This window comes from Thamnophis sirtalis, unplaced genomic scaffold (assembly GCF_051295495.1).
Source record: "Thamnophis sirtalis isolate CommonGarterSnake01/CBP01778 unplaced genomic scaffold, rThaSir2_p1.2 scaffold_8, whole genome shotgun sequence".
Lineage (NCBI taxonomy): Eukaryota > Metazoa > Chordata > Lepidosauria > Squamata > Natricidae > Thamnophis > Thamnophis sirtalis.
In genome coordinates, this window is record NW_028261388.1 from 85837218 (window position 1) to 85981396 (window position 144179).

Genomic DNA, 144179 nt, shown 5'->3' on the forward strand with positions numbered 1-144179 from the left:
GTTAATTTCTGCCTCCACTTCACTGTATTGAATGGCTTTCAAAGTACTTTCTCTCCTCTGTGTCTCAAGAGCAGGGCCAAGGCTACCATTTCACGTAGGTAGTCTTCATTTAGTGACTGCCTCGCATGCTGACTATTTACAATTGCAATGATGATGAGAAAGTAAATCTGCAACCAATCCTTGCATTTACGATATTTACAGGTCTGGAAAGTAAATGAAAACTAAAGTGAGACCAGAACAGGGGTGGGTTCCTGTCAGTTCTATAGAAGAGGTTCCACAAATCTACAGTGCCATTTAGAACTGGTTCCAGCTCCCCCCCCCCCCCGCCCATCCGCACATCATCAAGATGAAGAGCGAGAATCAGAAATGATTTAAACTGTTTAAAGTCAGTTCAGTAAGAAGAAGCTAAGGTCAATGTAGAATGTCATTAATTTCTTTATTTCTTTTTTCTCAATAGATTTTAGACTGTGTTAGTTAAAAATCCATACCGTGTACGGGTTCTGGGAAGTCGGGGGGGAAGGAGGAGGGGGGTTGGGGGGTGGGGGGAGGGAGGGGCATACAAAAAAAATTGTACTTCAATGTTTTAATGAATGACGAATGATGAAATATTTGTGTTTTTTAAAAGAAATAAAACCTTTTTTTTAAAAAAAAGATGAAGAGCGAGAGGAGGAATTCTGAGAGTTGAAGTCCACAAGTCTTAAAGCTGTCAAGTTTGAACACCCCTGGGTTTTTTTTTCCTAAAGGGTTAGGGGTGCAAGGGTCTTGTAACTTGACAGCTTTAAGACTTGCGTGCTTCAAATGCCAGAGTTTCTGAGCCAACATTTTGGTTGCTAACCAAGATTGTTGTTAAGTGAGCTTCACCACATTTTACAAGTTGGCCATGCCCACCCAGTCACATGGCTGGCAAGCCACGCCCACCTGGTCACATGGTCAGCAAGCCACTCCTGCTTGGACATCAAATTGCCAGTCCCAATTGTAAACAAAGATTATGTGTATTATCTTTGAAATGAGCGACAGGGGTGAGCGGGCTTTGAAAACATCTTCATAATAAACGGCTGCATGACTTGGAAATCACAGAAGGTGACATGAAAAGTGATCAGATCCATCGATAGAGAGAAGATCTGGTGCTGTTGGGTTTCAAGTCCTGCTTCCCTCATCAAATGCTTTGAGGAAGACCGTTGTAAGGAGAACCACTCCTCACTTTGAAAGTGGTTTTCAGGGCCAAAATAAGGTTTCACTCAACTTGAAGCATGCTCCACAGGTTTGACTAAAGGCCACACAAAGCCAGACTACATGAAAACATAATTTATTCATAAATTCTAATTTATTTAATAAAAATACAAAAATATAAATATACATATTTATATTTGTATATATATATATATTTAGATAGATAGAAAAATATGAACCAACACAGACATTTTAAACTCAATAAATATGGCAGTAATATTCATTCTTATCTTTTTTTTAAGGAGTAATCCGTTTATATTATAGGATACGGGACAGTATAGGGGACAGTAGCAAGAAAAGTGAAGTAAACTGGGTTTTTTTTTAAAAAAGTGTTCCCAAAGTCCTCCTGAAAGGCACAAAAAGCCTTTTTAAATATATTATACCCACCCACCCCCAATTAATATTGTATTGAATATCCTCTTTCTAACCTCTTAAGAGAAAAAGGATGAGATATTACTTCTCTTTTAAAAAACAGTCATTTTCATTCACACTGACATATTAAGCAAACTTTTACTAAAACATACACTTATGTTTTGTTTGTTTGTTTGTTTTCCAAGTAAGAGAATATAGGCCACTTTAATCTAATTACAGAGGCATTGATCTCACCAGCAAGGACCCAGTCACAAAATGCTATTTTCAGGCCATGTTGCAAGAATCTCCAATATCAATGAGGTGCGCCTTCCATGTAGGACATCTATAGTTATAAGGAATGTTCCATGTGCGTATCATGGGGATGTCTTTGCAAGGCCCCTGCCTGGCCTCCCCATTCAGAAAAATAAATGGGGAGGGGAGGAGGTCCCTGCTCATGCACAGGAATGCTGGAGCTGCATCAGAAATCTTGAAGGAGGAGGTTAGTCCTGGTCACTCTCATCTCCACCGTACATATCTGCTAATTTTTTAAACCGTGGCCCCCAGTCACTCAGGTAGTCATAGTCTTGATTTCCACCATCGGCAGTAAGCGACTCCAAAGAACTAAGTGAATTTGCCAGAGAATCGTTCCCTTCGTAGGCATACGTTGCCAAAGAGTCATAAGGAGGTGCGGTTGGATCCAAGTCATTTTCCTTTAGTCTTCGATGGATAAAATCTTGAATATCAATGTTTTCCCACAGAGATGCTGTCCTCCTTATCTGGAAAATAGTTTCTGGCATCACATCTCTTCTCATTTTGCTTTCCTCTCTGGCTTCAGGGTTCCTTAGCGTGCCAATATCAAAGGCTTGGGTATCTTCCTCCCCACCTCCTTCATCGTTATAGGTGACAACGTTGTCTCGGACATCATCTTTTGAAATGATCAAGGGCTCTTTTTTCCGCTGGCGCTTCATTGCAGCAAACAGCACAACCAAAACTGGAAGACAAGAGTAACAATATAGATGGGCATTGAATAGGAAACTCATGGACTAGGAACAATGCTGGCAAAGCCAAGAACCTTTAACATTCATTAGTTGCAGCAGGTAAGATTAAGATAAATACCACACTCTGAATTAAATGAAGGAAGTTAAAAAGAAAAACCTCATTGAAAAGAGCTTCTTTATCAATATAAATGAACTGCAGGAATTATTCTTGATATATTGTTTGGGGATATAATGGCCAACAAATGAATGGGCTTGTTAAAATGATTAATCTAACAAGGATATATATTTACAGGGCATTCAGAAAGTATTCAGACCCCCTTCACTTTTATTAATTTTATTACGCTGCAGTGTGATTTCTAAAATTCTGTTTTCACTTTGTCATTATGGGGTACTGAGTGTAGATTAAAAGAGAGAAAAAATGAATTTCAACAACTGTAGCATCAGACTGTGGCATAACAAAATTGACAAAAGTGAAGAGAGTCTGAATACTTTTTGAATGCACTGTATATTTGAGCCCTTTGTAAAGGAGATTGTCATGTACATTAAGATTATCCATAGGAACAAGAACTTTAATCTTTAAGCCAGATTCCTACTTTCATGGGAAGAGTTATACATCTTAATACGTGCATACGATGTTGTTTCAGTCTGATGCTGATCAGGCATGAATGGTGAGCAACATATCCCAGAACCTAAAGACAGGAAACTTTTTTTGCTTCTGAAAGCATATGTGAAATTTTGGGGAATGTCAGAAGTACTACCATAAGTACTGCCATGGGGTGAGTAGGGCAATTCAGAAAATGGGATGAAGCCAAGCCAGGGAATTAAATTAATTAAAAGAAAAGCAATACAAGCATTTTAAGGCACAGATAACTTTTAAAAAGTCTATATATTTTCTCCACTCACGTATAAATAAATTGACTTTTTCTCCTTTTCTAAAATAAATGACATATTCTTATCTTAACCAGGTGAACTACGCCTCTCCTATCCATATTCCCTTCTTTTTAAAAGAAACACACACAATAGCATGATTGTTTCTCCAATGAATTGGTAAATGCAGACCGGAATTACTGTTGCTGTGATTAAAACATGTTGTTTACCTGCATTTTTGTTATGTGATTCTGTTCGAAGGACTCTTTTGGAGTGCTTTTTCTGTATTATATAAATGTGCAAAATGGTGGAAAAGAATTCTTTTTCAAGATCTCATTATCTGTTGATCCTCATTCTCCAGATAATAAGGGCCATCTCTTTTGAAAGCTTTATAATAAAATTATGAAAACAATCCATATCAAAATGGACTTAACGCATTCCTTTTTTCCATTCAACATTTTGTCAACTGTTATATGTTGTCTAATCTTCCCATTCTATACAAAAGAGGTTTTGTCTAGTTCATGTGTATAAAATCATTTGTTTTATTTGGGTTTAAGCTCCCTCACAACCCGTTTTCAGTTTTCCCCAAGTATCAATATAGAAACTTGGCCTAGATTTGCTTTTCATCAACTCTTTTATAAATCAAAACTCCTAAAGTAGTTTTCCACCCTTTTCCCCATTCATTCCCATTCCTTGTCTGGATCTTCTTGATTCCCTTCTTTTCCCCCAGCCTTCCTAGCAATTTCCCTCCTAACCTTTCCCATTAGGGCAAAAGGAGCATCCTGAAAAGATCAGGCCATTCATGGTTATGGTGGCACATTTGTGTATTTAGACAATAGCACTAGGTGCCACATTCTTCAAAGCCCTTTTGTATATTTCGTATCCATGGATACCAAACGCCCAAAGAAAGCTTTCATTGTACTGAGAATCATTTAAAATGTTTCAGAAATAAATTGACTAATAAATGCAGGTGGCTTATCTGGTCTGTTCTGTTCTGTTCTGTTCAGAATGTTTGAATGCAGCACTGATTTCAGAGAAGGAGAAAAACCCTCACAATGCTTGTTGGAATAATAGCAGGATTCTTTTTTCTGCCTCACAGCAGCTTTTCAGTTTCCACAGTCAGCTTCCTCTAGTATTTTTCATCGTTGTTTATAAGGAGAAATAACATCAAGTGTCACACTTAAAGACTGGCACTTTATTTAAAGAACAGGATTTAACAGTTTGGAGTTTTTTTATTAAAAAAAAACATGTTATCTCCACTATTTGGATGCTTTATGAACTTTTGTATGAACTCCATGAATGTAATCTGACAGCATATTTATATATTTTATAAATTTCTAAATTTTATAAATATATATTTTAAGTCATTGGTTGTTGCTAGGTGTTTCCATGATCATTATTATTAGTGTATATCGTTACAGTAGCCCTGGATACCACAATGCTATGGTAAAATGGTAATCTGGCTTGCCAAGGGATCAGACCTGTTATAGGACATGTTTGCATCAGTGGTGGGTTCCTATTGGTTCGGACCGGTTCGGCCAAACCAATAGTGGTTTGGTGGCCTGGGTCGCTGGAGAGACCCAGGCTTGCCACGCCCCCGAACCAGTTCTCTGGACGCGCCGTAGGCATCACCATCTTGTTTTTTGCTTCTGTGCATGTGCAGAACAGTTTTTATTTACAATGTACCTGGCCTTGTAACCAGGAAAATCCAGAACCATCAGAAACCATCAGGAACCTGATTTCCTGCACAGAGCACCGGCTCATCTCCCTACTGAAGTGTTATCTATCTATCTACTTGCATTGAACATACTTTGAAACTGTTAGAAGGACAGATGTTGAGGCAAGTGACAGGCACCTACCCTGTCATGTGTCATTAAACCACTGAGCCACCATGTCTTTCATGTCTGTCCATCCAATACACAACACTATCAACATCAACACAACACAATTCAAACTCTTTTTATTCTATTCTCCCTCTAGTATTCTTGTCTCTCTTTGAGTGCACCTTTTAACTTTTCCCATTAAAATTTTATATTTGCAGAAAATGAACTTTAAATTTCAACAAACCAGAAGAACCAGAGACACGAAAAATTATAATTAAAACTTCTGAGCGTGAGAATCAATCTGGGTGTCATCTGATATTTTAATAAACCAAACTCTCAGATTACATAGTGAAATATGCTGGTTGAATTCATGGAGGTAAAGACGAGCACAGAGTAAAATTCAGGTGTTTTCCATTTTCTATCCACAATAATCTAGGGTGCAATAATTCAATGTGACAAATATAGTGAGTATTGATACCAGCTAACCGGATGGGATCTTGAACTTTAAGAATTGTACAGCACCCATGTTTTCCAGAAAATAAGACCCACGGGTCTTATTTCCAGGGAGGTGACTTCCACTGACCCAGCTCATCTGCGCGCACTGCCTCTCACCTCTTTTTTTGCTGTCAGAGGCCTTGAGGAACTTTTTCTGAGACCAGCAAGGCCATCAAGGCTTTCCTGGAGGCTGCTGCATAACAGAGCTGTGGATTGAGCCAGAGCTGTCTTATCGGCTGTAGAGGCCTTTAGGAAAACCTGCAGAATAAGTGGGCCCGCAAGGCAGGTGTTGGGGTGGGTGGGACCTGACTGCAACTGTCTGAAGATGAGTAGTAGGACAACTCCATCCCCCATCCCCAGCTTCATTTTTACCCCTGCACCTCATCCCACCCAGTGCACCCTGGAGAGGGTGGGTCTTAATTATGGCTTATTTGGGGGATAGGGCTTATATTGGGCACATGCGTAGAAATCAACTCAGGGCTCATTTTCAGGATAGGTCGTTTTAGTGGAAACATGGTATATAACACGCGATTATTTTAAGGAGTAAGTGAATGTCTGTTTTTCAATAAGAATAATGGCGGGGTTTTGATTTTAGTAATACAAACATCACCAGTGTGATAAACGTCTGATTTTGGTACATTTCCCACTGAGTAAAACTATCCTCATGAGAGGAAAGGAGATCTTGACATAGGTCACCTTGAACCTCTGGAGAAATGGCAGCTGATAAGTCTAAATAACTAGATTTTTTTTAAAAAAACTTTAAAAATATCAACTTTAACCCCTATCAATTAGCAATTTATTGCTATCAACAGCAGTTCCCATCTGCGAGGGAGCTCAGAACATGCAGTACTAATGAGCAAAATTGTTTACGCATTAAGTATCTGGTAGAATCTCTAAACGTTTTTTTTTAAACTGTAGAGATTTGAAATGAGATATCTATCAGAAATAAGATGCACTACGTTACTGTTGAAAATAAAAATCAAATCATGACATAATCAGTATCAGAAATATATATTTTTAGAAATATTCCATTTTAAAACCAACCTTTAAATAACTAAGGCAACAAGCTAAATGCAGCCCATTGGGGATGTATGGTAGTCCACCAGTATCTCAGTCAGTCTTTGGATTGTGCTGCATCTTTCTTTCTTTCTTTCTTTCTTTCTTTCTTTCTTTCTTTCTTTCTTTCTTTCTTTCTTTCTTTCTTTCTTTCTTATCTATTTATCTATTTATCTATTTATCTATTTATCTATTTATCTATTTATCTATTTATCTATTTATCTATTTATCTATTTATCTATTTATCGATTTATCGATTTATCGATTTATCGATTTATCGATTTATTGATTTATCGATTTATCTATTTATGTATCTATCTATCTATCTATCTATCTATCTACCTACCTACCTACCTACCTACCTACCTACCTACCTACCTACCTATCTATCTATCTATCTATTTATTTATTAGACTTATATACCGCTTCATAGGGCTTTCAGCCCTCTCTAAGCGGTTTACAATTTTTTTTTAGCAAATTGAGTCAGCAATTTGCCCCCACAGTCTGGGTCCTCATTTCACCCACCTCGGAAGGATGGAAGGCTGAGTCGACCTTGAGCCGGTGAGATTTGAACCGCCGAACTGCAGATCACAGTCAGCTAAAGTGGCCTGCAGTGCTGCACCCTAACCACTGCGCCACCTCGGCTCCATCCTTGGCTTTACAAGACTGAGAGTTCTCCAGCACCTAAATGCTGGAGAACTCACCATTTGTTAAAGCCTGGATCAAGGAGATTCTTCTGAAAATGTAGCCTCCGTGAAACAATTTCCAGTTACAAAGAAGGAAGAAGGAAATGGTCCACTTACTCAACAGAATCATAATGCAGAGCAGAATGGCAATGAGGGCGCCTGTGCTGAGGCCGGCCGGAAGGAGCAAAGCTTCAGCATTACAAGACTGCATGTTTCCCCTGCTGTCACAGGCGCACACTCTGATGCTCAGTGTGCCCGTACTGCTCTGGATGGGGTAGTCATTGTCAAATATTATTACTGGCAGGAGGTAGCTGCTCATTTTACTGCGGCTGTATCCATTCCGTCTGGTTACCACGCCTGCTGTGTTATCTGCACCAGAAGAACCAAAGACACGGAAAATTATATTTCAAACATTGTCAGCAAAGGACTCAAAATGTAACATAGAGAGCCAATAATTAAAGCCCACCTTTGTTATCCACAATAGAGAAGTTTGGATGGACTGTGTATTCTGGCACTAGTTCAAAAAAAAATTTGTGTCCACGTGGTGGTTCATCTTTATCCACAGCACTAACAGTTTGTATCAGCTGCAAGGAAATAATTATATGTTGTCAGGCACATAAATGTTACATCTTTTGCCTTGTAGCATAATCTGTTCAGATAAATACCTGTAGCAGTTTAGAAAGAACCACATAAATGAACTTTTACAATCTCTTTCACATTCCCTGACCTGCACTAGGTCTATGGTGTAGGCTCTTGGACTCTCTCCTCGCATGTACTCCTTGCACCCTCCCCAACTCATGCTGCACTTCTCACATACCACTTGCACCCTACAACATGCCTTTCACCCACTTTTCATTTTAAAACATGAAGAGATTTAGTTCCTAGTTTACAACAAGATTGGTTCTTCTAGTCTCAGCTACACAAGGAATGTCCTTAGATCTAACAAATGGTCATGGAGACTCCTCTTCTAAGACATTATAGCCCATCTAAATCATTAGAACAGAACAGAACAAAATTATTTATGGCCAAGTGTGATCAGACACATAAGGAATTTGTCTCCAGTGCATAAGCTCACACTGAACATATAAACAGAAAGTTTCATAGGTCATATATGTTGATAGATGGGCAACTATGGAGGAAGGATGGTGAACCAAAGTGGGTAAATAACAATATGAGTGTCCTGGCACTAATACATAATAGTGATATTATGTCACTGCATACATGTTGTTCTTTTAATACCATTGCTGTTTGTTGCAGAAGCCACTGTAATGTAGTATACTTCCTTATTAGGATTTTTCCCATTTGCTTGGAAAAGTTCAATGCTAGCTTTTTGTAACCACAAGGACTAGAAAAAGTGATATATCATCAGTCAAAATTATTGGTTTCTGGATAACAGCCATTCTTAGGTATTTACAATATTTTACCTTTTCAATCTTTATATAATTTACTGTATAAATGCACTGTCCCTTTCTGCCTATAGTAACACCATTTTTATGTGTAAGTCTTCTGATGGAATAAAATTCCCATTCACCCTCCCACTTACTAACGTTATTGAAAGACTATGAATAAAGATATGGCAGTAAGCACTCTAAATTTTGAACATACTATAAAGTACTTCCATTGTTCACAAAAGAACCATGTTGTGAAATATTATTTTTGCTTTAAATTGGTAATTTTGCCTTTCAGAATTGCTGTTACTGCTTTAATTCAGCCTAGGTTGACATCTGCAGGCACAATAAGCCAGATAGGAGTCTAAAAACTGTCAACCATTTTAATTCCTTTGTCAAGACAAAGCTTTACAACCTTTCCTGACCCACTGTATAAGAAGAGTTCTTCCATACATACATCAAATCAACTATTTACCAAAGTATAGATGATCACGGAAGGAAGATAAGCAAGTGAATTAGGGAGACTAGTAATAAGATCACTTACAATTCCAGAGACTGGAAGAAGGAATTGTCCTAGAAGTTAAATTTTATCTGTTTGTCTTAAGAACATTAGGTCCATGTTACCAAATGTCAATTCTTTCAGGTTTTGTTGAAATGACTTTGAAATTTTTTTAATTGAAAGCTTTTTAAAAATGTTTTATTCCCGCCTTCATGGTTTATAGAAATAAGACAGGCAGTGAGGTCCAGCCCCGACTGGAATGAATGTATGAGGGTGTTTGTTGTTTTTAAATGGTTTCTTTTATCGTTATGTGTTTTTTCTTATATTTTTTGTAAACCGCCTGGAGTCCTTCAGGATTGGGCGGCATATAAATACATTTAATAAATAAATAAATAAATAAATAAATAAATAAATAAATAAATAAATAAATAATCAACATGCCTTCTTCCTCCTATTTTCCCCACAAGAAACCCATCAAGTGAGCCAGGTTGAGAGAGAGAGACTGGTGCAAAGTCACCAACATGGCTTCGATGCCTAAATCAGGAACAGAACTCAAACTCAAGGTCATGATTGTGACAATATATAAAATACACATTAAAGGGAACTAATTATATAAATGCCAGACTTTCATGTCACTGTCCTAATAATCTTTTATGAAGTATCCTTACAGAAGAACATTCCTCTCTTGAGTCATTTTTGTCCTTTTTTTCTTTAACAAAATGAAATCAAAAGTAAAATGATATAAAGTATATAGCTAGCTGCAATCCCATAGGCTCTCCAGGTATATAAAGATGAGACCATCACTGCAAATCAAAGGATATAAATAGCAGACATGTGAATGGAACCTGGACATTTTATGATAAAAACTCTTCCAAGTAGTGGCAAACATACATCCAGACATCTTCAAGTTGCCAAGGTTGAGAAACACTGGACTAAGGGGAAGCTTTCAGTTCAGTCAGCCTGAGCTAAGAAAGTGGAGAGTTAAGTCAAGTGAGAGCATTTGGAGGAAGCTCTTGAAAATGCAGCTGAGGAGAGCAGAGGCCTGTTTATCTCCTTCAGAATTCTTAGTGGGGCAACTTCACTGACGTTGCCTGAACATAAATTTTACCTGTACAAAATCAATTAATTAATCAGAAGCAAGCTAAATAACTGAACAATCCTTTACCAACTGACAGCCCTACTCTAAAAAAGGACATTTGTTTGTATGTAAGTGTGCATTAGTAATCAGCCAAGCATATAATTCTTCCTATCTACCCTGAAGTAGCTATTGATTTTCTGCTCCATATGTAATACCCTTAAAAAAGAAGGCTTTCTTTCCCCCTCTTGCAAAGCATTCTCAGTCGACCTGGTGCAAGTCCTTGTATGCAGAGGGTACAAACTGTGCCCCAAATGCATTGCTGACCCTCATCGAGGCAGTTGAACGATGGCAGCCAAATTACAATGTTTAATATAACAGAAGTCCTTGTATGCAGAAGGACTACAGAAGTGGTAATGATCTCATTGTTTTTTTTTTACAACATCTTTAAATGAAATTTTGTTCATTTCCTGGGGCTTTTATCTCATAAACACAAGTAGGAAAAGGCGAGGGTGTGACCCATGATGGATTCTTGAATGTCAATTTGCATGAAAAGTGGTAATAAAAGGCACTTGAGGTTTTATTAGAAGAAGAAAAACTTTTTTGGTGGGAGGCCAATTGAACTTTTGAGTACACATGTATAGAGAAAGAGAAAAATTAAAAAGAGAAACTGAAGGAAAGCACACAAAGGCTAAAAGATTGTGCGACTTCAACAAACATAGTGCATATATGTACCGGTACATATGTACCGCATGCACACACACATTGAAATCTTATTTGGACTAGAAAAGTATGCCAGATGTTACTCAATAGAGAGAGAATAAGACTTGAGACTTGACTATTGTAACGCCCTCTACATGGGGCTGCCCCTGAAAAGTGTTTGGAGACTACAACTGGTCCAGAACGCAGCCGCGCGAGCGATACTAGGTGTACCAAGATACACCCATGTTACACCTATCCTCCGCGAGCTGCACTGGCTTCCTATCAGACTCTGAACGCGATTCAAGGTGTTGGTCATTACCTTTAAAGCCCTACATGGCCTAGGACCCAGATATCTGCGAGACCGTCTTCTGCCGCATACCTCTCAACGGCCGATAAGATCGCACAGGGTGGGCCTTCTCCAGGTGCCGTCAATCAGACAATGTCGGCTGGTGCCCCCTGGTGGGAAGGGCCTTCTCTGTAGCCGCTCTGACCCTATGGAATGAACTACCCCCAGAGATCCGGACTCTTCCCACTCTCATGGCCTTCCGAAAGGCTATCAAAACCTGGCTATTCCGGCAGGCCTGGGGCTGTTGACCTCATGACTGAGGTCCAGCCCCAACCAGATTGAGTGCATGATGTGGTTTTTAATCTGTTTGTCTTTGTCTTTTTTAATTTTTTAAAATGTATTTTCTGTAAGCCGCCCGGAGCCCTTCGGGATTGGGCGGCCTATAAATTTATTAAATACTACTACTAATACTACTAATAATTAAGACTGACGGGGTGGAATTACCAGCAGGCCACATAGCAGACTTATAGACCATCTTCAAATACCTTGGTATCCCAAAATTTGTTAGTATTCCTCAAATACCAAGAAATCACTAATACTTTGGGAACCATGATGAGAAGAGCAGGAAGTTAGCAACATCCAAGTAGCAACAAAGGATACGCATGTCATGAAGAGTCAGCACAATGGGAGCAACAGGGTTCCATGTCAATCATCAGATTCCCTGTGAGTATAGCGAACTGGCCAAAGGAGAACATAGAGGCTGCTGATGGGAAAATCCAGAGGTTCCTCACAATGTACAGAGTATCCATCCCAAGTCCAATACTCAGAAACTGTACATCAGCCAGAAAGAACGTGGGCAGGATCTTGTGAGTGCCAAAACCACCATCCTGGATGGAACCCAGAGCATCTGGAATGCCTTGGTAAGATGGCACCAAAAGAGCTGAAAAAATGCCCGAGGTAGCACCAGCCATGGGTGAAAGATCAAGCAAGGGAAGTGCCATGACAATGCACGGGATGGCTGGCATTGGAAATCCTACCAGTGGCTGGAAAGGGCTAGACTGAGCACTGAACATAGCAGCAGAAGAACTAGCACCAATCCATAGAAGCTTTCCATGTAAAATTGGATTTAGTTTTTATTTATTTGGATACTCACTGCAATCAAATCTTTCCACAGCTTAGATCCAGTAAATTATCCAGCGCATTAAAATGACATACAATAAATCTGGAAAAATATGTGTGAATTATCCATTAGAACCTGTGAGCTGCATAACTGAGGGGTCCCAAGCAGGGTCTTCTAGGACACCTCAGGTAGACTGAGATGGACTGAAGAAGGTTATCCCAGAATACCTAAGTCATCTAGGATTTCAAAGGTCAAAGCTGTCATTTGAATTGTACTCGGAAGCCAATAGAAAGCTAATACAAGGTTCAAAACACAGTTGTAATGTGTTCCTGTCAGCAAGTATTTTTCAAAAGCCACAATATTGTATTTTGTAGTTTTCCCAGGCAGAGTGGATTCCAGATGTAATTACAGGACTGTCTTTCCCACTTGAAATCAACTTGTCTACTCGGTTGATGATTCCTCACTGAAGTATGGGACTCTGAGGCCCAAACACAGTTTCTCAGGCATAAAATAATTAGAATAGTAGCCCTGTTTTTTGGGGGGTACCTCATCCCTCTAATAATTGTATTAATTAGCTTCTTCAACGATAGATGTCCATTGGCTAAAGCAGATCCTTTGTGTAGAGTAGCTTTGAAATTATTATAATGGTGTTTAGTTTATGGTTCTATTTTTGAACTTTACATTATTAGCTTTTTATTGCTAAGGACACACATAATTATACATGTGTGGTTATATTACTGACATATTTTGAAAACTGTAATGTATTACCATGAAATCAATTAATCAATAGCATGGGGAACAAATCTGCTTTCTTTTACTCAGAATTTTGGTGAAGCAAAATAGTTGTTACACTAGAGATTACTGAAACATAGCATATTTTTTTAAAAAATAATAAATTCATTTTTATAATTGAGACAGAGCAAAATGCTCTGTTAATCAGCCATGATAATATTGCAGTATTTACCTGTCCTGCCTTTGCATTCTCACAAACAAAAGTTTCATATAATTTGGCAAACTCTGGGGCATGATCGTTTATATCCAAAATCCGAATGAAGATGGGAGTCTGAGTACTTTGCTTTGGATTGCCTGAAACAAAACGGACAAGATGGAATTTGATCACAATATTGCATCACTTTTTTTTCTGAAATTCAGGAATAAATAACAGTGCCTAGCATGACACAACTCAAAATTTGTTTTAGAAATGTCATTCTGAAATAATATAATAGCAAAATGAAAACAAACCAACAATGTATTCCAAGAATTGGGAGTACATTCATTGCCATCTACTGAGGGATACAGAGGAGTAAATAATGACATATGAAATATGCCTCATGACATCTTGACACAAACTTCATTTTTCTTAAATCATGAGTTTCATCCAAGTAGGGAGGGGGCAGATATCATCATGTTGCTCTGTCTTTTGCTACAGTCGCCATTAGGGACTTAAAGATATTTCTTTGGCAGAAGGAGACAGTATATACAGATCCAGTACAATCCTATATATCTCAATTCAGATATTTCTGCTTTCAACTGAACGTCTTACCAAATAAAATAAAAATTAGTGTACATAGGACCAAATATAATAAAACTTTTCTTTTGGCCTTGGTTGTGAAGGGCTCTCTGCAATTAAGGTATTCTTACAGTTATCCTACCAAAACTGTTTTGATTGTAGCAATATATAAATTTAATAGATGAATAAAAAGCAAGATTAACATTTCATATTGAGGCTGAAATCCAACACACTTTCCCATTGACTCCATAGGGCTTCCTTCCAAATAAATGTCTACAGGGGCCTGACTTTGTCATCACTTTTTAGAAACTTTTTCTAATTCCAGCAGTCCACATTTTTTACTCTTAGAGGGACAGACTATTAACTTTCATGCAAAATTGCAAGAGGAGATCTAATGCTCAGCACAGCAGATGTACTTGGCAAGAAAAAGATCACTTTCCCAAAAGTGCTTTTTCAGGAGCCAATTGGACTTTCTTCTTTTTTCTTTGAAAATAGCAATAGCAATAGCAGTTAGACTTATCTACCGCTTCATAGGGCTTCCAGCCCTCTCTAAGCGGTTTACAGAGTCAGCATATTGCCCCCAACAACAATCCGGGTCCTCATTTCACCCACCTCGGAAGGATGGAAGGCTGAGTCAACCTTGAGCCGGTGAGATTAGAACCGCTGAACTGCAGATAACAGTCAGCTGAAGTGGCCTGCAGTACTGGCACCCTAACCACTGCGCCACCTCGGCTCATAGCAATAGCAGTTAGACTTATATACCGCTTCATAGGGCTTTCAGCCCTCTCTAAGCGGTTTACAGAGCCAGCATATCGCCCCCACAGTCTGGGTCCTCATTTCACCCACCCTGGAAGGATGGAGGGCTGAGTCAACCTTGAGCCGGTGAGATTAGAACCGCTGAACTGCAGATAACAGTCAGCTGAAGTAGCCTGCAGTGCTGCACCCTAACCACTGCGCCACCTCGGCTCTTTCAGAAGATGTCAGAGAAGATGTTTCACTTCTCATCCAAGAAGCTTCTTCAGCTCTGACAGGATAGTGGGGAATTGAATCCTTCCATGAACTGGAGGACTGAGAATCTCTATAGACTTTTAGCTATATAATTTGGGATGAACAGCCTTTGAATGGTGTGGGAGTAGAAATAGGTTTCTGAGTGGGGGGGGGGATTGCATACTAAAGGAACCAGGAGCACTACTCATGTGACCCTGAGGCCACGGAGAAGCCTCCAAGTGCTTCAACAACTATTTAAAGGGATGCAAATGTCCAGCTGTGTGCAAGGAGTATAAATCCTCCCATTCTCCACTATCCCATGAGAGCTAAAGATGCTTCTTCAATGAGAAGAGAAACGTCTTCAAAGGAAAAAAACCAAGAAAGTCCAGTTGCCTCCTGATAAAGCACCTTTGAGACGATGATGACTGAGAATCTCTACAGAAAAAAGATCACTGGTTCAATTTTCAGTATTTTCAACTAAAGTTCCACCTTAAAACTGTGGATAGTTGCTTACAATAAGTCAGAGAAACTGTTCAATTTAAAACTGATGGACGGGACTTTCTGGCAAGGTGCTGAGAAACCGCGGAAAATTGCTCACCATGTTCACCACAACAATCTGTTCAAGCAAAATCATTATGTGTTCTCCATTTAGCACTGACCAGTAGAAGACCGGTTAAAGCTAGCTTAAAACTATTACTTATTTTCTCACTAGATTTATGGCTATTTCAGGTATTCTTACTTTCCTTAATTTTTTTTAAAAAAAATTCAGGATTATTAGCAAATGCCGTAAAAACTAACAAAACAAACAAATCTAGCATACCTTGCAGAAAAAAGTATGCAAGGATTTGTTTTCCATAAGTCTGGGCTGCCATCTAGTTGCAGCCTGGATTTTTGAAGCCCATATTTGGCAGCCTTAAAAATGTTTATTTTCCATCTTCATTAGCATTTAAAATGCACTAATATCTTATTTCACACATGTCGTATTGTAGGTAAATTTGTAAAACCTGTAAGTATAATTGCATTGGGTGTCATGTGATGTAAGCAAAAACAGTGGCGCATACATTTGACTACCGGGTATAACGTCATAGATGAGATAAACAAATAATGCATGCATACAATTTCAGCTTTCAACATAGGATTTCCTTCTCTTCCGTTCAAACCAACTTTATAGTGTACATACAACTTACTAATTTCAGTTGCAACAACAGTGAGGTTATGCCATGGGGCCGCTTCTCGATCCAGGGTCTTAGAAACAAATATGGAACCATTTCCTGAGTAGATGTTGAATATTCTGTCAAAATCAGTGTGGCGATCCAAAGAATATCTACCAAATAATAAAACAAATCTTACTATCTTCTATCACAACATTGTTTTGATCTTCGTTGTTTTAAGAAAGCTTAAGACACTGTACAGCTGCAAAAGATCCTGCATTTAATAGAATAGCGTTAGCAATGGAGACTGTTGCCATTTTAATTTGAAGAAATAAAATGTATTTATTGATTGGTTTGCAGAAATTTATTTACTGTTCAACTCAAATGGCTCTTGGCAATTTCCTGGAACAAACATAAAACAGAAGAAAATGCAAGGAAACAGAAGAAAAGGCAACCTAAATATATCTAATACTGCCCCCCCCCAAGTATTAGTTAAATGTACCCTTGCACAGAACAACAGAAAAGGAAGAACTCAAGCATTTCAAAAACCGAAGCCATTCAGTTGTATTTGTACTCTTACACAGCCCTGTCAAAATATCACATCTATATGCAATGTTGTTATGGATACTAATTTTGATACTGCCATTAGATGTCAGAAGTGTGCCAGTCTCTAGTTTAGGATGCATGTTTGTATTTTTCACAAACCTTTTCTTCTTCTGATTTACTTCCCAAATAGTTGTAATGACAACATACAAAAACAGTAAAAAGATGTGCTGAATAACACAATTCTGGTGATTGGAGTTTCTACTCTAATTAATGCTAAATTCTGAAGAACCTAACGATAATTCATTTTGCAGAGTGACAAGTTCAGTTTTAATGGGAAATTTCCTGAGATTTTGAGAAGCCAGAGAGAAAAAATTGTCCACGTGGTTTTTAATGGATTTGTCTAAGTTGTTTCAAAGCAATGTTTACTTTGCATCTTTCAGTAAGCAAATTATGATTGATGGGTCACATTTGGGGCAGATTAAAACAATGTACATTACTCTACAATATAAAGTACCATAGTTCTTGTCTAAGATGGGATTGATAAGTATATATGCATATGCATATACATACATACATACATACATACATACATACATACATACATACATACATACATATATTTAAATATATACTTTTCACCCTGGCTTGGCTGATAAGGAGTCGAGCTCTGTAGCTCAGTGGTTAACACATCTGCCTAAGAGGCAATACAGCACAGGCTCAATTCCCAGTAAGGGTATGGCTAGCTGATGAGAGCTAAATAGCTTGAAATAGATCTATACTAGTCTCCCTTTATTTATTTATCAGCACAAATAAACACACACACACACACACACACACATGTATGTGTATATATATATATATATATATATATATATATATATATATATATATATATATATATATATATATATATATATTTTAAATATTAAACTTTTAAAAATATTACAGTTAACATTTGTTGACAACAATTGGATAATAGTTTGCAGCATTATAAAAAATTACATATTTATATGTATATATAACACATTATATTTTAAGGATGAAATCTAATTCTATATGCTCATACATCAACATACCTATACATAGCATAACATAAAAGATATAAGAAAAAAATAAAACAAACACGTAGGCAGCAGAAAAGATTTTAAAATCTTAAAGCAAAAAAAATGTAAGATGACTGATGACAACTTCAAAACTAAACAAAACTAAAATTTGTTTATACACTGTAAACACAATAACCCACACCTATTTATTGGTAAGGGGAAAAAAAACCAGGATATTAAATGATGTAGGTTTCTCCCATTTCATCAATATGATTTCTCTTTGGGCATGTAGATCACATAGAATAATTTCCCATGCAATGTGCCATCTATGCATTCCCATACATATATGACACATTGCAATTAACAAATACAAAACATTCAGGTAGTTCTCAATTTACAACCATTTATTTAGTAAGCATTTGAAGTTACAACAGTATTGAAAAAGTGACTTTTGACTGGTCCTTGTACTTATGACATTTGCACTATCCTTAGTGATGTGATCAAAATTTGGGCACTTGGCAACTGGCATATATTTATTATGTGTGCCATGTCCCAGGAACATAAGATCACCATTTGCAACATCCCCAGTTGGCTTCCAACCAGCACAGGAAGCCAGATTTTCTTAAGGTGCCACATTTCAGTTAGCAACTACAGTGATTTGCCTAACAACCATTGGGGGGGGGGAATAAAAATTCAGGTGCATTTAAGAATTGCTTTGCATAGCAATGAAAATTCTGGTCCAAGTTTTGGTCATGCCATATTATGTTTAATCATCATTAGGACTCTTCTAGTTACATCTAAAGAACATCAAAACCCACAGTATTACCCTTCACATTACTGTAACTGGTCTGTGATGTGTATTATATTAAATATAATTATGATTCATTATGAAAAACTGCAGGGCATTCATAAGAGCCAAGGTGGCACAGTGGTTAAATGCAGCACTGCAGGCTACTGCTAGATCAGCAGGTCAGCGGTTCAAATCTCACCGGCTCAGGGTTGACTCAGCCTTCCATCCTTCCGAGGTGGGTAAAATGAGGACCCAGATTGTTGGGGGCAATATGCTGACTCTCTGTAAACCGCTTAGAGAGGCCTGAAAGGCCTATGAAGCGGTATATAAGTCTACTGCTATTGCTATTGCTATTGCTATTGCTATTGCTATTTTCAATCCAACAGTTCTTCTGCTCTACCCAAAATTAAACAGAGATATATAGATCACCTGTGGTTGGCATCCGATTGGTTCATAAATAAAATGGAACATCATTATTAAATTAAATAGGCTAGAGCATTGATGGTGATGAGAGTCATAATTTCCAAAGGGGCATTGGGGGAAACAGTCTACTTTTCATGAATGAAGCTATTTCACCTTATTCCGCTTAAAAGGTCTTATGTGGGTATGTAGCCTTCACATATTACAGCTGGCAAAGACAGTCAGGACTATGGAGAGGTTTAGATTGCTAAAAGCCTTGGGCTGTTTGGAGAAAACTGGTCACAATTAGAAACTATCATGAGAGCAGTTTGGAAATAACTATGAGTCACAGCTATAAATATTGTTCCTGCAAGACTTTTTATGCTTGTGTTGGTAGTAATGAAGGTTCTTCTGTGCTTCATATTTAATCCTAGCAGAGCTGAATGCTCAATCAAATACTCACCTCATTTTGGTGGCAATTAAACTTGTCTTAGAACCTGGATTCCAACTGAGCCTTTTCCCACCTGAAATCAGCAAATCCCAACCCATGCTATCAAGGAAAAATCTGGGACTTGGTTCTTTTTTCTGCTCAGAAATCCTTTAACATTGATCTAAAACCCAGAAGTATGAGGTCTAGACAACTCAGTATGGGCAACCCACCACAGCCAACTCACCAGCACGAACAGGCCACAGTCAACTTGCTGCTGCCAACTCACTAATGGACAACTCACGATGGCCAACTTGCCGTAGGACAACTTGTCAGGAGGACAAGAGTCACACTAATGTCCAAGAAATGGTGGAATATAATCATCAAAGAAAGAATACAATAGGGGGAACAAAGTGAAATATGAATGATAAAAATTAAAATATTATTTAAATTGAATTGTTGTTAAATTGAGTTGTCCCAATGAGTTGGCTGTGGCTACTTGGCTGCACTAAGTTGTCCCCTTCCAAGTCTCTCTGATTTCTTTTTCCTCAGCGTAAGCTAACATTTGCAATCATAAAGAGCCTTGACACATCAGTGCAAAGGAATAGCAGAAAAAAAGGAAAACTTCGGCACCCTCTGCCACCTTGAGATAATAAATTAGCCACAAAAATAAATTCTTAAACATCCTGGAATGAAGCAGATAAACCAACGCCTCTTTCACAGAGAAACTGTAAAACCAATTGACAGATTCTACCAGTGTTTTCATCCCCAACCTCTGGGGGGGAATCTGAATTTGATCCACAGCTGTCTATTTTCAAAATCAACAATTTTTTTTTTTGCTTTACCTGTAGCTAATCAGTAGGGCAATTGTGGGGGGGGGGTTATTGACAGGGCCCCAGTTTGTGCAAGTTGGAAGACAAATTTCCAGCTCCTTAAAGCTCCCCTACAGGCTGTGTCGTGAGTCCACTACTATTCCCCTTGATGACCCACAACTACTGTGCCAAATCTGCTATGAATCATATTGTGAAGTACGTGGATGACACGGCAGTGGTGCTTTTATCTGGGATGACAGGGAAGATGCTTATAGGGAAGAGCTGAAGGCTCTGGTGGGCTGGTGCAATAAAAGTAACCTGGTTCTAAATGTTAATTAAACAAAGGAGATCATTGCAGCTTTTAGAAAGAGCCGGCATAGTCATATTCCACTCAGTATCAAGGATGCAGCTGTAGAGGAGGTCAGCAGTCTTAAGTATCTGGGGGGGGGGAGATAACTAACAATCTGAATTGGTCTCTCCACATGCCATCTTTAGTGAAGCATGCAGATCAGCATCTGCATTTCCTGCATCGGGTGAAGAGAGCATGTCTTTCTCCTTCTGTCCTGGCCTCTTTTTACAGAGGCACAACTGAGCATCTTTTAACAAACTGCATCCCTGTTTGGTTTGATGGCGGCAGTGCCTCAGATAGAAAGTCCATGCAGGTCAGGATAGCTGAGAAGATTATAGGAAGCTCATTTCCTATTATTCAGGAAACTGCTTTGTAAGAACGATGTGCTTTATGAACTGTTTATGAACTGTTTCTGTTGCTCCTCTCTGGGAGGAAGTTTCAAAGTATTTCTAGCCGGACTAGCAAACTCTGTAACAGCTTTGTGGCCATCCATCTGGTACATTCACAAGATTCATTTTTCTTGCCATGCACATGTATACATCCGAACGAGACCCTGTTGTTATTCTGTGTCACACAATATGTGTGGGTATATGCATAATTTTGTATTTACTTATTTGTTTATTTTGTCATGTTTATGTCGTGTATATTGGAGGTGGTGACCCTGTTCTGATCTAGGCTTCCCTAGAGAATGAAGCAAACTCCTTGTCTGGACAAAAAAAAAAAGCCCTTTTATTAATTTACTGTGAATTCTGCTCATTCACATCCAGCAAAGTCTTTCAAGGGAGGCTTTCCAGTCACCGTCCTTATCTGTCTTGGAGAGCTGCCAGGTCAATATCTGCAAAAAACTGGCAAGGAGTCTTGGAGAGTCACGAACCAGTTAAGTGAACTAATTGTCTCCTACAAACTCCCCTTTAGCTTCTCTGGGAGGAGCCATTCATCGTCCCTTACGTGCCCTTACTTCCAAGCTGACCCCTGCTCTTTAGCTGTTCCCTTCACACTGGGAAGGTGCTCCAGCTGCTTGTCTGCCTCACTGATGTCTGACTCTGAAGGCAGCTGATAACTGTCATACGGCTCTGGCCCCCTCTCTGCCTCTGACACAGAGCCCTCATCAGGGCCTTTCCCTGACTCCAGGACTGGCCCAGGTTCGTCCCCAACCTTTGCACTGTCCAAATCTACTGCCAACTCCGCCGGCTGCTGATGGGCCACAACAGACCCTTTAAGAGCTGTATACAATGAAATTTCACACACAAATGTATGCCGATTTGTGTACATTCAAAGTGACAATAAGGTTATTCTAAGTCTTAGTCTAACCACACATTTTTTTTCTTTATTATACCATGTCTTTTTTCTCTTTTAATTTTTTTTTTAACTACAAGGGTACCCAGAGTCATTTCAGAGTTGAACAGTCCTCTAAATCAAAGAAACAGATAAATAATAATGAATTATCCAATTGGTGTTATGCTTCACAAAGTGGAATAAAAAAAAGATCATTTCAATTCCTCCATCCCAAACCCGAAACAAAATAAATTGCTAATGCCTTCTTCCATACTTTTCAGTGCGTGCACATGTGTGCATTTATTCTGATAGATGGAATAAAATCTGAGTGCATACTGTGAAGTGAAACTATATTATTATAAAAAATGCAGAATAAAAGTAATACAAATCTTCCATAGGTTTTCTGGTTGCCTTGCCACCATTTCTCTGATGCCTTTAAAGACCCCTGTGAAGAGTGAAGTCAAAAGGATTGGATGATGATTTTACCATCACGTGTTTTACTCAATACCTTTTTCATATTTTCATATTTGTATTTTCTTCAGAAAATATACAAATAAACACTAACAAAAGCTAACAAATAAGAAGAAAGATAAACAAGAGGGGGAGGGAGAAGGCCAAATAAAGTCCATGAAAGAAAGAAAAATTAAAAATGATTTCCAACGTCTTCCGTTGATATAAAAAGCATTTAAAATTCATCCCTTAGTTTAACTCTATGTAGCTAATCCTTGACTTACAACCACAATTGAGTCCAAAATTTCTGTTGCTAAATGAGACTTTTGTTAAGTAAGTTTTGCCCCATTTTACAACCTTTCTTGCCACTGTTGTTAAATAAATCACTGCAGATGTTAAGTTAGTAAAATGATTGTTAAGTGAATCAGCTTACCCATTGACTATGATGGTCAGAAGGTCACAAACAATGATTACATGACTGTGGGACACTGCAACCATCATCAATATCAGTTGCCAAGCATCTAAATTTTGATCACATGAACATGGGAATGCTACAATGGTCATAAAACGGCACTTTCTAAGTGCCGTTGTAATTTCGAACAGTCACAAAATGGGCTGTTGTAGAGTGTAATGTCCATTGTCTTAAAAATTTGGGTAAGTTTTAACAATAATTAACTTCCTTTATCATAGCTTGATTCCGCCTCCCCCCCCCCATTTCCTTCAAAAAATCCATAAAAGTGTCCAATTGTAAATGAACCTTTTCCGTGATGTTTCTCTTAAGAGAGCTGATAATTTAGCCATCTCTGCCAGTTCCATCATCTTTACTAGCTATACGTCTATTGTGGGTGTCCCAGGGCTGAGCGTATAAAAGTCGTGCTACTGTTATTACATATAGGAACAGTGCCATTTCCAGCATTTTATCCAAAAATCTTAAGATAAAAACCTCTGGTCTGAATTGTGAATTAATTCATTTTTAATTGAATTGTAAATTTGAATCCAATATAGCTTTTTGTTGCATATTACTATAGCAGCTGGGTTGGCTCAAGGAGGAGAGAACACTGGAGTTTTGAAGGAACCGTGAAACAATAGCTTGGATTCCAGGAGACAAGAGAGATGACGTGAGTTGACAGAGGAGCACAGCAATGACTGGTGGAAAAAATGTCCCATGGTGTTATGGAGAACTGCACAGATAGAATTAAAAAAAAAACATGGCCACGATGATGCTTCCAATTAACAGGAGTAGGAGCAGGATTGGGAGAGGAACTAGCTTCACTCCCCCAAACAAGTGATAATGTCAGATTAGTTTTGAATGGAATTGATTTCAAAGTGATGAAAAGCAGCAGCAAAGTAAGATTTATTTATTATGGCTTTATATAGGAAGATATGTGAGAGATAGATAGATGATAGACAGATTATAGATGATAGCAATAGCAGTAGCAATAGCAGTTAGACTTATATACCGCTTCATAGGGCTTTCAGCCCTCTCTAAGCGGTTTACAGAGTCAGCATATTGCCCCCAATATGGGTCCTCATTTCACCCACCTCGGAAGGATGGAAGGCTGAGTCAACCTTGAGCTGGTGAGATTTGAACAGCCGAACTGCAGAACTGCAGTCAGCTGAAGCAGCCTGCAGTGCTGCATTTAACCACTGCGCCACCTCAGCTCATATATGATGATAGATAGATAGATAGATAGATAGATAGATAGATAGATAGATAGATAGATAGATAGATGATAGATAGATAGGAGAGAGAGAGACCGAGAGACCGAGAGACCGAGAGACCAAGAGACCGATTTTACCAGTTTCAAAAAAATCTAAACAATCAAAACACTTAAAAAGATGCATAATACATACATATGCACAGATTAATAAAATTCACAACTATTATACCAAAACAGTCTCCCTCACTGCAGTCAATAATTATTTTAACTATTAACTACTTTGGACCAAGCATGAACAAAAGTTGAACTTCGAAAACTGTGGTGGGTCCAGACGTGGATATTAATATAATATATATTGTTAAAGTCTAATAATGCTACCAATAGTAGGAATGCAAACCTATCCTTAATGAGATTAATAACTACCAGCAATTATATTTAATAATCTTATTGCCAATGTTAAACATTAAAGTTGCTAAACTTAGAAGCACATACTTTCAATGTTGTCTTTTCTGATATTCATGCAAGATAACATACTTGATTAGGTTCTTCGTTGCATCTGGATCCTGGGCTATCACTTGCCCAATGATGCTGCCTTCTCTGACATCTTCATCAACTTCTATTAAATGAGATGGTAAATTAAAAACAGGTGGCTCGTCTACATCTTCCACGTAAACTTTGACCAAAGCTGAATCTCTGAATGGTCCCAAGTAGAAAAATCGTGGGTCAGGATGAATGTTAGTTGCTTCTACTTTTAGGTTATATTGATTCTTCTTTTCAAAATCTAATTGCTTGTATCCAAATATAGAAGGAAGAGAGAAAGGGAGAAAAAATAATAATAATAATAATTACCTTTTAAAATAAATAAATAAATAAATAAATAAATAAATAAATAAATAAATAAGCATTTTTTGAAAACAGTACTTCTGAGTTGTGCTGCAGTTCTATACATCAGAGGTTGGCACAGTAATGCCCTAAATTAAAGTCAATTTAAAATTATACCAAATCTCACAGCATCAATCATCTCACCATTTTTAGCAATCTGACAGTAACTGTCATGAATGACAGTTTAAATGAACCATCTTAAGATATTTCAAACTATGACATATGAGATCCTGGGGAAAGGAAGATTGTGGAAATCTTATAAGATTTAATAAACCAGGAAAAATGCATTTGTTTAAACACAAAAACTTAGGAAATGAAATTGGAACTTGAAAAAGACAACTGTTGTATATATTTGTTTGTTTCACTGAACTCAATGAGTTTTACTTAGGATTACATTCTTAATAGCTTTTTCAAATACCTATGTTTATATTTACTGTATTCAATCATGTATTTTCCATCAATTGAATGATTTTTTTAAAATGATTTTAATGGTATCCGTTTAGCATTCTGCAAATGCTTTTCCAGGGATTTTTTAAACAACTTGATAAATACTTGGTATAATTTAAACATATAGTATTTAATAGTCCTTTATTTCTAGTGTGTGCCAATATGGTTAGAAAAGTATTTTTAAAAATCCATTTGAAGAATTGTTTCTTTCAATAAAAAAAATACTTATATAGTTTTAATTTAAAAAAAAATAACATGGAAAATGAAACTCTTATAAATTAACATTCTATTTCATCCAGAGTTTGGTTATTCTATTACAGGCAGCTAATACTATTAAAAAAAGATGTAATGCCTCAAATTTCAAAGCAGAGCATTGAAGCATATTCTATTTTCAGATAGGAAGTGTTGGTTCATATACAACCAAATTTCAATGGTGTTGTCTTTCAAGTGTCAGTATGAATCAGTGAGATAACACACCATAGAAAGCTTTTACATATACATGAGCATCCCAACCTCATATACAATTTGTATAGTTATTTCAACGATCAGTTCCATTGAAAACAACCGAATAGAGTTTGTGACTGCATTTACAACTTTGAAACAATGCAGTTACTTCATCTATTGAACTTTGTCTGTTGCAGTGCTATATCATTCTGGGCTTGCTCTATCAATCAATACAAATCAGTGTTTCATTTCAAAAGTGCTGAAACATGCTACATTTGGCACGAATCATTAGGTTCAATCTGCATCTCGCTGAGATCAATGGTTACATGGCTGTTGGTTTGGGTGAATCAGAATTACAATTACTCCAAAGAAGCCCTTCGCAAATGAATGCTAAATATAGGTCAGCCAGAAATTGTTCTTCTTTGGTATAAATCTTTCAAAAAATCATTTCAAATTAATCTCGACTCAGCAGCTTCTCTAAGGATATACTGTGATATAAGTAACAGACTTTTTTTTACAAGCTTAAATTTAAAAATCAAAGCACTAGATGCTGAACAGTATGTGTTAGTAGACAGGTGAAATATTGGCAATTGTATATTGCCTTTCATGGCCAACTATCATAGCTCATGCTGAATAAGACAAACATCTTGTAGCTGATTGTGGGATGTATAAATTAAATGCATGCAGGCATGCTTGGGGTAAATGTGGACTTTGCTGCAATAAGTCACACTGGCTACAATGGACTGAGATTTGAAAGTATTACCCTTTGGTTAGCAGGAAATGTGCCATATAATACAGGTGTAACTAAGGGCAATACTTCTCAAAAGTTTTATGTGAAAGCCTTGATTAATCAAAGTCATGATGGGCAACAGAAGTCAATATCCACGGGCCATTTGTTGAATGGACATATAGGAATGGACGTATCATATGGAATATTGTAACTTGGAATATGAAGGGAATGAATGGTAAATAGCATGAACTGGTGGATGCACTAAAAGAAAGATAATAGAAATGTTTTATGACACTGAAACCAAGAGAAAATGGAAACATAAAATAGACTGATACCAAGGTCTTGAATCTTCTGGAATGGAACTAATAAATCATAGCATGAAAATGAAGATGCAGGTTAGATTTGGAAGAAATAATTCAGGAAGTAGGAACTGTTGCCAAACAGACTGTTGTGTGTGTGTATGGGAAAAATAGGAAGCCATAGGTGACACTTATATATTAAATTACAGAAAATTGTAAGAGAGCAGTGACGACTTGGGGAAGAGAAATTGTGCAACATTTTAAATTAACGCAGATCAGGGAGAAAATATTTTGCTAGGTAGCAATAAAGCTAGCTGGGGATGAGGCAAGACCATGTAGGGAAAAAAATGAATGGGTCATCTGAAGAACCAACAATGCATCAGGATACTGATTTATTGGTGATTAACTTCTTCGAAAATGGTCCACTTGTTTTGAATACATGGTTTAAGTACAAGTCTTTTCATATGCAGACATGGTAAAGGAATGAATGCAAATTAAAAGCATGACTGGCTGGTTTATAAGAAAGACTGAGAGAATTATTGAAGGTTACAAGAATAATGAAAAATATTGAATATAAGGCAGATCCCTGTTTGGGAGGGCCAAAAATGAATCCTGAGGAGAAGAATGCCAATGGAAACAAGTGAAGGGAACTGGAATGATAATGGGACTTGGGTAGCTAAGAAATAAGAAACAAGAAGAGTGATCAAGAATGACTGGACACTGAATGCATGTGGTGCTGCATACAAAAGGGAGTGATATTCATTGGGATGATTTGGTCATGTCGAGAAAAGGAATGAGGATGGAAGTTCAAAAGAAATGTATGGAGAAAGAGTTAAGGGGTTAAAGGAACTAGTGGTTGGATTGCAGATAGCCTCAAAAAGAAATGGAAAGTTAAAGAAAACAAGTCATGGAGTTTGAACCTTGAACCCAGTTCTCCTTGGGCCTAGCCTTAATTGTGTCCTTGCGCATAGCTATAGAAACTTTCACCAGCCACAACAGTTGTCTTTTTTCCCCCCTGTGAATAAACAAAGTAGGCTACATATGTCAGGAGTGGTAATTAAAGTTTTAATGACGCACATGGGTTTCAATCTCGCAGCATCACGTTGCCGTCACGTGACACTGTGATGTTTTTCCCCTTTGTGGAGCTGGGGTGAGCATGGCCTGTGCATGATGCACCTGGGCTGATGACGCATATTCCTGCAACGGCTGCTGTTAGGGCAATCACTGGTTGTAGGAATAGCTCTAAGGCCGTTTGGAAGCACCCAAAGTTTATGTATGCAAATGTTACCTGTGTTGCTTCTTTGGGATGAGATAATGAATCGAGATACGTTTTGAATTTTAATGAAAATGAAAGTGATTTCTTACATCTGACCTATGGGCTGAATTAGTGCCCCCAGGTTCATTTGCAGCTAATGAAAACTAAGTTCAATGTAAACCATGGTTTCTGTTTCAGGCTTCTTTGAATTAACCAGACTTTAATAAGAAATAGTCAATCTAATTCTTTCCAGATATTTTGAACATTAACTTCCATCGGTCTGTTGATTATCATTAATAGCAAGGAAATGTGAGAAACCAAAATACCAGGAAGACAGATTGCCTACCTCTGGTTTAAATTATCTTGAAGCCTACTTTAGGTAAGATGACAAATTGTAGCGAATTAATAATGGAAAAGGCTCCACCAATATAAATCTGCCCTTCCACAAAAGACTTGATGAAGATAAAAAGGATAATTTTCTCTACTAAAATTATCTATTCAGGCTTTTCGTTGAGGGAACCTAATTCATAGGAAAGATATGATTGAAACTAAAATTACATGAAGAGAGAAAACTCTCATACTATTATCATGCTATCCTGGTTTATTATACTGCATTATTGTCCTGATATGAGAGAGGTGGTTCTTATTTCCGTTAACCTAGTCTAGAAGAAATACTAGTCTTGATTTGGATTACTACTGAAGCTGTTCCTGAACTGTACTGGTTACACAGAAGAAAACATCCTAAGTTTATAATATTTATGTAATTTGATGCACAAACACACATATATACACCATTCCAGGTGCATATTGTTCCTATTCACTACCCTTTGACACTAGGGGTAACTAAAGCCTATATTTGCAGATCAGCATACATACTGATTTTCTCTCTTTTTAAAGATGATTTTTGGGCAGGGACCATCTGCTACTGGTGAATGGGCCATCAAGAGATATGTGAAGCAGATGCCTAGAGCCAGCAATTCCTTATTGGAACTCTAATGTATCCAATAAATTTCTTGGCCTGCAGCTGATTTCCCAATTTACTTAAACGAAGCTGACATAATGCATACCAAACCTAAAAGGACATCTCGTAAAGTCACAAGTTTTCAGATTCTATCATAATACCTCAAGTGGAAACTTCAGAACCCAAGTACTCCTGACAAGAATCATTTCATCTTCAGAACCCAAGTACTCCTGACAAGAATCATTTCAATTTTTTTGGTTTATCTTTATAGAACTCAATAAAATAAGTGCTATAAGGAATGGGGAGATATCTAGTAAGGGTCTCTGAACAAATATCTCATTAGAAACTGGACTTCCTTCACATCCTATTTTCAGGATGCCACATAAACACTTGACTATTTCTAGCCTTTGGAAGGGAAATAGCTAATCAGCCAGCTTGCAAAGTGGAAGGAGACAACTCTCTACAGCCAAATTGCTACGGCCAACTTGCTAGAGTCAACTTGATATGGTCAATTCCCTGCAACCAACTCACCATGATCAACTCGCCATGGGACAATTTAACAATTCAATTTAACAATTCAATTTAATTCAATTTAATTATTTAAAATAAATTAAAAAAATATTTTAATTTTTGTCATTCACAATTCATTCTCTCCCTCCTTTCGCATCGTTTCTTTAATGATTCTATTCCATTATTTCTTTGATGTTAGTGTAACAGCAAAGTTGTCCCATAAGTTGAGTTGGCCATGGTGAGTTGTCCCTCAGAGAGTTGGCCATGGGGAATTGGCTGTGGCAAGTTGGCTACCCCAAATTGTTATATAACCCTTACAAAGTTAACGTAACCTCTTTTACATGTTCAACAGAACTTTCACATCAATATTTCTAAAGTTACATGTCCACAAATTTCAAAGTATCTGACAAGTGAGAACAATTTAAAAGAAGGAAGGAAGGAGGAAAGGAAGGAAGGAAGGAAGGAAGGAAGGAAGGAAGGAAGGAAAGAGGAAAGGAAGGAAGGAAGGAAGGAAGGAAGGAAGGTTTGAAGCTTAACACCTGCTAGTTTCTCTGCAGTTAACCTTTCATGAAATCTGATCCCTCCTCCAGATGGAAAAGGAAATTTAAAACCTGAAGTGCCAAGTCCAATAAAAGAGAGAGCAGAAAATAAACCTTTTTGACTGTTAAAATCCCTTCTTGTGTGTCCTTGTCAGTGATGATATCAAACATGTCAGATCCATCGCCGGCAGCAATGTTGTACTCAATTGCAGCATTTTCGCCCACATCAGGGTCATTGGCTTTTATTCTGCCAAGCGAAGTCCCAAGTGGGGCAGACTCTAGAGAGCTGAACTGATATGTGCCTGGAAAATAAAATTTTAAAAAAATTTAGAAGCGTACGTGTGTATATGTGTGTGTATAAACATGTGCACCTAGTTATTCAGCTATATTAATAATTTTAAAAAAATCAACAGAAACAAATTCCTTAGCTTCTGAGTACAAGAAAAAACACAACCCAGAACACAGAGCTAATACTTGTGAAAGAAAAAAATAGAATGCTGATGGTGTACAATCTCCTTTGATCTGTTACCTATAAGTTGTAAATTACAGGTGTGAACCTATAATTGTGATACTTGGCAGCACTAATGGCCCAATCCAGTGTTTGTATTCTTACCCCGGAAAGTATACAGGTGTTTCTATTGAAATATAATTTCTGAAATCAATGTGTATTAATTTCTTAGTTTATAACAGATTGCAAAGTAGTCAGTCTTTGGATAAAAATGTCACTGAAAGTTGCCTGGAGCTAAAATTGCAATGACTCCAGAGGGTTGTTGAGACATGACATCTGTTATAATTTTTGAAGCAAGTTTCAAAGAATTTTAATAAGACTGGTGTACTTGGAGGGAGGGCATTTTGAGGGCAAAAGTAATAATCAACTCAATTGTGTGCTGGCACCCTGCCAGCCCACCACAACGTGTTACGGCAATTAAATAATAAACAAATAAACACCCAAATGCCTCTATTGTAGACACTGTAACATTTAAAGCCAAGGTGGCGCAGTGGTTAAATGCAGCACTGCAGGCTGACTGCTAGATCAGCAGTTCAGCGGTTCAAATCCCACCGGCTCAACGGTTGACTCAGCCTTCCATCCTTCCGAGGTGGGTAAAATGAGGACCCGGATTGTTGTTGGGGGCAATATGCTGACTCTGTAAACCGCTTAGAGAGGGCTGAAAGCCCTATGAAGCGGTATATAAGTCTACTGTTATTAAAGAGCAAGTTGGACTGTCAAGTTGAAAGTCTTAAAGAAAACTTGGTAGCATCTAGGTGAAGCTGGCGGTGCTTTTGAAACCAAACAGGATAAAATCTGGCAGCCTGGTATTTCATCTGGATGATAGCTGGTATTTTATCTAAGTAATCTGGCTATTGGTTAGATGAAATATCATCAAGATATACTAGGGCTATAGCAGAGGTGATATTCTGCCAGTTCGACCTGGTTTGGGCAAACCAGTAGCAGCCCTGCCTACCTGCCCGGAGGCCATGCTCTGCGCATACGCAGAAGGGCCACATGCGAGAGAAGCTAACGCATGGGACGGGGGGGGGGGGTTGCTTCCAGTTCCGAACTGGTAGTGAAGTGCCTGAGCTATAGGCAAAGCGAGGGGGTTAAATATGGAAGAAGGTGGCAATGATAAACCACTTCTGTATTATGAGATTGTATGGATTAACAGTGGAAAGACTCAAGGTCCAAGTCCTCCTGAATTAATTCTCTTGGTAGAATAGAGGAACTCTCCTTGTTTTAGGAAGCTTATACATACATACATACATACATACATACATACATACATACATACATATGTAATTCAGTTAAAAGGTTGGCTTACTTACTAATATTGGCTATTGGGATATCCTGCTTATTTTCAATAGCTAATATTAATTACACACAAGAATGGAATACTTTTAACCGCACATTTTAACTGGATGGCTAATTTCTGTGTACTGTAATATAGCATAATAGTACCATGAAGAAAGTTTCATGAGGATACTTCTGGGTTGAAGGGTGATATTAAAAAAAAATAAAGTAACCATTGAAACCTATTTGTAAATAATGTTATTTATTTTAGGGTGGTCCACGGATTTGTGTGGATGCTTTGCCAAATGTGACCAGAGAAAAGCTGGTGAATAGATAATAAAGTAGCTACTTCTTAAACTAATAGGCTTATTTGAAGGAATATGGTTTGTGCCATAGTCATTGAATTTCAATTTTTAAATCCTGGTATTTTGCAATTTTTTCATGTTCCTTCTCAGCGACCCTGCTATCACCTGGTATTGCGATGTCTATGATTGTGACCTTGTTTTTTTTATCATCATCATCATCATCATCATCATCATCATCATCATCATCATCATCATCCTCATCATTGATCCCTTATTTTAAATCTTTCTCCCATCCATAGAAACACTCACACAAATTTCCTTCCAATATCCTAAAGTCTAACAGATGGTTACTGACTTGAGTAATTAATTTTATAGTGACATTCCGAGTTGCAAATGAATGTTCATTTGTACATTGAAATTGTTTTCTTAACATAGGATTCCCATCACCCACATGCAGCCAAAACTGCAATAAGTTTGAATTCTATCATTTTAGTCTGCCACAACATTCTGCCTAATGTACAAGTTTTGCACCAACTTTACACACACACACACACACACACACACACACACACACACACACACACATCTTACTCAGAAATAAGTCATACTGAGTTTAAGCTGTCCCGCAGTAAATATGCACGGAATTATTGCCACTTATTTTATCAGGTACAGCAGAATAATTTAATGAATGCTAAAAATAAATAGGAATCTTCAATCTGTATTTTTTTACATACATTTGCACCACAAATTTAATTAAACTTGTGCTCGCATAGTGAATGAATGACAGTTTAAACTATTGTAATCACCATTCAGGTTTTTGAGTTTGAATTTCAATGGGCAGGAGATAAAACTTAAACAGCCTTCAATCAATGTTGGCAAATACTGAGAATGCTGATGAAAATCTGATGAAATGTTGATACACCAAAAGACAGATTTTTGTCTTTTTTTTTTAAAGAAAAGTGACTCTGTTCTTCCCCTAACCCAAAAATAAAATGAACAATTTGATCTAAATACTATGCATATTCTATAACAGCATTTAACAGGATAATATGTATTTATTTAATAAATAAATTTGTATATCACCCACTTCACTGTTTAGGCTGACTCTAAGTGGATTATAATATAATAAAAAAGAGATATAAAAATCATTATAAATATATTAGGTATAGGAAAAGAACTTTTTAGGGTAATATTTCTCAACCCTGGCAACTTTAAGATAGGCATGCTGGCTGAGGAATTCTGGGAACTGAAGTCCAGACTTCTTAAATTTGCCATGGTTGGGAAATTCTGCTTTTGGAGGAGATTAAGTTAGCCTATAAAGTGCCAATTACCTGTTTTCAGTATATCAGAAATGCACTAGGAAACAATGTCCATTGTCAGCATTTTACTGTTAGAGAAGCAAATGGCACTTTTTCAGATAACTACATATATACATAGCCTCTGTTGTTTATTACAATTTTGCCAATTTCTGTTCACTTATAATTTTTTCAGCTGGTAGATGCCAAAAGCATTTTCATGAAAAAAAGAAATTACTAGTCAGTTACTTTGTAGGAGAATGAGAGGGGGAACTATTTCTGTAATGATGTCACTTCACAAATGATGCAAATTCACATCATTTGTGTCATGGCATCACATCTATCAGAATATCAAAATAAAAGTTCTTTTTCTTTTACACACTGACCAAGATAATTGGCTTGGTTTAATATTTTGGATGAAGGCAGACATTGTAGTTTCCATATTGTGGTTTATGACGTAGCATATGGTGAAATTCCAGCCAATTAACTTTAATTCAATAAATCGTGATTCAGAGTGATGGGTAATCCCAGCCATTTTCATAATACAATAAAGGAGAAATCATGGTCATTAAGCCCTGGTGTGGTATGATTTAATTTAGCAACCACTATAGTTTGCTAACTATAATTTAGCATGTTCATTCTCTTTGGGTACTTTTTCCTTAGACAGACTGAAGAAAAATGTTTTAAGAGAAGAGGATAAGGAAATATTCATATTTCTGAACTGAACTTTTCTTCTGATTCTCTTCTATATCTATTTAATTTTAAGTTCAACTTGTTCTAATGCCCTTAAAAATAGGGAATTAGATAATTTAGATAATGTTTTATCAGTTTTCCCCCATATCTATGAAATATTTTCACTGCTGAGCGAAAATTCTTTTAGCAATTAAAACATTTGATATAAATGGAGAAAAAACCACGATGAAAATAATCTGCAAACACAAAAATATCCCAAAGTTCACTTTGCAGGTAGACTGCTGAAAAATCATATGAAAGTCAACTGTAGCCCATCGAACAGGTTCTTGAATTTCTTAGTGTAATATCTGAAGTGGTTTATATGCGGGTAAGGGGTGGGGGAGTTCCCATATTTCATCTGCTTCCAGGTGGGAATAAAAGTTTGGTGCCATTGGTTGACTCATTTTAGGCATCTTGTATTGCTGAAATAAGAAGATTTTGAGACTGACAGGCACACAAAAATCTGACTTATGGAATCAGACCATTTAGTTTAGTAACACTAAACTACTGTAACCTTCAAAACACTATATGGCAGGAGTGTGGATATACTATATATACCAGGAACTGCATAACAATCCTCTCTAGATAACATATTTTCCTATTGCATGGAAAATAAATGCTATAATTGCTGACAGTCTGTTATCTGTCACTAACATTCTGGCTGTTACTTCAAGGTCAGCAACTCCTAAGCGATTCCAAACCGATGTCTAAAATTTGAAACAATCACTGGCCATGTCTCTCTCTTGGTGGAAAAATTAGTTTTGGGAGAAGCATGAGTGTCTATCCAATTTTGAAATGTCACACCTGTAGAATCATAGGATGATTAGGGAATAGAAGCATTTTCAGAATGGCTCCAATCCAAAGTGAGGCAGGGAGCCCAGACAATCCAGGATCATAACTAGCCAACAGGCAGGCAAAATGTGAAGAAAGAGAGAAAAGAACTTGCCAAATCATGTTGCAGTTATTAATTGTGTTCCCACATTGCTTAGACAGTTACAGGTATATTGATGCAGCCATCAGTTAATAAGCAAGGATAAATTTTAAGTGGCAAGGACAACACTTTAATGGTTGGTTCAAAACACAAAGCCACATTATGTTGTTTTTGCATAAACAGAAAAACTTGGATTGTAACTAACTTTGGCAACATGAGAGTCACAGTTAATGTAAAATGACATAATATGCTTTCAGGATTTGTTTTTTATTCCCACCTGCGTGGGATATACAAAAAGAATGATGCCAACCATTTTTCTGCTCTACTTTTTTCTTGTAGTATTTTATTGGTTAAGAAATAAACATAGTATTAAACACTGCAGCATAGTCTTATTTAATTGAGCAATTCGTCTGTTTTGGCAATGCCAATATAAAGTGAGAAGGGAGAGAAGGAAGCTATGTTTAATAAAGCCATAAAAATAATGGATTCAAAGGTTCAAATTAAAAATGATTTGACCGAATTACCTGCAAAACATACAATATATTTTAATCCAATAATGGATCGGTATTTTTGGATTTAATTGCCAAATCAGCTTGATGTGTTGCCTCAAATATCACATGTCTTTTAACTGATTCAGAAAATTGGTATATTTTGACTATATTCACATACACATTTGAGAGAGTGGGAGGGAGGGAGGGAGGGAGGGAGAAGAGAGCTAGAGAGGGAAAGATTATTGAATCAAGATAGATTCACCTAATTGAGTGAATCCGATTGATTCAAATATAGTTGTGGATGTTTTGTATATGTTAATGTTAATTCCTCAACCACCACTCATTTTATCCTCCAATTTATTCTCACACAAGCCATTATTTTTCATCTAGGGCAGAAATGGTAATTAAGCATGGCATTTAAAAACAAGGAATGATTTCAACTACATTAGAGTTATCTGATCCTTGATGTAGACGTTCTGATTCATGACAGTGTGAAATTAAGTTATGTACTTCCTCAAAAAACGCAAATACAAAATATTGTTTCTATCTTTGCAGGTCCCAGAATTATGTTTGACAGACTGATGTGATGTTAGATATGAAATCTTGAGAATTATTGGCCTTAGTTGTCTTAGAAATTCCTTATGCCATTTAATGGATGAAAACTTAGTTAAGGCAATTTTATCTGGGCTGCAAAAGTCCAGCTAGCCATAAAAAGGCAGTAATCATTTTCTGTTTCTCTTTCCTCCCATCTAGTAATTCTCTTGACTATTTGCAGCCCAGATGTGGTAGCCCTAAGTGACTATTTCTTAATATTATGTTAATTTTACAGTAAGTTATTTTTATTTATTTGTTGACAAATTGCAAATACATTAGAGCAGATGGTTCCTCATTTTGAAGAAGGTTTCCTATGAGCCCTTGCATGTTTTTGTCCACGTAAGTTCTTTGTGAAATAATAAGAGCTGAAAAATCATTAGCAAACACTTCTTCTTCCATTACGATGCTTTCATCCTCATTATGATATTGCCACCAAGTAGCATATATTTTATAGCATATCACCTTACTCTGAGTTCAGCAGTTTCTTTGATTGATTACCCTATCACATCCCTGCATCTTAAGCAGACCTCTTACCCAAGTGATGAATGAAAATCAATACATATATTACAAAAGTGTTACAAAAAAATGAACTCAGACTAGAATTAGTGGACAGAATGTTCCGCGGTGTGTGGCATTTTGGAATCACATTGCTTTGCTGTCCTATAGCTCAACTGCAGTACTTTTGAACGTGTTTCTAGGTACAGGAACCCATACATGAAGCAATGCAACCTCTGATGCTTTGCAAGGCCATGGAATCTTGATACAAAGGAAGATGCATATTATTATGAAAAACATGATTGTAAAAATAGCTACAAAAAATGGATGGCTTTTCCAACAATGTTTTCTATGGAAAATCCTGTAAACATATAGGAAACCAACATTATTATTTTTTAAGGAGTGAAAAATTAGATGATAAACAATAATGAATCAGTATAGGAATCCATAGCACTTGATCAGTTATCTAGAAAAATATATATGACATTGGGTGGAGAAGTTCTGTGTCCCTTCACGGTTGAACACAGGCAGAGGCTCTGGGGGTGAGTTTGTGTTGTCTGCATCTCAAACTGAAGCACAAATGGTCCTGCAGTCTGCTACCACATGGTTTCTGTATAGGAAAGATAAGTGGTGGTTTGGATGCTTCCCCTTGGGAAAGGTGATATTCAGTAAACATCAGTGGCGTGAGGAATGAGGGGGGAGATGCACAAGTGTATGAGACCCAATGGAGTGGGAAACAATGTGAGGGGTGTTTTAGAGGATTGGGAAGACCCTGTTAGCCACTTATAAGCTGGGGATATGCTGCAGAGTGGGTCTGTGCCAGGCCTCCTGGGGCCTTTCCACCATGTGATACCCTGTGCTCCAAGTAATGACCTCAATGTGGAAATCTAAATGGAGGCACCTGACTTAATAACTGCCATGACTTACAGACAAAATTCTGGGTTCAATTTAGGTCATAAGTTGAGGGCTACCTGAATCCTACTATTATTGAAACCTGTGGAATATAAGTGATCGTTCCCATCATTCATAATTATTCCTACTAGTTTCTTTAATGCAGCAAACAGCAAAGGACAGCACATTGATGCCCTATTCATTCATGACTCCACTGTTTTCTATATGACAATATGATTAGTTGATTGCCTACATTTAGTTTTCGTTATTTAGCACATGAATTTGTATTCCTTCAGCCCGTGATAAGAGTAGATGATGAACTAGAAAAAAATGATAATGTTTGGCAATGTTAGTTGTGTTGGTTGTTCCTTGAACACACTGGATACTTTTCCTAGCTTTTATGAGTGGCAGTTTCAGATACATCCCTAACTCTTCTGGAAAGTGGGCAGGATTTTCTAACATCACTACTTCTAACATCCATTCTGCTTGATTAATTCATGAAACCGCCGAATTAATTGGGGCCCTTGAGGTACAAAATGGGTTGGAAGATATTTAAAACATCAAGCACAATTGCATAAAGCCTTTTTGGTACCCAAGAAAATAGGAACATTTCCCCTTCCATTTCAGGTCACTGATAGAGAAAACCTCAAGGCAGGCGTAACCAAGTGGAGCAGAGAACCCATTTCTATCTTATCGCAACCACTACAAGTAGAACATGTTACAAGTAGAAAAGATCATTGTGTTTTTAGTATTTCAGGTTGTTCAGCCTCCTATGACGAAAATACCCCAATTTGAAAGCTTTAGTTTAAAGCAAGGGGTTTTTTAGACATAAAAACATATTAATTCTGCTATGACTTTAAACAGTTAGAGCAGTGTTTCTCAACCTTGGCAACTTGAAGATGTCCGGACTTCAACTCCCAGAATTCCCCAGTCAGCATTCGCTGGCTGGGGAATTCTGGGAGTTGAAGTCCGGACATCTTCAAGTTGCTAAGGTTGAGAAACACTGAGTTAGAGTATCAATTCCCTTGCGATGCTGTCACAGATGGTGAATGAATATAGTGACTTTTTGAAGGTAACAGAATTATAAATATTTCATACTCTGAGGGAATCGAGGCGGGTTGTCATTGACATCAGTCAGGGTGATGTTCACGGTGGTAGTTCCTGATAATCCTCCCATCTGGCCCCCCATATCCTTGGCCTGGATGACCACTTGGTACTGTTCTCGGTTTTCTCGGCTCATGTCTGGCAGAGCAGTCTTGATTATACCTTGCGGGGGGAAATAGAAAACAGAGGCAAAAGGAGATATAAAAAAGAGTATTAGAGTGGATTTGTCCAGCTTAATGTTACAGTGAGTGAAAATCAGGGGAATCCTAATTATCTTTCTAGCAAAACAGAAAAGAGGCTAAAATGGCTACATATGTTAGAATAAAAGGTGTGCTTGTGTGAGCGATAAGACAATGAGGCAGACAAACAGACAGACACACACAGACACACACACAGACACACAGACACACACACACAGAGGGAGGGAGGGAGGGAGCGAGGGAGAGAGAGAGGGGGGGGAAAGAGATTTTAAAGCAAATCTTAGTGGACATAATGTAGGCATTTACAATCTTCTCCAAAATCCCAGAGGAGCATGATCTGTATACGAATCAGATGTATCATTTCAATATACAAAAGCACTTTCTAAATCAATCCTGTATGTAAATATTAAGTTATCACCTGAGAAAAGAGAACTATACTAATGTATATATTACATAGAGGAGAGGAAATGTAGCAATAACCATTTTCAAACTGTAATGGCACAATCCGATTTATCAATTTATTATGCTGTTGTCCTTGTTGAATGTGAACAATTCCTTCCTAGATCATTGTTAAGAAGAGAGACAACATGTTTATCCACCTAGTTCTACCCTTCTCCCCATTATCTTTTTCATTATTTCTATGCAGATGCAAAAATTAACCACGGGAAAGCCAAGATTGCTATTACTCAAACTTCTCTGACTTTGTTCCCCCCAAACATCATTATACATAAAACGGTTGTACATCTTTAAGTGAACTGGCTCAGAACTGGGTTATGTGGGAGCTGAATACTTTGTTTTGGTCTTTTGTGGCACATTAGCTATTCCAAGATATCCTGCAACTCATAGAACTTAATTCATCCATCAGCTGTAGCTTCACATTCCCCATCCTCATGTAAACTATTTGCAAATTATGGTAGAGGACCAGGTTGATAAATCAGCTGCTCTCCTGTAGTTCATGGAAAGTTTTCAGTTTGGCTTATCTTACAGATTATTTCCACAGCCAGTTAAACAGGCTGATAAGGCTGGCATTTGCTGAAGTCTCAAAATTGACTAACTATTGTTCCAGAAAAAGCACCATGAAAAAAAAATCAGTTTGCTTACCTGCATCCCCAAGCTAAGAAGAAACACTTAACAATTTTTTGCCCAACAATTTCTTGAAATTAACAGCATTCCAGCTGCACGTGCATGTATAATATTTGAATAAATCATTCAAAACAAAAGGTGCAAAATTTTGTAAAAAACTCATTAAAGCTGTCAGTTCCTATACATCATTGGAACAATGCAAAACTCAGATAACCAGAACAAAACAAGTCATATTCTAACCTGTGTCTGGATCCACTGAGAAATATGGTTGACCCTGCAGGATGCTATATACAATTTTGGCACTGTTGCCATAGTTCGAGTCATCAGCATCAGTTGCTGTTATTTGAATGACAGAAGTGCCTGAATAACAATGAGAAGAGGGGGAAAAATTAAAGGAAAAAAGTTGTGTTGGTATAAAGCTATGGGAGGAATGACATTATTTATACTTTAATATAAATAAGTAAATGGATCCTCTGTCTGTCTCTCCATCTACTCATCCATCTATCTACTAGATAGATGCTTTTGATTCAGAGTGCATTCAAGATCTAGTTGAGGGTCCAATAGCAATTATGGTATGTTGTAACACAAAAAAACAATTTGGAAGGAGTTGATACAGAGCCTATATCTGAATCAAGATCACGTGCTGGACTGAAGAGTTCTAAAGTTCTAATTGCAGTTGTTTTCCTTCAATATTAAGCGGCTGCTTTAAGTAAGAATCTGTTTTTTAAAAATGTGGCTAATAAAATATATAATTTATGTGGCAACAGGTTGCAATATATTTTTAACAATTTCTTTGAAACTATTTGGTTACGTAACATTTAATTATTTATGAAAATCATGATGACAAAATGGGAAATGGACACGAGCTATAACAATAGCAATAGCACTTAGACTTATATATACCTCTTCCTAGTGCTTTACAGCCCTCTTTAAGCAGTTTACAGAGTCAGCATATCGCCCCAACAATCTTGGTCCTCATTTTACCCACCTCGGAAGGATGAAAGGCTGAGTCAACCTTGAGCCAGTAAGATTAGAACTGCTGAACTGCAGCTAGCAGTCAGCTGAAGTAGCCTGTAGCACTGCACTCTAACCACTGTGCTATCTCGGCTCTATGCCATTGTTTAAAAAAGTGAATTTATTTACACATGTTTTTGGAAAGACATTTCCAAACCACTAGATGGCCTTTAAAAAGTTCTGTAATTAGCTTGGTTACAACAAAGAAACTTTGCAATATAAGGTTAAAAATATAACATAGAACAATTCTCTCAATTTCATACGAAGCAGATTGGAGATCTTTATTTCAATAAAGGACAACATTTTCCCCATCGCTGAAAACAGCAAGTTAGTTTAAAGGTTGCAGATAGGTTGTGTGATATCTACAACCATCCAGAAGAGATTGCAGTAAAAATGGCCAAAAGTGTATAGCAATGTTTGCAGGCACTAAACTTAGAGACAATTCACTTTTAAAGATGCTGACAATTATACACTCCTATTTATTGGGCAAATAGGAGGAATTCTTGGGCAAAATTCCTAACAGTTGGAATATGGGCTTAGTTATGACTGTCTGCATTTTCAGGAAAATCATCAACATTGTCATCAACTGCCAGTAGTTGTTATGTATAAATATTTAGGTGTGTGTGTGTATGTATGTATGTATGTGTACATACATACATACATATATATGATGTTTTCGTAGATTTTCACGGGTACAGGTATGCAGGTTTTGGTGTATTCGGGTCTTTTCCCATGTAAGATTGAGAGTATCTTGGCGATGTTTTGATGAGGTCCCACTCATCATACTCAGACTGGTGTCTTCAGCCTTGTGCCTGTGTGAGCAAAGCGTGATCGGAGCCGCCATCCCTCTATAAATACTGGTGGAAGTGTGTGGAGTGCTGGCTCTGTTGCTGCAAGCAGATTGATTGGCTGTGTTTTAACATCTTGATTAGTTGATGGAGTTGATGTTTGCAGATTAGTCAGCTATTTCATAACATCCTATGTGGCTGAGGTGCTGGCTGTGTGCCTATTGTTCTTTTTTGTTGCAACAACCTGGGTAATGGGCTGTGTGAAGGAGGTTGCATCACAGGACTCAGGATATCCCTACAATAGAGGTCAGGAGGTCATCACACATTCGGGTCTTTTCCTGTGTAAGATTAAGATTGTCTTGGCAACATTTCGGTGAGGTCCCACTCGCCATCTTCAGGCTGGTGTTTTCGCCTTTGTGCTTGTGCGAGTAAGGCGTGGTCGGAGTTGTTGTCTTTCTATAAATCTTGATGAGGGTGTTTGGAGTGCTGGCTTTGCTGCTATAAGTGGGTTGATTGGCTGTGTAGTTGCATCCATCTACCAATCAGGATGCAACTACACAGCCAATCAATCCACTTACAGCAACACAGCCAGCACTCCACATCCCCCCAGCAAGATTTATAGAAAGATGGAAGCTCTGACCACGCCTTACTCACACAAGCACAAAGCCGAAAACACCAGCCTGAAGATGGCGAGTGGGACCTCGCTGAAACATTGCCAAGACAATCTCAATCTTACATGGGAAAAGATCCGAATACAACAAGACCAACATACCTGTGAAAAAATCTACAAAGGCAATATATATATTGTCACCCTAGAGATGGAATGAGAGGGTACAACTGAAAGTTATTTTGCATTCCACAAGAACAATGCAAAAAAACCCCAATTAAAAATTAATAGAAGCAACTAATAAAAACAACAGGAATTAAACCAATCTTATATTAAAAGTCATTCGAAGCCAAGTGAAGCAAAGAAATGCGTTTTGCTGCTTGCCTAAATATCATTATGGATGAAGCTACTTTAAAGTCCCTTGAGAGAGAATGGCATAATTGAGTTTTAGCTTCAGAAAAGAACAAAACCACTGACCTAAGGTGGAGGATCCCAAATGAGTTGAGATATGTAATTAAAAGGCATTTCCCCCCATAACAACAAAATGGACCTCTGGATGTATTTAGTATGAATTATTGTCATTTTCTTATAAGAACATTAGTAATATTTTAGTATTTTAAAAAAATGCTGTTCAGATAAATTCCAAACCTGTTATTTCTGTGAGGGTAGCTTAAGAAGAACAAATCCCAATATCACACACTATTTAGTAAACAACTGACTTTATTTTAAGTGTAATTCTTCTGATGTTTCTATGGCTTGAGTAATTAGAGTATGAAATTAGGATTCTGGAATTGATGGCAGACAGAAGTGCCTAACGTTATAGGTTGCCCATTCTTTTAAGCCAAAGGGCACCACTTCAAGTTGTCTTGTTTCCCAAGAAATATTCTTACTGCACCTTTCTTCTGAATTTGAATGTTTATGGTTGAACAAAGACGCATTAATTAGAGTTGTTTAAAGTACAAAAATAGTTTTCATCTGGTACATTAAAACCGTCAGAGGCAGTTATAGAAAACAACAAGAATCTGGAGTAAATTATTATACATTTGACTAATTTACATGAAACACATATATGGTATTGGATATTACTACTGTACATGCAAAACTTTTATATGTTAGGCATAATTGTAAATAATAAACAAAGGTTGTGAAGTATAAATCTGTTTTTAGAAAATGTGGCTAATCAAAGACATAATTTATGTGGCAATATGTTGCAATATATTTTCAACATATACTAGCACACATTAAAAGTGACATTTCTGATGCCTACACGCACACACTAACTAACTAACTAATTCTGGTCCATTTTGAATACAAAGCATAAAAAGGAGTCTTGATTGTTAACAAAGTTGATACTATATGGTACAAAGCTATTACAAAATTGAGGTGTCTTGCTTTGGACTCCACAAAGTCTCTTCCAAGAAGGTAACAAAGAACACCAGCCATGGAAAGGATGTGTAGTGTTTCTGACAATACCATGGACCCTGGTGGAGCTATGTCTGGGATAAAAGAGAGTGAACCTCCAATAATCTTTTATACCGTCCTCACTACTCTCTACACAGCCTTCCTGTCTGAAACAGTAGAACTTCCAAATCGCACAGTAACACAACATGACATGTTGTGTTACTATGGATGCTTTCCATAGTCCTTCTACAGAAGGAGATGATGAGATAATGAGGGGAAGGAAGATCTGCTCTTCTCATATAAATTATTACCACAATTAACCCTCTTAATTTTTTCTACCAACATTTATTGCATACTTGGTGGCTAACACTTTAAAATGTGAATAGTCTGCAGTGAAAAACAATTTATTTGAAGTGGTATGGAAGTGGTCTGGTATCAGAACTCTCAGCAATACCAATTTTTAATAGCTCAATCACATATGCAAGTTACCCTATAACACAACACCTATTAAATAGCAATCATGTGCATATAAGCCTAACATTATTCAGTAATGCATGATGGTTTGTATCCACAGATACTACGACTGACAAATCAAAAACCAATCAGGTGAATCCACATACTTTTTTTTTAGTTTCAAGCTCCGGTGATCTTATATACAAGTTGGCGTAGTGATTAAGACGTCAGGCTAGAGACAAGAGTTCTACTTCCACCTTAGACAAAAGCCAACAAGGTCCTTGGGCTCTTCACCATGACTCAGCCGCAGGAAAGAGAAGATGACAAACCACTTTTGAAATCTTAGCAAAAAAAAGTGCAGGTAAAGTCTAGAACCCATGATAGGAAACCTATGGCACTTGTGCCCCAGGTGGCATGCAGAGCCCTCTCTGTGGGCCCACGAGTCATCGCCCCAGCTCAGCTCCACTGTGCATGTGTGTACACCTCCTGCTGGCAAGCTGGTTTTTGGGTCTCTGCTGTGCATGTGTGGGTGGCAAGGCTCATGCAGGAGATGCACACGCATGGGCAGTGGCAGGGGGCATGCATGGGTCACATGTGGGGGGGTTTGCACATGCATGTAGGTGTTGCACACATGCACGGGGAGTTGCATGCATGCATGGAAGTTGTGCATGCATGTGTGGGGACGGGACACAGAGGGGGTCACACACACATTGCATTATGGGTGTGGGTTCGCGCGCATGCGCTTTCAGCACTTGGCACTGAAAAGGTTAGCCATCACTGGTTCTAGGCAGTTCCAGGGGTCAACAATGACTATGTCACAATCTCTATTTTTTATCTGTTTCTACCTATCATTTTTGCTTCTTATTTGTCCACACGCTAACTTTACCGTGATCTTTCTTATTTTAATTCTGACGCTAGTCGTGCTGAAGCTTCTATTTTCATTCCAGCCGCATTTGTAGTTGAGTTTGTGATTTAATCTAATGTCAACAAACCTCAAGCCCAAATTTCACGTCACGTGCTCCTTTTCCATTAGTGGTTTATGATGATGGTAATGATAAAGTCAAATGGTAATTTTACAAATTAATACCATTTAACATTTACTTAAAATGATAAACTCCAATGCAGAATGACCTGTGTTGATAGCTACTCAGGATTCAACCAGTAATGAGGACTAATTTAGCTTGCGTTCCAAAAGATAAAATGTAACAGCAGATATTTACTATATTCCTTAGACATCAGGTTTTATTTTCACTTTGTTTTTGTATATTTTTAAGATGTTAAAATCAACATAACCTAAATTTGCACTTGACTTGGATTGGGCCCCCCAAAACCCCTCAAATTCCACTTGCGGCCTTTTATTAACAGTGAAAATTATAATAGTGTTGTCATTTATTTATGCCAATGCTACTTTTCCTTTCAGTATGAAGATACTGTCATGAAAATGTGTCTATAATACAATCATTTTTTTATGAAGTAAATACCTCAGTTACAAAAAGTGAGATATTTTTGCGGCTTCTTTCCATTTTGGTTGTGGAGATATATACTCCTCTCCCCTCCTCACAACTATGCTGTAAATTTCTTCTTAGTTTTCTGTGAACAGATTTCATCTCTCCCTGAGGAGATTAAAGATAATTCCTTTGGATGGAAAGTTCCCTAGGCAGACAATGAGGTGGACTACTTTAATTTTCTCATCTTGGTGAGGTCATTTCAAGATGGAGTTCAAGGTCTTTTCTACATGCTGTCAGTGAAAAATTACTGCAACTTCCAGAGGATATTATAAGAGAAGAAACATTTTTTTCTCTCAACCAAACTCATAATGCTGTTAATCTCCATCGTATCTTTCTACATTTCTTTCCCCCAAAGTGAATGGCATAGGAATGGTGTTCCAATTAAGTTACAGTAGCAATCTCATTTATTTAAATTCTAGTTTAGTATAATAGTATATGTGGAGGTCACAACTTATTGAGTGACTGATCCAAATGACAGCATATCAGATTTAAGCTTTAACATAGTCATCTTTCTTCTACCTTTCCAGGATCTACATGTTGATTTTAAAAAAGTAACTACAGTTCTAAATTGTTTCTCTCTTTTTACAATTTTATCCACAAAGAATCCAAAATGATCATTACTTATTCTGAGCTTGTAACAAAGTACAAAGTCAAACTAAAGTATTGCACTTCAAGAGAGCTGATTTCAATAAATTTAGAAGGACTTTGATTTGGATTCCATGCAGAGGTGGTATTCAGCAGGTTCTGACCAGTTCTGGAGAACTGGTAGCAGAAATTTTCAGTAGTTTGGAGAACCGGTAAATACCACCTCTGACTGGCCCTACCCCCATCTATTCTCTGCCTCCTGAGTCCCAGCTGATGGGGTGGAAATGGAGATTTTTTCAGTAACTTTCCCCAATAGTGGGGTGGGAAATTTTACAGTATTCTTCCCCTGCCACGCCCACCAAGCCACGCCCACCAAGCCATGTCATGCCAGCAAGCCACATCCACAGAACCGGTGGTAAATCTTTTTGAATCCCACCACTGACTCCATGGATGAGAATCCTCAGGAGGAAAACAACCTAAGAAGCTTGGAAAACTTTGAAAAGTGAGATCATAAAAGCCCAGTCTGGCAAAATTACAATGAAGAAGAAAAATAAGAAATGTTAAAAGAAACTAGCATGACTGTACAAAGAACTCTCTGATAAACTGAAACACAAAAAGGGCACGTATAAAAAGTAGAAAGAGGAGCACATAACTAAGACAGAATATCAGCAAATAGCCTGAGTCTGCGAAGGAAAGGTGAGGCCCAGAATGAACTAAGGCTTGCTACAAAAGACAAAGATAACAAAAAAAAGAGCTTCTTTCAACATGTAAAAAACAAGAAAAATGTCAAGGAAATGATTGGTTCATTAATGGGAGAAAATGGCAAGAAGGTGACGAACAGTCGAAAGAAAGCAGAACTGTTTAACTCCTCATTTTGCATCTGCCTTTACAAGTCCAACCTATCAAAAAAAACACCGTAAAATGCAGATTATAAATGCAAATCAAAATAAGCAAGAAAATGTAAGAGAATATCTATCCATTCTAGATGAGTTCAAATCACCAGCACTAGAAGGATTATATCCCAAGATTCTGAAGGAATTGGCAGATACGAACTCAGAACCAATGAACCATATCTTTCAAAGGTCCTGAAGCACTAGGGAACTACCAGATGATTGGAAAAGGCCGATGTAGTTCCCATCTTCAAAAAAAGGTGGTGGGGGGATGAATCCAGGAAATTACAGACCAGTCAGCCTGGCTTCTATTCCTCGAAAGATAATTAAGCAATGAATCTGCAAGACACCTGCAAACAAAGTCGTAACCGGAAGTCACCATGGGTTTATAAAAACAGATCATGCCAAAAAAATCTTATTGCATTATTTGACAAAGTGACAAAATCAGTGGACCAGTGGATATAATTTATTTTGACTTTATTTGGACAGAAGTAAGGCATTTATAGACAACAACCTACTACCTGAAAAAAATAGAAAAATGTGGGTTAGACAATATCACATCAGATGGATTTGTAACTGGCCCACCAACTGCATTCAACATGTAGTCCTTAATGTATCTTCATGGGTGAAAAATGCAGTGGGGAGACCCAAGACTCTGTCAGAGGTTCAATACTCTTCAATATCTTAATCAATGGTTTAAACAAGGGGGTAGAAGGGGAACTCATCAAATTTGCAGACAACACCAAGATGGCAGGAACAGCCAATACTCCAGAAGGCTCAAGATACAGAAGGAACTTGACAGATTTGAACCCTGTGCCCTATCTAACAAAATGAAATTCAACGTAGAGAAAAGTAAGGTTTTACATTTAGGCAAGAAAAACCAAATGCTCAAATATAGAATAGCTGGTATCTGACTCAATGGTAGTAAAAGTGAGAACAACTTGGGAGTCCTAAACAATAATTTGAGCCAGCAGTATGCTACATTAATACAATCCTAGGCTGTATTAATAGAGGGATAGAATCAAGGTCATGTGAAGTGCTAATACCACTTTACAATGCCTTGGTAAGACCACATTTGGAATATTGGATCCAGTTTTGGTCACCATGATATAAAAAAGACTTTGAAATTCTAGAAAGTGTACAGAGAAGAGCAACAAAGATAATTAGGGGACAAAACATATGAACAACTGTTGCAGGAATTGAGTATATCTAGTGTAATGAAAAGTAGGACTAGGTGTCTTTCAACTCTCTATTTCTATAAAAGTGAGAAACATTTTACCCTCAAACATGTATAGCAACAAACATGCTGAAATGTTTACAGTCTTCTAATGTTTTGTCTATTCTGTGTGTCAGAGCCTAATTTTGTAAATTGGAACTGACATGGTAGTGTGATTAAAACAAGCTGCTATTATTACTCCACAATGCACTTATTGTGAACTGAATTTGATTTAGTCAGCATAGGAGACTCCTGCCCTTCTGTTAATAAAGCATTTCTATGGTGGTGGCAAATAGTCATGACAAAAGTCAAATTGAAGCGTGATTTCCAAATGGAAAGAAAATGTCTCCTAATTTAACATGCCAGTCTACAAGGAAGCCTCTGGCTGCAGCTGTAGTTTGATATTTCATGGCCCTAGTAGATGAAGGTTAAAAAGAATTGTCAGCTAAAAGGAAAAATCCTGAAGTCTGATTCACAGAATATACCAAGCTTATGGTTATTATATAGTTTGGGAGTGTCAGGCTGAGAAGAAATCATTGTTCATCTCTGTTCTGCATTGGCTAAAATATCAAATCCTATTCTGGGCCTGCATTTTCTGGAAAAAATGTTGACAAAAAGGAGCAGGTCCAGAAGTGTTCGCTTAAGGGAATAAGAGGCCTGGAAGAATAAACATCTACGCAAAATAGTTGGAAGCAGCTTATTCAGTCTTTATTTTATTTTATTGTGCATTCCCGTTTATGTTTTACGTGGTGAGTTAGTGCTATGCTAGTCAAATAATTATGCAATAAATAAGTTATTCAGAATGGAGAAGGAACAACATGAAAACTGTTCTACAGTGTCTGAAGACAGGTCTTGGGGAGGCCAGTGCAGAATTATTCAGGAGTTGCTCCAGAAGAAAAGACAAGAAAGAATAGATTAAACCAAGAAAGAATAGATTTTGGCTGGAGAACTGAAAGAAATGCCTAATGGCGGAGCTGCTCAACTACGGAACAGATTGCCACAGGAAACAATAGACTCTCATTTGCTGGATAGGCCTGTCTATTGGCCATGCTATAATAGTGGATTCCTATATTTAGGCAAATGGTCCCATTCTACATGTATATTCTAGGATTCTCTGCTTGAAGTGGTAAATTCAGCAAATTGCTGCAAAATGATTTAAAGGTAAAGATTAAGGTTCCCTTTGCACATATGTGCTAGTCGTTCCTGATTCTAGGGGGCGATGCTCATCTCCATTTCAAAGCCAAAGAGCCAGCACTTTCCAAGACTCTCCGTAGTCATGTGGCCGGCATGACAAAACGCCGAAGGGACACGGAAGTCCGTTACCTTCTCACTAAAGGTGCTTCCTATTTTTCTACTTGCATTTTTCATTGCTTTCGTACAGCTAGGTTGGCAGAAGCTGGGACAAATAACAGGAGCTCACTCTGTTACATGGTGCTAGGGTTTTGAACCGTCGAACTGCCAATCTTTCTGATCGGCAAGCTCAGCATTTTAGCCATTGAACCACCGCGTCCCTGCAAAGTGATTTAGCTGCTCTTATTTTCTCTGCCCCAATGTGTAAGCTAAAGTTTTAGGTAAAGCATTCTGTTCTTTTTTTGATTTAAGTCCCATAAAGTGAAATATTTATTGCTAGTGACCACAACCACTTGCTGGGAAAGGGAGAGGGAGAATGTCCCATATTCCCATTACAATGGTGTTAGGTTGGAGCTTAGTAGAATAATATATATAAAGTCCCTGGCTCAGCTGATAACGGATCAGAGCCTGTGGCCTAATGGCTAAGACGTCTGCCTAATATGTAATATAGCCCAGGTTCGAATCCCAGTAAGGGTATGGCTAGCTGATGAGAGCTAAATAGCTTGAAATAGATCAATACTAGTCTCCCTTTATTTATTTATCAGCACAAATAAAACACACACACACACACACACAAACACACACACACACACACACATACACACATACATATATTCTATGTACCCAAAAACTCATTTTCAAGCTCAACCAACTCCATTAGGATCAAGAAAGATTCTACAGAACTGTTGCCAGTTATTATCGAGAATACTAAGCTATTCAAGATAGTAATTAACTTGGTATCACTTTGATCTGAAGTTAATAACTAGGTATACATTTTCTGAATGTATTACATTTCAGAATGTAAAAATAGCTCTAGCGAGAAAGTGTCTGTCTAACTGACATGTATGATTGCAAGACTAAACCTTTTACTATTCAACCCTAGGATCACTCTGGATGGGTGGGAGGAGGAAGTGGGTTTTTTAAAAAATAAATAAATTCAATATAGTATTCCCAAACTGTCTTTCTTATACAATTGATGTTATATTTGTTTCAATTTCTGTCTTGGCTTATTGAATCTGATGCTTTAATGGAAACAATCTTCAACCAAATATTGCTGAATATGAATAAAAGTGTTCTTAGTGACCCAAGCAATATTCCTCTATAATTCTTCAATAAAATAAATTAAAGTATGCTTTTCTGGCAAAAAACACTGACCTGATGTGTATGGATGATCTCATGTGCCTTGAAATAAAATTAAATGTATCCAAAAATACATGGAAGGAACAAAATTGCTGTTATAGGATATTGACAGGAATGGGCACCTGGATGTCACTTTGAAATTTTAATATGGTCAGAAATAGTTCTGCACAGTTGGCCATTGCTGTAAAATGACAACTTTTCTTTGAGCACAAATCTCATCTGTCCTGATTATCCCTGTTTATCAAGGAGTGATCGGCAGCTCAGATTTTCTAGGATAAGAAAGTTAAATTACTTCTCTAGGTTGCTTTTGGGAAGAAGGCATCGGAGATACATTTCAAAATACTACACAAATTCCATTTTTCGGCGCTCCAATGAATAAGATGCTATTTGAAAAGAATAATGATTATATTAGAAATTGAAATTCCAAGAATAGAATTTAGAGAGATTTTGCTTAAACAGAATTTCCATTCTTTGGAAATAGTTTGTGTTTGTCTGAAGAATAATATTATCTATGTGCTCTATATATGAACAACTTCAGTTTAATATCCTTGCATTTTTTACAAGTTGGTGAACATAACTAACATGTTATGAGTACTAAAGTTTTATTCTACTTCAAGTTAAAGTGGACATAAAAATTGAATACTGACTCTTTATCCCATCCCTCTGTAGAGGATAAACAAATACAATTTTAATTTAATATCGCCTGCTATTAGTAAACAAAATACAATGTTAATTAGAGCAGGGAGGGTCCCTTCCTCCCAATCTTCTAACGTTACTATTGAGATAGTAAGAGCCAAGGTGGCGCAGTGGTTAAATGCAGCACTGCAGGCTACTGCTAGATCAGCAGGTCAGCGGTTCAAATCTCACCGGCTCAGGGTTGACTCAGCCTTCCATCCTTCCGAGGTGGGTAAAATGAGGACCCAGATTGTTGGGGGCAATATGCTGACTCTCTGTAAACCGCTTAGAGAGGCCTGAAAGGCCTATGAAGCGGTATATAAGTCTACTGCTATTGCTATAGATACACATAAGAAACAATTGTGTCACTTCTATCAAAATATTCTGGGATTCACCAACATCTAAAATCTTTAGTCCATCTGAAATCTGTGTTACTATTTTTGTTCTTAAACTGACACAAGTATTTAATTATAGGTTAATTTGATTTCAGATATGGACATTTGTCTGCAAATTACAGATACTCACAGAATGGTAAAATGTTTGGACCCCTTGTAGAAACTTAATTTTTTAAAAATGTAATTTTGCTCTTAATTTTTTAACAGCTAAAGGAAATGATGTTTAAAATCATTTTTTTTGTTTTCTTCCGTCCTTCTTATAACTAAAAGATGGTAAATTATTTCCCACAATAATTAAAATGATGAGGTCTATTCACAATAGTGATGAAATTAACATGGTGCCAAAATCTGCTCTATAATTTTTAAAAAGGTTTTTTTTCTCTTGCACCCCCAAAGCACATTTGTTCTTATATCTTATTTTCAATATTCTTCATTATCTTGATAATGTTTTGCAGAAATCCTGTTGAAATTGCTACTTGGGTTTCCATTACTCTGAACCTCCAGAGTTGGAACACCTCCAGGTGTTCCAATAGCAATGGCACAGACTTCTATACCACTTCACAGTGCTTTACAGCCCTCTCTAAATGGTTTTACAGAGTCAGCCAATTGCCCCCAACAATCTGGGTCCTCATTTTACCGACCTCAGAAGGATGGAAGGCTGAGTCAACCTTGAGCCTGGTGATATTCGAACTGCTAAATTGCAGGCAGCCAGCAGTCGGCAGAAGTGGCCTGCAGTACTGCAGTCTAACCACTGCACCACCAGAGCTCATTTCTCAATATGAAAAAGTTCCATAGGAGGTTTACTCCATAAAGTCTTCTCTTGAACTCCTATGGAAGGCAGACCTGGGAAAACACAATGCGCTGGAGAGAATATTGCAAATATAAGACAGGATATTCAGACAGTAGAAGTCAGGTGTTGAATAAGAAGTGATGGGGGGGGGGAAGCAGATACATTTTCTGCAAGGCTCTAGATCCGTGAGGTGGCACGCAGCACCCTCCCTATGGGCATGTGAGCCGTTGCCTCGGTTCAACTCCACCACGAATGCATGTGTGCCTCCCACTGGCCAGCTGGTTTTCGGGTCTCTGCCGTGCATACGCAGGGCGCGGGGCATGTGCAGGGGATGCATGCACATGTGAAGGGGTGGGGCAGGCAAGGGGTGCATGTGTGCGTGCATGTGTGGAGATGGGGCATATGCACAGGGGCCATGAATGCATTGCAATTTGGGGGTTCGAGCACACGCTTTGGACACTCAATCCGGAAAAGATTAGCCATCACTGCTCTAGATGGAATATATGCAGTTTAAATTTGCAGAATTTCCTGCACAAGCATGCATATAATAAATATTTTGCATTTATTCCCCCATTCATAACTTTTCTCCTCTTAATAGGGGTCCAATTTTTCCATGCTGAAATCACTAAACGTTGATATGCTGTTTCACCAAGACTCATTGAGCAGTGACAACATATATATGTATATATTTTTCTTTCTCAGGGTTCTTGTCGAGAGGCATTTGCATCAATTTGATATTGCTGACACAGCGCTAACTATCTCCATGACACTGAAGTCAGTTATTTTCTGACCTGGCTGCCCGCAGGCGGTTAAATTGCAAAACCTTTAGTTTATGATTTGTGATCCTGGTTGCTATGTAAGGCTTGAGTTGAGTGATTCTCTCATTTGCAAGAACGCTGGCTTCATTTGGTCTTAACTAAGAGCTTTTAATAGATTTCTACTAAGTCTACTTATTCTTAATCAATTCACGATGCCTGTTAATAAACTTCCCAGCTTGATTTTATCTGTTTATATAAGCCACATAAATTGAACTCTTGCATTGCCCTCACTTCCCATTCCCTGGGCTCAAGCAAATCATTTTGTTTTCCCGTATAATCAAATACAAAGCTTCTTTAGAAAATTCCACAACCATGGTCACAGGAGCTAAGAAAAGTGCTCAGGTGCAACATTTTTTAACAGGAAATTATTATTTATTCTTCATTCTTTTATTAATACCCCACCTTTGTTATTTTTTTATAAGGAACTCAAGGTGGCAAACTCACACAGTGTTCCTTTCCTCTACTACTTCCACCACAACAACATCCGCCCTGTGAGTTGAATTGGACTGAGAGAGAGAATGGCTGGCCTAAAATCAGCTTTCATGCTTAAGGTGGGACCAAACCCACCGTGTCCTGGTACCTGATGCCTTAACCACTCTATTCAAAAGTCTTAAAGGCACATCAGCTTTTTGTTCAAATAAATAGTTTGTTTGTGGAACAACCAAACCCAAAATATATTAAAAACTCAGAGGGTATGTATAATTTATCTTCCTTCCTTCCTCCTTCCCTTCCTAATCCCTCTTTCCCTTTCTTCTCCTTACTCATTTGTAGAATAGAGTAAGGAAAGGAAAGTATTATACTAGGCAATGTCATGGCTCAATGGGCAGTAAGATTTCTTCATGTTCCTTTTTAACTCTTCTCAGTATTCCAAAGTCAGCAGAAGTGATGAGGATTGCATGGCTGACTTTAAAGTGGTAATGGAAAAAGAAACTATAACTTTTCATAAGATCTCCTGAATGAGTACATCAGTTCTGACCAATAATTTCACGTGAAATACTAATAAAGCAGTGTGGCATTGGGGTTGCAAAGTTCCTTTGTCTCACTGCACCTTTCTTCTGCCTAGATCACCATATGAAGTTCATCCCCATTCTGATTTTTTTTGTGTGCAGTTCCCAAGTGTTCAATGCTGTATACTGTTCCAGGGTCCCCGTACTTAAGTAACTTACAACACAATTGCTCCAGTTGCTGATAACCTCTGTTTAATTGATTACTGAGTTCTTATGCACAGATGAAACTCAAAAAATTCAAATTTCATGCAAAAGTTCACTTATTTCAGTAATGCATCTTAAAAGGTGAAACTAATATATGAGATAAGACTCATTACATGCAAAGGAAGATAGTTCAAGACGTGACTTGTCATAATGGCGTACAGCTCATGAAAACCCCAAATCCACCATCTCAAAAAATTAGAATATTACATCCAATCAATAAAACAAGGATTGTGCATAGAATAATATCGGACCTCTGAAAAGTATAAACATACATATGTACTCAGTACTTGGTTTGGGCCCCTTTTGCAGCAATTACTGCCTCAATGTGGCGTGGCATGGAAGCTATCAGCCTGTGGCACTGCTGAGGTGTTATGGAAGACCAACTTTTGCATCTCATTTGGAAACCAAGGACCCAGAGTATGGAGGAAGAATGGAGAGGCCAATCAAGCACAATAATCCCATGGCCATTGAACCAGTTTTTAGTGCTTTTGGCAAAAGTTGCTCTCATCAGAAAAGAGGACTTTGGACCACTGAACAACAGGACTTTGGACCACTGTGCTTCATTAAGACCAGGGTCAACGCAGCTGTCTACCAGGAGATTTTGGAGCACTTCATGCTTCCTTCTGCAGACGAGATTTATGGAGATGGTGACTTCATTTTCCAGCTGCCCATGCTGCCAAAAGCACCAAAACCTGGTTCAATGACTGTGGGATTACTGTGCTTGATTGGCCAGCAAACTCGCCTGACCTGAACCCCATAGAGAATCTGTGGGGCATTGCCAAGAGAAAGATGAGAGACATGAGACCGAACAATGCAGAAGAGCTGAAGGCCGCTATTGAAGCACCCTGGTCTTCCATAACACCTCAGCAGTGCCACAGGCTGATAGCTTCCATGCCACGCCCCATTGAAGCAGTAATTGCTGCAAAAGGGGCCCAAACCAAGTACTGAGTAGATATGCATGCTTAGACTTTTCAGAGGTCCGATATTGTTCTATGTACAATCCTTGTTTTATTGATTGCATGTAATATTCTAATTTTCTGAGATGGTGGATTTGGGGTTTTCATGAGCTGTACGCCATAATCATCACAATTATGACAAATCACAGCTTGAACTATCTTCCTTTGCATGTAATGAGTCTTATCTCATATATTAGTTCCACCTTTTAAGTTGCATTACTGAAATAAATGAACTTTTGCATGATATTCTAATTTTTTGAGTTTCACCTGTACATAGTGATTAGTGTATACAGTATGTGTCCCAACAGGAATAGATAAGCATTCATATCAGTATTGCTCAGGCTAAGATAAACTATGCATTTGATTCTTCTGAGCTAAGAATATGTGCCAATTATGTACAAAAATGTTATGGTAATTATGGTTAAAAAAAAAAGAATATGTCGTAATAAATGACAATTATTGCTAGGCTCACTCCTGAATTGAAGACAAACTATTCTCCTTCAGGCCTGTCCATTTCAGTAGAAACCAGATCAATTCCAAATCATCCAAAAGTCAAATTTAATAATTGAAACTTTAGTTTCATTTGACTAACAGTAAAGAGAAATTGATTATGTATGCCAAATTTCACTTTTCATGATAAATTGGATGAAATAAGTCAGTTCTAATATTTTTCTCTTCCCCAGCATTGCTTTCTTTGGGGGCAAAAATAAAAGACTAAGTTGAGAATGGCTTGAGAGAAATATATATTTCCATTTATACCATATTATCTTTTCAGTATTATATATTAAATATAATAGAATGGCAAGTGAGCAATGACAATGATTTTGAAATAATATTCTGGAGAACTTTTAGTTTTTCTTAAATCCAGGCCTGAATATAGAAGATTCAAATCTCTCAGCCTCAAATTCTATAGTGTTTCCATTTCTTTATGCATCATTTCTTTTTCTTCAGAACCAATTTCTTTAAGGTCTACATAAAATTGAAAATGGGTTTTCTTTAAATTGTCCTAAACAGAGATATTCATTTTCATTTTACTTGATCTTCCCTTACACTCTAGACTATATGAGTGAAAGAAGGACATGTAGGTCATCTGACCAACCTCTTAATCAGTGGAAGTAGGTTCGCTTCTCCCTTGGAAATTTATTTCAGTGTTGAAGTAGAGTTATTATTTGGAATTATCCAATTAGATGCTGCCTTTTGTACCTAAAACCATTAAACCATGGCCTGCACTATGGATTGACAGAGAATAGGACTTGACCTACTTCTGTGAAGTATCCTTCAGATATGGAAAAGTGTTGAATAGTACTCACTCAATTTTGCTTTTCAATGTTCAACATTCTCAGTTTATTCAAACTCTCTTAGAAAATTTACTTTCTGGACTATATTTCCCATTTAGTTTCTATTCTATGTTGCCCTTTCATGAACTTCTTCCAGTTTTGGAGATATTCTAAAAAATTGTTTTACCCAGAACTGGACACATTACTTGCAATAAAGTTTGAAATAATAAAGTGGAACTCTTCCCTCTTATGATTTGAATTACTCCCGAGGCACCCTAAAACTGAAATGGTCACATCACATATAAACTTCCATTCAGTTTCTAATCAATTACTATTCCAAAATATATTTTTTCATAATGACTAGTACTAAATTAGGTGTCCCTATTCTACCATTGTATTTTATTTCTGCTTCCTTAAATGAAGATATTTGCATTTGTGTCTGCTAAATTGTATTCAATATTTTAATTTATTCATTTGTTTTCACTGAAACTGTTTAAAATTGTATTCCTGTGTTTTAGGATGTTAGCTATACCATCTAATTTTATTTTATAAATTTGGACTTCTGAGGAAGGAATAGCAGACTGAAGATGGCTCTGAAAAACAATGCTAACAATCTCAACAGAATGAAGAGTCAATGAGTACACAGATTCTTTGATCATTCCTTTCTGCACAAGAAGAGGACTTGAGATCACCCACAAGAGTTCCAGACAGATTTTCCTCATGGGGAGATCACAAGAAAGGGGTCTCTGGAGGATTTAGAGCTCTGGGAGATGAGGGAATAAGTATCTTTCTCAAAATGTGGTTGGCACCTTTGAAAGGACCCTAAGTTTACATAATTCCTTTTGCAATCACTGCTAGAAATTGCTTGTTTGTATAGTCTGTATGTGTTTGAATAAATTAAGAATCTTTGGATTTATAAGTCTGAGAGCATTGGTTGAATTTCATCCAATTTTTAGAGAGGAAACAACTACAAACTTAAGAACTTAAAAAGTATTTTAATTATAAAAGAATCCTTCCTGTAGGGAAATGCTTTTGTTTTGAATGTTTTAAAAAATTAAATCACATAACATTTAATAAATTGGACACTGGAGGGAACTAAAGATCACAATAAGGAGAAAGTAATTAGATTTAACTTACAATTAAAGAATGAAGAAAATATTGAACATATTGAAATATACTTTTGGACAAAGGTCCTAGAAGTTATTTACAAGTGTCTGCCTCTATAGACAGAGCCTAAAAGTGTCTGTAGGTTGTATCTAAAGATGTTAAGAAAGAGGAACAAGTCCTGACAACAATGAGATGGACATGAAGCTTCAGTTATGCTTCTTCATTATTTGTTCATAACTGCCTGGTGGAAACCTCTGCCTTGTTGAGAAAGCACAACCAAAGCAGGAATTGATGTTTCCACTAAGTTTTAATGCAGTCCTTCCTTCCTTCCTTCCTTCCTTCCTTCCTTCCTTCCTTCCTTCCTTCCTTCCTTCCTTCCTCTTTTTTTTCTTTTTTTTTCTCTTCCCTCCCTCCTTCTCCTGTTTTGAATGCCTAATTTTTGAATACCCACTTTTTCTTCTATTAGTTTATTAGTACTTAGTACTATGATATCAGAAAATATTCCCTATTTTCTAAGCCATATGGTCCTGTAATACAACTAGATCATCATTTCCATATTCAGGAATTATAACCAACAGTCTTGGCAGATAAGTTGAACTTTAAAAGAAAATCCCACAAAGAGGAAATCTGAGAGTTATTATAATATTTCTTATTAAAATGCCTTTATTAAACAATGGTTCATTAAAAAAAATACTTGTCCATTCCAAAACTGTTGTGGAACTGTTTTATTCTTTTTCATTCCTGGCTAAAATGGCTTCCATACAAGCTGCTTCTACATTGAAAAAGAGACTAATTCCCATGTCATGCTTTCCAATGCATTTGTGTTTCTTTCTTTCCACAATGCCTCTGAGTTCCTTAATTTGCTCTGTGCATCCATTTCTGAGTGGAATGGAAGGGACCTTGGCTTTAATCACTTTAATCTGAAGGAGGACAACTCTAACTAAGCAAAACACTGCAGTGTAAGCATTAGGTATGAGTGAAATGTGCTGAGGTGTAGACTTTTAAGACTATATAAATATATACTCCTAGAGATTAAAGAGCTACAGTTGAGGAAAGAAGATAAAATATTCCAGGAAAAGTGAATAGGAAAATGAAGGTGTCAAATAATTTTCAAAGTATGATTAAAAAGGTACAGTTTTGGTGTTAATTTAAAGGTCACTTCTAGAATGAATGAGTCAGCTGTGGTAATGCTTGTTCTTTTGATGCTACACATCAAAGATAAGAAAAATGGGGGGGAAAATCCAACTCAGTGGAAAGGGAAAGTTTTAAAGAATGTCTTCACTTGGGTTTAAGAATTATCTGGGGTTTAAGAAATATCTGCCTTTGAAAAGAATTACATTTCTTCAATAACTTAGAAAATATAATACCATATTATACTATGTTACACTATCAACAAAGATTGCCCATGCATTCAAAGACCAGTTTAAGGACAGTAGCCTGCAGTGCTGCTTTTAACCACTGAGCCAAGGTGGCGCAGTGGTTAAATGCAGCACTGCAGGCTACTGCTAGATCAGCAGGTCAGCGGTTCAAATCTCACCGGCTCAGGGTTGACTCAGCCTTCCATCCTTCCGAGGTGGGTAAAATGAGGACCCAGATTGTTGGGGGCAATATGCTGACTCTCTGTAAACCGCTTAGAGAGGCCTGAAAGGCCTATGAAGCGGTATATAAGTCTACTGCTATTGCTATTGCTATTGCTATTGCTACTGTGCGAAAGGTCTCATCCAATCATTCTGAATCAAAGAGTGCCAAAGAACATCCATCCGTCCATCCATCCATCCATCCATCCATCCATCCATCCATCCATCCATCCACAGTTTAGTACTTATTTTATTCCACAGTATTAGACTCTTGCCATCAAGGCATTGAACACCTGGGCAATTCTAGTCATTAGATAGTTATTCGATACAGAGCTGGAATAGTAGACTAGACTCAAGAAGAACTAAAAACCCTGGATAGGAAGACCAAAAAGTAATAACTATGAATCATGCCCTTCATTTTCACAGCAATCTTGACAGACCTCTTACCAAGGAATATAGGTGGACATGGAATATTGAAAGTACACCAGACAGTAGAAGACGAAGAAAAGGTATCGGAAGAATTTCTGAAGGACAATGAAGAAGATGCACTGAAACTAGCACACCACCAAGGCTTACTGAGTACTGGAAGTGCCATTCTTCGCACCTGGGATCATGGCAGCATCCCTGTGGTCAGGTGATCAAAATCCATATGCTTGGCAACTGACTTACATTCACAACAGTTCCAGTGTCCCAGGGGCACCTGGTCCTCTTTTGTGACCTTTTGACAAGAAATATCATAATGGGGAAGCCAGATTCACTTAACAACCATGTTACTAACATAACAACTGCAGTGATTCACTTAACAACTGTGGCAAGAAAGGTTATAAAATACAAAAGTCACTTAACAAATGTCTTAGCAACAGACATTTTGGGCTAAATTGTGGTTGTAAGTTGAGGTTGTGTGAGTGAGTGTGTGTGTGTGTGTGTGTGTGTGTGTGTGTGTGTGTGTGTATGGATGGATGGATGGATGGATGGATAGATAGATAGATAGATAGATAGACAGACAGACAGACAGACAGACAGACAGACAGACAGATAGATAGATAGATAGATAGGAGATACACACACACACACACACACACACACACACACACATACACACCTGTAATCAATACCCCAAGATATCTTCTGTTAAAAGAAATATCCAGAGTGATATCTTAAAAAGCTTTTGTGAAAGGGACAAAACCAATGTGTTCATTGCCTGTAGCTGAAGGAAAGGAGATTCAATCTCTGTTCTTTCCCATAAAAGCTGAAGGAAATGAGTATTTAAGAGATTCAGTCATTGTTCTTTTCCATAAAAGTAAATAATCTAGTCAACGAGCCAAGGCTGCTCACAAACCATAATCACATAAGTGTTAAAGTTAAGCAACTAGTAAACATTGGGATGGGCTGAAGAGTAAAACTAAGACTTTCTCTCCCAAATCTCCCTTCCATAGTCTCTTTCACTTTATTATTATTTTTTTCTTATTTTCTATTTTTATTTTTGGGAGCATTGTGCACAAATACTGTTTTCTGGATTCCAGAACTCCAGACAAGAGACTGGACTGGAACTTTACAGAGGAGTTTGAACCCATTCAAGGAAATTTAAAAGAGAAAAGTGAGACTAATTCAGGCTTTGTCAGAATCTAGAGCATAATCCCAACATGTAGCCATACCATTACATTAGGCTAAAAGTGCCTTAAGGTTGCCACAATAATAAAAATAGTTGATGGACAGTGATACAGTTTAAATACTTTTAAAGAAAATAAAGAAATAAAAAAGAGTAAATAACCATCTATACAACTATGGTAGACCTGTGTTTTCCTGCCTAATAAATTTATCAACGAATAATACTGGTCTGACATATCTTTAATAAAACTATGTTAGAATTTTTTTTTAAAAAGTGTGTCACTTCTCTGGCTCATCAGCAGTTCCTTTGCTGACTTATATTGGCCAAGAAATGAATATTTTATTAGACTTGATCAATATTGAATCTGATGCAATAAATAGGTAATCTCTCAATGTTTCAATGCTGATATAGAGATACTCAGAACAACCTGAAATTAGGATGTTAGATCCACACTACCAGCAATATTGATTTCACATTCTTTAATATTAAAAACTGTAGGTACAGTTGGGGTATATCAACCAAAATAAGGATTGGCCATACTTTCCTGGTGGATATGCATTGGCTTTCTTACAATATACAAAATGATTATTCAATTCAAAAGCATTCATGGTGAACGAACAAATTTGAATAACACATTTCCCTCTGATTGATTTCTGGACACTATAATTTAATGTGCATTTAATTAATGAGATGAAGTTTCTGATAAACTGCTTGTGATGAACTTCCTTATTGTGTTATTTATCTACTGAAGGACAAGCAAATACTTGCTAAGAACATTTGTAAGCTCATGAAACTTATTACTGTATTTCAGGTCTAGATGGTATTTCGACATTTCTGCTTTTCCTTTTAAATGATGCCTAGAAAAACTTTTAGTCTGCAGTTTGTCCTTGAGAAAACAGATTTATCGTGTGGTTCAGTATTGGTTGCCTAAACTACCGTACATCCTTTCATGGCTGAATTGCTGAAACTGTATTTTGTGTAACATGAATACAGGCATTTCAATAAACAGTAATTTAGAATGTCAAACTACTGTTTGCCTGCCTATCTGATTTCATGCTGGTTGCTGTTAGAATGATTTAGCTACACAATAGGTATAGCTGCCATATCATATCCAGTATGTTTATATGGAAAAAGGGATTCAATATCTGAAATTGTTCACCTCCAGTATTGATATCACTGACATCTAAATGTTATGTATTGTGATTTTTGAAACTTTTCAGTTATTGCCAGAGGCTTCTTAGCTATCTATGAAACTATCAGGGACAGAGGGGTGCTGGTTAGAACCCTACATTACAACACTTTCCCAGTTAGCTCTCATCTAAAAGAGCAAAACTTTAGCCTGTCCCTTTCTTGAGGTTTCCCTAACAATACAATACAATAATTTCAGATGTTGCTAGAAGTTTTCAAGACAAAGGAACATAAGAGTGTTTCCATACATCAAAAGCAAATTCTAGGTCATCTAAACTAGCATTAACAGCAACTGTCAAGAATAGGTTTTTCCAGCTATAATCGGACTTGCCAAGGACTGAACCTGGGACCTTCTTCATGCATATCACACGTTCTACCCTGCTATAGTCCAGTGATGGTGAACATTTTTCTGGTTGGGTGCCAAAAGGGTGTGCATGCAATAATGCATGTGTGCATGCCACACCCATAATGCAATGCCATACCCGTGCATGCATGCACAACACACCCTGTACTCCCCCTTGTGCATGCGCGCGTGTCTCACTGAGGTTTCCAGAGTTCCATTAGGCCCATGGGGCCATTTTATGCCCTCCTCAGGTTTCAGGAAAGCCCCCTGAAGCCTGGGGAGGGCAAAAACCACCCCTACTGGAACTACCGGAAGTTCATTTCTCTTATCAAGATACCCAGAACTTTCGGTACCTCTTGATGGTAATGCTACTTCTTTATGAACATGATGATCAAAACAACTGACACTCTCTGCCTGTCAAAAATATCAACTGTGAAAATTAGATGTTCAACTAATTTTTCCTCTCTTTGTTTCCACCTGGGTCTCCAAGAAGTGGGAGCTCTGCTTGTGTTGTGTGGACCTTTAATCACAGCCCATTTCAGAAACAAACTAGAATGTGAGTTTGTCAAATCAACAATTTTCTTTGGTTACTAAAACATATCCAGTTGTTCATCCTTAAGGGGTACCCTAATGATGTATTCCCCTTCCTGGCAAGCAGAGAAACACAAGCTATTTTTTAAAGATTCTGGAAGTGCATATTTGCACAATTTCTTGAGTTTCAAAAGCAAACAGAATGTCATTTTTGTTTACATGTTCAGATACTGTACATTATGGCTTTATGTCATTATGGAAAGTATACCTCTAAGTATCCAAGAAGATCCAAGAACTGAAAGTATCTTTGACAGTGTAGGACTTCAGAGATTTTGTCCTGAAAACAGTATTTATTCTTTTACATTACTATGAAGATATATAATATGAAGATTATTTAAACTATTAACAATTCTTCATGTTGCTTGGGTATAGCTAGATTAGGATTAAGTGTGGTTGGGAAGTTTGTGGGTCAATGGCTTTGAGAATTCAGCTATTGTTGTATGTACCAGGTCATAAACATCAATGCATAACATGGTTCATTTTGATATAGATCAGTGATTGTAAAAGTGTAATTTGAACATATACTGGGGGTAATAGAGCAATTTGTAATTGCTTGTTTCTGAGCTGAGGATGCAACTTGGGACTGCGGAGACAGTTATGTAAGAGATTTTTTTGGGGGGAGGGGTTAATTACATTATTTGAGACCAGGCAAAGGAGTAATGGGGGTCAGGCAATTTAAGAATCCCTGATATAGAACCTTACATTGTCACAATAGCTGTCCTTCATTAACCTGGGGTTTGAGACTTAGTGTGTTATGTGCATTTAGATGATACATTCATACAGGCTTTCCTTAAATTTACTTTTTTGGTTTTATAAGTTACCATTTTGTTTCACTTACCCACACAGATTGTGGAAGTTGATTTTTAATATGTCCAAATTCTTTATTTTTCCCTTATTGTTTTCTTTCATTCATACATTATGTCACATTTGTTTGGAATTAACCATCATTAACTATAACCTGGATTGCCTGTTTAAATTTCATTTTCAAAGCATTTTAAATAAAAACCAGTGGTTAACTATGACTAAGAGTGATTAACAGCAATATGGATAAAACAGTAAACTAGGGTTAAAGCAAACTTTAGAAATAGAAGGGGATTTTTGTAAATTATGCAAAAGTGCATAATTTTCAGCATATGCCACAACTCAATGATGTTGGATTTACATAGTGCGATTATTGTCACAAACAAATGCATTTATTTTCAACACATGCTTTTTCAAAAGGATGAACCTATATATCCTTAGTAATAGCAACGCACTTAGACTTATATATTGTTTCACAGTGCTTGACGGCCCTCTCTAAGTGGGTTACAGAGTCATCATATTGCTCCCAACAACCTGGGTCCTCATTTTACTGACCTCGGAAGGATGGAAGGGTGAGTCAACCTTGAGCCAGTGAGAACTGAACTGTTGAAGTGAGCAATGAGTTAGCCTGCAATACTGCAATCTAACCATTGCACCACCCTGGCTCTTAGGTTCAGATGTTTGAAAGCTTTAAGAGGAAATAAAAATGCTGCTGTTACAGCACGCTGGCTTCCAAAATCTGAATGTGAAACATGTATAATTATTACTGAATATGAATAAACATGGTTCTATTAAACATTGGCGCACTGCCGCATGACCATAATTTCTAAGACAACGTCTGATATGTTTCCATTTGACTGTTAATGATGAAGGAAAACAATATGGTAATCAATAGGGTGGAAGAAAGTGCGGTAGATACTGCTGACATCCTGGAGCAGTTCAAGTAATAAATTTGAAAGGATTTATTACTGTTTTAAATTCTCCCAACAGCCTCTGGAATACAATTGACTATTGAAAAGGGACTGAGTTCTCAATTGCCTTTCAACATTCTTCTACGTTTACATGATGATAAATTATACTCACCAACGGCAGACTTTTCAGGAACATTGGCTGTATAAATATTCTTGGTGAATTTGGGCTCATTGTCATTGATGTCATGGATTTTAATGATAAATTCCGATTCTGGTTCCACCTGTCTTCCGGTATTCCGATCTATAGCCTTGGCACGTAACACATACAGAGACCGTTCTTCTCTGTCCAGCCTTTTTGCTGCATGAATATCCCCTGTGTTTTCATCTATAACGAATACGCTGCCAGCTCCATCTCCTGTTAATATGTATTTTAAATTCCCATCTCCTTTATCTTGGTCAGTGTGCAGCTTTAAGGAAGTAAAAAGAAAGGGACAGACAGAGAGAGCAAATTTAATAAATTGCTGCATTGTTATTAAAGACAATCTATTTCAGCAGATATGAATAGGACTTCACAAATCTTTTCTGTAATTGAGGTCAGCAGTGGTTATCATCTCTTTCACTGATGGAGAAATAAAGTGACAAAAGATTTTGGTCACACAAGCAAAATGCTTTAGAAAATGGATAAAGGACAAAGAAAGTATAGAAGGAAAGTTTACTGTAGTAAAACTAAAGTGAGATGACAAATGTAGTTTCTTTCCTAGGTTGACTTGTACCAACAGAGTTTTTATACAGAAAAGCATCCTATTGATAGCAATTAGTAACCTTTCTACTGTTTAAGTATATTGCCAAAAGCTATATTGTTTTTCCGAATCATTATGTATATAAAGATATTGCTTTTTAAATGAGGTGAAGTGTTTCTTTTAAAATAAGTAATAAAGAAAAGAAAGTATAACAATTGCCTACTTAAAATCAAATAAATCTAGTCCAGAATCCTGCTAAACAAATTGAAATATATCTGTCATAACACAATGCAAGTTACCTTTTGAAGACCTCAAGTGTAAATGTCCCTTGGATATGGAGAACTAATGAATAATAGGACTGAGATGAGATTTATAAGAAAATTAAATATATATTTATTCTTTTATTTATGCATGCATAAATGGCTTTATCTACTATTATTTATCAATGGTGAACTAAACAATTGTTACTGAAATTACTTACTTACACACACACACACACACACAGAGAGAGAGAGAGAGAGAGAGAGAGAGAGAGAGAGAGAGAGAGAGAGAGAGAGAGAGATTCAATTAGACTTATCTGCCGCTTCACAGTGCTTTACAGCTCTCTCTAAGCAGTTTACAGAGTCAGCACTGAACTGAATTAGCAAAAGCAATAGCACTTAGATTTATACACCACTTCACAATGCTTTACATCCATCTGTAAATGGTTTACAGAGCCAGCATATTGCCCCCAACAATCTGGGTCCTCATTTTATCGCTCTCAGAGGGATGGAAGGCTTAGTCAACCTTGAGACAATGAGAATCGAACTGCCAAATCTACAGACAGCAGTCAGCAGAAGTAGCCTGCAATGCTGCAATACTGCATTCTAACCACTGTGCCACCACGGCTCTCTATACAAGTAGTCCTTGACTTACCACATTTGTTTAACAATCTTTTGAAGTTACAGCAGTGCTGAAAGCAATGACTTAGGACCAGGCCTTTGACTTACAACTATTGCAGCTTTCCCATGTCAAGTGGTCAAGATTCAGGTCATTGGAACTGGCATGTATTTACAAGATTTGCAGCATTTTGGGTCATTGGATTGCCCTTGCAATCTTCCTCGGGGTTTACTTCCAATGAGTAAAGTCAAAGGGAAGAGCTACACTCACTTAACAACTGCATGTTTTGGTTAATCACTGCAGCAAATGGGTACATATCAGGTATATGACTCACTTAATAATTGCAACATTCAATGATGAAGGTTTCAGTCCCAATTGTGATTAGAAGTCAGGCTCCATCTGTAATATATTTTATTTAGTTTTTAATTCCTTTCAAAATGGCTTACAACAATTGAAGCCCACAATGATCAAAACAGCCAAGGTTTTGGGAACAATTGCACAAACCACACCCCACCCCTTTTGTATGTGATAATGTGCGCACAAAGGAGTTGTGGTTTGGATTTTGAGATCACTTTTTTCTATCTTGCCTCTTTTGGTCTTCCACCTCTCTCCTTCCCCTGTTCATCACTTATAGGAACAGTTCTTAGGCAGTTGGGCACCTTTAAAACAATTGAGAACTTACTGTGAATATTGCTACAAAATGGCAGGTAGAAGAGCCTTACTAATAATGAATTTTATAAAACTCTACCTCCAGACCACAAAAGATAAGAGATAAGATAAGATAAGATAACCTTTATTGTCTTTTTTTCTGTGAACACACTGGCACATACTGAAAGATGAAATTGTGATGCCTTCTCTCAAAAGAAAATAAATATATAATCACACATACATGCACACACAGATACATATACTATATATATATATATATATATATATATATATATATATATATATATATATATATATATATATATATATATATATATATATATATATATATATATATATATATATACTTAAAGTCACAACCCCTGGTATGCCCAAGTGTGGGAGGAAGGTCACACTTCCACTCTCTGTCATTAGGCTCGTCACAAGAGTCCATCCAGACAGAAACCCAATATTTTTACTGTTGCCTTTGTTATATTTGTGTTATTATTTGTGCTGATAAATAAATAAAGGAAGACTAGTATAGATCTATTTCAAGCTATTTAGCTCTCATCAGCTAGCCATATCCTTACTGGGATTCGAACCTGTGCTCAGGTTCGAATCCCAGTAAGGATATGGCTAGCTGATGAGAGCTAAATAGCTTGAAATAGATCTATACTAGTCTTCCTTTATTTATTTATCAGCACAAATAATAACATATATATATATATATATATATATATATATATATATATATATATATATATATATATATATATATATATACACATATATATATATATACTTAAAGTCACATATATATATATATAAAACACACACACACACACACACACACACACACACACACACACACACACACACACACACACACACACACACACACATATATATATATATATATATATATATATATATATATATATATATATATATATATATATATATATATATATATAATCAGCACAAATAAAAAACACAAATATAACAAAGGCAACAGTAAAAATATTGGGTTTCTGTCATGATGGACTCTTGTGACGAGCCGATTGACAGATGATGGGAGCACACCAGGGGTTGTGACTCTAAATATATACCTTCGTCCCTGGCTTCAGCTGATAAGGAGGAGACCTGTGGCTTAATGGCTAAGACGTTTGCCTAAGATGCAATACAGCACAGGTTTGAATCCCAGTAAGGGTATGGCTAGCTGATGAGAGCTAAATAACTTGAAATAGATTTATACTAGTCTCCCTTTATTTATTTATCAGCACAAATAACACACACACACACACACACACATACATACACACACACACACACACACACATACAGAAGCACACATAAATATAGAAATATGTGTATTAATCACAATCCATCTTGAATATATAGTGGGGGGAAAGAGTCTTTAAAAAGTCAACATAAGTACTTGGCCATTTGGAAAAGAAACCAAAATCTAAAGTTGCTACAAAAACATTTTACATCTTTACCCTGGGGACAGGGGTGGCTTCTGCTTGGCTTTACTGTTGGTTCACTTGTGCACATACTTTGTGCTCTCTTTGCGCTGGATGTGCACGGTGCACTTGTGCACAGTTCAATTAAATTGCTCTGCACATGCGCAGAACTAAAAAAGCAAGATGGCAGAGGTGATGATGGTGATGAGGGAACCGATTCAGGGGTGTGGTAGTCCTGGGTCGCTGCCGGCTCCAGTGACCGAGACTGCCCTACCACTACCGGTTCAGCTGAACTGGGCCAAACTGGTAGGAAGCCACCACTGACTGGGGCTATGTAAACAACTATGTGTATGGTTTAACTTTTGTCTTCAGTAAAACTTCTAATCTTGTTGAGCTAACTCAATGAATCTTTTGCTCTATCAAGAATTGAGGCTAAGCTGGGAAGTGTCAAAGTTTGGTCATGAATCTGGTTGAGTAAATATGTTTTAATTGAGTTATAGAGTGTTATGAAATACAAAAGTAAAAAGTAAATAGAAGAGCAGTGAGGGTGAGAAGGGAAAGGGGGAAGATAAGTGCGGAAAGATAAGGGGAAGAAATAGAAGCATTGACTTCCGAATCTCTCTCTTATAGTAAAATAAGGCATTAACTTTGCAACTTTGCAACTTTAATAAGATTTGTATGCCGCCCACTCCCTATGTTGATTTAACATCAAATCACAACTTCTTGCTTTTCCATAATAGTATAAACAAGCCATTTCAATAAAGATCTATGAGTCCAATCTGTAGAACCCAAAATCAGAGTTTCATTCTGATCCACATCGAGCATGAAGTTCAGAAGAACTTCCATGTAAAACACTGTTTGATTCAGTGGGCAAAGAATTTTGGATATAATGTGATGCTTGAACAATGGGAAATATATGGACGAAGGGTTTCAAATTTATATTAAATTATAATCTAATAGAAAACGTATATAAGATGATGTATTGCTGGTATTTAACCCCAGTTGTCTAAGACGTATAAAGGTATGTCAAATGAATGTTGGAAGTGTAAAAACAAAGAAGGGACTTTTTAATCATCTATGGTGGACATGTGATAAAGCAAAAAAAAATGGAGTATGGTTCATATTTTAATATAGAAATTTTTGAAAACGGAGATAAAAATTAAACCAGGACTTTTCCTTTTGGGCCTAATGGAAAAAGAACTGGAGAAAAAAATTGGAACTTTGTTACTATATACGTTGACAGCAGCAAGACAAAAATGGAAGGATGCTTTGATTCCTACCATGGAAGAAGAACGGTTGCAGAAGTTGATGGAGTTGGCTGAAATGGCATAAATGGCTACTTTGATTAAAGAAAAAATCATAAGTACTTTTGTTTCCACCTGGACACCGCTTCTGAAATTTTGATCATGAAGACTACCTACCACCCAGCTTCTCTATTCACTAACCTCAAATCCATTTGATGGTCTTAGCATTTTAGCCCGGTGTATTGAAGTGTGAATGCTCTCTGAAAAAGCAGGATACTAAAGAGGTGGACCTCCCAGGCAAGGAGCATGGAGTTGTCATGGGAGGGCGAGATATGCAGTACAGAACACAGGCTGGGGGCAGGTTGGAGGGAGACCAGGGGAGGGCAGCTGTATTTGCCTGGAAGGAGCAGCAGAAACTGCAGGTGTGGTGCTGCAGGGAGGCACTATGGGTAATGGGAGTGTGTAAAGGGATAACACACAGCATGAGATACTTGGGATCTCAGATTCCATAGCGGGTTTCTTGAGGGGGGAAAGGTCAAGTTACTGGCGTGATTTGCAACTTCCCCTGCCAACTTTCCAATTGATTTTGCTTGTGGGAAGCAGCAGGGAATATTGCAAATGGTGATCACATAACTGGAGTTTGGCGCAATATCATAGTTACGATCTGGACACCACAGAACCCAGATTGTGAGCGTGTGACTGGAGGGATCCTGTGTTGGCCGAACCTTCAAGGACCGAACATAAATCATTGATTTTCAGTGCCACTGTATCTTTGAACACTCTCTGAACAAAAGGACATACGCTGACACCTACCTGTACAGTGCATTTATGTGATGCACTTGGTAGTTGTATATTTACTGTCAGAGAGAGAGTATTCTGAGTTTATACTTTAATGTATTTCCTTATGTTGCCTCACATAAAGGGATTGTTTTTGTTAAAAGAATGTATGAAGAAATAGGCATTATTAGATTGAAAGAAATATTTATTTCATCTGAACCCTTGAGATTCTCTATTCCCTTGCAAATTTCTGTCACAGTTGCTGTCAAAGACCCCTGAAGTGAAAAAAAAAACTGCAATATTTGATATTTCAGATAAAACTATCCTGAAATTTCCTCTTAGTTGTTTCCTCAGTAGTTTTCTTCCCTCAAAAAGAAGATTTTGTTTTTTTCTACCATATTCTCAGAGTCCCCAGGGTTAATTTTAATTCCTCTTAATGCTGTTCTGGAGCTTATTTTATTGTTGGAAGCAGTAGAGGGAGCTAATGCAGGGAGTATTGCTCTCTGTTGCTCCATTTTTCATAATTCTGAAGTCTGTGCAGCTGCTCGCAATTCCTAATTGTACAAAACATCCTTATGATGTCTTTTTTTGATGTTTAAGTTTAATGTTTAAGTAAATCATGGGACGTAAGGAAGGCAGCATCCCACTGGAGAGATGATGGCATACTGTAAAACAAGTCATTCGTGAGAGCCAGTCAAAGTCTCTCCGCCTTATCAGAAGCAATTCTGATTAAATTTGATTGAACACGCCAGTCTGAGAATTTCTGGTCTGGGTAGCAGGTTGGGTTACAAGACCACCAACGTCCACCCACCCTGAAGATTTCATTTTCCATTAATTCCTATTTAATATCTAGATGCTTGGGGTCATCTATCAATCCAGAGTTTACTATAATCAGTATGCTGATGATGCACATCTTTACATCTCTCCTGAGTCTAAATAGGCTGCAAGACATATTTTGTTGGCTTCATCCAAGTGAGGGGATATTACTGCCCCTTTCCACTATCAAAATGTGGAGCTCAAACCAGACAGCAATGTTTGAATTGACACAAGTTAAAACAACGCTGCTTTCAGTGTGAAGCAGGATTGTCCACTGCAAAAAGCAACCTCTACCCATATTTCCCTGCTTCACATTGAAAGTATGTCAGCTCAAGCATTGCTATTTAGTTTGAGCCCCACTGGGGCCACTAATGCCCTTCAAAGGTGGTTAGCATCCCATACTCACAACTGGGTACCACGGCAAAGTAAATGTGTCCATAATCAAAAAGAAGGAATTATAACAGAAAATGTTTGAACTTGCATTGTGGCAATCTGCAATTTTCATGATTTTCTCTCTCTCTCTCTCTCTCCTCCTTCTCCTCCTTCTCCTCCTCCCTCCCTCCCTCCTTGTGTGTGTGAGAAAGAGAGAAATGGGGGTTGCCAAACAAATCATTCTTATCTGATAGCAACTCCAGAAAGAAAAGACATAGCATAATTCCACATAAGAAAAGAGGGGGGCTCTGTCGTGCTGTAAACATAAAGGAAAGGCTTCTGGAAGAAGAGGAGAGAGAAGTACAATGTCGGGTAGGCCAACGTTAATTCTGGACAGCACTGACTGGTGATGGCTTTTTATCCGTTCAGGAAGAGGTCAGGGAAAGACGTTTGAAGTCGTTATGAGTGAAAGGCCCAAAGGACCCACTAATAGAAATTCCAACACAAATGACTCCTGCGAAAGCCACAAGGAAGACGAAGTCCATATACTGTCAGCCACAGAAAGAGACGAACAGCCCACCAGTGAATGCCAGTCAACATAAGTAAGTCCTTTATTTACTCCCGTCACAGAGAAAATCTAGGATGGCTAAGATTCAACAACCACTTGGCGGCACATAATGAACCAACCAACCAATCACTTACTTGTAAGTAGGAAGTAAGAAGGGAAATTAGAATAGAAATACCTACATTTACTCCTCTGGCTGCACATATATCTAGTGGGGAATTACTTAGAACCAAACATGTTGTATGGTAAAATATTTTTTTTTCTCAAAGATGGCTGAATATTATTTTAACAGCCAAGGGGAAAAAAATTCGAGCAATTCTTCACCATGATGAAACAGACATTCATGCCGCTGGAAGGTTAGGTACCACATCAAAATGGATTTCACCAGAACTGGAAACCACAATCTGCCTCCAAACTCTTCCTTTGCCAACAGTGAGAGGAGGGATTGTTAGGAGGGATTACTCAGGTAATGATAAGGTACAACTGTTTTTGATCTACAATCTTTTCTAATTCCTTCATTCCTTCCTCCTTCAATAATCTGTAAGTTAACACTCTCTGCCTTACCAAAGAGAATACAAGTTATGTCTTCACAAGATTTCCTGTCTCTCTTCCTTTACTTGAAACAAAATTATTTGTTCGTCATTACATTTTCCTCCTTCCCTTCCTCCTTCCAGGACCAGCTGGCTTCACAAAGACTATTGCTATTGCTATACTATGGGTAGCTTACAAAATATCAAATGTATACTTAAAATACCCTTAAAATTACTATTAGAAACATACCATAACAAAACATGACTTCCCAGACAAGACAAGAAAATTCAAAAAATATAACTTCTTGTCAGTTTCCAGAATCTCTGCAGGGTAAAAAAAAGTCATACCTATCTTAGAGGGAATGCTATTTCAAAGGGTTGCAACAAAGAGAAAGTGATATGCCTGACATAAGGAAATCCCTTCCTATGCATTAAAAGAAAGGTTGAATTGAACATTATCCACCTAGCATGGAAGAACAGTGTCAATATAGTTAACATGCAGGCAATGCCAAAGAAACTTATAAAGTCCCCCCTACCCACACAGTCATTTTGTTCTTTGTTTTGTATAAATGTAAATTTTGGAAATCATTTCTGCTCTAATTCATTAAAAAAACTGACACAAAACAGAATTTATTTGTTATTACTAGCATCACTATTCAGGGCACAAAAACAAAGGAACAGAATTGCTTCCATAGCCATGGAGCACAGTACTTTGGTACAATGGAAATTAGTGAATAATATAAATCAGCCAATGTAATATAATGATTATCTAATGCTCTAACCTATCATGTAGAAGAAAATGAAGGCTGGTGGATTTTATGGTTAGGATCAATGTGAAAGCAACAAAACGTGTAAGCAAGACATGCTGCTTAGGAGTGAAGAGAGGAATGTCAGTGTTTGTAAATATCAAGAAGGGAAATGTGATTTGAACATCGAGGACCCAACAATGAAAGCGGAGAATTACTTATTTATTTCTGCCAGTTCAATGACTTTGCCATTGCTAACACAGCCTTCAAACAACCAAAATGAATATTATTACTATGTTTTCCCCAAAACATTGTTCATAACCATGCATTTTGGCCCCCAAATGGGACTTAATGTGCCTGTTAATAGTAAAAAAACAAAGATTTGAAGCAATTCAGTACAATGGAATTTCAGCTAAGCAATAAGAGGACTCCAAGAAGTAATTCACAGAGAAACTCCTGCTTGACTGTTGAAATCGACATTGGATCCTATTTTTCACACCGGCATTGTACTTCTCCATGAAATATTTTTGTTTTCTTTAAGAAAATTTCAATTTTGGAACCACACTTTTTCATCTTTCTTTAGACCCGATAGAAAAAAGGCAAAGCAAGTTGACATTTAGCATGGGCTAAATGTGGGAATACAGGCAGTCCTCAATCTATAACCACATGGTTATTATTGTTTGAAGTTATGATGGATCTTCCAGGTGGTACTTATGGCTTTCTGATGGCCGCCACTCCCATGCTCACATGGTCGCATGTCAGGCAATTGGCAACTGGCCTGGATTTACAGCTTTTTTTATAGCATTCCAGTCACATGATTGCATTTATGATGGTGATTTTTCTGAAAACGAGCATTTACTTCCAGTTTTCAGCAAAACCTATGTTTAACAAACCATTGGATCACTTAATGGTTGTCAACAAAAAAGGTCATAAAATTGGATCCATTATGTGGGTGACCTGCTTCATGTCCATCATGACAGTCCATTATATTACGATTGCAAGTCAAGGACTACATACCCCATTTTTCGGAGTATAAGACGCACATTTTTCCCTCAAAAAAGAGGCTGAAAATCTGGGTACACAAAATCTTATACACTGAATACAGCATTTTTGGCCTCCCGAAACCCCACCACCTTTGGAAAAATGGCTGTGCGTAGCCTTTAGGAGGCTTCCAGAGTGCTCCAGGGGCTGGGGAGGCAAAAATGAGCAGAACACGGGCCATTTTTGTACCCCCCCGGCCCCCAGAAGCACTCTATAAGCCTCCTAAAGGCTATGCATGCCCCCTTTTTTGACAAAAATGGGCCCATTTTCATGAAAAACGGGTCATTTTTTGCTTGTTTCTGATCCCCCTCCCAGCCCCCAGGAGCACTCTACAAGCCTCCTAAAGGCTATGCATTGATGAAAAATGGGCCATTTTTGGGAAGTCTGTAGAGTGCTTTTTTTTTTTTTTAATTTGCCTCTTCAAAATCTTGGTGTGTCTTATACTCCGGTGCGTCTTATACTCCAAAAAGTATGGTATATCCAAAGATTATGAAGAAACCGAATATCTGTGAAATGTTTTTTCCCCTTAATATTTTTGTTAATTTTAGTATTGCCTTTTAGACATTTATATGACTTTTTTTGTGGGGAGGGGGAGACAAAAACATAGGTTTAAATATATGTTTGATTTTGCATAACTGTGTGTCTATTTCTTATCATGGTAATGGTCTCTTGACTGTTTTTCCCACATGGAACACTGGAATATCTTGAATGAGTGAGAACTTTTTAAGACCAAAATGCACTCATGTTTTAAAGATATCAACTTTATTATTTTTAAAATAATACACTTTAAATATGCATTTACAATACAATACTATGTCAGTACAAGAACGGTCTTCTAATGAATTTGCAATATATAAAAATATTTAAATAGTAATAAGCCACCGTTAAGGCTGAGATATTAAATCAGCTTTTGAATTAGCCTAATGGGGCACAATTCAAAATATGAGGATTAATCAAACTGCGTTCTGCTCTCTCTCCACTGCTGTTGTTAACAAAAGGCCTGAATAATATTCCTCTGAATTTTCTCTTCTCTCATTTTAAAAAGGGGTTGCACTTTACGCTGGACATTTAGCTGCAATTTTCCAAATTAAAATAATGTCCTTGGAAAATGAAAAACATGTTTAAAAAATGAGGACTGTAGTCAGAGAACAACTACTTAATTTTCTGTGTTGGCCTTTCTACTACACTTTGTCTGATAGATAGCTTTCAAATTTGATGAACTCCCAGGTACTTTAAAAAAATGATTTACAGTATATGAATACTTTGGTACTGAGATGATGGATTGAATAGTAATGTAACTTCTACATGGTAAATTAGAGCTAGTGTTTTTTCCACAAAACTGCAATTGTCAGGCTGTGTTTAAGAATATCTGGCTGGAATGTTTAAAATATTAAAATCCCAGTCAAAATATTTTAATATTTTAGTCTGCAAAATTAACTACTACTTTTTTCTTCATTGGCTACAAAGAAGGTATGCTTTGGTACACTAGTAATTTAAATCTTGGCAAACAACCCCTTAACATACAGTGCTGAATAACAGAAAATCTGTTTCTCTTCCAGGACTTGGAAGTTTGTAGGTAGAGGAGAGATGCTCTTTATATCTTCCATAATTTTAAAAAAGTTTTAGCTTACAAATTATGCATTATTCCTAAATTGCCAAAATAATATATAGTTTTACTCTTCAACTATATGAACTAAATTTGAATAAATAAAATAAATCTTGGGTTCTGGTAATGAACACATTTGTTTTATATGTGAACTTAAAGAGAAAATAAAACACTGAGCTACATTAATTCATAATAAGACACAAGGATTAGTGTTCTGTTTCTTTACTAATGTTATTCTAAATCAGCAATGCTTTAAGGCACTGAGCCTCTGTGCCTTTTCCTGGGAGTTCAGAGCAGCTATAGGAAAAACGTTGGGTGGCATTAGGAAAGCCATGGATGCATTTCAGAAACTGAAAACCATTATGTTGCTACATGCTCTGAAACACCTTTTGGAGATTGGTTAGACTGACCAACGGTGATTGAATCTGAAGCACCACACACAGTGCAAAAAGGGGGGGGGAGAATATTGTTCAGTTTTTAGGAAGAAACCATATTTGCAAGCCTCATGAATGAAACTTATAGTAGATAGAAAGGTCCAGGAAAAGCAGTATTGCACTGAGTTTATATAAATGTGTATATTGTGGCGTATACTTCCTTGTATTTCCATTTGCCCTGCTCCTGGGTTTTTCAGAGCCAGGTCCTTGAGACCCACAACAGGCACAATAATGAGAAGGTAAAAAGCACCTCTTTTCAAATCACTGAAAACAACTGGCAGCAGCTTCCAAAGCATCAACGTACACAATAAAACGGACAACTCCTTGATTCAGCAAGAGGAGCCTGGTCTCTGCTTCCATGTATTGCAAATCACCTCCTTTAGAGGTTCTGAAACGCCCGTATCCAGTACATTCTGCAAGAAATCCCGATCTCAACCTCTGAACCTTAAATCTAGTCCAAGATTATATGAAAAACCTTGTTCACATATACTAGGCTTCCGAGGACACCTTCATCCAGAAGATTCTCAATATGCATATTTGGGAAAGCATGGATCACTCATTGGGGAGAAAACTGATGATCAATTATCAAATAAACAAAGCAATGGTCTTCTCTAAAAGTCCATGGCCTATATAGGGCTATCAACAACCATATAGTCGAGTGAACACCTTCAGATATCCTTGATGTGTTATCATTGCAAGAAACCTTGTTCATGTTGTATAAGCAGCCCCTCAACTATTTTCCAAGTGCCATTCCAGCAAAAAACAAATAATTTTCTGCCTGCTGATATCAAACTGAAAATACTTTGGCACATCTTCTATTTGAAATGGTATGGAGGTATGTCAGTCTGAAGTTGAAATGCAATCAGGCACTGATGATAAACATGTAAATAATAACATGTATATAGTTTTGGTGAAATTTGAAATAGTGGAACAACAGGTTTAAGAATGTCTGAAAAGAGGGCTAAGAATTTTGGTTATAATAAACAAGTGGATCCATAAAAACATGTTAAAAAGTTGAAGTTTACATTGTCTTAGGATCTTAAAGATTTTTTTTTTAATTAAATGATGCATCATTGGTACATAACACCATAGAAATGACCACGAATACTGTATATAAAGGCACTTCAAATGTATCTTGATAATTGAACAATACGAAGGGACATTTTATCATACTTGGTGGAGTTATAAAAGAAGCTAAAAAAGATGGATTTAAATATGTACTTTGAAACAGAGAATTTTAAAGATTAATATTCCATTGAAGCCAGCACATTTTTTTTAGGAATAACAAATAAATGGAAAAAAGATAGAAGATTATTTTAATATATGATTACTGTGGTGAGATGATTTTATGCACAAAGATTGAAAGATTTGACACCACCCACTATGGATGGTGAAATTGAGAGATCTTGCTGAGATGGATAAATTAACTTCTTTGATTTGATAAAAGACACTAACTACGTTTATTAATGACTGGTAACCCCTTATAGATTTTTGTATAAAAATGAAGCAAATGAACTTTTGATTTATGGCTTTGATGATTAGAGAAGAGAGATTATAAAAAGAAGAACATTTGATATTATTTTAGAGGGAGATCTTAACATATAATTGTACTTAGAACTGCTGTGAAGAATATCAGAAATAACTTCTTTATATCTATCTTTTGCATTTTCCAACTTTCTTTTCTTGGGCTTTTTGCTCTCTTTTTTCTTCCTTAGTTTATATTAATTTATATTAGCTTTTATCTTATTTAAAAATGACAATAAAAATCATATATTAACAATAAGGAAGACAGATATTTAGATATTGTGCCTACTTAAGGCGTGCCTACCTCGCCTAAGAGCCAAGGTGGCGCAGTGGTTAAATGCAGCACTGCAGGCTACTGCTAGATCAGCAGGTCAGCGGTTCAAATCTCACCGGCTCAGGGTTGACTCAGCCTTCCATCCTTCCGAGGTGGGTAAAATGAGGACCCAGATTGTTGGGGGCAAGAGACTGACTCTCTGTAAACCGCTTAGAGAGGCCTGAAAGGCCTATGAAGCGGTATATAAGTCTACTGCTATTGCTATTGCTATTGCTATTACTTTCAACTAATTTATCTAAATTAAAGAGTGACCAGACTGTTTTACTATATAATGCCATCCGAAGAGTTGCATTTCAATCTAGGTTGGCTACCTAGTTTTTATGGGCACCAAACATTATTTGATGGGAGAGTCATGGCAACATATCATTATAAACTGGTCAATTCTATACACCAATGAAACTTTTGAAGGGAAAATTGCAGTGTTCTTCTCTCTGTACTGTTGCAGGTAACATCATAAAATTTCAATTACTATCACTTATATCAATAAATATAGTTTCAGTGAAATATGTGGAGTCGTTTTCTCAACCTGGCTTACTTAAAAAGGCTGACGTCAACACAACTGCCCAGCCCTAATTCTGCTGGCATCCCAAAACATGGATGTTTTCCCAGTTATAGGAGTTGGGAGGCTGAAGACTCAAGAGAAGGATGATATTGTAGCGACTCTTGTAGTTTTCCTCAAGTGCCACTATTTATATTATGCTTGGTTGCATATCATCCAGATATTTAGACTGAATTTTGCATTTTTATCCACTTATTGAGTCCTTCCTAAGGTCCTGGGATAGGCAGATGTCGTTTTTGATGGTGTTAAAGGTATCGTCAAAGGATTTATGCTGTTCCAAGTAAATCTGCCTTTCACAATTGACTGCTGGCAATTTTGTCAATGCCAATGATGTTCAAGGGATTATGATGAATATCATTAATCGTGGTGAGGGTTTTTTTAAAGTTTTAATTTCATGATAGTCCCCTTGAGTTGCTGTTGCAAGGAATGCAGCCAGATAAATTGACTTAAATAAACAAACAAGCATATGAAAGGACATAGCTGAAACATAAGTGGTATTTATGCCTAAGAGTCATTTTGACTGGAGAAGAGAGCATTTTATTTCTGAGAAAAGCTGTGGTTGCCTCTCAGTTTTGCTTTTATTTCAGCTTTATTCTAGAGCTGAAGCTGCAAATTACTTGTGGGAAAGAGTAGAAGTACCAGGCATTTCTAAGAATGAGGGAAAGCTTGTTGTTTGTGATACTGCTTGTTGACACGGTTTCATTTCCTCTTCAAGGCCACTAGTTATAAAGCCTCAGCAAGCCTCAAACCATCATGTTTTGTCAGAGTGATCTGCCATGTACTGATTTGCTCTGATGCCTCAATGTCTATGAGGGATGATTGAGAATTATGTGTGATACTTTATTCAAGAAGGATTTGGCAGAACAGACGGACTATTTCAAAAGAAGGTAGAAAGTCAAAACAAGATATTACAATATGAGGGAGGGCGGGAGACCTACTGCATACAGCTGGTGAGAACTATTTTTACTCTTCACTCTTAAAAGTCCAATCTTTGCATGTTAAATTGTAAAGCTGAATTTGAATTGTACACTTTTTACTTAGCAGCTATTTCACATTTATATGGCATGTTACATATGGGTGCCATTACACGTTTGGTACCACCTGGTACATATGGCTGCCTTAGGAACCATCTACCTCTAGGAGATGTGCTCTGAATCCCAATGTGTTAGATTAGATCATTTGTGTGTTTAGTAAGCCATGCGGCTCGGTCCATGGTGAAAAAACGGTTATGCATTGAAAATTCCATCTGTTGTCTGGAAGAAGCTTAGAAAGTCGGAAAAGAAGGCTTAGGATATTTTCCACTTCCCTTTGGATAAGAAAGCAATGTAGTTATATGGTATCATTGCAAAGTTATTTATAGAAAGGCAAATTGAACACATTGGAATTAAATGTCTATGGAGATTCTCACTCATCCAGGTCATCGTTGACGAGAGTATTTAGTATTTATTGAGTTTGTATGCCGCCCTATTCCCGAGAGACTCAGGGCGGCTCACAATAAAAAAGGGAGGGGATATAAAAAATAAAATAAAAACAACAATTTAAAATTCTACAACAGCCGTAACCTTGAACGGGGCTGGATAGTTCAACAGCCCCAGGCCTGCCGGAACAGCCAGGTCTTAACCACTTTGTGGAAGGCCGGAAGTGTAGTAAGGGTCCGGATCTCCACGGGGAGATCGTTCCAGAGGGCCAGAGCAGCCACAGAGAAGCCACCCCCAAAAAATTCATACTAGGGCTTATTTTTGGGGTGAGTCTTATTTTTGAGGAAACATGGTAGTATACTAGCTTCACTATTCTTCAAATTTTCTTCCAATGTCCTTTTTTGTTTTTAACTGTCTGATCTGCTTGCAGCGTTCCAAACCCACCCATTTTCCTTGGTATGTAAAGTAGATGTTAAAATCTTTTTCACTCTCCTGATGCATTCACTTCTAATCTTCTTGATTCACTGTGCTTGAAACGTTTGCTACTTCTATGATTATTATTTTTAGCTTTCAGGAAGACGACAGAATTTTATACGTTCCCTGATACCTAAGAACTGTTACTCATCTGTGATTATTGTTGGTTACAACTTTTCAGATGATGTAATTTTTATTTTTTTATTTTTTTTCCAGTGGACATTAAGAAGAAAACTGATTTTCCTGTCTTCTGGATAGGTAACCTATCACCAAGGTGGCTCCTGATTGCTGCCATGAAATAATAATTTTAAAAAAAGATACTGAGTGCAGTGATAAAAGAGTTCTATCAGAGACAACGTATGTTTTTTATCAGAAATAAGCTGTGATGAGGACTATCAATAGGTTAGAAAAGCTGAAGGACTCTGTTGAGGTTTGTAAACATTTAATTGCCATTGTCATTGTCATCACATTGAGAAGTTGGAGCTATGAGGACCCAGAGCATAGCACGAAAGCAACACAGCCAGAGAACAGGTGTAACTCTCCTCTATTGCTACAAATTTGCCCCCAAACATCCCCACATTTACTACAAGCCTTGGGGCAAAGCTGTCACATGCACTTTCAACAGCCTCCTTTTGCGTAGTCCAGTAAGCTAGGTGAGAAAACTTATGTTCACCTTGCCCCTCTTCCTCCCTGTCTACAAGCTCTTCTGAAACGCCTTGGCCTGACTGGCCTTGCCCTCCCTCCTTTCTATGCAGCCACCCCCTCAATCTCTGTGGGCTCAGGGTCAGCTCCTCTTCTCTCGCTCCCACGGGGGCATGACAGGAGCTGTGCTTTCTGCAGGGTTTTTTCTGCCCTGTGTCCCTTTATTGTTGAGCATGGGTGCTGTTGGGGAGAGTCTGTACTGCCTGCATCTCAAACTGAAGCACCAATGGTTCACCTGGTGCACCAATTGCGGCCCTACCTGGACCGGGAGGCCCTTTGGATAGTCACTCATGCCCTCGTCACCTCAAGACTGGAAAACTGTGATTGTGTGAGTGAAAGATCCACAAGGCATACGGGTATAATCCTACAATTTAATACAATACCTACACTCATATCCCTTCCCCTTCACCCAAATACAAGAGAATAAGGTGTTACGTTGCCCGTGTCAGGACCCAAGAACCAAGAAAGACACATGGAGTTAGTTAAGTTACTTTCTTTTAGCGTTCTTCACTTATAGGCATAATTTTGCCACATTAAAGCAACTATTTGTATAACCACAGATATGGTCTGGCAATATCTAGGGGAAAGCCATTTTAATCCTCTTCCTACCAACCAAACTTTCCAAGTTCCGAAGTTTCTTTGCACTTTAGAAAACATCCCCTCCTTCATGGGAATCCAGACTACATCCACCACAGCTCTGTGATTCTGTATTTTTCAGGATGGCAAGCCTCTATTGCTTTCAAAACTCTTCATACTGACAAGCCAGCTGTCCTGAATTTGGACTCCATCACCTACTCATGACAACATGCTACTCCCAATGCAGCCAAGAATTTCTTCCAATAAGAGTATGTACCCCCCCCCCCGCACAGCAGTGAAATATTATCATTTCTGAAGTGCATATTCTATCCATTAATATAATGCCATTGGCAAGGAGATAATAGAAACTGCATGTGATTTCAAATTTAATGCCAAGGTAATGTGCCATTTAGGCATGGCTGGGTTCATTAGCTTCGGATCCATGTCATTCTTACTTGTGTTCCTTCTGTACAGTACTATTTTTCTATCAATTGATATTTTTTTTTAAAGAAGTGCTTTTAAACTCTGAAAGTCGTTTCCCCAGAATTACAGCTCTTTCAAGTGACCAAAGAGCCTAGCTATCATAGATCTAATGCAACCACAATGAGAATGAACTCACAAATATCTCTGACAATGACAGGAGGTAATTAAGTGCTGTTTCTTCCAGATATATGGTACGGTAGAGAAAGGCAACTATGGTTTTTATATTACAGATACCCATTGAAATGTATCTAATGCTGTTCCATTCTGTTCTAACCCAAATATAATATTGATTAGGGGTTGGTGTTTTCCTTTTATATAGCTAGAACTACCGCATGTGTAGAACTGATTCTAATTTTTAAAATAACCATTAATACTGCAGAGAAACATTTCATATCCCTTTCCCATCTCTCTCTCTCGTCCTCACTCCTCACCACGTACAAGTGAATGAATGGACACATCCTTCAGCCAGAAGCAGAGATGGTATTCTACCCGTTCGCACTGGTTCAGGCAAACCCGTAGTGGCAGTGGCGCAAGGTTCTGCCTACCCACTAAGACATCATCATGAACCTTCTGCACATGCTCCCACCACGGAACCAGTGGTGAAGAAAAGAGGATACCCTTGCGGGCCAGTAGGGGGTTTCCAGTCCCCATCCTTGGCAGGTCATATTCATTGTTACCATACTATATTTAAGCTACTTTATATTCCCAAGAAAAACTGTGACATCAGAACTTCCACTTTCTTAAGTAAATTGCTCCTGCTTTCACTGCAGATTATCTTAAAAGCCTTCTTCCCAATTATACTTTGCAAATTAGTAGGAATTGCACATTTTGGACTTCAAAAGGCTGAACTAATGCTGTGATAAAATTGGGATAAATTCTCATTTCTAGAAGCACCTTTTTCCATCTGACTTTGCTGATGAATCTAACAATGAAGATATTTTTTTTACAAAAAGGATATAGATAATCCTTGGCTTACAACTGTTCATTTAATGACCGTTCAGGGTTACAACGGCACTGAATAAAGTGACTCATGAGTGTTTTTCACACTTAGGACCATGGCAGCCTCCCCATGGCCATGGGATCAAAATTCATATGCTTAGCAACTGGTTCATATTTATGATGATTGTAGAGTTGTGGGATCATGTGATCTCATTTTGCAACCTTCTGCCAAGCAAATTGATTCATTTAACACGTGTGGCAAGAAAGTTCGTAAAATGAGACAAAACTTACTTAACAATGACCTCATTTAGCAACATAAATGGTGGGTTCAGTTGTGGTCATAAGTGGAGAACTATCTACCTAGGATTCCCCCTGTAGAATCCTCCAAAACCTAGCATTAGAGGACCATTCGGTGCTAAAACAGGACTAATTCACAAAACTATTAGGTATGAAATCTCATTTCTCCCCTGCTAAAGTCTACATTCTATATTAATGAGAAATTTCCACCACCCCCCGGCTCTTCCTGGGCCTTGATCCATTCTATCATGTTTCTAAATGGTCTTTTGATTGCTTGTTCTTACCTTGCCCACATATTGAGTATCTGGACCAGTATATTCCTCCAATAAAAAAAACTGATTCCACATCCATCCACGCTTCGTCCGATGCATTGCTTTCCCCTGATCCTTAGCCAGCCCCATTATCCTTTTGGCTTGCAAACACACGCTAGTCCTCTTCGGTGATAGTAAAGTAGGAATCTCGTAAAAAATACAAGTCCACATTAGAAACGACAAGCAGTTGCAAGTTTTCATTCTTTGGGCCTTCCGCAGAGAAGTCTGCTGAACTTGGTATGTTTTTCCTTTAACCAGAAGAATCTTCTGCAAATGTCGTTGTATTCCTCTTTGAAATAATCTGTAAATTAGATAAAGGTTTAGATGAGTTTTAAGTTTATATATCTTGATGTAACCCCCACTCCACATCATTTGTGCATGGATGTTATGTTTTTTCAACCTTCAGAGGATCCTATATACATTCAAGAAAGGACTGAGAAACATCTGCCGGAGTTCATATAAATCATATTCTAATAGGATGATATGCAAAGCCAAACTAAATGAAAAAGCATAAATTACCTAGACCCAACTTTTTTGCTCTGGCTTACTCTAACAGGTGAGAATGTATCATAGTGGAGCAGCTATTTTACTCAGGAGTACTAACACCATTCCTCTCCTCCCACTTTTTCTGATATTCCGATTATAATTATAATTCTCCTCTGCGCATCTTTCAAATATCCCCCGTCCCCTTTTAAACAACAGTCTGCCAATATTGACACAGACTGAAATCTTCCTAAAATCTAGAACAGGAGATCGTTTAAGTCATTCAATATTTATGCCAAGGAATAAATTATGTCTGCAGTAAAGCAAGGTTCTTTAACTTTCCTCTATGGGGAGCTGCACTTTAAAAGGAAGCTTTAAAAAAAAATCTCAGAGACTGCAGAGACTATGGTCAATGATTTTGAATGGTACAATTGTGCCACTCAGATTCACCTCAGATCATAAAATGAACAACACCTGAAGGAAGGAAGGAAGGAAGGAAGGAAGGAAGGAAGGAAGGAAGGAAGGAAGGAAGGAAGGAAGGAAGGAAGGAAGGAAGGAAGGAAAAACCTATTATTCTAGTCAGGACTGGTCAATTAATAGATTGCTTGCAATTCTTAGCACTGCTTCTGCAGGCTCAAGATTTTTCTGTCGATAGGTTCTAGCTCATTTCTTTTTCTTCTCTTTTTTTGGTAGGGGGAGAGGCAAGCCACTTTTAAGGGGCCCTTGATATTTTAAGCCTGAGGTTTAGAAACTATTTGAATGCATGTCATAAGGGGCCTAGTTGATGTTTTAAGTTGAAACTTGGTGACTCTTTCAGTGAATGTCATCAGACATATATCATATTTTGTCCCTTAAGCCTTCATCTGAAACTTTGGGATGGAAATTTTGGTGTCATTTGATTGAAGGGACTTAGCCAAGAGTTCTGGGGAGATGTACACTGTCCTTTCTTAAAGCTATAGGTTGCATACTTTTGGAAAAAAAACCTTGGGTTTCATAAACAAGCTGCTTCTTTTATTGTTATATAGTTATTCTATTATTATTATTTTCAGTCTTCGGTTTCACAAGCTTTTGAAACAATGCAGCAGGGGTGAAATTCAAATTTTTCCCCCTACCAGTTTTGTGGGCGTGGCTTGGTGGGCATGGCTTGGGGGGTCATGTGACTGAGTGGGCATGGCCAGTGAGGAAGCACTGCAGAGCCACGCTATTCATACCTGCATCCAATTCACTGTGCCAGGGCAGGATTCAGGAATGATTTCTGCGGACGGTCCAGACTCTGCTGCTGAGGAGGAGAAAAACTGGGGGGGGGGGGGAGGTAGCTAGGCGAGAAGCAAAGGAAGACTCACCAGGCTGAGCCACGTGGTCAATGCAAGGGAAGGAACCAGGGAGCAGCAGCAGCAGCTGTGACTCAGGTGTGACTCTAGGCAGGTGAGGCGTGGAAAGGAGAGAGCGGGAGGGGTGGGGCCAGTTAGTGGTGTGATTTACCACTTCTACAAACTCTGCATAATTGCCGTCACCGGTTCTATAGAACCTGTACGAACCGGCTGAATTTCATCCCCCCTGCAATGCAGTTTTTGATGTCATCATGTTAATCCAGGGTTGTTGCCATTCAGATAACAAAAAGTATAAAGTCCTTCTTGCATTTGGATTTGTAGCAGCCGTGCTATTAAAAAAATCCTGTGCCTCTATGAGGGTTCCCCCCCCCCAAGTAGTGGTTACAAAACAGAGGGAGGGTTCCCAACCACTATAGTGACAGCATATGGACAGAAAATATTGCTTGGGAAATAACATGCAAGCAAATGCTGTAGCCTTAAATTGGTTAGTTTTATCTGCAATTTAAACACTGCTGCCCTTCACATGTTTGCCAACAATAAGAATGGTAAAGAAAGAATACTCATATAATCTCAGTGACCTGCTTTTTAATAAACTGTAAGTATGGCTTGAGGACTAGTTTTGAGCTAGAGTGGTTAAGGCCTCAGACTAGGAACTAGAAAATCATGAGTTGTGATTTTGTGCAGCCTTAGATCAGTTGGATGATCTTGAGCCAATCACTCTCTCTTACTCCTTGGAAGACAGGAATGACAAACCAGTTCTGAAAAAACTTTGCCCACTCCCCCCCCCCCAAAAAAACCTTGCAGAGACTTGAATGAAAGATAGCATGAAATGCTACAAACATACACACATTTTTTTAAAAAAATCCACAAAGAATAGCAATAGTTAGACTTATATACCGCTTCATAGGGCTTTCAGCCCTCTCTAAGCGGTTTACAGAGTCAGCATATCGCCCCCAACAACAGTCCAGGTCCTCATTTTACCCACCTCGGAAGGATGGAAGGCTGAGTCAACCTTGAGCCGGTGAGATTTGAACAGCCGAACTGCTGAACTGCAGTCAGCTGAAGTAGTCTGCAATGCTGCATTTAACCACTGCGCCACCTTGGCTCTTGTTGTTGTTATTCAGTTAGAAGACTTTTTGTTAACATGAATCCATGAATCTCTTTGTTATTAAACACATACTTTATTCTAATGCAAATAATTTTTAATGAACCCACAATCTCAGGGACTATTTAAAAAGAGTCATGCATTTTCAGGCCTTCAGATCATTCCTGGACTGGACAAAATTTGACAAATTGAACATTTATTTATGTCCCTATTATTGTTTCATAAAACAGATTTTCAGATTTGCACCCATTTACATACAATAAAACAGAATTCAGATTGCAGCAAATTAACAGACACAGCATATTCTTTAGCTGGAGATGAAAGACTATTAATCTAGACATATTTACTAAATATACTATATTGCATGATAGTCTATGCAGCACAGAGTTGTTACTCTGCCAGTTCGCCCGGCTTTTGGCGAACCAGTAGCAGCGGTGGTGGGAGGCTCTTCCCATCCACCCAGATGTCACCACGGATGCTCTGCACATGCACAGAATTTATTTATACTTAGCTACCTGTCTTAAAAATTAAATTAATGCTCCTAATTGTTTCAGAATTCCCCACTGGAAATTAGTATTTAGCTAGAGGAAAATATCACTTGGATAGCAGTGAGTCCAACTGGTTGTGTGGAATCAGGTGATTTTATCTGAAAACTCAGATAGTGGCAACTTCAAAAAAAAAATTCCAACAATTGGAATGTGGGGGAGGAGGAAACCCTACAATATGCCTCTCAAAATGCATGATAAATTTTTAAATCCAAAAGTTAGCAAAACAAATCTTGAAAAATACAAAAAAGAAGAAAAGAAAGAGGAAGTAAGGTTTATATTTGTCACATACACATGATTTTTAGAAAGCAGCTTCTGTCAAACTCTTGGCGCTAAATAGCAACAATTAGCAATATTGCAGGTGACCTGGATGTTTTCATTCCCTGGTAGGAAAATTACATGGCAATCATCTAACTGCCCTGGAATTGTTGGTAGAAAAGGATTAATTTTAATGTAAACTGTAATATGATTGCAGCATAGTAGCATACGTGTGCTAGCTTCCTCGTGTCAGAGGGGCAGAAATGCTAAACTGGAAGCATATTATAGCATTCCCTTGAAATGCTACAGAGGGAAAGGTGCTGACATATGGCCTTGTAAAAGCCCAGTGATATTTAGAGTAGTGTAAGGACAGAGATTATGACGGAATAGGGTGGTGTATAAAGACAACATGCCATGACTCTTTCATCCAATAAAGTTGGTCTCTTCCCGGGCAGATGAGCTAAACCACAATTTTAGATTCCAGGAGGTGATGTGCAATCAATTCCTTGATTGCTCCCCGATTCATATTTCGAAATAAGAGTAGGGCACATGATCTTATTTTCTTATTAAGGACCTTCTTCCATTTAGAAGTTATCACTTGGAATGAGAGGGATCATCAAATCCATTGGAGTTCAGTTAAGTTTACCCCAATAATTAATTGCCTCTATCCATCCTTTAGTTTCTACTTCGGAAGGCCTGGCCTCTAGCTAAACACAGCATTAGCTTCAGATTGTACTTTTTCAAGGTACATAAACTTATTAGATAGACTGAGTGGTTTCCGGTTTCTCTTCAGGCTGTAAATCTCTTAAACTGGTGTTTAATGTGATTTTATACTTTCCCCTAGTTAAAAATTATATCTTAAAGCTACCAATTAATACGTGAGATTAGTCTTTGGGGGGCATAAAGAGTTTTATTTTGATTGGAGAAATGTCAGTCCCTATCAAATCACAGAACTCTTAGGGTGGTTCAGTCAATCATTCTCTGACTCAACTAGTTCACAGACCTGTGGAAAAATTGGAAAAGTCCTCAGGAATGTTGTTTGTAGACTCAATAAAAAAGGTAGAATACAAATGTAATAAATATATACTACTACTACTTGTGTTATGTTGTGTTAGTGGCCCTTATTAGAACTTTATAAATCCAACGACACAGGTGATTTAGATTTTACAGGGGGGTGTTTGAAATGTAATCTTTAAAATCATTGAAAGTCACATTTTTTTAAAAAAAAATCTTGTACTAGTGTTTCAGACACTTTTCTCGACTGTCTTTACACAAATGTAAATACAGAGCTGCTTTGTGGGGAGTAAAAAGCCCCCATACATCACTTTTGAAAGATTTACACATTATCATGTGCAGGATAATGAGCAGAAGACAACATGACTCTATCAGAGAGAGCAGGAATCCCCATAATTATGCATACAAATATCACTGAGAGTATTTCCTCTTTTTCATTTAGCAAATTTATATGGCTGCTCATATTAATAAATCACTCCAGATGGCTAGAGTTTTAAAACTTGTAATTTTAAATGGTTTCACCTTTTCTATAGTGCTTGCAATTTCTTGGCTACACTAACTGCTTACTATTTCCATAAAAAGTACTTGAAATATTTTTTAAAAAATCATAATGTTAAGTGACTTGTTCTTTTTACCAGATGCATTATAGTAGGGTATTAGATAAGTGTTTAATATATCCTGTTAAGGTGAAATGGTTCTTCACTGTTTTATTGAACATTATTAGTTTTGATGTCAACTGTGTGTCCGTATATTCTTTTGTGTAGAGATTCTTCCCTTCTTTTAAGATACACTTCTATGAGTTAGAAGTATGGAAGCTTGCTGACTTGGTGGCCTATTGGTTAAATTGCAGTATTGCAAACTAACTCTGCCCACTGCCAGGAGTGTGACTCTGACCAGCTCAAGGTTGACTCAACCAATTTTTTTTTCCAGTGTCATCATAATTTCCAATAATTGCTGAGCAAATAGCAGTAAGTCAAGTACTTTCGGTGGATGAAATAGAGTTTCGATCTATCAATCTAGCACAGTGTTTCTCAACCTTGGCAACTTGAAGATGTCCGGACTTCAACTCCCAGAATTCCCCAGCCAGCATTCGCTGGCTGGGGAATTCTGAGAGTTGAAGTCCGGACATCTTCAAGTTGCCAAGGTTGAGAAACACTGATCTAGCAGGCCTGTTTCTAAGATTGCATACAAGGTTTCTACAATGGAAGTTGGCCTCGATGGGCATTTAAACCTTGCTTGGTGTTGCTGATGCAATTTTTATTCTAGACTTTAAACAAATACCTACACCTTCTTCTACAGTCTACACCTTCTCAACATCACTCAGTTTGGATGAATGCATCAATCTCAATTGCTGATGAAAATATTTGATTATATAAATGTCTGGTAAGTTTTGTATAAAATTCTTTATCAAAAACGCTACAAAGCAAGTTTGTGTAAAACAACTGGCCCCCCTTTTTTTACATATTAATCTATTCAAGTAAAACATGAAAATAGGTGACACATTTTAAATTAGTTGTTATACAGCGAAATGAATATTGTAAACCAAAACTTAAAATGCTTACATTATTTCTAAAAAGCTAAACAGAGTGCAGTAGCCTAGGGCTGAAACAGAAACTGTTTGTATTTTTTTCATGTATTTTTTTTATATGAAAGAAGTGTTTTAGGAAATAAAAACAATACAAGGATTCAATTTGGGCTGATCACCGTGACCAGTCTGCCAAGCTTTGGGACCCGTGAAGCCCACTCTTGAAGACGGGCACCAGCAGGAGTCTGGAAGCTCAGAAGATTAAAACTCCCTACGATCAGCCCAGATTGGATCTTGCAACATTATCCTGGGACATATATAACCACCTTCATTTGTGATAAACAATACAAATGTAAAGAAAAACAGACTGACAAAAAATAAAAAAAATAAAAAAAACTGTACAAACGAGAAGGAAAAGACATGATAATTCTTGTTTAAAATAATTGGTTCATTTTATGCTTCCATATATAATCATACCTCCTTTTATTGTGCTTCACATTATTGCACTTTGCAGATATTGTATTTTTTTTTACAAGACTCTCCGTGAGCAAAAAGATTGTGACTTGCTGAAGGCATTTTTAGCACTAAAGTATTTGTTTTTTAATTAAGATATGTATATTGTTTTTTAAGACGGGATGTTATTGCACCCTCAATAGATGACATTATAGTATAAACATAACTTCTATATGGACTGAGAGACCTAACAAATCCTGTGATTTGCTTTACTGCAATACTCACTTATTGCCGTGGTCTGGAACCAAACTTGAAATATATTTAAGGTATGTCTGTACTTTAACATTCTCACAATTTATGACTTTTAGCGCATATGGTTTTTTGCTATTTACTACTAAGATCACAGATGAAAACATAATGCTTTTCTTCCTTCTATAAGCCAGTTAAAATATTGTATATTGAAGTTGTTAGCTGTTTTAACTGGAAACATTAACAGAGTCTTTTTCACCTTTGCAAAAGTATTATTCTGAGTGAGAACAAGATCTAATAAGACTGGCTGAATGAAATAATGAACTTGGAAAAATAGTTATTGTAATATCTTAAATGGGGAGGGAAGGAAAATAAGGAGAAGAAAAAGGGAAAAGTAGAAATCACTGTGAACTCCCACAGTCAATAGCAAGTATTGAGAGTTTTCACTAAACTAATATTATTATTTTTCCTTCTCAAGTGGTCATGTCTCCTTCGGGTAAATAGTTCCTGCTAATCCGTTTCTGCAAGTTATTAGATATGTGTTAGCCTTACTAATATAAGCATTATTAGCTAGCATTCTTTTGCAAATTATGTTTGTAATTCTATAACATACAAGGCATATACATAAAGAGAAGAAAGTCAAAGAACATGAGAGAGACCCAGAAGATGGAGAGAGAACACCAAAGACACACTACAACATCAATTAACGCAGCCAGAAGAGCAAAAGCCAGAACTTTGTATCTACCTTGACGCATGAAGCAGTAAAGAGGAAGAGAAGAAGAAGAAGAAGAAGAAGAAGAAGAAGAAGAAGAAGAGGAGGAGGAGGAGGAGGAGGAGGAGGAGGAGGAGGAGGAGGAGGAGGAGGAGGAGGAGGAGGATTCTTTTCTAAAACATATGTTTGTTCATTATTGTATAACAAGCAATACAGTGCCTCATTATCAGTTTGGAGTTTAGAGTTTATTCAATTTGTAGGCCGCCCTATTCCCCGAAGGGACTCAGGGCGGCTGAACAAAGCCAAGGGAGGGGAAATTACAAAAAGTAAGACAAAGACAATCAGACAATACGAACAATTTAAAAGCACAACAGACACAGCAAATTCGAGTAGGGGGGGAACTCAACCCCAGGCTTCCTGGGACAGCCAGGTCTTCACGGCCATCCGGAAGGCCTGAAGGGTGGAGAGGGTCCGAATCTCCATGGGGAGCTTATTCCAAAGGGCCAGGGCAGCCACAGAGAAGGCCCTCCTCCAAGTAGTCGCCAGCCGACATTGGCTGGCAGATGGAATACGGAGGAGGCCTAATCTGTGGGATCGAATGGGTCTGAGGGAGGTAATCGGCAGAAGGCGGTCTCTCAAGTACCCAGGTCCAATACCAGGTAGGGCTTTATAAGTAATAACTAGCACCCTGAAGCGTATCCGGAGACCAATAGGTAGCCAGTGCAGCTCGTGGAGGATAGGTCTAACGTGGGTGTACCGGGGTACACCCACAATCGCTCGCGCGGCTGCATTCTGGACCAACTGGAGTCTCCGAACACTCTTCAAGGGCTGCCCCATGTAGAGTGCATTGCATTCAATTTTTATTCAAATTGGATATATACATACATACATACATACATACATACATACATACATACATACATAATCATTTAACAGTTTTACTTTATAGGATCCATTTTAAAGGACCTTATCTGAAAATCGTTGCCATTGGTACCAGATTTTTTCTCTCCTTTCCTTTCCTTGTTTTCCACACTCTTCATTTCCTTTACTTTTTTAAATTAAATGCTGTATTCACAGCACCCTTAATTCTTAATGCAATTTGGATCTCTTGAAATTAAATGGGCAATAGAAGCCATAGGTTGAGTTGGAGCATTTCTGTTTTTCCTTATCTGGGGATCAAATTCCATTCTGCAGGATTACACTGTGGTGCATTGTTGACTTATCTCCCTATTGCATCTGTCAGCTTTAGCACTACGAAGAAAAAGCTCTTTGTCATGCTACATTCAGTTCATACCAAACATGTTTAGAAACTCTGATGCTTATACCTATTTAAATCTTAATCATAAGGTTATTGTAATATATGACTTGAATTAAACTATGTAAATAGTAGAACAATTTATGTATTGCCTAGGTCAGTCAGAGGATTCATTCAGAGAAGTAATTCAAATAAAATAATCTAAAATTGCTTCAATGATTGGAGTGACATACAATTTGATTGAGAGATAAATAATAAATAAATACATGGTCCAGGAAGAGGAAGAAGAGGAATTTTTTTTCCCCATAACCTATTTACTATGAAACACCTGTGCCACCACTTCAGTTTGTATACATAGAAAAGGTCCTTGCTTGTTCTTCTCTGTCAACATAAAACTATTTTATACCAGTTATGAAATAATAAACTGGTATTCAAATGTCTCGACCAACCCAGTAAAAAGGAATACAGGATCACAGAGCAAGACAATCTAGAGTTGTTCCCTATTAAAGGAATTCAAAAACAGGCTTTATAAGCACTTGGATTAGAAGGGAGTTTATGAGCAAAAATCCTAGTAATTGACCTGGTGCATATCATGTTCTTGAGTACCTAAATATGGTTTCCATAATGTAAGCAAAGCAAGTAGAGATCAAGGCACAATTAAACTTTGGAATTCATTAGCGTAAGATATGGTGCTAGTTACCTCTTGGCTAACTCCTGAAAAGGTTTGGACCAATGGATCAATGACTGTTAGCCTTGATGGTGATGGTGATGGCCTAGCCTACTGGGAGATTACAGAGGAAGAGATTAAGAGTACAAAGAAGAACAACTAAAATGATTAGGGGGCTAAAACATATGATGAACAGTTTCAGGAATTTACTATATCTACTCTAATGAAGGACTGTAGGTGACATGATATCTTAATATCCTCAATACCACCTTGTTAAAAATCTTGATGGAAGAATTAATATGACCCTAGCAAACATTGTCATCTGTGATGATCTTGACAAACTTGAACATTGGGCATTTTCTAACAAAATGAAATTCAATGGTGAAAAAAGTAAGGTTATACATTTAGGCAACACAAACGAAATGCACAGGTACAGAATAGGTGGTACCTTGCTCAACAGTAGTAACTGTGAGGGGGATCTTGGAATCCTAGTGGACAACCATTTAAATATGAGCCAGCTGTGTGCAGCAGCTGACAAAACAGCCAACACAGTTCTAGGCTACATAAAAAGAGGGATAGAATCAAGATCACGTGAAGGGTTAATACCACTTTATAAGGCCTTGGAAGGCCTCACTTGGAATACGGCAATCAGTTTTGGTCGCCATGATGTAAAAAATATGTGGAGACTCTAGAAAGAGTGCAGAGAAGAGCAACAAAGATGATTAGGAGACAGGAGGCTAAAACATATGAGGAACAGTTGCAGGAACTGGGAATTTCTTGTTTAATGAAAAGAAGGACTAGGGGAAACATGATAGCAGTCTTCCAATATCTCAGGGGTTGCCACAAAGAAGAGGGAGTCAAGCTATTCTCCAAGGCACCTGAAGGCAGAACAAGAAGCAATGGGTGGAAACTAATCAAGGAGAGAAGCAACTTAGAACTGAGGGGAAATTTCCTGATGGTTAGAACAATTAATTAGTGGAACAGAAGTTGCCTCCAGAAGTTGTGAATGCCCCAACACTGGAAGTCTTGAAGAAGATATTGGATAGCCATTTGTCTGAAACAGTATATGGTTTCCTACCTAGGCAGGGGGTTGGACTAGAAGACCTCCAAGGTCCCTTCCAACTCTGCTATTGTATTGTATTGTATTATATGATTTCCCAAAGTTGTCCTAGAATATTAAAAAAATAATACCAAATTTATTATTAGGATAATAAGAACATGAATATTTTCTTTTCACAGACCCTCAATATCCTCTTCTAAATAATCAGAAAGCAATTTTACATGTTTGTATTTAACTGAACACTTTTTCTCCCTACTTGCTCTGCAATTGCTGTGGACGGGACCATCTGCTGTAAACAGTTCTACAATGGTAACATAGCCAGTTTATATGTAGTAAACTTTGCGGTCTATCTATATGTTAAACTACTCTATATTTCCCCTATTTTTGACATCGCTTTGATGTTACAGCCTTTGAATAAGGATCTTTGTATTGCCTGCATCTCGAAAGTCCAGGATAAAGAACTAAAAATTGAACATGCACTTTTGCATTAGTGAAGGTGAAAATATCACCAGAATCAAGTGGTAATCTTGTATCATAACACTTCAGATGGACAAGTTGTACATTTCACACTCTTTCCAAAAATCAGAAAAAAAAGTGAAACTCCCCATACATCAGTCTGTTCAACCAGCCAGCCAACCTGGAAACCTGGCACACAGGTAAAGGAAGATATCCAATTGCATTCTCATTGATTATCTCTGGCACATGTGAGATATTTCTAGAAATATTTCCCCCCTTGCCTTCAGTAGTGACCTAGAAGGCCATAACCAAAGTACCATTATTTGCATCAACTATTCCTGGCTCTAAATTTACAAGCATAAAATAATGCTGAAAAGAATATTTTAATATAAAAAAGTGCAAGTACCCAAATACTCAAATATTTTATTTATTTTTTTCTAATTAATTTTAATTAGACAACTCTTACATTTTTAGTGACAAATTAAATTACTCTAGGAGTCTACGTGAGATGGATTCAAGACAGAGGCTATGATTTCTGAGCAGAGAAAAAGATCTATCTTTGGAAATCTCCTGCTAATCTTCGGTATTTGCTGCCAGAGCCATAGGAGTAGTAACAATGTCAGGAATTGAACTAAGATGGCCTTCTGATATTCAAGAATCAAAGGGCTCCTTTCTTGCAACAATGGAGGTCGCATAGGCCAATCTTGGAGCTGCTGTAAAATCTTTCCTTGTGCTGCACTGATCTATTTTGTCCTACCTAATAGAAAGCTTGTGGGATTTTAGCATAGAGCCAATTCAACACTGTGCTCTTGGAAGAGGTTATTTGATGTGCCTTGTTATTGGAACCCATGTATCTTCCTGAAATATTCTTCAAAAACACTGAAGTTTCAGTTTAGCTTTGTAGAAAATCCGATCATGTAACAAATCTGCTGAGATCAATGGTGAGTTGTTAGCTACTATGCCACTTTAAGTATCACCATATCAAGTTATGATATCAAAAGTATGTTTCTATGTTTAAGCTATTTGCTATTATTTTATATCATTTTCAAATACTTTTATTAAGAGTCCATAGAAATTACAAAATATATCAACAGAAAAAGAAGAGAGGGGAGGAAGGGGAGGGGGAGGGAAGGGGAGGAAGGAAGGAAGGAAAGAAGAAAGGAAAAAGGAAGGAAGGAAGGATAAAATACAGTAATAGGAATAGCAGTTAGACTTATATGCCGCTTCATAGGGCTTTCAGCCCTCTCTAAGCGGTTTACAGAGTCAGCATATTGCCCACAACAACAATCCAGGTCCTCATTTTACCCACCTCGGAAGGATGGAAGACTGAGTCAACCCTGAGCCGGTGAGATTTGAACAGCCGAACTGCAGATAACAGTCAGCTGAAGTGGCCTGCAGTACTGCACCCTAACCACTGCGCCCCCTCGGCTCTTCAAGTAATAAAGTACTTGTCAACTTCAAAACGGTTTCAGCCTGTTGTAGCTATTTTCTCCATTTCTCAGCTTGACTCCCTTGGTGGGAGGATGGAGCTTTGGAACGTTAGACGAGATAATCAACAATTTATTTTGTATCACTAGGTAAATTTACCCTTTAGTCCCTGCTAAAATGTCTTAGTGTAGTTCTTTTATCTACCCAGAAGGGGGGGGAGTATCTAGATCAGTGTCCTCTTTTAGTATCTGTTTTAGCTTCTTTAGTGAATGAGTCATTCAACGGATTCATTTGTATTATACTTAAATTTCCCTTCAAATTAATTTCATAGATATCACAGCTCATTCTTGTTTTACAACTTTATTAGAACAAGCTCTGTCAATTTTATCAAGCCTTTGATCCATTCCATCCAAAAACATAGCTGTAAGGTATTCAAAAGTTTGCACTACGGATTCCATGTTCGTTTTCTTTATCTTCTAGCTCTTCTAGGGTCCCAGCTTTCAAGATCTCCTTATCATTTTTTTAAAAAAAAAATCTCAATTTTTCATGAGAAAATAGTTCCTAAATAATTCAAAATTATTCAAAACCATTTAGCGCAAATAAGTGATTTTTATTAAAACTATAATTCTAATTCTCTCTGGCTCTTAACCATTATTCATTTTCCGAAATCCATGCATCAAGTACTCCTATGACGCATACTCCAAAAAAAATCATGCATTTTAAAAACTTTTAAAATCAAACTTACGGCATTGTCTTTTAAGGAGGTGGAAACCCAACAGATTAATACAATGAGACCTTGATAGTCTGAAAGGTCTTAATCGCTCTAATATGCAAAATAATTTGCTGAAACATTTGACTGGTTTACACCCACTCATTGCCAAGCAGTTTAACAACAGACTGCAATGAGGTGATTGAATGGGAGAGATTCATGTCAACAGAGGCAGGTTTCAAAGAGACTCATTTTCACAACTATTGTTTGTCATTGCATTGAATCATCTGGCAATAATACTAAACAAGTCAAGCCATGCCTGTCAAACATCAAAAACATCTGCCAGGTTATCCCACTTCTTTACAGGGATGATCTGAAAGCTGTATGGAAAAATGCCATCTGAAATAGAATCACTGTTCAACATTATACACATGTACAGCTAAGTCATTGCAATAGAGTTTGGACTGGGAAAATACGCCATGCTTATCAAACACTGGGGGAAAATATTGAAAATGGATAGAAATCAACATGCCCCATGGAAATGACATCACATGTTTCGAAGAAGATGATCACTATAAATATATGGGCATCCTTCAAGCTGACGTCAAACACATTGAAGTCAAGAACAAGTTTATAAGCGAATATACCAAGAGAGCAAAGATGATCTCAAAGTCCAATCTCAGTGGAGGAAATGCCATCAAGACAATTAACATCTGGGCAATTCCAGGCACTTGATACACAGTTGAAATGGTGGATTGAATTCAAGCAGAATGGAAAGCCCTGGATAGAAAATCTGAAGAGTGTCTATCCCAAAATATGGTGACTCCTAATTTATAGAAACCCACAAATAACATCAATCACCATCCATTCATCAAGGACTGATTTGGGTATTGGAGTTCAATAGTTGCAAGACTACTGGAAGAAAAAGATATTTATCTCTCCCAAATATACTTGGAACATATTATATCGTGTGATTATACCTTTAACACCCTCAAACAAGAAAATATACCTATCTCATGTCCTTGGGGAGAATCGGTGGGTAATAATGCCTAATTCAGTGTAAATAATTGTCTAAGTGACAAACACTCATCAAAATGATCCAAAAAGTTTTTCTTCAGTCAAATTTTACAACGTTATGTCTATAAAGGCTGCTTTGCAAGTGTGGTTTTGATCTAGTCCAGACTCTCATTCCCTCCACTGACAAATTAATCATAAAAATGGCTGTTTTTGTGGTCTAGTCATGAGGAGAGACGGCTGGAATCATGTGGATTATCTCAACATTCTCTTTGTCGCAGACATTTTATGCTGGCTCCTATCCAGTGTGCTCTGATTACCCTCACAAATGCTATCTTGCTAGCCATTGAAACTCAGCAAGGTGTAGCACATCATGGCACTTACAGGAAGTCTCAAGGTAATGTCTTTAATTAGTTCTGCATGAACTGGCAACATTGTTGTGGAGCTTCTTCTAATCATAAACAACTTGAAAACATTGCATAGAGCATCAAGTACAAATGATAAAATTACTTTCTAAACAAGGAGAAAGTGCTTCCGATATTGGAACAACAGTGTTTCAGGAACCTTGGGACCCGAAAGTCAGATTTCTAAACAATTGTTTGTGCTGAAGTGAAGCATTAGATTGGATTTTTTAAAACCCAAAGATTGTGTAACCTTTGGACATGTAAGTCTTGGTTATTTCCTTTGGCTAAGAGGCTACTAAGTTTCATAATCACATGGAGAAGGCAGCCCATCTCTCTTAAAGACTGCTGATAGGTGGGAATGAGGTTGGAATGAAGTACCGTACTTGTTGGAGGAATGGAACCATGCCTTACTTGTGATATTCCAAGTCTTCTGAGATCTTTCAACTGGGAGATCTTCATTTTGACCAGTAATTTCTATGCGAGGCCTTCCAGAAGAAGCTTCTGGTCAGGAGAAGAGCTTAACCTAAATGCTTCTATGTTGATAATATTCCAAGTACTCTGTTGGAAGGCTAGCTCGCAGGCAAGCATAATTTCCAGGCACTATGAAGTTCTACCCTCTTTTGTTTTTCCTTTATACATATTAGACTATGGTTAACTTGTAGGATCTGGCTAAGCCTTAATTCTAAGGAACATCTGCCAGTGGAGCCAAACTCCATATAATGGTATATATTTTACAGGAAGTACTTTATCTTTAACTAAGGATGCAGTTTGTGAGAGATTAACAGGAGGAAAATAGAGGATTATGACAATCCTCACATTGAAATGTACATTATTCAGGGGGGAAATGTTGTGTCTGTTTCCATTCTTACTTTTCCTGAGTGGCAGCAAATGGAGGAATAATAGGTGTTAAAGAGTTTTATAATAATATGTAGGAAAGTAAATTGTTTTGAATATATAGTATGTTTAATATGTTAGTCAAATAGTTTGTTTTAATCATATTTTGTTTTTTTAAGCCACAGAATAACATACTCTATAATCCTGGGATGTCCTGGTTTCAAGTACTAATCAAGTCAATCACTACTTAACTTTATAAAAGTATCCGCGAAAGTTAGATGATTCCTAATTGCTACCACCTATGCATCTCTTACTTTATTCATTAGATGAATAAAGAAGATAAATTTCTAATAATTCACATAGTCACCAACATCAACTTAAATAGAGAAATTCTCATGAAGGCCTTTTAAAGATTAACAAACTATCATACATTTAATATGCCCCTTCTTTGTACATTTGATGTCTGGGGAATCTTACCACTTCAGAAGAATAGAGATCAAAGCAACTGCTTTGAAATAATTCCCCAGTGATTTAACTATCATTGCATTTTAAAACTTCAACAGCTGCTAACCATTTATTCTGATAACAAAATTAGAGTTGGATTTATTCCACCCAGCTCAGCAGCCAACATGGTCATTTGTTATTGTGTGTTTAACACCTTTGGAAAGCCCAAAAACCAGCTTTGCCACGGTGCATCTGAGGACAGTCATTTCTTTGCAGAAGGTGAACTAATTAGTTGCTTGGTCCTATTTCTCCAGCTACTCCCAAAGACAGCAATATGATCACATCCAGAAATGTGTGTGTGAATATGATCACATCCACAAAAAGCCTTTTGCATATTTATAGAGTAATTAGAAGGGCAAACTGTAGAACAAACTTGGTTTCTTTTCACAAAATCAGACAGAGATGCAGCAAGGGAAGGTTTTTTTTTTCAATTCTATCCCTTTTGGCGGTAAAGAATATTCTCTCTACACAAATAAGTATGTCATCCTCTGTTTACAAAGTTAGCTAAACAGATGAGCTCATAACAGACAAATCTATTACCTTCTCTCATGGCAATTTATTATTTCCTATATAGAAAAGTCTTTATTTAATGTAACAACCTTTTTCTTCATTAGCTGATTTTTTAATATTGATACTCGAGGTTATGGAAATCGAGATCAGAGGTGGGTTGCTCCCAGTTCGGCCCGGATCAGGCGAACTGGTAGTGGTGGTGGTGGAGGCTCCGCCCACCTGCCCGGATGAGCACATTCACAAATGAAGCAGTAGTAAAAAAAAATGGAAACTCACCACTGATCGAAATCTTTCATAAACCCCATAACTTTCTCCCTGACAAATGCTAAAAGAAATGGCCCAGAGAGATGCGTGGCATTATTCATTTCAAAAATGGTCTGAAACTCTTAAGAGAGTTTCTCAATTTGGAGAACTTTAAGATATCTAGGCTTCAAGTTCCAGAATTCTTCAGCTAGTATTCTGCAGTTATTTGCTAGAAACAAGTCTGCAGGGAAAAAATAGGATTCCACTTTCACCGTCCCAATGGCATGAGATTAAATGCAGAGACTTCAGTGATAAAGTATTTTGCTTTGGATTCAAATCTATTCCTTTTTCCTGCTTTTGGATAGTTGCTGGAAAAATTTTAAAAAAAACTTGTGCTCCTGTGCATTCTGAAGCATTTTGTAGTGATCATATTTAAAGTAGCCCCCCAGCCCTAATATTTGCCTAAAAGGAAGACAAGTCTCCCAGCTCCATTCATCTATCTGTTTTACCATAGTCTCAGCAAAGGATCATTTAAGATTACTCGTTTAAAGGTCAAGTGTTTGGGGAAAACTCTAGACTTTAAAAAAAATAGTATTACATGTGACAACAGGTCTTTTTATCAGATGAATTTTATATCATTGAAGGGTGATGCCTATTGAATTTATCATTTCGTTTCAATGTTATCAACCATTTCTGCTAATAATTTAAATTCAATCCCATTCCCTCAGTTTATATATACTCAATTGCATCCTGGGCAAAGACTGATATAAGCAGATTGGTTGATTTTTTTTAAAAAAGTTAAAATTATATTATTTACATTAATGACCTTATAGTTCAGTTCTTTGAGAGCTTAGCTTTTAAAACTGTGGTTCATTGTTTGCTGAAATTGTGCTATTATTTTAAAGGAACTCATATTCCTGTAAATTTAGATTTCTTAGTGAAAAGAATATAATTGGTTTTTTTTAAAAGAATCTTCTCTATCTAGCACTTGTTACAGTGCAACTGATGAGAAATCTGACCAATTAGAACTTTCAGACAGACCAACTTTAGGACTTCCAAATATGTAGAATTAATAAACATCTTCAACTAATTGTGCAGGCTCAAACTTTCCTTGTCCCTTCAGAAGACCCATCATCCTTGCAGCCCCATCTACTTGAAGCTTCTTCCCATTACGGACTAACTCTGTCGTAAGATCTTCTTAGACCATAAGCCAACTCCTTTTTTCTAGATGTTCATATGTAACTATGATGGTGATAATTTTTAATTTTGGTGATACTAAATTTTGCAAAGCCCATTTTTAAATGATATAATCATTTATATACTTATATAATGAGTTCAATTTTTTTTAAATGTCAAGGAAAATATTTTTTCTGTCTCAGAAAGTAAAGCACCTCCAGGCCACCATGAGAAGCTGAAAAGCATCCCATTTCCGTATCACCTCCAAGAAAGCAGTATGGACTCCATATTCACTATTTACTAGCTATTTACTAGCTATTTACTAGCTATTTACTAGCTATTTACTAGCTATTTACTAGCTATTTACTAGCTATTTACTAGCTATTTACTAGCTATTTACTAGCTATTTACTAGCTATTTACTAGCTATTTACTAGCTATTTACTAGCTATTTACTAGCTATTTACTAAGCAACTTGATTTCTATCTTGTGTCAGTTTGCTAGTATAATGTTCTTTTTTACCAATTGGCTGTTGGCTGTCACCTCTATCTCTTCTTCACCTTCGAGAAAGCATCAGGTAACCTATTAAGAGCCAAGGTGGCGCAGTGGTTAAATGCAGCACTGCAGGCTACTGCTAGATCAGCAGGTCAGCGGTTCAAATCTCACCGGCTCAGGGTTGACTCAGCCTTCCATCCTTCCGAGGTGGGTAAAATGAGGACCCAGATTGTTGTTGGGGGCGATATGCTGACTCTCTGTAAACCGCTTAGAGAGGCCTGAAAGGCCTATGAAGCGGTATATAAGTCTACTGCTATTGCTATTGCTATATTGCTATTGCTGTTCTCACCAATCACATTATGTCATTTGACAATCTGTAAACCTGTTGACTTATACTTAAGAATGAAACATGAGTTGCATCTTTCATGGACTTAAAACTGTTTTGCTTTTGACCCTTTGCCTCTCGATTCAGGCAACTTTAAGATGTCTGGACTTCAATTTCTAGAATTATTCAGTTAGCATTCTTCAGTTATTTGCTAGAAACAAATCCAGTATAAAAACAAATGTCATAATTATTTTTTCAGTATTTCAGCCTATTTCTTCCAATTTACCAACTATCAGATGGCCTGATCACATTTACAATGTTCATGTTTCAATTAATGATTGTTTACTAATATTTACAAACCTAACATTTATAATCCAAACACTCTTACACACTTTCTGTCTCCTGTCTTTCATTCTCCATCATTAAACCCACAAAAAATCTTCTACATTGCTGAGGAAACAATTTGTGATTTTGGGAAATTTTGCTATGATAAGAAACCCCACAAAATCTCACCCTTCCTACACAAAACATGTTTACTTATTAATGCACGCAATATTTAGTTCCTGCTCTCATCAGGACTTATCGTTTCACAACTATTAAAAATTGGCAAAGTTTTAGAGAATCCAGAAGCCTCTTCAAATTTGTCAAGGCTAACTATAACAATAATTGTAACAACATACCAGATTGAGTTCAGGGACAATTATCAAGGTAAACTAAAAACAGAATGTAAAAAAGATTGAAACAACAGATTATGGAGAATATTGAAAGAGGTTGGGAAGGCTGATATACGTATGTGTGTGGCCCAACCTAATCAGGTTGTGTACATGAGCAGGCAAAGCCCTCCTTAGGATTAATAGCAGTGGACTTATATACCGCTTCATAGGCCTTTCAGGCCTCTCTAAGCGGTTTACAGAGAGTCAGCATATTGCCCCCAACAATCTGGGTCCTCATTTTACCCACCTCGGAAGGATGGAAGGCTGAGTCAACCCTGAGCCGGTGAGATTTGAACCGCTGAACTGCTGATCTAGCAGTAGCCTGCAGTGCTGCATTTAACCACTGCGCCACCTTAATATTTGAGGACAGTGCTAATCTATTCCAAATTGATTTTCTAAATGCCTTCTTATTCTGCCAGACTAATGATGACTTCACCATAAATATATAGATATTTTATTTTCTTGGAGAACAAATGTCATATGAACTATACTTCAAACTATTATATTTACCATGGCACAAATGTTAGTCAGAATGACAATTATAAATTGTAACGGAGTGGACCTAAAAAGCAAAGCAGGGCATGTGCTGAATATTGAATTTTGGGGACTAAGGTATGGCAAATTGAAGAAAGCTCTGCGAAATTGGAGCTGACGACCACAGCAAAGACCAAGGAATGTTTGAGGCTCCTTGGAAACTTTCCATGTAAAGAAGGAGTAGGAGATACTTGGCTTCCTGCAGATGGCAGGGGGTGGTGGTGGTGGTGGTGGTATTCTCACCCTCCCTAGGCTCCAGAGGCTTTCCTCAAGCCTCCGAGAGGGTGAAAAGGGCCTCCCCTGGGCTCCGGAAGCTAGAAATGAGTCTGTTTCTGGACGTCTGAAACTTCCAAGATGCCCATTTTTCACCCTCCCAGAGCCTCCGCACAGGCCCTACACTTACCTGGCATCCCAATTGGACCACATGGAGACTCCTGGGAGGGGTGGGCTGGGGTGGGCAAGGCCAGCCAGTCCTTGTAACTCCTGGTTCAATGAACCAGATGTAAAATTAGCATCCGGTCTGAACCAGCTGAATCCCAACCCTGATTAGGGAGAACGCAGACAGTTATCTATGAAGGGGGGCATAAAACATTATAAAACTGCTTGCAAAAATGTGCATTCTAGAAGAATAAACATATATACTAATTTTCATGTGAATGTAAGCAATCAGAAACAGATGCCAAACCCAGACTGGAAAAACAAATACACACACACACACACACACACACACACACAAAACTAACAAGTAGAAACTCCCTTTATCACTCATAAAAAATAAAAGCAGTTACACTGAATCTAGTATGTATGTATGTATGTATGTATGTATGTGTGTATGTATGTATGTATGTATTTATTTCCTAGCATTTCAGAATATAGATATTAAAAAGTTCTGATTCTGTTTCACAGACCAGAATAGTTGTGTTCCAAAGCCAGCTGACAGATTTTGCTTCTGAGGTGGAAGTAACTCTAATCTAATTTGAAGCATTGTAACGTATCTGTCCCTATAGGTGTGAAAAGCTACTCCCTGCTTTTAACATTCTTACTGGGCCTGCACCACATTTTTATCTGGCCTATTTCTTTAAAAAAAATGCAGATCCACTTGAAAATAAATAAAACAGTGTCCTTTATAATATCATTTTCTCATCTATTCCTTTCCAGGCTTTTGTTGTTGTTGTTGTTGTTGTTGTTGTTATTACAAGTTGCTTCTGCTTCAGAAAATTATTATCAATGCAGCAAGTTAAAAAAGAATATTTACTTTTATATAAGACATATATTTCTGTGTGCAGAATAATTATACTTTACAAGACACAGTTATGAATGCAATGTTTTTTTTCACTCTGCTTGCTACTTTGGATAAACAATTGGTCTTGCTTAGAATTCTGAGAATATATATTTTAGTTTGTGCTTGTAAGAGTATTTGAATACTATGGAATTCCATGTATGTGCAGTCCAAAAGAGTGAATTATTATGATAAATCTTGAATTTTTTCTTAAGTAGCTTATTTTAAATGCCTATGGAGAGTCTCAGTCATCCGGGGCATAGTGGTTTTTATAGGAGGCAATTGGACTTTCTTGTTTTTCTTTGAGGACATTTCAATTCTCATCCGAGAAGCTTCTTCAGCTCTGTTTGGATGGTGGGGAATGGAAGGATTTATATCCAGATAAATGCAGATAGCTGGTGATTTGCATTCTTTTAGAGTGTCATCGAGCCACTTGGAGGTTTATCTGTGTCTTAAGGTCACAGAGAGCTCTGCACTTTGGGATGGATACTTTTGAATGGTGCAGGAGTGTGAATGGATCTCCAGAAAACATTGCAGACTACAGGAACCATTTGCACTTCAGTTTGAGATGTAGACAACACAGGCTCATCCCCAACAGACTGTCCCTGTCTTCAACAGTCAAGGGACACAGGGCTGAAAACAACCCACAGCCAAGAAGGCTTCACACACATTTGCACTACTCAGGTGACCCTGAGGACACAGATAAACCTCCAAATCACCTCAACGACTCTCTAAAACAGTGACGGCGAACCTTTTCAGCACCGAGTGCCGAAAAGGTCATGCAGAAACATCGCATGCGCATGCACATACACGCTTCGGAAATGCCAAACTCCTAGGTTCTAGCGCATGTGCATGCCCAACAATCAGCTGATTTCTGGCACTGCTGCACACGCGAAGGAATCACGTTCCAGAAAAGCTGAACTTCTGGGTTTTGGCGTGCATGTACACCCGACAATCAGCTGGCTGTGTGCATGCACACACTGGTTTTTGGCACTGCCCTGCATGCAAATGCCAGCTGATCACCAGACGCATGCACACCAGAGCACACCAGAGAACAAACAGGCAAGGCTGGGTATGCTGTGTAACATGGCTTTGCACACCACTTTGGGCCCGTGTGCCATCATCGCTCTAAAAGAATACAAATCACCAGCTGTCTGAATATCAGTCCTTCCATTCCATCATCCAGGCAGAGCTGAAGAAGCTTCTTGGATGAGAAGTGAAACATCTTCAAAGCCAAAACAAGAAAGTCCGGTTGCCTCCTGAAAAAGCACCTTTGGGAGAGCTTATTTCAACCTTTTCCCAGCCCGGCTGTTCTTGTCTTTGGGTTTTCCATAACTATTTCTCTCACAGATAAAAAATTTGAAATATTTTACTTAGGATAAGCCCCTATGAAGCTATGAGATATTATTTTCTCTGTATTTACTGGGGTTTAGTTTATTTATATTACTCAATAAGTTATTTAATCTCTCAGTGCAGCTTTATCCCTCATGAATATGGAGAAGAATCACAAAGAATTCAAATGAGAAGCTGAAGAAGAGATAGAAAACTTATAGCAAACCATTGAAGTACTGCATTGAAGTCAAACTTGAATTTGAATTTGAATTTATTAAAATTTATAGGCCGCCCTTTTCCCTGAGGGGACTCAGGGCGGCTTACAATCACAAGGGAGGGAAGTGCAACATCAAAAACAAAACAAAATGTGAACAAAGAAAAAAATAGTAAAACTTGTTTCGTTATTATGCCTCTATTGGGCAAATGTCCCGCATACTGTGGCACAACCCCTTTTTTGAGAAGTATGTTCCCATAATGTCACTACTACTACCTCACCCTCAGTCCCAGTTCTGAGGTAATGTTAATCTCCTGTATCTTCAGTTTTCTGAATGGGAAGTGGTGTTTTCTTTCTTCTTAGGTACAGGAAAAGTGCGGTGGCCTAGAGGTAGAGCTCTTGCATCACGATCAGGAGGCTGTGGGTTTGATCCTAGGTAGAGGCAGATATTTCTCTCTCTGGGCACAATGAGAATTTACCAGCTGAACTAAGCTCCACACCAGCAATAAGAAGTCCAGATGGCCAGTAAACATTCAGTTGCCTAGACTCCATCCTGCTGGCTGTTCCTCATTGCCACCTTAATATTCATTTTCCTGGTCTGGAGCCAAGAGGGCAAGACTGCAATATTTCCAGCACTGCCCCACCAAGGTGGCGCAGTGGTTAAATGCAGCACTGCAGGCTACTTCAGCTGACTGCAGTTCGGCAGTTCGGCTGTTCAAATCTCACCGGCTCAGGGTTGACTCAGCCTTCCATCCTTCCGAGGTGGGTAAAATGAGGACCCAGATTGTTGTTGGGGGCGATATGCTGACTCTGTAAACCGCTTAGAGAGCGTTGAAAGCCCCATGAAGCGGCATATAAGTCTAACTGCTATTGCTACTGCTATTGCTATTGCTATCTGTAAAGCAGATCACCTAAGAGTCTGGACAGTATTGCTGTTGTTAAAAAATGTAATGTGGGATAGTTTTAGGGCAAACTGTGAGTGTCAGTTTGGTGTAGCACTCAAGGCCACAGGCTGGAAATTAAGATACTATGAATTCTAGTCCTTACCTTAGGCACAAAGCCAACTAGGCGACATTGGGCCAATTATTCACTCTCATCCCTAGGAAGAAGGCAAGGAGAAATCATCTCTGATATAATGCCAAGAAAACTGCAGGGATTTTTTTTCCAGGCAAATGCAAAGAATCAGGACTGGTTCAAAGACAAAGAATAAATTGGTAGCAATTAGTGGATTCCATGCCATCCTTTCATTACCTTCTGAAACCTCACTGGGTGCTTTCTTGAATGTCTGTTCAGACAGTGTGGAGGTTTAAGCTTACCATGGTCCCATCAGATGATGGCTAGTCTGATATCAGTCTGCCCAAGTGATCAAAAAAGCTGACTTGAAATACAAAACAAAGAAATTTGTTTTGAGCCAAGGTGGCGCAGTGGTTAAATGCAGCACTGCAGGCTACTGCTAGATCAGCAGTTCAGCGGTTCAAATCTCACCGGCTCAGGGTTGACTCAGCCTTCCATCCTTCCGAGGTGGGTAAAATGAGGACCCAGATTGTTGGGGGCAATATGCTGACTCTCTGTAAACCGCTTAGAGAGGCCTGAAAGGCCTATGAAGCGGTATATAAGTCTACTGCTATTGCTATAAATTCAATTGGGGTTTTCAATGTTTTGTGCCACTGGATTTTCCCTCCCTTTTTTTTCTTTTTAAAGTCAGATTTTCCCATATTTGGCCAGGCAAATGACTTGTTTTCTTCTTCCTCTACTACTGTATTCTCTCTCTCTCTCTCTCTCTCTCCGCATCTCATATGGTTTCTGTACTCAAGAGTCTCCCTAGCAATACAAACACATAAACATAGCCCAGATTGATTTTAGCCAAGTAACAGAATCTACTGCAATATAATGTGGTATTTTTTAATCCCTTTGATAGAGATGAAGGGAAAGTAGGAGCCACCCTTTCATTTAAAGTGGCTCCTTAATACAACTAGAAGCCTGGTTTTTTTTAATGGAACTTGTGGGAAGTTTCCATTCATACATTCTGCCATACTCCCTAATGAGTATTAACACCCTGAAGAACAGCAGAGTTATTTTGCTTCTGTACTTATTCATCTTGGAAGTGTCAACACTCATTTAAAGAACTAGTGTTCTGAAGACGTTTGATTAGATATTCCATGTTCTGAATGTGAACATTTATGACAACCCCTGTTTACCAATAGAATCTCGTAGAACATAAATTATATGGCTGTGGAATACTAGCTAAAATAGTTGCTGCGATAACTACAAGGATTTTTTTTCCTCCTCAAAAGTACTGTAATTGCATCATCCTTATATTCACATTAGCTTAATGGAAACATTTCTGTGATCTCTGCTTGAAAAAATGCAGCGCCATTGAAATAAAACTACATATTTCTTTCTCTTCTCATTTTTTTAAAAAACCAAATTCACAGAATTGCAGACATGTTACTGTTCATAAACTGGACAAGACCATGATTTTGATCTTGCATTCTTATGCTGTATCTGTCCTAAATAAGAAAAGTTAGACCTAAATATGAAATAGAATAAAGTAAGTAGAATGTTAAAAGTACTCCAGCAATTCTCTCAATTCAACCTGACAGGATTGTTCATGAACACTGAAGAGTCAAGATATTTAGCAAAGAAATGATGCATGCTTTGTAAATATGCAGATAAAATAAAGGGGAAAATGTAATGATATAAATAAAGGATGCTGAACTTTTTGTCTGCTGCTAAAAACAGTATTCAACAGGTTTTGGCCTGCTGGTATTATTACCACTACTATTATTGTATTCTGCCCTGCATTGCAGAATCAATCCCAGGGTAGTCAAAAAATGAATAGAACCATTCTAAAATCCAATAAATACACAAGCAACAATCAAGATCAAGAATACAAATATTTTATTAACAGGGTCAATTATTAATCAAAGACTCTAGTCCAGTGTTTCTCAACCTTGGCCACTTGAAGATGTCTGGACTTCAACTCCCAGAATTCCCCAGCCTAATCTGAAGCAGATTTTTAGAGACTACAAGGTTGTTTTTTTTTCCTTACTGCCAATCTCCTTATGGTAGTCTTTTACCTCACAGTCATGAAAGCAATTAATATAACTATATACATTTTGATATACTAGACGTAGTGTTTCTCAACCTTGGCCACTTGAAGATGTCCGGAATATTGAAATATTGCACAAGGTGGGAAGTAGTGTAAATAATCAGACCGTATGGGCGTTAGCGAATGGTTGAAATTAATTATTTAGAGGATAATACATTTTAAATGGTATCTTCATATGTAGATTATTTGCTGCAAACATCTGTATGTTTTTAATTGAATTGTTTTTATTTTCAGGTGAATTGTCATCAAAATCTGCCAAGGTTAATATTTGGTAACCATGGCTGAATAGGCCATGGTTGTTTGATCTGAATGAATAAAGAGATTAAGCCAAGGTGGCGCAGTGGTTAAATGCAGCACTGCAGGCTACTGCTAGATCAGCAGTTCAGCGGTTCAAATCTCACCGGCTCAGGGTTGACTCAGCCTTCCATCCTTCTGAGGTGGGTAAAATGAGGACCCGGATTGTTGTTGGGGGCGATATGCTGACTCTGTAAACCGCTTAGAGAGGCCTGAAAGGCCTATGAAGCGGTATATAAGTCTACTGCTACTGCTATTAATGATGATGATAATGATTCACATTCCCTGGGAGTATTGGCCTCCCCTGGGAGAAAAACCTTGCCAAAATATTGATAGAATGCTAGAATTATTAAAGCAATGTGCATGAATAAATTGTCTATCTCAGCTGGATTCTGTGGATGAACACACAGACAATAGAAAGGTGGAAGTGCAGATGGCATTAACTAAAGTGCAATGTTAAAATAAGGATGTGGATTGTTTCTGGGAGTGACTACAATATTTGTTTTGTGCCTATGAAAAAGACTATATTTGACCTAATGATGGAAACAGTGTCACTGAACAAGGTCTATGCTCAGGATCTCCTGAACAGGACAAAATGTGGACCTGAGCAGATTCTCTTGTCTCTGTTCCACTCTTCTGTCTGTTGATGTTGCAGAAATGAAGGAAGAAAGATTCACAAGACAAAAGGGCAACATGCGGGGAAAAAACCCCGAAATGCTTCTGAAATATAAGAGACACATTCTTGTATTGGAACATGTTTTGGAACATGAGGCTGTATTTATGGATGGTATACTGAGAATTATTATTTCTAATTCTTTGTGTATTTTAATAAAGGAGAATGGTGAAGAAGTTCCCAACTGAAGCTTTGGTGAAATATTTTTCTTAACGTATTCACACTTCCACTAAACTGGATTTAAATAAAAGCTTGTAATGGATAGTCTTTATTTCAATAAGAAGTTCCAATCTGTCCACACAAATTAGTAATATATTTACTGTGTATTTAGAGGGTGTGTGATTTAAATGAATTCACTGTTGTTATATTTTTTTTATCTTGTCCTTGTCTGCTAAAATCATATGCCACTTGCCACATGGAGAGAAAAGAAAGAATGAAGTAAATAAATTAACTACACTTGTTACATTTTGGAGCAAAAGACAACAACATGAATGCCATTTTTTTTAAAAAAAATTGCAAACACTAATAAAGCAATCAGGCACATTTATGTTCCATTGATTGACACAGACTGACAGCCTGCATTATTCATGAGGAGAAAATATGTGCTTGTTGTTGGCTGTTTGTTACCTACAATTTATTTCAATTTTCAAAATGAATAGAACTGAATATTTGTTGTTTATCTCTGCTGCACATACCAAAAAGTGCAGTGGCATACTTGGTGCTGATTTTTGCTTCATCCTTTTGATTTTCATGGACTTATTTATGAACCAGTCTGGTGAAGGGGGTAAGATACCAGTTTAGTAACCAGGAACGATGAGTTCTAGTCCTGCCTTCAAAGAGAGCTGGGTAACATTAGTCAATCGTTGTCCCTCCCTCACCCCTAGAAAACAGGCAATGGGAAGCCACTTCTGAAATTTTGCCAACACAACTGCAGGGTCTTGTCCAGGCAATTGTCAGGAATCAACATTGTCTTGAAGGCCTACACACAAAAATGTGTTAATTATCCATGTGTTAATTAAGTAGTTCCATAGGTATCTTTTATCCTTATCTGGCTATATATATATATATATATATATATATATATATATATATATATATATATATATATATATATATATATATATATATATATATATATATATATATATATATATATATATATATATATATATATATATAAGATGAAACCCCAAATTGTTTCAACACTGGCCCTGCATTCCAATGTAAGCAAGAGGTATAACCCAGGATGCTTATATAAAAGGACCCATGTCTGATTATGAATATGAATATGGATAGGATTCATTGCTATCCTTGGGATGTCCATCTTATAGCAATAGAGCCACGAACGACAGAGGGAAGAAATCTTCACAGAATAAGAGCATTTCCCTATTTTTTGGAGTATTGTATTGTATTGTATTTAATAGATTTATAGGCTGCCCAATCCTGGAGGACGGCTTACAGAAAAGAAACAAATCTTAAAAAATAAACAATTAAAAAAAAACAGAGAAAATAGATTAAAAACCTCATCATGCACCCACTCTGGTCGGGCTGGACCTCAGTCATGAGGTCAACAGCCCGGGGCCTGCCAGAATAGCCAGGTCTTGATAGCCTTTCGGAAGGCCATGAGAGTGGGCAGGGTCCGGATCTCTGGGGGCAGTTTATTCCAAAGGGTCAGAGCGGCTACAGAGAAGGGCATCCTCCGGGGAGTCGCCAGCTGACATTGTCTGGCTGACGGCACCTGAAGGAGGCCCACCCTGTGCGATCTTATCGGTCGTTGGGAGGTATGCGGCAGAAGACGGTCTCGCAGGTATCCAGGTCCTAAGCCATGTAGGGCTTTAAAGGTAATGACCAGCACCTTGAATCGCATTCGGAGACCAATAGGAAGCCAGCGCAGCTCGCGGAGGATAGGTGTAACATGGGTGTATCTTGGTACACCCAATATCACACGCGCGGCTGCATTCTGGACTAGTTGTAGTCTCCGAATGCTTTTCAGGGGCAGCCCCATGCAGAGTGTGGGGATAGCATAGTAACAATTGTGTACAACTAGGCCAGCCACAAGTTGAGTAGTCTAGGTTACAGACAACAGTGTCTCTACAGACAAGGTTATCCTTTCAAGGCTGGCAGATGGGTTATTAATGTTATACATACTGTAAATCTATTCATGAAGCTTCAAGGCTCTGCAGAGATTTAAAATTGCTTTGTCTCATCCCCTATTCCAGACACATCTAACCTGGCAATATTAAGCACACAATGCCCCACCTCCTCCCTATTCACCACTTTCATTATCTCTTGAAGGAGATTGGAAATGATTGGCAGCTCCCTTTCTGCTCTCTGATACCAAAGCAATTCCTCCCCATCACAGAAAGAAGAGAGTTGACAAAGATGAGTTTTGTTCCTCTCCTTCCTCCTTGTATTCATGACAACATTTGCAGCCTCCTCCGCTCTTCCTTTCGGTTCATGGCTCATTCATAAGCAGCTTCTTTTTCCCTTTTCCTTACTTATAGGTAGAAAAAGGCAAATAGACTTGAGCTAAAGTATCCTTGACTCTGTCTGTTATACTACTTTTTCTAGCCATATTCAAATAATTTAGTCTGCTGGCTCATATCTCAGTTTTTCTATTTTTATGACTTTTCAAAATAAATATACACAATTTCTTCCAGCTTCTACTCTCAAGATTAAAGTCTCCCCACCCAAATACCACTGGAAGTAAGATAGAGTATATTAGTATATTTTAGACAAATTATTTTATCCCTTTCCAAAGTCAAGTCATAAATTTGTTTCCCTGTTATGTGATGAAGCCATTGATTTCTCTTTTAGTTGCCACATGCTACGTTAGTGGGAATAATTAGAAATTCAAATTAATATATATTATTAACACATAAAAAGTATTTTTCTTTAGAGTGTTAGCCAAATTCAAACCTTATTTCCTTAAATCTAAAATCTCCTTTCCAGAAGTATTTGGCATAAATTATTTTTACTGAGCTAGAAAAGGCAAATTAACAAAAGCATTTAAACTTTGGGCAAAACTGCTTTCTGATTAACAAATAATATGGAAAAGTCAGGACAAACTACCTGTTCACGGGCAACCGAGATAACAATCCCAAATTAGTAATACACAATGTTGTTTAAACCAATAAAACATAAGAAAATAGCTTAGAAATGTATTCATTTTAACATTTTTATCTAAACTCAGCAGATATATTTGGAGTATTTGTCTTTGTACAGAAGTCTCTATTCAAAAAGTGGGCACCAAAAATACAGAGACCAAAAAGTTGACATTTTAAAATATACATAATTAGAAAAATGCACATATGGAATCTTTGAGAAGGAAGGAAGGAAGGAAGGAAGGAAGGAAGGAAGGAAGGAAGGAAGGAATGGATAAAGAAAAGAAGGAAGGAAATATGTTTGTGGCTAAAATGTGGGAAAGGATGGATGTGCAAACAGATTCACTCAATACTACTTGTTCAAAATATCAATCTTATTTGGGTAGAAATGCAATACTATGTACATCTGCATTTTTTTAAAAAATCCAGGTTTCAGTCAAGAAGCAAACTAGAGTTTATGTTCGGCTCTTAGATCCCTCTTCTTCCAGTCTTAGATCATTTACAATAGTCTCTGTTGAGGCTTGCTAAACCTTAGCTTGGGATTTGTAGCAGAACAAAAACTGCAGACTTTCTACCTAGAATCATAGAATAGGTTGATCTCACTGAATATCCAAGTTGGTATTTTCTCCTGGACAGTGGCTTTCCAGCCCTATCCCAAGGCAATTCTTTATAAGTAGTTAGACTGTTTCTAACACTACTAATGATCTCAAGTGAATAACAATGAGTAGAACACATTGTCATTATTCTCTGCTTAGAAATTCACATAAAAGTTGTGGACTTTTGGTTTTCTTTTGTGGGGGGAGACTATATGTTCAGAAATCAGAGTAAATCTGAAAAAGCTGAGTTTCTGAAATGGCTGTATTTAGAAAGAACTGAGTTTTCAAAATATGGTTGTATCTACAGCTTGATATATTCCCCTTTATTTTCTCATACAAGGTGAGCACAAAGCAATGTTTATTGGGAAAAGTTGCAATAGTTGGGGAAAATTTCAGCAATTCAAAAAAAAATTAAATAAATAATAAGTAAAATGAATTATGTAACATATTGTATAAATTGCTACATGAACACTTACAATATTTTAAGGGGCGATCAATATTGGAAATGCTTTAATCATAGGCTTGATCAAAGTGCTATGGAAGTTCAATAAGGAACTCAAGCTCATACACATTTCCTAGAGTTTGCTGAGGAAGGAAGGAGCACTAAACTTCTTTAAAATTGCTATCCAAAATGACCCAATTTTATTGGGAAATAGCTGGGAGGAAAAAACAGCTAAGGGGAAAAGACCCCTTTTTTTATATATAAAATACTGATGATGCCAAGAATTTTGATGGTCCAGAATTGTGATTCATTTCCCTTGGCTTGTTTTTATGTTGCTCTTTAATAGCAAAATGGGCTTTAGGGTGTTTTTTTTAATGCTAACGTCTCCATAAACCTTTTCAGGGAAGGTGAAATGTTCTCTGTCCCCACTGAGATATCATTATTCATATCCAAGTATTTGTGCATCTCTAGACATCGTTTTCTGAGGACAGCTGCTCTAAGTCATACAACGAGAGAGAGACAGAAGAAGAAGAAGAAGAAGAAGAAGAAGAAGAAGAAGAAGACGAAGACGAAGAAGAAGAAGATGAAGAAGAAGAAGAAGAGGAGGAGGAGGAGGAGGAGGAGGAGGAGGAGGAGGAGGAGGAGGAGGAGGAGGAGGAGGGAAAAAAACCAAAGACCTATTGAATGATTGAAAAGTTTGGTTTCCTCTTAACTCCAATTCCTTAATGTCACACTCTGGGATGCTTCTAATAAACTTGCCTATTGCCAATGTCTTTACCTAAGCAAGTTTATATTTCTGATGAGATTTTACACATTTTACATTATTGTGGGGGGAAAAAGAGAAGGAAACTGGAATAATTTTATAGCGGGGGTTTCTGATGTCATTAAAAAAATCCTAAAAGCCGATCTCTAGATCATCAAGTTGTGACATTTGTAAAGATCTGGGCTGCAAATACCCAGACAACCACTTGAGAATAGCAGAAGGTTATAGTCATATGTGCCATTTTTGGAGCCATTTTTTGTTGCCTGGATTGCTGTAGTTGAAATTTAGTAACTCTAAATTTGCCAGTGGAATGTCTTGTAAGAAAGTATATCTGTGATTTTGTGCAGCCTTACTCAGAAGTCACTATTTCAGACAGTAAGAATGACGTCATATTATGCATAATATTCACAGGAAATGTGTTCCACTATTTACCCCGTTCATACCCAACAGCCTCAGGAAGCTGAAAAAATTGTAAATTCATTTTATGGTAAAGTATTCACAGTCTCAAAAAGCTGATACTGTTATAAAAATTACAAAATTAATGCAGAATAAGAAGTGTTACACATATCAGGTATAACTATTAAATGGTCAAGGATAAAAAGAAAGTTTCTGTCTGTCTGTCAGTTTGAACTATAAGCAAGAAAATCCCAGTATAAATTTGTAGCATTTTTTCCCCCTGACATATTTATGCCTGGGTAACTGAGTCATCGTTTGCTTGTTTAATCTAATTTTATGGGATTATGATATCCTGAGTCACAACTATCAAGCTGGGCACAACATGGACCTAAAATGTGATTTACTAGTTTGTAGTTATGGACTTTCCAAACTTGAGTTCACAATGAAGTTAGGAAAACTCAATAGAGATGCTTCAAGAATATGCATGAAAAGATTCATCCTGTGAAGTAACGCTAATTTCCTTTCATTTAAAAAGCCAAATAATTCTTACGAATAATGACTACATTTACTATAAGTTCAAAGGTATTCCATAAGCTATCCTTTTCTCCATAACAAGACCCATATAAAGGAGTCATACCAAATTTTATGATAATTACTCACTTCACAATTATTAGCAATGAATTGCTAATAATTAATTGCTACAAAAAAGCACCTAAGCTTTCCATTGGCTCTCAACCAGTAAACCTCAATAATCAAAATAGATGATGTTGGTTAATGATGGTCAATTTTATCTGCTGATGTCCAGCATCAATTCTGGAATAAGTGTTTGGATCTGTAGTTTCAATTCAGTTAGATGCAATTGGGTAAACTGCCCACATATTATATACAGTCTCCTTCAAAGAAGGCATCCTTGTTTTGACACAAGTCATCACAGGGTGGCATCTGTAGATACAGGACTCTCATGGATCCTACAAATACGGGGGGGGGGGGGGGAATGCTTTCAAACAGAATATGTTAAACAGGGATATTGTGAAATCCGTTTGGAAGATTTCAGACAGGCATCTGCCAAGGATACTTTAGATATCAAAGAACCTGGCTCACAGGAGATGGCAGCACATGATTTCACTTAGTGCCTGCCAGGTTTATCATTCTAGGGGATTGAGTGATTGGTACTCATCAACTCTATGCCAGGTTTTGTTAGAATCCTTTCCTCCTTCCTTTCTTTCTCTCAAGCTGATCTAATTTACTGCAGAATTTCTGCCTCCTCGGTTCTCAGAATAATCAATTAAACATGTTAACAACCGTTTCAAAATCTAAGTATAGCTTGACAAGGCATCTGCAAGCCTGTGAAATATTGTATTACTTATCTATAATAAAACTATTTAAGGAATAAACAAATGTTCTGCCTCAAAAATAATAGATTAAATACAGAAAGGGGAGGGGGGATTCTCAGATTTCATCTTGGTTTTCTTTTGCCACTCTATGGAATGCTGCATCTCTTATCCAAAGAAGAAAGCTCTCCATTGGCTCTTCTGAAGTTGTTTTGTCTCTGCAAGTCCAGATTTTTTAATTCCATAATGAAAGAACCAGCAAACATCCAAAATCAAGCCATTGTTCACATAATGCACTGTTTTAAATACTAACACAGTCTGCTTTGCTTGAAAGTTATTCCACTTCAGTGGATTTGATGTTGTATGTAGGACCATTTAACCGACTCAATGGAACCTACATGCCTTTGAATATAAAAGTTTGTATTATTTCTAATAAATACTGACCGTATTGCTTGCCAATAGCTTATCTTGTTCCATTCTCAAATCACATTTGTTTACTGGAAATATATGCCCATTTTTAGGAACTGGTGTTTCGCTAGCTTAGTATTGCTTCAGAATGTCAGGAAATTCTTCAGGAGGAAATGTACACTATCCTGATGGATCCCAGTAGGGGATCACTATGATATTCAGAAAATGAGGTGCATAAAAAGACAACTGATGCTCAGCTATTATGAACCCCCCCCCCAAAATGCTCATCATAGTGAGGAAATCATCTTTTTCATATTCAGTGGATTGTTCACTCAAATGCACTTCACTGTCTACATGTGGATGAGAATGTACATTTACTGAAAGTACTACAGTACACATATAAACCAAAATGAAAGGAATATCTGACTTACACAGTTGATTCTTAATATAAGATTGAAAGCATCCCTTGGGCTAGGAAGTTAAAACTTACATATTGAACAATACTACCAACATCAAAAGCAAAAGTATCTTCTCAAATCTCCTGAAAGTCCTATAATTCCCAAACATCAACAGAATCACAAGTAGTTGTGCTTGAGAAAAAGAATTCTGCATAAATTAAAGTGGATCTCCCTTTCTGTGAAAAAGATAAATGGGATATTTTGGGGTAAAAATCAAGTCCTCTTTCAACTTTACCAACTCCCAGATGATTCCCTTATAGTTCTAACATGGTAAACCCAAATGTAAATTACCTCCTACCAGGACCCTGGTCCATTTCTATTTGGAGCCATTATTGAAATCTACCTGGCAAAGGATGAGTGGGTTCAGTACACACAGAAGTCCACACAATTGCAGAGGAATATTGATTTCCTTTCCAGTTCCACATTCATCATTTCAGAGTTGAGGATCAGGATGTTCTGCGAATTCTTGGCATGCATAACTGAAAATGTAGGTGGAAAACAATTCCAAAGAAACAGAAATTGCCTGTGAGAGAACTGTCAGTGAATCACCCTTTCAGATGAGTCAGACCCGTAAGAAGAAATATCCTGATTAGGATATTCTTCCTGAATTCCTCTTTCCTTTCAGTGGTTTTGTTGATCAGAATTGCTAGTCCAGAATGATGAGTTGGCAAGGAAGTTTGCCTAGATATTCCACTCTCAAATTTGCCAATTGTGCATTCAACCCCATACATCTCTCACTGTGAACAAAAATAATGCCTAAGCGGAGTTCTATGCTCCTTGGAAGCTTGAACTCTGTCAGCAATGCAAGTCAAACTAATAAAGGTTTGGTAAAATCAGAATAAGCATGAACCAATTTTTTGCCCCTTGAAAGTAACCATAGTCCTTACAGATTAATGATTTTGATTTATTTTCATTTTACAGAAAATGCTAGATACATCTTTTCCCCATTTGGCTAATTAAAATAATACAGACTTGTTACTTATTAATAATTTATTAAGATTTTGTTCATGTATGGCTTGCTCCCTAAGCAGATCAAGTAATGTCTCTATAGAAATATTGAATGCAAGAAAGGAAGCCTATGAATTAAGCGGAACTTTGAAACCCCGCTCGGCTAAAAGAGCTCAGTCAACACCATGAATCCAGCTCCATTCCTCTTGGCAAGCTGTCCAATGGATTCCACGCATGTCCTTCCCGTGTGCATCTCCATGCAAGTGCGCAAGGAAACACTTTAAAATCGGAGTTCAAGTTTCAAAAATGTGTAGTAGCTCCTGCCGCTGGCTTCCCATTTCTCGGCTGCACGCCTTTTATTTCTGCCTTCATGCATCCCCTCCATCCCGCCGCAAAAATATAAGAAGGGGGGGGGGGTTAAAAAAATGCAGCGTCTAACATTCAAATGAAGCCCGTTGTTGGAGAATCTAAGAGGAACCGAGAGGGAGACTCACCTCCTCCTCGCTGGTGGAAGCGGCTGCAGCTTTACTTCCAGCTAGCGCTGTCCAAGGTTGCGTTAGTTCCTCATCTGCCTGTGGATCTTCGCTCCAACGCTGTGTCTCTACGCGGACCTTCCTCCCCCGCTCCCGGTCTTCCTCCGACCCCCTTTCCTCGTCCCTCCCTCCCCCCTCCCTCCTTCTGCATCACTTTGAACTTCAGCAAGTGGCGAACTGGATCAGCTGCAGACTCCCCGACCTCCTCGGCCTGATTGATTGGGGTCCAGAACCTCTGCTTAAAACAGCTCCCTCCTTCTTCCTAGGCTAAGAGCTCTCGCGACTGATGATGAAGCAGCAGCCAGGGCTGGATCGGAGGAGGCTTTGGGGAAGAGGGGCGGAAGGTGTGAAGGAATGTGAACGAGGAGGGGGGGTTGGCTGTACCAAACACCCGGTGATTTGCAAGTGAATGGAGGAGGAGGAGGAGGAGGAGGAGGAGGAGGAGGAGGAGGGGGGGGGGGCATACGCAGGAGGGCTTTGACAAGAGCTACCCATTACTAAAAAGAAACCTCAATCAAAGAGTTTCATTTCATCTTCAATCCTGCAATAAGGGACGCCCATGTATGCAGTCTGTAAATTAGCTGTGTGGGAGATTTGTTGATTACGCTGGTCCCTTTTACTCTGATTTAATGTCAACTGAGTACATGCCCATCACCTTACATAGTTGCATTGCCCTCTGCAATCAGTATATGAAGATTTTAAGATGCCACTATGATTTTTTTTTAAAAAAAAGAGGCACCAGATATTAAAACACTGGAAAGATGCTAACTGGACAAAAGTAATCCTCTTACAAACTAAGAGGAGTGGAATTTGTAAACTTAGAATAGGTTTGGTTTCCAATGAAATCACCTGACCTATTGAAACCTTTGTTCGTGATTGTTCCTTTTTCACAATGCCTACTTATAAGAAAGCCCAACAGTCAATCAGATGGCATTTTTATCCACCTGTCATAATCTTTTCCAAGGATGTGGAATATTTAAATATTGTTGCAAATAGTGTTAAAGGTATCATCACAGGATGATGTAAGCAGTTCCAAGTAAAGCTGCTTCTGCAATTGACTGATGGTGAATTTGTCAATGCCGACGACGGTGTTCAAATGGTGCTCCAGTTGTTTTGGAATTGTACCCAAAGCTCCTATTACTCTTCATCCTATCTTTGCTTTCTTTTGCCCTGGCCGTTCGACTTCTATTTGCAGGTCTTTATATTTTGTGATTTGTCTTCTCTTCTGCTGTCTCTGGGTGTTGCCATACCTACTACCCAGACTTTTTTCTCTTCCTTACTGACAATATTGTCAAGGATGGAGTCTTCGGTGGCAGGTGCTTTATCTGTTTGACTTCTGAAGTCTCAGAGCATTTCAACACCTACATTGCCCATCACTTTGTCTATTTTGTAGTCCCAGAGCATTTTTTCTTGCAGGCAAATGGTATTTCTTGCAGTTCTCCCAATTCACCATTGTTGCTAATTTGTCATGCCGTTGTTTCTTCAGCTTCTTTGCAGAGATACCTGTTACTGTCTGCTCAGTTCTGGCTTTCTATGCATTTGTTCTTAAGATTGGTCTTTTGCAGCCAGAATTAGCCTTGTTGTCTCTTTGGTCAACTTCCCTGATCTTAACCATTGCCAGGACTGGTCATCTGCTTTGTTTGCTAGTTTTTTTAAAAAATATTTTTAATGTATTGTCCATGTAATACATTGCTTTGCTATTTTTTATTATTGTTATTATTCTTAATTTGGTCTCCCTTGTACAGAGGTTTGTTACCTTTAGTACTCAGTAAGCCTTCATCATAGATAGCTTTAGTGCATCTTCTTCACTCTTCTTCAAATATTCTTCCAATGCCTTTTTTATTCTTTATCTGTTTGGTGTAGCTGCCAGTTCTTTAGAAGGGTTGGCCTTCATTGCAACAAACTTCCCCCAAGAATCTAGGACAGTGTTTCTCAACCTTGGCGACTTTAAGTCCTGCGGACTTCAACTCCCAGAATCCCCCAGCCAGCATAACTGGCTGGGGGATTCTGGGAGTTGAAGTCAGCAGGACTTAAAGTTGCCAAGGTTGAGAAACACTGATCTAGGAGATGTTATAATATATTGCAATAGTACATCTTTTTATTTAAAGTAAAATTTTCAGCACAAGCTCTGAGTTGTACTGTCAACTTCCATATCATATAGTAGTATTTTTTTGGCAGTCTTGAAACTTGAATGGATTTTCATATTCTTTGGGAAGAGCATAGTTTCATTCTCCCTAACATCTCCACCTTTTAAGTTAATTGGAAGTGGTCTATTAATTCTGCTTCAGATGGCATGTCTGCATTTTGGGACAGATATCTTTCAGACAACATGGACTCAATCAAATAGCTACTCTTATGATGGTCCAGAATGGTATTGCATAGTAGCCAAAATGTAACTACATCATTGTAAATCACTATAGGATGATCTCATTTCAAAGTCGAACTTAAAAATACTTGTTAAAAATTGTGGGATGGGAGATTACCTTATCCTGTCTTAGAGCAAAAGTATGATATAATACATCTATTCAACACAATAGAACAGGGCAAAACAGATTTATTCATACATCCTTATTTTTATTTAATTCCCTGTTCTTCCGAATGAAAAGAAATTTAAAGAATAAAACTCGGGCGAAGAGGAGTACTCTCCATTATATTATTCTGCACAAACATTTTTATTATTATTATTATTATTTTTCAAATATTTTTTAAAAGTAATCACTAAAGCCTTGCAACTCTGGAGATAAATATCATTTCAATCAATATCCTTACTTGCACTTAAAATTAAGATTGTACTGGCATTTACTTCTTAATTCCAAATGCATTGTGGATAGAGAATAAGAGGATTTTAAAGATAACTTTTTAAACACTCTGTCTTCATAAACATCAATCAAAGTGTATTACCCTTTTTTTAAAATAAAAAAAAACCCTTTCAACAGTCTTGTATGAAATCTCAGCAAAAGATTTGGAGATCTTTTTGAGTGGATGTTATTTTTACTTAGATTTCAGCTGAGCCTCTTCTCTGCTTGCTATTCTACTAGTGCAGGGCATCAATTGCAACTGCATCTTCAGATACATCCAATATAACCTCCAGAATATTGGTTTCACATGATGATGAATATACCTATTTCTATAAGTGAAGCAAAACAAAAACTGGCAGCAGGATATTTTCCATTTCAGCCTACTCCTTCTTTCTATAACAGAGGGTAGAAGAGCAGAGTTGGAAGGAACCTGGGAAGTCATCTTGTCCAACCAAAAGCTCAACAAGAGAGTCAATACTATGTCAGACAAATGGCTGTCCAGTCTCTTCTTGAAAGCCTCCAATGATGGGACGCCCACATTCCCCTGGTTCATTGTTCTCACTATTAGGAAATTTCTCCTAGGTTGTTTCTCTCTTTGATTAGTTTCCATCAACTGCTTCTTGTTTTGCCTTCTGATGTTTTGGAAGTAATTCCCTGCCCCCCCCCTCATCTTTGTGGCAGCTCCTCAAATATTGGAACACTGCCGTCATATCTTCCCTAAAGAAAAGTCCTTTTTTCACTAGAAAAGACATATCCAGTTCCTGCAACCATTCTACATATGTTTTAGCCTCCAGCTCTCTAATCATTTTTGTTGCTCTTCTTTGCACTCTTTTCAAAGTGCAGTTTGAATGAGTTTTGATTAGTTCAGTTTCGATGAAAAGTCCAGTTTTGATGAATAGTCTTGTTTCAGGGAAGAGTTTTTGACTTGAAAGCTGATGCTTTGCAACATTTTAATTGGTCTTAATGGGTCAATAAAAGGGCTGTAAGTAAGTCAGGAGTTCCCATTCTCTTTGTTTTAAATTGCCAGTATTTGTCCTGGGCCTCTCACTAGAATCCCCAAAAGAAATTAATTATGTAATCTTAATGGAAGATGCTGCCATAAAGTCAGTCTCAGAAACTCACATTTCTTCTTTCAATGACAATCTGTTTTACAGACATGCTACATATATTGATGATTATTCGGAAGATTTCCTGAGCATAACTACATGATTTAATGGCAGTTTTAAAGCCTAGCGTTTTTCACCTGAAAATTTAAACTGCTTTTATGATGCTATGTATATGGGGAAATAAAAGAGACATAATTTATATAGTCCTCCTTCTTATACAAATATTGTATTAAACAATATTACAGTAAGTAGTACATAAGGAACAAGAGAAAAATACATGTGCATTTTACTACTTTTGAAGTAAGGTGAGACAATATTCAGACAAATTTTTCATACTTAAGTACACAAGGAAATGCAACTTGTCATAAAAGCGATAAGTATGGATCAAAAAGATGTTTTGTTTTTTAAAGAAGCCATGTGATAATGTCACAGCTATTGTAACTGAACATCAAGAAGAGGAAAGTCTGGGTGATTTGTGTTGCTGAAGAAAATCCCACGAGGTAAGAAAAAGAAGGAAGTAGAGAAAAATAAGGCAAATGTAGAATGTGCTAAAAAAGCTTTGGTTGGGTTTGTTTTTATTCCCTTGGGTTTTATGTTGTGGTTCTTTATTTAGCTTTTCTTTGTTTTAATTGTTGTGTAGCTTTAACGGCTTCTGCATTTTCTTATGACTAGCAACCTGGTTTTATTTAGGGGCATAATCCTGAAACTATCTTCTTTATAAATGCAGAGCAGTGGTGGGTTTCAATTTATTTTACTACATGTGCAAACCAGTATACGCAGAAGCGTTTGGGATGGTGGGTGAAGCATTCCGACGCCTCCACTACTGGTTTTCCTGATCCAGGGCGAACGGGCAGAAATCCACCTCTGATGTAGATTCTAAAGTAGTGTAACACTTCCATATAATGCAATTAAAGAAAATATACAACAGTTAACAATTAGTAAGCCTCTGAACTCCAAAAAGCTTACTCAGGAGTTCAGTATAGAATGTCCGTTATACTTCAAAAAGGTAGAAACCTCATTGAAATTACTAAAATCAGCAATGCCATTTAGAGAAGAAAGTTTAGAAGACATATAGAAGGAAGAGATGTAGTAATCCTAACTTCCAGGATTGTGGTATATAATTTATATCTACAGGATTTCAGACAAGCATTTAGTAGAGCAACCTTGAAGACTTTGAAAAAAATGCCATGATGTTCCTACCCCTCCAAAGATCAGATTCATACAAGCCATGGAATTCCCAGTGACACTCAAATGAAAGGAAAGTTAGATCTTGAAGAAGCAAGGCAGGAAGAGTGTTGACACTTTTGAACTTTGGTTTTGGGGAAGACTCCTGAAAGTACCATGGAAAGACAAGAAAACAAACCAATGCATCCTGTTTGTTTGTATGCATCTGTCTGTCTGTCTGTCTGTCTGTCTGTCTATCTATCTATCTATGTCTGTCTGTCTGTCTGTCTGTCTGTCTATCTATCTATCTATCTATCTATCTATCTATCTATCTATCTATCTATCATCATCATCATATATATTTACTTCCTATATATTGATGAAATACTAAAACACACAAAAGAATATAAACTAATCCTCAACAGGATCTGCTGCTACCAACAAATGAAGGGAGCCAGAGGGAGGGAGGAAGAAGAGGAGGAGGAGGATCTATCTTTTTTCTTAGAAATTTTTCAACGTACTACATAACTAAAACAACTGAAATAAAGAAACTATGAGAAAGCCCAGTGCTCAGTCATTAACAATGTGGTCATAGAAGTCTTCAACCATTGGTTACCATGTCCATCATTAAAAATACTCAGTTCTGGGTAAAAAAAATTCTATTAAATGATAGGTACAGATATAAACTAATGAAAAATCAAACTATTGCTAATTAAATATAATATAATAATATTTAGATGCCTACGTGATTGTTCACTGTGATGAACAACTATCTAGGCTTTTTTTCTTTAATTTTAACTTAGGCATAGGTTGGATAGTCTTCTCTCTAAAGCTGCAAAATCTACGAAATACCAGAAAGAAGGTGTTTCTTTATCACAATAAGTCAGGAGGAGTCTGATTAAGATTCATTCATAACGTTTTCATCATCTGGGTCCATGGAAATGAATCTCTCAACAATTTTTATCATGTTTTAGCAACTTCCATGAACTAACAACCTCATCTTAGCTAGAGGGTGAATCCGCTTCCCTGATGTCACAGCAAAACTGCACAATCAATGCAGCATCACTAATAGGTTACTAATAGATTACTATGCATATCTATATACTTCCTGCTTCCATTCAGGACACAACACCAAAAATATGAATTTCCAGGCTAGAATTGCATTTGCTCTGATCCATTTGACAGAGATGCTCAATTGGCAGAAATAAAGCAGGCATTCAAGATAGCAATAGCAATAGCAGTTAGACTTATATACCGCTTCATAGGGCTTTCAGCCCTCTCTAAGCGGTTTACAGAGTCAGCATATCACCCCCAACAATCCGGGTCCTCATTTCACCCACCTCGGAAGGATTGGAGGCTGAGTCAACCTTGAGCTGGTGAGATTAGAACCGCTGAACTGCAGACAACAGTCAGCTGAAGTGGGCTGCAGTACTGCACCCTAACCACTGCGCCACCTCGGCTCTCTGATGCTGAGCCATCCACCAGTAAGATGAGCAGATGAATCAATTGAACCAAATCAATTTCCATGGAGACCTATTAAAAGACAGACCACAGGATGGCACAGAACAATGTGACATCACTGGTTGTCACCTACCACTCTCAGTTCAAACCATTCAAATGTGCCATCTGGATTCTACATATGAAAAATAGACCAGACTTTGTGCAAAAGAATGAATGAATAGAAGTGGTGGTCACATGACATCAAGACTTAAAGCAAAAGTAAAGTAATAATAGGACTTGAACCACCCGGACTACTCTAGTGCAATCTTCTTGATCTATTGATCTTCACTCTATTACAATATTTATTGCAATTTCAGCATAGTTTTTTTGAAACAAAAAGCTTTAGCACTAGAGTTGAGCAAGATCATCCCAACAATGGTCAAGCTGAGGGCTGGAGGCTAAAAGTTAAGAAGAACAATTGCAGGAATTGGGTGAAAAGAAGGACTAAGGATGACATTGTAGCAGTCTTCCAATATTTGAGGGGCAAAGAAGAGGAGGACAGCCTATTCTCCAAAGCACCTGAAGGTTGAACAAGAAGCAATGGATGGAAACTAGCCAAGGAGAGAACCAACCTAGAACTAAGAATAAATTTCCTGACAGCTAGAATAGTTAATCATTGGATTTTCTCCAGAGGTTTTGGGTGTCCAACACTTGCGGTTATTAAAAGAAGAGAGTGGACAACCATTTTAAGCTTGGGTGGAGGGTTGGACTAGATGACGTACAAGGTCCCTTCCAACTCTGTTAATCTGTTATAAGTTATTGTTGAATTTAAATACAGGTAGTCCTTGATTTATGACCGCAAGTAGGATTATAATTTCCACTGCTAAACCAGCTGAAAAGGTCATGAATAACTGCAACCATCATAAATACATGCTGATTGCCAAGGGCCCAAATTCTGATCACATGACTATGGGGATGCTGCAATGGTTTTAAGTGCAACTGTAAGTCATGTTTTTCAATGCTGTTATAACTTCAATTGGTCTCTCAATGAATGGCTCTAACATGAGAAATATCTGTACAATATATCAAAAAAATCAGGGTATCTCAAAAAGTCTTAAACAGATTTTTAAACATTGCAGTAGTTAATCTGCAGTTTTCATCTCTCTCTCTCATGTAACCTGGATCTGATAATCTATTTGTCTGTCTCTCTACCTCTCCATTTAAATCCAATAAAAAGGGCAGAGGGGGTTGTAAAAGAACCATGATTGCCTTTGGACATAACATAGAATTAGAAGACTGGGAAAAAATTGGAACAAAAATTATAGAATTACAAAACCCATGGCCTATAAGGAAAATCAATATAAGATGTTTTACAATTGGCATTTGGCGCCAGCGAGATTGGCCAAGATGTATCCAAATTTAAACCCAAAATGTTGGAAATGCAAGCAGAAACAAGGTATCTTCTTTAACTCGTGATATTGGTTGAATATACAGAATTGGCTGCAGGAATTAACTAAATGTCAGATAGAATTCAAACCAGATTTTTTTTTCTCCTGGGGATAATTAGGGCAAAAAAACAATAGAAAGTTAAAGTACTTGATGTTACACATAATAACGGCGGCAAGGATTGCTTTTGAGCAATAGTGGAAGAAAGATAGTGTTCTTCCAGAGGGATTAGTCATCCAAAAAATAATTGATTGTGCAGAAATGGATAAACTCACTTTAGGGTTAAAGGGAAAGGATGATTTGGAATACTATGTGGTATGGGAGAAATGGTATGAATGGATAGGCAATAGAAATAAGAAATGGAAATGTACATAGGATTACAGAAGGTATATAATGTATTGAGTATTGATTCTAGTTGTATGAATAATGCCACAGATCTGTTAAATATATGATAGAGACATGCAAAGAAAAAATTGTGCAATAAAAATGAAAATTAAAAAAAATGTTAGGTCGAAAACTGCTAAATAAGATGCTACCATCTTATTTTACTCACCAACCAAAAAATATAAGAGTAAGTCTGAAAAAAGAATGTGTTTTTTTTCTTGTCTGCTAATTAAAGCACCCACAACCATTCACACTTACAGATAGGCAGTTTAATTAATCTGCATGGGCCTCAGCCTTTTAAAATATATTACTGGATCACAATCCCCAAAGCATCAACTGGCACCAAATGCCTGTTTAAAATCCATATTTAGGGTTCATTAAGGCACAGTGTAGCAAAGAGAAGTGCAGTTGGGTGTTAGCCATAAAGAAGATGATTAAAATTCCAAGAAATTCAAAGACGTCTAAATTGGAGATTGAACTGCAAAATTAGTTTTGTAATAAGTTGGTCAAGGCTTTAAGCACATCCAACTCAAATCAAAATGCTAATATGTTCACTATATAGAGACATTATAGTGCTAGATTTCTGACTCCTTGAAAGCTTAAGAAAACTTCAAAATCTGGGTGACTTAACGTTTTGTTTTCTTCTTTCTGCTCTGGGAAAATTTAATGAACAAAAAAAAGCATCTTATAAATTCCTTCCTTGTTATTTATTGCAAGAGACGTTTCTACTGTATTATATGTGCAATGGATCAAATGAGATTTATGCAGATACCTTGGTAGAATAGCTACTCTGAAGCCCTTAGAATCTATGGTTATAAAGGCAGATTCTTCCCATTAAAACACACAGGTATAACATTCTATGTCATACAGTATTTGGGAAGAAATGTCTTACATATTAAGCTACCATGCATATTGGAAATTGTCTGTAGTGAATAATTGGATAACTAGATGAAACCCTGCAGAATTTCTGAAAACTAATATACACAGAGAGAGATGTGTAAAAATATGAATTGGTTGGTCTCAAGAAAAGGATTAAGTATAATAAGATGTCAAGATTTTCCACCAAGACTACATCACAGAACTTGCTGAGAACAAGTTGGGGGAATTAATTGCATACAAATTACAATTTTTTGATGAACAAAGTACTAAAAAACTAAGTAGAATGGATTTGTTGAATCTATAGGAACTATCCATGGTAGATTATAAGCATTTTCTGAATATTATAATAGTCCCTTTTCTAATCTTAGAAATAAATCTCAATTCCTTCTTCTGGTGCAAAAATGAATAGCTTCCCTTTGACTTTAGTAGTGAATTTTTGCCCACTACTGACATTTTATTAATGATCAATTTTAATTTATCAATTAAAAAATAGAAAGTACTTCCATCCTATGCACCTAGTAGTTCTAAATATGTACAAATATGTAAACAAGAAACAGAAAGCGATTATTAGAGGGAGGAAAAAAATAGATAAAAATATTGTTGTTCTAACTCCTAGAGCTAAAAGGCAAATTATGAACCACAATAATCAGCAGAGTTGGTTTTATTATTTCTATTTTTATATCCAAAAAATGTGAGGTAACTATAAAATTATCAACTGCAATTTTCCCCCTTAATAATTTCCACATTTTCTCAGTATTATTATCCACTAATAATGAACAAACTATTTCTACAATCTTATAAAAAGATTGTTCATTTTTATCATTAACTGTATATTCTTCCCAGAACAAAAAAAAAAAGTTGCAAATATAAAATAATTCAATAAGAATTTCTGGTTCGCAGATCTGAACAGTGGGATTTTGCTACAAGGCAAAATGACATTTTAAGCCATTTTGCTTATTACCTGGAAATTATCTTCATTATGACTGCTTTGGGCATAAACTCAGCAATTTTAATACCCTGAAACATGATTATTCAAATACCTTTGAGAATATTAATAAATATTTAGACTCTCTATAAAACATCTGATCTGCAATAACAAGATTAGAGGATTATGTTTTCCTGATGTTGTATCTGTATATAAATTCTTCAGATACGGAACCTATTGCCCTACTCTGAGGAATGGGGATCAATTTTAGCTTTGTTCAGTTTCACATTTTATTTGCTAAAAATATGATTGGTCCCTTTCTGCATAAATTTATGAACTGGCCTGCAAAAAAACAAAAACAGAAATACACCTCCTTTTTATGGTGTCTTTTTCAACAATAAAGCCCTTTATGCATTTCCCCCCTGTTCATTTTCTTAATCTTTAAGCAGACATGATCCATGTGTAGATTAACTAGTGCTAGTGTTGTGAAAACATAGAATACATCCCAGCTTGAACCAAAGAATCTCATGGATTGGCTTTGGAACAATTACTTTGCTCCTAACCTACCCACAGTTTATTGTTATGTTGAACAAATAGAGGAGGAAGGGCTCTATGCACCGTCTTGAACTCCTGAAACAAATGTCAATGTCCTGTTAATGGGCCTGTATCAAGACTCCATTATAATCTCAGGAAATTCAAGGAACTATCAAAATGATGAATTCACTAATTCTGTACTTTTTCACAACCTGGTACATTTTGGAGGCTCTTTAAACATTTTCTTCTTAGACATATGCAATCATTTGTTGCTTTGAGCAAGTGCAACATTTGTCTGCATCTTAACATCCTACATTCCCACCATTTGGTCCCCAAGTTTGCTGCTGGGTCTGAGAATGAACTATAATTCAGTGTGAGTAAGATAAGGGTAAAGGTTCTCCTTGCACATATGTGCTAGTCGTTCCTGACTCTAGGGAGCGGTGCTCATCTCTGTTTCAAAGCCAAAGAGCCAGGAGGAGCCGAGGTGGCGCGGTGGTTAGGGTGCAGTACTGCAAGCCACTTCAGCTGACTGCTATCTGCAGTTCGGCGGCTCAAATCTCACCGGCTCAAGGTTGACTCAGCCTTCCATCCTTCCCAGGTGGGTGAAATGAGGACCCAGACTGTGGGGGCAATATGCTGACTCTGTAAACCACTTAAGAGAGGGCTGAAAGCCCTATGAAGCGGTATATAAGTCTAACTGCTATTGCTATAAGACGTCTCCGTGGTCATGTGGCCAGCATGACTAAATGCTGAAGGTGCACAGAACGCTGTTACCTTCCCACCAAAGGTGGTTCCTACTTTTCTACTTGCATGTTTACATGCTTTTGAACTGCTAGGTTGACAGAAACTGGAACGAGTAGCAGGAGTTCACTCCGTTATGTGGTGATAGGGATTCTAACTGCCAAACTGCTGACCTTTCTGATCATCAAGCTCAGCGTCTTAGTCATTGAGTCACCGCGTCCCAAGTACAACTCTCAGTGTGAGTACAACTCTCTATTTGATCCAATACAGTATAGTATTTTTCAATGCTATAAGTGGACATGAATACAGCTTCCTCCACAGAGGTTGTGGATCGCAAGGGACAGAATTGGTGATACTCAAGGAAGTAGAGGAAGGTGTGGTTCTGCCAGTGTGTCTGGGGAATGCAGAGAGGGATAGAGCCCATTAAATGGCTTGTATGAATGTGTGTTGTCACCGAGGTGCTGGGTTATTATTTTATTATTTTTCTTTTTATTGTTTATTTTTTATCCATGTAAGCCGCCTTGAGTTGCCATGTGGGAGAAAGCAGAAATATTTTTTTTTATATTTTAAAAACATGAAATAAAAAATGAAATCATTTAAAGTCAGAATATCTCACTAAATTAAAGCAGATTTAACTTGGGGGAGAATTTGCTGGCCATCTCAATCTTCCTTCAGCAAGTACCATCTCTCACTCCTCCGTCATTTGTACCTTTCATATAAATACAGAAAGTGGCAAATGCCTTCTGTTCCAGGCAATGCAAAGTTAAGTATAGGCTTTATACGTTATGACTGGCAATCATGTTATCACACTTTTTAGATTGTTTTCCTGGCATGCTTATAATCCGAATATGGAGGGAGGTAAAATAATATACAAAGAAGACAAGGCACTCCCAGCATTTTGCATGGTTGCTGATCTACCAACAGCAGTATGTATACTACAGGGGTGGGTTCTGGCAGGCACTACCACCAGCTCACTCACACACACACTGTGCATGTATGCATGCAGTACGTGTGCGTGCCATGCGTGTGCATGTGCAATACAATTAAAATTGTTCTGCGCATGCGCAGAACCAAAAAACAAGATGGCGGTGCCTATGGAGCCACCCAGGGAACCAGTTCAGGGGCGTGGCAGGCCTGGGTCACTGCCAGTTCAGCCAAACCAGTCCGAACCAGTAGGCACCCACTACCGGTATACTATTCCAATGAGCCATACCAAATGATTTTGAGGCACCATCTCTTTTACTCCATTTTTTTTCATAACTTCCTAATAAATGAAGAAGAGGGAAACTCCTCTAATGAAATCCATCCTTAATACAAGAAATAAAATATCAGGGAAGAAGTTTTTTGTTTTTTTAAATGGGCTGCTAACTGTTATTGGAGGGCAAAGGAAACATGGTTTGCCAAACACAGAGGAAGAACAAAAGGACGTTAACGGCTCTCCTCCGCTATTTTGCTCTTTCGTATTTTGTGGGTATGGAATTCAGCTTTTATTTATTTATCTACTTGCTGCCTGAATAAAAGCTTCAGCAGCTACTTAGGCACTCAAGTGTGTTTTTAAGCACATATTTGTGGCAGCTCCAAATTTAAAATGCACCTATATTTATGGCCTTACGCCACTGAGGCTTTTTTAAGGGAAGAAGATCAAAATACCTTAAATAATAACGTTCCGATCCCATTGTGCTTATGCTAAAACATTTCCTGTTCATGCTCTTAGGTTTGTCTCCCTAAATTTATGGCTGGTTTAAAATAAGTTTTTTGGTTACCAAATGGTGCATTAGAACATTGTGAGCCTCCACAAAGACTCCATAATGGCAAAGCAGCAATTTTAAGTTTTCAGTACCTATAGACCTAATGAAAGTTTTAGAACAATATATACATATATTGCTATGTATGTATGTATGTATGTATGTATGTATGTATGTATGTATGTATGTATGTATGTATGTATGTATGTTAGGTATAGAACTATATATATGTACACACACACACACAAACACACACATATGCATATACACACACAGAGGAGGTATTCTGCCAGACAAACTGGCGGCGGTGGGAGGCTCCGCCCACCCACCCAGACATTATCTTGGATGCTCTGTGCATGCGCAGGAGGTTCTACACATGTGCTGAAGTGCCACATATAAGCGAAGTGAGCGAGCGCATTGGAATAATTGGAATAATTGCCATATGTCAGGATAAGGGTTGACAATGCCTTGATGGAACATCATCAATCAAGTCTTCCCCAGGTGTTGGACCAGGGAGTATGTGCTAAGATAAATATTATATCTGTCCATTTGTATCAAGTTGTCAAGTTTCTAAAAGCTTATGTAGCATTCCATTGCAATTACTCATCCTTCTAATTGCACCTATTTATTGTTTATACTTCTTGCCTAGTAGTTATCATGAGCATCAGCTCATCCATCTTGCCCACCCTAATTCAAAATTAGAGCCTTTCATTCCCCTGTGTGTGTGTGTGTGTGTGTGTGTGTGTGTGTGTAGATAGATTGCTAATATACAAACACCCAAAATTGTATGTATGATTCCCTCATGCAGATAGGATCTCAAAATGTCTCCTATATTTGAAATTCATTCTATTCGAAAACCATCAATAATTGCATTTAAGTTATACTCATCACTCCTAAATGACAGTGTATCTATCTCTGTATGTGTGTATCTACACACATGCACGCACGCACACATTTTTATGCAAAAATTGACATTCCCTTTCTTCTTTTTCAAAGGAGAGTGTTTCTTCCTTCCTTCTCCTCCCCCGGTCCACTCTTTTCTTTCAGCACAGATGTCCACAGGGAGAAAATGTTACGCATCAGCTCCAAATTATGAACAGGTATTAGTCACAGATCTCCATAAAAAGATTGGCTCTTCTCCTTCTGCTTCCGAGGCAGGGAATGATCTGTTGCCAGGAGGAACTGCACTTGTGATTGAGGGAAATGGGGAGAAGGATCTCCTTGCAGCCGCGTCCCTTGAGGAACAGCCGTTGAAGGAAAGATCTGGGCACACTTAGCACAGGTTCCCCCTTTTCTCCTTATCTTCATTCGGTTCTATAACTTGACAAATCGCTCTTTGTGACTGGAGAAAATAGCCTACAGTCCCCCTGAGCAGCTTTCTAGCCTTCCCACAGAAAAGGGGGATCATTTCAAGTTTACTCAGCAACAAGGCAATCCAAATGGCCCCGGAGTCCCATCTGATTTTTACATGCTGCACCTGTTACCTTTCATTCCTGCAAGTGGATGTGGAAAGGTTTGTTCTAGAATGTGGGCTTGTTGCCAGGTTCAGACAACCTTCCTACCAGGGATAAAAATACCTCAGTACTTTGCACAAAATACAATCTGTGCCCTTTTGAGCAAGCTTGAAATAAAATAGATGTTTTATTTTGGTGGATATTGTCATAACCAACCCTTTCCTCAAATGTCCGTAGTTGCTGCTGAATTTGATTAACAAGGCTGGGGCAAGTTTGCAATATTTGCAATATTGTTATCCAGAGGTTAGTCATCTCCGTTTCAAGCTCTCCGTAGCCTTCTTAAGAGCTGAAAGATCAATTCAACGAATCCTCCATTTAAAGAAGTGCAATAGCAAGAGAGGGCAGCTATACTTACATGCAGGTTGTACACAGATCTGATTTAGATCAGGCTTCCGTGGAGTGACACAAGGTTGGAAAATAATATCTGCAGAGAGCCAGAGTGAAGGAATACCAAAGCAATCGATGGCAGGAAAATGTAAAACATATTTAAAACACATGATGTTTCTTCATGGTCTTATTACTTTCTTTGTGGACAGGTGAATATAGGGATAAAATCCCTGTAAAAATGTTGATTGCTTCCACTTATAACATGTATTTGCAAAGGCCCAGCCGGTAGAAGGGTAAGATTCTGTAGCTTCAATCTTTTAGGAGGTGATTCCCGAATCTTCAGTGAAAGACAAACTAGACTAGAGAACAGATTATTGTCATTATGGTTAATGGAAACACTTTGTTGTTTCCTATAACAATAGAAATAATGGATTCTCAAAAATCAACCTGTTAGATCGGCGGAAGGAAAAAAGCAGAGGCGTCTGAGGTAACCTTAACCAACTCTTTATTATAGGCAAGAACGAATACAGATGGTAGACCGGCACCTCTCCTCCGTCTGACAGCTTTTTATATGGAGCTGTCAGACGGATGAGCCAATAGCCTTGCGTATGACAGCCCGGCAACTCGCAGGCGCGCCTGATTGGCTAAGGCGCGCCTGGCTGCTGCCGAGCTGTCATTTGTAAGTCCGAGGACTTACGAGGCTATAACACTCCTTCCCCCCCAGCGATGCGCATGCGTCAGAGATGGCGCAGGCGTAGTCGCGTAAGTAGGCGGGGGGACAGCGGACACGCCCTGAACGCCTCAGTTGGTCTGCAGGCGTCAACTGGTGAGGATGTCCCTGTAAGAGCTCCTCTGGAGTCTGTGGAGGGGTCATGCCTGCATGCGCGGAGAGGGAAGATTGTGCACAAATTTTTTTGGCAGGCCTTAAGAAAAAAGTTCGCCATCACTTCTATAGCTGGTGCAAAATGTGGCAGCCTAGGGAGGATGGATATATCATGGCATGCTTATAAGACCCACTGTTTAAGAAACTGCACTAGATACCAATCTGTTTCCAAGTACACATCAGGATGTTGTTTTGTATGTTTAGGGCAACGGATAGTTTCTTGGTGTATCTGCCTTTTCCTTTGCTCCTTTCGCCCATCTGGCTAAGTTTATTTGTTTAATCAAATGTATATGGCCATCCATCTCTCAAAAGGCGAGTCTGGGCAGCATACAATAAAACCAACAATTTATGCATTTTGTTAAACCAAGTAAAATAATCAAATTAATTATTGAGTAATGCCAAATATGAATTTGATAGGTACAGGTGTTTGAATTTTCTCCATTTTATATGATTTTGAGTCTGCATACAAATCAATCAATTGTACAAAAAGGGTAATCACTCAATATCTCAAGCACAAAGCCATATAGTACTCCATATGAATTCTTTAATACACTATATTTTGCAAGGTACAATTTGGAAAGTTTGCAGTTTGATCTCTCATTGAAATTAATTTGCCATTTGATTCTCTGCATGCAAGAATATATTATCTGCGATTATATCTGCTTGCACAAAGCAGCCTTTCCCAGAAAATGCATGTTTCAAAAGATGGAATACTGTAGAAAAGAGAATCAAAGCCTATACATATGACAACATTTGATATTTTAGTGAAAGCATTCAATCTTTCCCTTAAAAATAGATTCTTTGCACATCAGGCGACATCCTTCAAACAAAATTAGGGGCTGTATCCTAAGACATCACAATGTAATGTAGGCTACATGATTTAGCTTTCAGTTTTGAAATCCTTGTTAAAGAATGACTAATGTGTATGGGAAAGAAAATTGCAGAATGAGGCATACTAGAACTGCAGACCCACCACAAAAGGCAGGAGCAAAACAAGCAAGGATATTTGAGTGTCTTACAGACTCCTTTGTTCAGGTCAGAGAAAATAGGTCATAAATACTGGGGGAAAAATTTTTCCCCCCATTCCATTCATGAAGCAATTAAAATTCCGGGACTGACTGATAATGGAATTTTGATGAGAAGTGGGGAATCAACCAAAGGATTAACAGATTTTGTTATTGTTCTTCCTTTGTACAGAGATAAATAATAGGATGTGTCATTTGGCTTTCTTGCATAATTGAAAACAAATGCATTTCCCTGAATGAAACAAAAGCAGAGGATCCATTTCACATTGACACACATCATCTTACAAGGACACCACTGACAATGAATTGCTCCTTCTCATTCGGAGCAACTCAATCAAATTAATGCAACGTTTTTGAGGAGTTTTTGCTTCTGAATGACGTCTAAAGAATTGTCATCCTTGACTTACCACTGCAACTGAGACCGAACGTTTTGCTATTAACTGAGACATTTGTTAATTGAGTTTTGCCCCATTTTATGACCTTGCTTGCCTCAGTTATTAAGTGAATCACTGAGGGTTATAAGTTAGTAGCCCAGTTATTAAGAGAATCTGGCTTCCCCATTGACTTTGCTTGTCAAAAGGTCTCTTGGGACACAGCAACCACCATAACTATGAACCAATTGCCAAGCATCTGAATTTTGATCACGTGATCATGGGGATGCTGCAAAGATCATAACTCTGAATGATCAGTAAGTGAACAGTTATAAGTTGAGCAATATATATGCAACCTCACAAGGTGGGAACGAAAGAGAACCCAATGGAGGCTCATTGGGAGGAGAGGTCTTTGCTCAACTCCTCCCAAACAAACAAGACTATGGGCGAAATGACAGCTGCTAGACTGGCTAGTAACCTCACTGAGTTCTGTAAACAAACCTCTTTCAGTGAGATGATTAGACTAAAGCACCAGATATCTAGGTCCTCAAAATAGCATGGGTTGTGGGAGCCCATTCTGATGAATTCGGGCAATTCAATGGTAATTCCAGGAAAAGCCCCAGCAGCTCTTCCAGGTGTCAGAAATTAATGTCAGAAATTCCACAATATTTCTCACTAGGTTTTCCACAGTCATTACATATGCATCGGAGGTGTCTGCAAGGTGGGTTTAAAAAAAGAAGGTAAGTATCTTACCTTATATTATTTTATTTCATTTCATTACTATTTCATTTTACTTATCTAAATGTATTATAGTTGCCCAATCCCACAGGCCCCATGTGGCTTGTCTATGTACGTCTTTGCGTCCTTACTGACTCTTTGTAACTAGTTACTCTGCAATTTTTGGGCCAGGTTTTGGAAGGGGCTTTTGCCATTGCTTCCTTCTTCCCAGGGCTCAGAAAAAGGGACTGGCCCAAGGTCACAAAGTTGCGTCTAAGACAAAATTAACATTTATGGCCTGATGATTTCCTGGTTAAAAGTCCCAAGTTTTAACCTGGTTTTATAGTTTCCTAGTTTCTAGCTTGATACTTTAATCATAACATCCAACTGACTTTAAAATAATACAAAGGCAAGAGTTTACAAATGACACATGCATAAGAATATGTGCTGAAGCCTACTGACAAAAGGCTTCTGGTGTATCTTTTCGTGTCCTATCCAGAGGATCAGACCGTAATACTGCAGGATCCAATCTGGGTCAGTCATGGGGATCAGATATTTTGTCCTCCAAGCTTTCAGACTCTTCAGGGAACTCCTGTCTAGCAGTGTGTGCTGTTCTGTGTCATTGTGATCATAATACTGTTGTGTGTCATTATGAGAGGCCTGAGCTGCAAGAATCTGGAGAGCCTCTAGATGGCATCAGAGAATTAGAAACTCCTAATATCTCTTTGGACACAGTGGCTCAGTGGCTAAAATGATGAGCTTGTCAATGAAAAAGGCCAGCAGTTTGGCGGTTCGAATCCCTAGTGCCGCATAACAGAGTGAGCTCCCGTGACTTGTCCCGGCTTCTGCCAACCAAGCAGTTTGAAAGCATGTAAAAACACAAGTAGGAAAACAGGAACCACCTTTGGTGGGAAGGGAACAGCCTTCCATGCCCCTTCGGTGTTTAGTCATTCCGGCCACATGACCACGGAGACGTCTTTGGACAGTGCTGGTTCTTCAGCTTTGAAACAGAGATGAGTGTCTCCCCCTAGAGTCGGGAATGACTAGCACGTATATGTGAGGGGAACCTTTACCTTTACCTGTATATCTCTTCAATTCCTGTATCTATATCAATTACCTGGCAGTTGTTTACAGTGACCTAACTTGGCTCATTATGATGAGCCCAAACTAGCTAAAGCAACCTGCAATCCATTGGATTTTAAACAACATCTCCTACAACAATTATTTCCTGATTTTATTGATTTTATTTTTATTTTATTGCAAAGGGGAATAATGCTTTACAGAGATGAAAATCAGACATTTCAGAGCAAAAAGACTCTGTGGATCAATATGTCCAAAGAATGCTTGCACCAGCACAAACACAGCCATTCAAAACACCCCAAGTTTTGATTTGATTTTCTTTCATTTTTGATATCATCCCTCTACTGTATCTATATCTGACTCAAATTCAGTGCAGGTAAAATTTTCCTGACCTGTGCATCACTTTTTGTATTAAAGTCAACAAAATGTTTGTGTCAAAAATAAATAAATAAATAAAAAATAAAATGTAGTTGGCAATACCAAAGGATAAGAAGTGGGGTGTGTAATAGAGCTGAAAGAAATATACACATTTCAGACTTGCTGGGTGTGTAAGAAAAAAACAACAACCTCAAAATGTAGATGGACACCAAGTCTGTACTTAAAGCAATAGAATAACTGATCTAGTTTGCAATTAAAAAAAGACAAAAATAATCATTTTTTTTTTATAAACAGGGAAGGGGGGTAAATTCACTTTATTGTGGCAATATTACTAATCATCATCATTATCCAGGAAATGTGTGAATAAAAGTATGCATTAGGAAATGTTTGTGCAAATGAATATATTAAAGAATTAACTTTTTCGTTAAATGGGCGGGGGGGGGGAATCCTGAGCTGAGCTGAACTTGAAATTGATCAGTGAAGTATATGTAGAATGTGTGTGTTGTCCTAATTAGTATGTGTGGTGAGGGCTGGGGAGACTTGGGTTCAAATCCAATTTAAGCCACAGAAGCCCACCGGGTGACTTTGAGACAATTTCTCTCTCTCAAATCTGTCTCTCTAACAGGATTGGTGTTGTGGGGATAAATTGAAAAGGAGATTATCTTGCAAGCCTCCTTGAGCCTTGCAAGAAAAGGAAGGATATAAATATAACAAGTAGACACTAATGAAATGAACAATATTGTCAATTGATGTATTTATTTACTCAAGTTATTTACTGCTCCAATCCAAAGTGTCTCAAGTGACCCACCAAAGCCTCAAACAGTCACAGAGCTTTTTGTTTCTTATGTACAAAGCCAAGGAACAGAAGACAGCGAAAACACTGTTTGTTCCCCAAACAACAACTGGGACCTTGGACATAAGGCTGCATTGATCTCAAAAACTGAATTGTTCGAGGCTCTTCGGGTACTTAAAAGAAGGGCCCTGTCCATATAAACTAGCATGAGATCGTTCCAGTCAAAATGCCAGGGATGCATCTTGTGGGGAACTCATCCCACACGAGGTTTCTTTCTTAAAAGGTAAGAAATACAAACCAAATGTGTTGACTGTCTATATGCAATGGATTACTTTTAATTCTTACCTATGAATTTATTCTTGCCTATGAAAAAGGCAAATTTACTTTTAAAAACTGAAGAATAACTGAAGTTATACTTTGTTTTGTCTTTCCACCCACACATTTCTTCCAAAATTAATTTGGGTAAAAATCATTTTATATTTGTAGATAGGATGGATAAAAATGGATAGATAGATGACATAGATAGATAGATAGATAGATAGATAGATAGATAGATAGATAGATAGATAGATAGATAGATAGATAGATAGATAGATAGATAGATGATAGATAGATAGATGATAGATGATAGATAGATAGATAGATAGATAGATAGATAGATAGATAGATAGATAGATAGATAGATGATAGATAGATGATAGATAGATAGATAGACAGATAGATAGATAGATAGATAAATAGATGATAGATAGATCGCTATAGCACTTAGACTTAAATATCAATTCATGCAGCTTTTATAGCCCTCTCAAAGTAATTTATAGAGTCAGCATATTGTCCCCAATAATCTGGGGCCTCAGAATGATAGAAGGCTGAGTCAATCAGTGAGATTTGAACTGCTGAACTGCAGCTAGCAGTCAACTGAAGTAGCCTACAGTAGTACACTCTAACCACTGTGCCATCTCGGCTCAATAGATAAATGATAGATGATACATACATACATACATACATACATACATACATACATACATAGATAGATAGATAGATAGATAGATAGATAGATAGATAGATAGATAGATAGATAGATAGATAGATAGATAGATAGATAGATAGCAGTGGTGGGTTCCTACCAATTTGAACTGGTTCAGCCAAACTGGTAGTAGTATGGTGGCCTGGGTCACTGCCATGGCCCTGAACTGGTTGCCACCATTGGTGCCGCCATCTTGTTTTTTAGTTCTCCGCATGTGCAGAACAAGCACACGAACGAACCGGCAGTAAAGCGAGGCAGAATCCACCCCTGATAGAGAGATAGATATGCAATATCAAAATCTGGAGCAGCTTTCTAAAATGAGTCTTAGAATGGAATATAAAAATCTCTGTTTTTTTCCTCTCAGGGACAGAGAAAAAGCATTTCTAAATATGACTTTAAGAGATTTAGAACTAATTTCCATATATTTTAAATCTTACTCATGGAATGGCAATTAAATATGAACATAAAAGCTTCAGCGTTTGGAATAAAATTTAGTACCTCCCTTCTTTGTCCTTTTATAAATTTTCTTGATCTAGATGTGCCCTCATTTGGTCTAAATATCTGGTCCTCTTTAGATTCTTCTGGTAGAGAAACAGTCATAAATTCTAATCTTTCAGTAGTTAGAAAGTTGGACCGGAGTTGGAAGGTCCAAGAATAAATCCCTATACAACATACAACACCAGGAACTTCCCTGGGCCGTAATACAAATAGTAGAAATACTAGCGTTCTGTTATTTTTATTATATATTTCTTGGTGTGTGTCTACATGTGTGTGTGTGTGTGTGTGTGTGTATGTATGTGTGTATCTATGATGGGAATGCAAAACAGCTGCAAGAAATGCTACCAGAACTCTCAGAAAAAGAGACGTAATTACTATTATTTATATCCTTATGCTACTGATTGAATTAAGGAAGAATGTGGGCCATCCTCTCCTAATTAGTTGAAAGAAATTTCTCAGATTCCAGTACCTCTGATTAAAACAATCATGTTGTCATTAAGTTCACGATGAAACCTTCAATTAACTAATTCAGAGGTCTGACAGAACATATATTTCTGCCCTGAAACCCTCCAATAGTTTAGAGTAACTTTTAAATAACATGCAGCAATCAATGCCTTGTGTTACTAATTCCACTGCCTATTGTGGAATTAGATTCATAATTGTCAGAGTAACACTATTCACAGACAGGGCCATATGCTTAATAAACAAACCACTAGATTCATCACTCATACACTTCATTACATGGTGTTTATATGTCACCTGATATTGCATAGATTATGTGGGATATATATATATATCGAGAGCCGAGGTGGCACAGTGGTTAGGGTGCAGTACTGCAGGCCACTTTAGCTGACTGTGATCTGCAGTTCAGCGGTTCAAATCTCACCGGCTCAAGGTCGACTCAGCCTTCCATCCTTCCGAGGTGGGTGAAATGAGGACCCGGACTGTGGGGGCAAGTTGCTGACTCAATTTGCTAAAAAAAAATTGTAAACCGCTTAGAGAGGGCTGAAAACCCTATGAAGCGGTATATAAGTCAAATAAATAAATAAATATAATATAGGTGTGGAATTCTCAGCCCGCAGACTAAATGCATCAAATGCTGGCCATGCCCATTTTAGTGAAGGGGAAAAAAGTTTCTATACATCACATGATGACAATGTGTCATTGTGAGTTTGACACGTCTCCTATAGATGCTTAAGAAGTATATTAACAAAATACTATGTATTTTGACTGGTACCAACACCCAAAATCTCTAGCAGAGATCAGTCAATCATTTTTTTTTAAATTGAGGTTGCCCAAAACTTTGAAACTCCATACACAATGTGCTCAGATGCTGAACTATGGTCCCAATGTCTGATGCAATCATTCCCATGTTTTACTATAAATCACTCATGATAATCATTAACCTGTAAGGTTAACCTTCCTACTGGTTTAGTAAAGTATAGAAATGTAGTAGGTACACAATAATACCCACAGCATTTCAGAATGATTTACAAATAGAAATTTATTGCTTTTATGAATGAGGAAGTGTGGAGATAACATTTCCATTAAAGGTAAAGGGATGATTTTGCTTCTAAGAGGAAGAACTGAAGATGCAAAGGAATGTGAAAATATCTACAGACCCCTCACATCCTGGACATAATAATTTCTACCCTCAAAATGATGCTATAAGGCACTGCACACCAGAACTACTAGACACAAGGATAGTTTTTCCCCAAATGTCATTACTCTGCTAAACAATTAATTCACACAACACTGTCAAACTATTTACTAAGACTGTATTACTATTATTATTCTCATCCTTCCCATTACCTACCTCCTCCCAATTACCACTATAACTATATTGCTTGTATTTTTATCATTTATATTGTTCTGTTTGTTTCCTAGTATG

The 144179-nt window shown here is 37.7% G+C and overlaps 1 protein-coding gene across 1 annotated transcript; it reads right to left on the reverse strand.

Annotated features, from left to right (window-relative positions):
* Positions 1-1565: 1565 nt before the first annotated feature.
* CDH9 (cadherin 9) lies at positions 1566-120590 on the reverse strand. The gene is made up of 12 exons (XM_087721994.1): positions 120475-120590; positions 84603-84930; positions 65324-65618; positions 40191-40310; positions 38662-38829; positions 30158-30345; positions 24511-24764; positions 16261-16397; positions 13541-13662; positions 7973-8090; positions 7624-7875; positions 1566-2572 (listed from the first exon to the last, which is right to left on the reverse strand). The coding sequence occupies exons 2-12, from the start codon at positions 84828-84830 to the stop codon at positions 2082-2084; spliced, it is 2373 nt and encodes a 790-aa protein (XP_087578120.1). The 5' UTR covers positions 84831-84930; positions 120475-120590; the 3' UTR covers positions 1566-2081.
* Positions 120591-144179: the final 23589 nt, after the last annotated feature.

What these genes read in the sequence shown, in the direction of transcription:
- CDH9 (XM_087721994.1), bottom strand. Translation starts at nt 84,830, where the DNA reads ATGAAAACTTGCAACTGCTTGTCGTTTCTAATGTGGACTTGTATTTTT. An exon ending in CCCGCCTCGATTCCCTCAGA is followed by an intron (nt 30,346 to 38,661) that starts GTATGAAATATT and finishes TTTATTTTCCAG; the next exon opens with GCACATATCAGTTCAGCTCT. An exon ending in TGTTGTTGCAACTGAAATTA is followed by an intron (nt 13,663 to 16,260) that starts GTAAGTTGTATG and finishes GTTTTGTTTCAG; the next exon opens with GCAATCCAAAGCAAAGTACT.